This window comes from Peromyscus leucopus, chromosome 12 (genome assembly GCF_004664715.2).
Source record: "Peromyscus leucopus breed LL Stock chromosome 12, UCI_PerLeu_2.1, whole genome shotgun sequence".
NCBI classification, from domain to species: domain Eukaryota; kingdom Metazoa; phylum Chordata; class Mammalia; order Rodentia; family Cricetidae; genus Peromyscus; species Peromyscus leucopus.
Window position 1 is genome coordinate 47,063,417 of NC_051073.1, and position 144,179 is coordinate 47,207,595.

General features: G+C 41.4%; 1 protein-coding gene across 3 annotated transcripts; it reads left to right on the plus strand.

Moving 5' to 3' along the window:
* The first annotated feature begins 23,402 nt into the window (after positions 1 to 23,402).
* Positions 23,403 to 110,335, plus strand: Hhla2 (HERV-H LTR-associating 2). 3 transcript variants are annotated; one of them, XM_037209721.1, is made up of 10 exons: positions 23,403 to 23,581; positions 85,823 to 85,912; positions 91,776 to 92,129; positions 94,162 to 94,425; positions 95,223 to 95,528; positions 105,169 to 105,279; positions 106,058 to 106,108; positions 106,862 to 106,969; positions 107,736 to 107,825; positions 108,734 to 110,335. In XM_037209721.1, the coding sequence occupies exons 2-9, from the start codon at positions 85,849 to 85,851 to the stop codon at positions 107,816 to 107,818; spliced, it is 1,341 nt and encodes a 446-aa protein (XP_037065616.1). In that variant the 5' UTR covers positions 23,403 to 23,581; positions 85,823 to 85,848; the 3' UTR covers positions 107,819 to 107,825; positions 108,734 to 110,335. The 3 variants fall into 3 exon arrangements, with proteins under 3 accessions (XP_037065616.1, XP_037065617.1, XP_037065618.1); XM_037209722.1 differs by having other exon boundaries at positions 85,828 to 85,912; XM_037209723.1 differs by lacking the exon at positions 105,169 to 105,279.
* The last annotated feature ends 33,844 nt before the right edge of the window (positions 110,336 to 144,179 follow it).

Consider the following 144,179-nt stretch of genomic DNA (forward strand, 5'->3'; position numbering starts at 1 on the left):
CTGGATTTTATTAAAATTTGCATAATCAGAAGTTTTCAAGGAGTTACAATGAGACTTTAACAGGCCTAGCTTTATGATTTATATTTTTGAGAAATTCTTGACATTAACACACTAAGCAGAGTCTTTGAGGCATGAGAGAAATTGCTCTTTTACCATAGGGATTAGGGCAGGCAGTAGATTCTCCTTGCTTAAGGCTGGTGGGCAGTAGAACAGGCATTATGACTAGAGTTTATTAAGCAGTCAGATCTATTGCACATCTGTTTGAACAGAGAAAGTGGGTGGAGATGGTGAAGAAGTCTGGGTTGGACATAGAGGACCTAATTCATCCCTAATTACACGCAGTGAGCTGGGCATCAAGAAAACTCAATATCTCCAATAATCCAGGGGGTTAACACTAATCATCAGATACTACAGTACCAGTTCCACAGATCTGAACATGAAGAGGACCAACAGCATCAAAAGGAAATGTTCTCTCAAGGCTAAAATTTCAAATTCTTCAGGTTTTGCAGACATATGGTTTTTGTCTCTCTTTACTTCTAATTCTCAACTATTTAAACAGACAAAATCCAGTTGTAGATGATACGTGGCCATGGACGACCAATCCCTGATATATTCGTTTTCTGTTGCTGCAACGTAATACCCTAGAATCAATCCAGATTGAGAAAAAGTTGATTTTAGACAGCCGTTTTGGAAAGTCTTCTCTATGACTGAGTGGCCCTGTTACTTCCAGCCTGCTATACACACCATGTCAAGGGCACGTGACAAGAAACACTGCTCATCTCATGGTCAGGGAGCAAAAGACAATGAGATGGGATTGGGGGTCTCAGAATCTCTAAGGACCTTGATGAGGGAATGTCTTTCTGTACACTGTGAATATGTGCTGCTCTGACTGGTTGATAAATAAAGCAGTTTGGTCTATGGCAAGGCAGCTTAGAGGCAGGTGGGAAATTCAAAGAGAGAGACAGGAAGAAGGAGGGGGCGGGGTGGGGGAGGGTGGGGTGGGGGGAAGCTGCCAGAGAGCTACCCTAGGAGCAACATGTAATGGGACGCAGGTAAAGCCACAGAATATGTGATGATACATAGATTAGTAGTTTTGGGCTAATTTAAGATGTAAGAGCTAGCTAGCAAAAGGCTTGAGCCATGGACATACAGTTCTAATTAATATAAGCCTCTGTGTGTTTACTTGGGGTCGGGAGGGGTGGCGGAGATTTGTCCTGACCACTGGCAGGCAGGGACACAGAAAAACTGTCAGCTACAGGAGCTTTTACTAGGCCTCACCTCTTAAAGATCCTGTCACCTCACAAAGAGAACCACCCTCTGGATCAATCATCACCACATGGGTCTTTGGGGGTGTAGTCAAGATCCAAGCTATAATAACCAGTTTAATTCAGCCACGTCTCCATAGGACAATGGGAAATGGGTGGCTACAAGTCAGGGACGGGGCAGCAGGGGCAAAAACTCACTCCATAGGACAGAATGCCTGCTAAGGGACCCACTCTGGATCCTATTGGCTATGCAGAGGTAGCCTGAAAACACATGAGTTTTTCCCTTTCTCCCCATAGCCAAATGACATCATTTCTGAGAAACTCCAAAGAATAAGGAGAAGCTCTTCGAATCAGATCTTTAAACAGGAATGCAATTAGGTGATTTTTGAAGTTGGCCGGAAAGAAAATTATTGAATTGGATGACTTTCTCTGTATCTGGGCAGTCGTGGGGACCCAGCACTAAGATGAAAGCGGTTAGAGAAGAAGCGTTCCTATTATGCTATTTGCAACTTGGCTTCCAAATCTGCACCTGGCGTACAAAAATGTTTGGACAACAGCCAGTGGAATTAGAGGCACTGAGCATCCATCTCTGCCAGTGTCACCTCCAGCTGTCAAGTTTACATACTGCTCATTTAATACATCTCATTTAATACACTTCTCCCTGGATGTATCTCAACATATGAGAAGAACTAAAGTTATTCCAGAGTTCCCAGATATTTTTTGTCACCGTGCACAATACAGATAAAGATGTAATTTTTCAATATTTATTTGAGTCATTGTTAACGCTTACATCTGGAATGTCCTTCAAAGTCTCATAATGCGAAAGAGTTGATGGGCAGCCTGTGAGGTTGCTGGAAGGGTGGGACATTTTTGATGAGAGCTTTTCTCTGCTTTTTGGCTGCTGTGAGGTGAACAATGCTCCACCTTGGGCTTCTCACCACAGAGGTTTAGCTTTATCTTTGACTTCAAAGCCAGAAGCTCAAGTGCTGGTGGCCTCTGAAACCACCAGCTCCACCCAGTACTGACTTCTGTTGTCTTGGTTGGTATTTAGTCACAGTGACGATGCTGGCTAGCATAGAAGCCTCTTTAGACACCGAAGATTGCCTGTTTTCAAGCGAATGATGATGACACCAAATCCACAGAAGCATACTATCAAAGTTTGGTTAGTTAGGGAAAAAAAAAAAATTTACACTACCTAGGTCACAAGAAAAAAAAAAAAAAGACAGGAAAATCAATTGTGGTTATTGGAAATACTCAGATTTATTTTTACCATCAAGAGTTCAGTCACCATAAAAATGAAAGAATTTCAGAATGTCTTTTACATTTGCCTTTTTAAAATTTGCTTTTATTTTGTGTATGGGGGTCTTGCCTGTGTTTGTGTCTGCTACATGTATGCAGTGCTTGTGAAGGCCAGAAGAGGGCATTGTTTCCCCGGGAACTGGAGGTACAGATGGTTGTGAGCTGCCCATGTGAGTGCTGGAAAGTAAGCCTAGGTCCTCTGGAAGAGTTAGTAGCCTGTGTTCTTAGCTGCTGAGCCATCTCTCCAGCTCCTGCTGTTAGTGATTCTTGATGCAAACATTGAGGACTGAGATGCCCTCAAATCGTAAGTCAGTGTCTGTGAAAATGGAGCTGACTCTTTGAATGTCTTGTGGGTTTTGTTTTGTCGTTTTGTAATTTTTTTTAAAGGGGTAGCAGCAATCTTGCACTTATAATTACATCTAGTACATGATAATGTTGAGAGAAAGCCTGTTAGGGTTTGAAGTTCTAGTTTACCTGTCTTTGGTCCTTAGCTCTCTTCTGTTGAAAGTCTTCCTGTAATTCTTGCCTGGTACTTTTTCACGCTCCTGCATACACAGATCTGGGCAGAGCTGTAAGGAGTTTGAGTCAGGCTAGTGCATGTGGCTTAAAATAGGTTGAATCGTGTGCAGTTTTTAGGGCCAAGAAAGACAGGAATCCCAAAGGTAGAATACACCAGTCATGAGAGCTGTGTGCACACCAACCTCACAGTGGGTGTTGTTGCCTTTTAATTCCAAGGAAGCCCAGGATCCTTATCTAGTTGTTTGGATTTTTTTTAGTACTATCAAGTTTCTACTTAAAGAATACTTGTGTCTTATCTCTTAGTCTAGTGACCAGTAAGATTATGTTATTGGGATCATTTAAGGGTTGTCAGAAAGGCTCGAGCCCGCTTCTCAGAGGGAGTTTCTATTTCAGTTTAATCACTTTCCATGGGAGAGATAGCAATCTAGAGTAGCTATAGCGACCATTCTGCCTTGGCGCCCTGTCTGTCCAGTTATCCATTTGCTCATATTTATGCCATAGAGAGTCTGGCAATTAGACTCCAGAAACTGTGTTCATCTTGTTCAGATTTTGGGAGAATTGAAGTTAATTTCAATTAATTACTTGATGACATTAGCTGACCTGAAGATTTCCTGGAGAATGTCATTGTGAGGTCTATAATAGTTCCCAGAGTCACTAAGAATCTTGCAATTTCCCAGAGGATTCAGAGTAAATAAGGAGAGTGAAGTTTCTGAATAAATAATGGGCTATTACAAAGAGACTCACCTTCCTAGTGCAAGTCAGGGAATTCTTAGAGTTCTCCAGGGATCTATTGTCCATCATCCCTTAACAAGCCTGTCAAAACCACTCAGCTGATTTATGCTATGATTTCCCCAATTGTCAGCCTAAAATCCTAGCCCCTGGGGCATTTGGTGATGTAGATACCAAATGCTTTATGAGACAAAGCCTTTGCATTCTTCAGAGCACTCCTCACTTGGTGAAAGGCAACATCTTCTTTCACAAGGTCAAAGTTGTTGTTTAAGAGGAAAGGTTGAACTATCTCAATAGGCTTTGGTTCAGAATGTCCCCATAGCCACAGCCCTCAAGGACATCCATTCCTGTTGTGTCTCCCCAACAAGGCCTTAGGATTTCATACTGGTTATCAACTTTTTAACTACCCAGTAGTCTTATTTACCCTTTATAGTTAGATCACTGATACCATTTTGCAGGATTTCATACTGGTTATCAACTTTTTAACTACCCAGTAGTCTTATTTACCCTCTATAGTTAGATCACTGATACCATTTTGCAATAACCAGTCAATTCGACTTATTTTTGTCTGCATAGTTACCCTTGATTTTTAAATGCTCAAGTTGTTCCACTGCTAAGGTATCTCTACATTGGGATACTTTTATTGTCTTCACCAGTAAATTCTTAGCAATTGGGCCTCTGGCTAGGACCTGAAAGTAGCATTGTCTTGTATAACACTTAGGATGAGTAACTCAACCTTCTGATCACCAGAAGTGTTTGCCCAAGCCTCTTACCACCTGCTTGCTAGGATTGCTCCAGAAAAACATAGGGTTAGGCTGTGTCTTCAAGGAAGAAGCCATGAGGGTAGAACTAGAAATAGCTTCTGTTGTATGGTGATAGCTGTGACACTTAAGAGGGAAAGAGAGGGCCGGGCAGTGGTGGCGCACGCCTTTAATCCCAGCACTCAGGAGGCAGAGCCAGGCGGATCTCTGAGCTCGAGGCCAGCCTAGGCTACCAAGTGAGTTCCAGGAAAGGTGTAAAGTTACATAGGTAAACCTTGTCTCGAAAAACAAAACAAAACAAAAACAAAAACAAAAAAAGAGAGGAGAGCAGTACACTGTAGATGTAACCAACTGTCTTATTAAATAGGAAACACAGAACTAATGCAAAGAAGAAAGCCAAGAGGTCAGAGCTAAGAGCTAAAACCTTACCCTTCCTCCTGTGGTGGTCCTACCTCTCCGAAAGAGAGCTACTTCCTGTGTTAAAGTCTTTATAAAGACTTTCGGTTCTGCCTTCTCATTGGTTGTAAACCCAACCACATGACCGCCTCGTCACTACCTGTCTGTACAGACCTCCAGGTCTTCTATGGTTGGTATTGAGATTAAAGGCATGTGTCTCCAATGCTGGCTGTATCCCTGAACACACAGAAATCTACCTAGCTCTGCCTGCCAAGTGCTGGGATTAAAGGTGTGCACCACCACCACCACCACCACCACCACCACCACCACCACCACCACCGCCTAGCTTTCCTATGGCTTGCTAATAGCTCTGACCCCCGGGGAACTTTATTTATTAACATACAAATAACATTTTAGTACAAAATAAAATATCACCATAGTATACTGCACTGAGGTATCCCTGATGTTTTCAGTCATTTGTTGGGATTGTCCAAGGAGAGTGGTCTTCAGTCAAACACTAACAGATCACAAAGGCACTAAACAAAGCCTGTTAATAGACTGTATTATTTTCTTCTTAAAGAGAGATCTAAACAACAAAGATTTGATTGTTTACACTGATAAGCTACATAAGGGCATCACTTTAAACATCATGGCCTCCTTATATCTAGAACTGCTTCCTACCCAAATGGATAATATTTATCTGACTTCAAAGTTCTTCTTAATGATGAGAAGAGGAAATAAAACTGGCCAGGCCCAGGGACCCCAAAGTACCAGTTCTGAGAATATCCTTTCTGGAGACCAGGAATGCCAGAGGAGAGTTTTCTTCACTGGTTCTTTGTTATCTCTTCCTTTTGCCTAGAAGCCATGTCTGAGTACATAGCTAAAACTGGGAGATGGCTCCTAGACACCCTATGGCTGGGCCAACTGGACTTACCAGCCGGTCTCCTCCTGCCTTAGTCACTTTTTGATTGCTGTGATAAGATACCATGGCCACTCTGGGGGCCACTGATGTAACACAAGTTTGGTGGAACCATAAGCCTCGGGTCCAACATCCCCATTCTGAGTTAACGAAGCATACTCGAGAGCAGAGAAAGGCTCTGCTGTTCCTAAAGATACCCTCTTTCTTTAGAATGGCTCTAGATATCGGTTACTCTCTCTTCTCCCTCCAACTGTATCACATCCCTGTCTTCTGTCCTCCATGCTACTGTTCAGCTAGTGTGTTTTTCTCCACGCATTATCTCCTTTCTCTCATCAGCCCCATCGCTCTCTGCCTCCAGTCCCTAAGCTCTTTTGGAATCCCAATTGGACTTATGCAGGATTTTCACTTTATTATCCACATCTTCTCTTTTATATCTGAACATTAATCTTCCTAGGTACATGGCGGGAGTCTCTTCAAAATAGTCTTCAAGAATACACAGAAGGAAAATAAAATTAATCAGCGTTTTCAAGTTCTTACACTGATTTTGACACACTGGATTCTTATTTTATACACATTAGCTAATGATTTTGATGCCCGGTTTAAGCTCATAGCACACGTTCATTATTATTTTTTGATTTGTATCTTGATGTATGTTGTGCATGTAAATGTGCATGTGTGTGTATGTGCTCAGTTTCACTGGAGATTACCTGTAGAGTTTTAGAGTATAAGCCTGCTGTCCGTTTTTCTGGGAGAATTGATGTTTTTTTGTTTATCAGCACTGGGAGTATGGCTTATTCTGGATAATTTCAAGTTTAAGTCTGTACGTGGGACTTTTTTGGACAACACAGATGACCTGATTCTTCAGCTAACCATAAGGCTAATTTACGACTGTGGGTTCTCAGGGGAGAATTGATTTCTTTTTTGCTGTCTCTACAGCTGAGTGCTGTGACCTGCACAGCTTTGGGATTGAACTAGCTGAGGCATTAGGGAATAATGAAGAAACAACAGATACACATACAGGAAATCTGGGATCAGATGAGCTGTGCGCTCTGAGGGAGACGCACCAGCCTCAGAGAAACATTCTGGGTTTACTCTGTACAACTGAAGGAGAAGGCAGGCTGATTAATCTTGGTAGTGGTGGAGGGTCTCTGTAGCAGAACAGCCTCAGGCTACAGTCATCAGGGAGGTAGAAGCTGCTGGTTACTCTTCCTGTACACACTGTCAACATCTGTACCAGGGGAAGAAGGCCTGAAATGAGGCACTGGTGTCCTTGACATGGCCATGCTCATGTTCAGGGGCATATTCATGTACAGGGGCGCACTTGCTCCCTACAACTAAGTTTGAGAATGTATGTTTTCTTGATTTGTCTTCTTTTCTTTTTGGTACTTTTTCTCTTTATAAACTAAATGTATCAGTAGAGTCTCCAACTGCACTGGCTGTAGGGCCCAGCTCTTCTTACTATATTAGTGCATACAAAAGAAAGCCAAGAATCTCCACAGGTCAGCAGAGATTGACAAATCTATTGTGATATTGTCCTCTAGTCTTTATTTTAAATGATTTGAAAAAATTTTTTCATACCCTCTAGTTTTGTAAATTAATAGTTCAAGAATGGTTTTTATTTTTCTATTCATTTTCTTATATTTAATGAAAACAAATTGTTTATGGCACTTAATCTACCATATCAGTAGGAATATAAATATTGGCAACTAGTATAATGCCAAATTTTTCCCAACTGTTTCCTACTAAAAATTAAGATCACATATTTTGAGAAATGGGTACTTTAACAGAACTAATTAAAACTCCATTTACCCCAAATTGGAAAAGCCTTCTATGGATAAAAAATGAAAACATGGACAAAGAAAAAACCAGAAAACAACAAAAACCCCATTTGTTATCAAAAGATGTAATGGTGGGTGTCTTTTTTCTTCCTCATTGTCCTCTCTGCCTGTTTTTGTTCCTCTTCATCCCTTCCTGATTTACTCATATTTCATTCTGCTGGAGTCTCCATGTTCTTCTTCTTTTCTTCTTCTTCTTCTTCTTCTTCTTCTTCTTCTTCTTCTTCTTCTTCTTCTTCTTCTTCTTCTTCTTCTTCTCCTTCTTCTTCTTCTTTTTTTTTGGTTTTTCAAGACAGGGTTTCTCTGTGCAGTTTTGGTGCCTGTCCTGGATCTTGTTCTGTATACCAGGCTGGCCTCGAACTCACAGAGATCCGCCTGGCTCTGCCTCCCAAGTGCTGGGATTAAAGGCGTGTGCCACCGCTGCCCGGCTGTGGACTCTCAAGGTAGGATTCAGTCCACTGGAAAGTAGGAAGATGCATTTCTAAGTCTCACATTTACCTTATTCCCATGAAAGGTGCTGAAAGACTAAAATTTTCCACACACTCCTGTGGAAGACCTCAGCTAAATATTCTTCCCACCATTCTTACTGAGCTCAGTTGCTTTGACTGTGTCTGCTGACTCTGAGGTGTTCCCCTACACCCCAACTTTAACCCACATTCATATGTCAGCCAAACACACCCAATGCATGCTTGTGTGAAGTACTTTTTTTTTTTCCTTTTAGAAAAACTCTTTTTTTCATTCCATACATGCTACTTAATTACTGCCAATGAGTCAGAGTGTGTAACAACCGTAGTGTGACCCTTGTCCTGAAAGAGGTCTTTTGAAGAAGTTAAAGAGAGGCAAGTAGCTTATGTGTGACTGAGACATTGTTCTCTATCCCCTAGTAGCCAAAGAAATGTACTCCACCCTGGAGGTGAGCTTGATCTCTGGAGAGGAATAGGGAAAAAATGTCCAAAGGTATCTGACTCATCCCAGTGTGGCAGAACAGGGTAAAGGGTAAGGAGCAAAGGTCTTTTGTGAAGACTTATCACAACTTGACAAAGAAGTAGACTGGAAAATCCTGACCAGAGGTCAACTAAACCTGGTTGGCACTCTAGTACAGGTATGGCAGGTGTAGGCTCAGAGGCACTTCTAACTTCTGTCTCATTAGAATACTAATACTAATGCTAATTAGAATAGTCTTGGGTGGAGCTTTAAGATGTTAATGGGATATATAATGCATAGAGTTGTTGTATGTAACAGAGCGTGAACAAAAAAGACCAGGCTACGCAAAAGTCTGGACTTTTGTGACATAGACACCCAATCCCTTACACAAAGACATACTTGAGATACTGAACTTTCTCTGCTCCCTTGGAGGAGTGTCTTCTAAATCAATTTTCTTGCTTTGCTTGACACAGTCTGATCCGCTACCGGATTCTTTATGACAGGATACAGGGAACCGGCAACTTCCTGCAAGCATTCATCAAATGCCAAGATCAGCCGTTATCAGTGAATGTCAGTAAGATTACACTTCCGAGCATCAAAGCCCCCTCTTCAACACACAGAATCAGAGACCATCCATGCCTGAACTCCACACAGACCAGGAGGCTCTTAAAGAACTTTATCCCTCAACTTTCAAAGTAGGGAAGGAGACCATGGTAAATTTCCACCTTAAAAAAAATGGGTGCGTGTAATTTTTGCATTATTTGTGAAAAAAAAAAAAAAACCCTAAATCTCACAATTCAATCACCAGTGTGTTCAGCATTCCTCAAACGAGTGAGAGAATCTTCACCGAGATTTTTCCTGGACTTGCTAGAATCCAGAAACTGAATCAACTAACTCAACTCAGAGTTATGATCATATGCTTTGCAATCCTCCAGCTCTAAGACTGCAAATTATTTAAAAAACATCAAAGACAAATGATCGTTTAATAATTTTAAAAGCCTATCACATGTTCCCTACCATTACAGAGGTCTAATTAAAATAAGTGTTCTTCATGAAATGAAGAGAGACAAATACCTTCCATGTGACTGAGACAATGTTCACATCCCCTGATAACCAAAAAAATACACTCCTCACTCTAGGGAGCTTGGCCTCTGGAGAGGGGTAGGGAAGGAAGAATGCTGAAGGGCATGTGACCCATCCGAAGATGGCAGTGAGTCAGGAGAATAGCATAGAGGGTATATTGTTTTGGAATATTAGCTTGTATTTGCTCACTCAGTAGTACAACCTATATAGCTTTATATGTCTACATCACACTAGCTATGTATTTCTGTTTTATTATAAATGGAGTCCTGCCTGAGTTTTCCCACATAGTAGCTAGAATTCTCATACAATGTCATCCTGGACTCTGTTGGCCCTTGTCTCTACTCCTGTTCTGCTTGCCTCCATGCTGTCCAGCTGTGCCCTGCTGTGGAACAGGAAATCAGAGAGAACAAAAACTGCTGATAAAGACAGGATGCTATTGTAGCGTCCAGTGACACCTTTGTCGTTAACTGTGAAGGTGTCATTTTTGCATTTTGCAAAACATAGGGGCCAGCCAATTTGTTCCTGTAGGCTAGATGTTAGGAGCATCTCCTCTTTTGTACTGAGAAGGTCACAACAAGCCCCCAGTAATACAGGAGAAACTTTGAGTGAAGGACTTTTGTCTACTATGTGTGGGGGCTTTGTTAAGGAAATAATATATGAGTACAACAATAATATGTACCAGTTCCACAGTGCAAACCCAGGAATACTCTAAAGTATACTTTGGAGAAGGGTCCAGGCCTATTGAGTGTCCCTGGAACTAGGAAATTCAGAAGTGTTTTGTAACTTACGCTTAGAAATTCGAGTGAATGACAACATGGTTTCATTTCAAAGAAAAGCATTCTGATTTTCCTGTGTCTAGCATTAATTAGGTACCACATTATGCAGGTGATTGCTCATTCTTGTGAATTACCCTGTAGGGTTGATATTTCCTAGAACTTATAGATAAGTCACAGTTGTGGTACAGAAACTTACTCAGAATTAGTAAGGTGACAACGAGGGACACCCCCTTCCAGGATGCTCAAGCTGAGGTACGTGATCCTATGTTTCCACCAAATGCAAGAAAACACACAGGGTATCATACATAAAACACATATAAAGCTCTGGGGGGTGGGGTAAGGAAGGGCAGAAGGCCTGAAGCCTGAGGAACTAAGGAACATCAGTGTAGAGAGTAACTGGGTCTTCTTTTAGACGCCCACATCCCAGAGATGGAGCTGAAGAGGCCAGCAACCCGGACATGCCAATGGGTCCCAAAAGGGCTGAAACAAAGCCATCTCACTCTGTGATCATGACCCAGAAAGGGAAACTGTGGAAAGACAACTTCTCTGTGCCAATCTAACACTCCAGAAAAACTTCTGGAGAGCTTCAGTTTCTATCTCTTGGCAACTGTAAGGATGTCCCCATCCTCTTGCCAAGCTGGTATCACAGGAGGCAGAATGGAGGTCCTGGGCTTTCATGGCCCACCCCAGGTAGTAACATGAACCATGCATGCTCCCCAGAGCATCGCTCCGCAGGGCATCGCTGGAGCCGATGCTAAGGACCTGGACTTCTGCCTGCAGTCTGCAGCAATCCAACGCCTTCTTGCTCTTCTCCTGCTGGAGCTATGTCAGAAAAAGGCAACGAAAAATACAATGTAAAAACAAGTGCCAGAGTCTCTTAAATTAACTGGCTTTGCTCTGCAAAACTCTCTGTTAAAAGAATATAAACACAAACTATAGCATGAGACAAAATATTTGCAAACTCCGTCTCTGCCAAAGGATGAAATCTGGAATACATAAAGAACCTTCAATTCTCAACAGCATGAAGACAATCCAATTAGGAGATGGGCAAAAGACATGCACAGACATTTCACCCAAAAGCATATGCAGATGGTGGATATGCACATGAAAAGATGTTCAACATTATTAGACATTAGGGAAATGCAAATTAGAACCACAGCAAGATACTACAACATACTTAACAGAATGACTAAAATAAAAAATAACGACGATATCAAATCTGGTGGGGACTTATAGAAGTTGGATTGCTCCCACCATTGGTGGCTTTTGCATATTGTTGGTGATAGTATAAATAGGACAGAATTCTGGGAAAACAGTTTGGCCCGTTCTCTCAAACACTAAATATCAAAGCAATTGCACACCTGGGCATTTTTCCCAGAGAGAAATAAAAAAAAACATATATTCACTCAGAATCCTGTACACAGATATTTATGGCAGCGGGACTCATATTTCTGAACACTGAGGCTAACCCAGTGTCCTTCGGTCAGCGAATGATTGAACAGGAGTGTATCATGGAACAGCACCCAGCCATAAGAAGAACGGGACCATTGATGTATATGGCAACCTGGACGAGTCTCCTGACGACTGAGTTTATAAAAAAAAAAAAAGCCTTTCTCAAGAAGTTATGTGCTGGGATACTATTTAAAAGATGATAGGAAAGTGATTAAATTATAATCACAGGGAACAGACGAATGATTGTCAAAGTGCGGGGAGGAAGGTGTGAAGCTACCCAAGGTCAACTTGAGGAATTCTATGGTGATGGAAAGGCCTGTGTCTTTACCATATTACTGCCAGTAACCTAGTTGTTTGGGGATAAATCATGGCCCCCTGCCCCTCAAGCCCTGTATCTCAGAATGTGACCATGTGTGAAGACAGTGTCTTTAAAGAGGCACTTGAACTATTTAAACAATCAATCAAACAAACAAAAAGTCATTGAGATGGGCCATAACCTAGTTGGTTTCCCTGGAAGAAGAGTGGTTTAAACTGACAGGTACAGAAGGACCATGCTCTGAATTACAGGAATAAAGCCCCTATCCGCAGCATCTGCAGGCCAAGAAGAATGTCTCAGAAGAAATGATCCCTCTGACATCTCGTGTTTGAACTTCTGGCATTTAGGATTGTGCAGAATTCTGTCTCTGTTGTTTAAGTCGGCCAGCCCCGGGTTCTTTGTTAGAGCAAAATAAATGGGTACACCAGTGTTGACACTCTATTATAGTTTGGGGAGATGCTGCCTGCCTGGGAAACTGGGAAAAGAGTACATGAGATATTGCCTATATGATTTCTACTACTGCTTGTGAATCGTCATTTGTCTCAAGACAGTTGTTTGTTTTTAACTGCTACCTTTTAGTTTATTTTGCAAAAAAGGAAAAAGCCTGATGGACAAGCAGCTAGTTCCACAGATGTTAGTGTTTAGACATCAAGAGGGAAACGAGGTGAGAAGGCAAACTTCCTCCCAATGCAGCATTGCAAACATCACAGAAACTCTTAACAGCACCAGAAACACGGGGTTTCAGCATGAGCAGCATGAATGAGTATTGAAGAGCCATAGGGGTTGGTTGGCCTGGGGACTGTATGTTAGGAAGCTTGAATCCATCCATCCAGCTTGCTGCCCGTCTTTCAGGTGCAGCACTGACTCTAATACCCTAGCGGCTCACCCCTGTGCCCAGATGTTGGCAGTTTCAATGTACTCACTTGCTCAGTATTTCAGCTGGGCAGGTCCAGGCTCTGTTTCAGCACAGGAGGTTTTCTCTGCTTTCAGAGGACCTCAGAATCCTCTGTGTCACTTTGATGTGGATGGCCACCTGGATCCCTTGCCTTCAACACTCCAGCGGCTCGTCCCTTGGCAATCGATCACTGTCAGTTCTCCGGTGGTCTCACGATCACTGGTAGAGTACTCCGGCCGCTATCTCTGATGACCCTGGGCTGCAGGGGCAAGCACCAAGCTCTCCTCTCGGCCTGGGATTGCTTTCTTCCTTCGCTTATGTCTCCGGTGTATTTTTACTGTGAGAATCTGACTGTCACTTTCGAGGCTGTCCTGCAACTCTGACTTTTAAAGACTGCTTCATCTACGGCTTCGGCAGAGGGCCAGGCACGGAGTGACCTGCTGGGAGTGGTCTCAGGGATCTGCAGTCTCCAGCAAGCACCGCTTTCTTAAGGACCGTTTGGTCCTCCTTCAAATTCTGCTCCAAAGTGGGTACAAATTTTATTTTAGTATCCATTGGTAACTTTTGTGCTGTCAGGTAACATCCATGCCACACTGACTGACGTTAAACTTTCAGACAACCCGGGAATTGACCCGCAGCAAATACCATGTGTCAATACTTGATCGGCCCTATGAACTGCTATGTCAGGTTCTGTGTGGGACACCTGGCACCTCGGAAGTATCTGGAACTGGATTTCTTCCCTGTGGCTTCCAGGGTGTGGGAGGAGAGAACTAACTGCGAAGTTCTGCGTGGAAGCAAGATGGGTGTCTGGAAAGTCACAGGATAAATTCTAGTCCGCTCAACCTTCTGAATGACATATGTACTATACTACTGAAGGAACCAGTGTTTACAAGTCAGTTGAACGTTCTCTCTGGCTTCCTGGGAAACCAGCAAGATAATGAATGCCGGGGCAGGGTCACTAAGGATGCTTTGGAAGAACCCCTGCTGAGAGGCGCCAGGCTGAAGGCTGGGCATGAGGCAGTACCTCGTCTCCACCTGATGAACTTCCCACTCCTCTGCCAGCCTCCAGGTGTGAGGGCGAGGGCTGTCCGCAACGCGATGGGTCACCACATTGCCTATGCAACTGCCTGGCAAGAGGTTCAGGGAACCTTCCAAATCCATGTTCAAAGTGATTCTAGGGTTCAAAACTGCAAGTCTGTTGAGAAAGCTTGTGCTTAAAATCGGCCCAGACTTTTGACCTGGTCCTTTGTCAGAAGACCTGAACTCCGGAAGCTGAGTCATTACTCTTAATTTTAGACTCAGGAGACTGGTGTGGGTGCTGACCTAAAGCCCTAGCTGTGATAGTTCCAACTGTAGTACTCGACCCGGCTTTCTGATTTTCTTCATTGTAGCTCAGCACTTCCTGGTTGCTGCCTTCCGTGGAGTAATGACCCACTCTTACGGACCCAGGATTTAGTTGAATGGGTGACATCTGCTGTCGTTTTCACCTGTAAGTAAAGCCTTAGCAGTCTTAGAGGCGATTGGCACCACACTGTGTTCTGTGATTTTCTAAAAATCACACTAAACAATTTTGAGTGACATCATTTCAAAGTAATTAGAGGCATATTGCTTTTTAAATGGGTATTTTGGTACTGCATAGCCCCTAAATGTAAGTCGACCATGGCAAGTCTTCACTTGAGAAAATAGTAATTTTCTTTTTTCCCACATATTCATTTTTTCTATTGAAATAGAATTATATCACTTCACTTTCCTCTCCCTCCAGTCCCTCCCAGAAACCTTCCTGCAAGCCCCTTCTGTGTCCCCACTACTCCCAATGTAATAGCCTCATTATATTATCATTGCACACACGTGTGCATGTATGAAAGTATATATGTATGTATGTGGATGTTCAAATATATATACATACAACTCGTTGAGTACATTGTTGTTATTTGTGAATAAATGGTTTCAAGACTGACCATGCTGCAACAGACAATGAATAGAAAGTCTCATCCCCTCCCTGGAAGAGACTAATTCTTCGCCTAGGACTCATCAGTTGCCTATAATTCTTTGTTCAGCGTTGGGAACCCAGAACATTTTCCTGCTTCCGGATTAACTTGTCCACCAATACTGCCACTGTTCTAGTCTTGTTTGCGCAGTGAATTTCTGGGAGAGCCTAGTTCGGCAGACTTCCTGGTATTCTGGCTCTTCAAAGATTTCCACCCTGTCTTCCACCATGTTCCCTGAGCCTTAGATGCAGGCGTTATGATGCAGATGTACTCATTGGCCTGAGCTCTCCATGATCAGGTGGTCTCTGCATTGTGTCCACTTGTGCTTTTCTGGGACAATCACCCTTTGCTATAAAGAGAGGCTTTGATGAGGAGTGGTAGCTATATTTAACTGTGGGTATAAAGATAAAATTTAGAATATACTTAGGAGTTATGCTGGTGAAGCGAAGTGGCGGTAGTGGATTTTGTTTTTAAGGTCCAAGACTCATCTGCCCCAGGAAGCTGGCTGGGTTTCCAGTACCAGGTATGATTTCCCTCCTGTTGGGTGGGCTGTAAGTCCAATTAGACAGCTCTTGATGGCCACTGACATGCAAGTGTCACTTATTGGACCTTTATACTTATCTTGCCATGCTGGTAATTGCCATGGTTCACAGGTGTTGCAGCTGGGTAGGATGTTTTAATTGCTTCCTCCCCATGTCAGCTTGCATAGTATTTTTGGAACTATGGAAGCTAGACAGGAGGAAAGAGAATTTCAGGTCACATCCAACTCAAATCGTCCAAGTCTTGTGTCTGAAGTATGCAATGTCTTCATCAGTTGGGCAGAACTCTCGGCCCCTTAAAGACAACGAAGGGCTACATCTATAATATATAGCTTTGGGAGCCACTTGGACTACCCTAACCAATCATTTGAAAGGAGGTTGCTTATGCCTAGTACTGAGGATTTTGTTCCTCCAGGTTATTGTAGGGAGCACTGTCAACCCAAGTGGCTTAACATCCACAGATAGCTTAACCTTAACTAGAACCAATTACACCACTCCTTGGCTTTTGCCCAAAGGATTCAACATTCTTCTCCACAGATACTTGTTCAGAGATGTCCATTGCTGCCCTGTTCACAAGAGCCAGGAAATGGAAACAACCTAAATGTCCTTCAATGGATGAATAGATAGTGAAAACATGGTATATAGGCACAATACTATTCAGCTGTAAAGAAAAGTGAAATCATGAAATTTTCAGGTAATGGGTGGATCTAGAGAAAATTATATTGAGTGGGATAACCCAGACCCAGCAAGACAAATGTCACGTGCTCTCTTTCATCTCTAGTCCCTAGCTCCAAATCCTCAGATGTGAGTATACATCATGGAGTAACCACAGTAACTAGTAAAATATAAAGGTAGCAGAGGTCAGAGGGATTTGGGGGAAAGGGAATAGCAGGATACAGGTGATATGAATTGGAATGGAATAGCAAGGAGAGTCTCCAATAGAGGGGGAGGGGCTAGGTCAATAAAAAGGGGGAGGAACAAAGAAGAAATAACACCAAGGGTGTTTGGTAAAGCCTGAGTGAATCATTTTGAATTTACCTAAAATCATACATGATACATATAAGAATATGTGTACACATCTGTATCTTAAAGAAAGTAGTAATATTTAAAACATATAGACTCTCCTGCTTCTGTCTGGTCATTATGTAGGAAGAGACTTTCACAAGGAAGTTTCAGAGGTATTTCTGACATTGTGAATATTTTGCTGACTTGGGAAATTAACCTCTTCATAAAATCCAATCCCACTTTGCTATTTTGACACTTCTTTTGTGTGAAAGTATTCATTAACATTTCACATAATTGCCCTGTTTCCAGAGCAAGTATGTAATTTCCCCCAGAATGAAGATTTCATAATGCATATCCAATAAAGTCCACCCAGTCTGCCACTACTTGACACCTTTGACTTAATTCGAGTTTGAAGGAGATTTTTCCACTGTTGATCCTGCTGGATCCTGATGATTCCTATTGTTCATATGCACCCATTTAAAGCTGTCTAGCAGCCAAGGCCATTGTAGCATCTACTATTCAGTTACTGTCGTCTCTCTTGTGAATGCCTGGATCTTTTCTGAATATGTATTGCTAGTGACTAGTGACAATTCGGTAGGTAGGATTTTAATCAAACTGATGAGAGCACTATCACAACTTTGCCTTTGCCACAATGTTCATGAAAACAGCAATTAAATTTTGATAATAATGTTGGAGGCTTCAGAAAGCCATGATAACTGTTAGAACTTATACTGTAATAGAATATGAAATCAGCCAAGGAATAGATTTACAGAGTTAAAAGCATTTCATTTTTTTAGCAAATTGCATGGAGATTCAAAGGCTGTGTGTGTGTGTGTGTGTGTGTGTGTGTGTGTGTGTGTGTGTGTGTGTGTGTATGAATAAGTGAACCTGTATGTATCGAGGCTAGAGATCAACTTTAGATGTTATTATCTAGGTTCTGGCCACCGATTTCGGAAATTGGGCCTTTCACTGTTCTGGAACTCACTGCTTTGGCCAAGCTGGATGGCCAAAAAGCCCCACGAATCTGTGGGTCTCTGCCTCCCTAGCAGTGACACCACAAGTGTATACATCATTGCACCCACGCCAGCTTTTCTACACAGATTCTAGCGACCCAACATAGATTGTTATGCTTGTGTGACAAGTGCTTTATACACTGAGATAGCTCTCCAGCCCAAGGCCAATTTTTAAAACATGCTTGTGTAGCTTATCAATCCTCTCATGAGTTGCTTTGCACAATTACTGTGAAGAAAGCCATCATAGGATCTTTATTTCTGCCTATTGTTAGCATCAGGCTGGCTTCTGTGACCCCTGGATGCCCTTCCTTCTACCTCTGTATTCTTCTCACTCTTTTCTTGAAGGGTTTTCTTCTCACAGAAGCCAAACCTTGCAGGTCAGTTTTTGGATTCATTTTTCTTTGTGCAATCCAAGCAGCCCAATCATAAATAATGTCTAAGGCTATTTATTTTCTTGCCACCACCAAAATGAGTTCTGAATCCAAATTGAAAGATGAAATCTGGGATGGTCTTGCACATTTTGACTAGTTTTCCTAAAATGACTGTCTTCAGAATTGTTGCCTTCCTGTGGTAAAGGCCATCAACAATCACTGGTCTCCTCTGAGGTAGCTGGTTGGTCATGAAATTCTGTACCTCATAACTACTGTGTTGTTTATGAAGGCTGCAGATCCCTAAGCAGCTAGGGAGAAAAAGAGGTAGGAGCAATTTCTCTTTTAAAGCAAGTATAGATGGACTCAGTAATGCAGATCTGTAACTCCAACTACTTCATAAGGTGAGGAAGGAGGATCACAGGTTCAAGACCTACCTGGGCTGCTGAGTAAATCAAGGCCAGCCTTGGAAACGTAGTGAAAGCCTGTATTGAAGTAAAAAGAGAGCTGGAACTGGAGCTCAATGGCAAAGCCTAAGAACATGGGTCCAGTTCCGAGCACTGTCAAACAAACACACAGTCAAACAAATGCTCAAGTATATTTTTCCCTAAAGAACTGAAAGCAATTATGGGTTTCACGTACTACTTTTCTTTTCAAGTAAAATAACTTGCTATTATTTTTATGTTCTGGTAAAGTGCAATCAAACTATAAGAAACTACAGTCAGTCAACTCTAAACCACAATTGCATGTTCTTGCCAAGTTATTTTGTATCAAGTTACTAATCACATGGGCAATTCTAGTGCCCCTTTCATGGAATAATTACTAATAGAGAGTCTCTATTTTAAGATTGCTTTGAAGAAAGTAGACTTACTGGCTACTACATAGACTGGATATATGGTTTGGGAAACAGAATAAACACAAAGTGGTGTTTTAGAGTGACAAACACTTTAGTCAATATATCTGAGACCCAGAGGGCCAGTTTCTTTCCTCATACTTATAACTTCATATACTATCTCTCAATATTTTATGAGGAAACACACCAACATTTATTGGAGAAATTATTTTGGCCACTCCACGTAGTTAAAAGGATATTTATTTAATGGCGTAACTCACAAATTAAGTAATGGGTAGGTCGCAGGGTCTGGGGAAGGTGTAACGCAATCCAGCGGTGTTCTCCGGAGCTCTGCACAGTCCACCTTCACCGTTCAGCGTCCCAGCACCGAGACGCACAGAGAGAGCGCTGGCCCATCCAGCTCTTGGGTCCGCAGGCGCCTCCCCTCGCCCCGCCTCGTAGGCGTGACAGTTGCCAGAGTCTCAATGGGGGTTGGAACTTCCAGATCCAAGCTGGAATGGCTACCCACTACAAACATTTGCATGCTTTCGTATTTCTTTGTCAAATATGTAAAGTGACCCTTAGAGGTGCTTATCTCAGAAGTAGTGTGACTAACTAATCTGATTGCCAGCATAATGAACAGAAGAATTCCTTTTGGGTTATTACGTTAAAATGTAACCTTTCTGACTCAAGAATAGCAGTTAGTTTTTCTTGGTAGTATGCTCCACAGCATGCTGCTAGCAATATGATATTTCACCTCAGAGGCTTCATTTATTTTTCTCAATATCCTTCTTGTACAAGAAACAAACAGCTATGAATGCCCACGTCCCACCAATAAACCCTTAAAGGGCAAATCTCAACAAATACACACATGTATATGTAATTACAGCTGGTAAATATTGTTGTTATTTCTTTCATAAGCCTTAGCTCTATAAAGATATTTTTTTCTGTTTTCTCTGTTCAGTGAGGCTGCTTAAAATAAGCCATCCGCACATCTAAAATAAGAAGCCTTAAGAATAAAAGTCTGACTTCTTATTAGAAAACTCGGGATGAAAAGGAGCCTGCCAGGAAGCTTTACAGACTAAAATGTCACTGGGTAAAGATAGCTACTCCAGCTCTCTCGCCTTGTCTGCAGCCGGCGCTACTTTTACATATGCGTTCTTCTGAAGCAGCCCTTCCCTTGAGGTAACCACAGTTTTCTATTGTTAGGCACCTAATATATGCAAACCATGCAGGACAAAAAGAGATTAAATGCTTGACATTCAAATAGTAAATCTTATAACTTTGTCTGTGATTGGAAATGGGTATAATGAGTATTGACTTTCAGGTCTGGTGGTTGTTAGGGTAATAAGAAAAATGGACTGGGAAATTGAAAGAATATGTTTGTATCCTGTTTTCCATGAGGGTACTCCAAGAAACATGGCCAGGATACATCTTTCAAGTACATTCTTTTGGACAGTGAACCAAGGGAATAGAGGACAAGATCCTGAAAGGAGTGAGACAGGATGGAGAAGGACCTAACCCAAGGGGGCATTGCTCAGTTGGCTGCACCCCATGGACAATAAGGACCTGTTCCTGGTGGGGAAGCATGGAGAATACCCTTGAGGATTATTGACTAGAGACACAAATAAGGAGCAGCCTGACCCCCCACAGACTAACACTAACCGCTGAGAATATCAGTGTTATCTTTTTCAGGGGTCACCCTGGGAAGTAAAGAGTGTGTGGGACACCAAGCAGGGGAGTCACATTATATAGCTGAGATAAGATGTCAAGAATTCTTGTGGAGTTAGTTGACTCAATAATGGGCAGAGCAAACACTTGGATGGAGGGGATGTGTCAAGGACATGAAGATATCTAATAGAACTCCCAATACTAACAGTTACTCACTATGAGCATCATGTCCACTCAGCCTTATTTCTTCACTCTACAAGAGGTGATAAAGGAGGATCCCCTTCTCTGCCTGTTTACCCCAGTGATTGCAAAAGAGCATTATGAAACTGATTGGCACATAACCCACTAGAAACTTGAAAGTTGCTGAGGATATTGTAGATCTTCAGCATAGCCAGAAAATGGGGAGAGAAAAAGATTAGAGAAAGCATGGAGAAGGTCCCTGGAACCCCTGCCTTTATGTGACCGTTCTAAAACAACAATGGACCAGAACAGAGGGCACATACAAGGGGTAACAGCATCCGATTCAGCGTTTTTTGGGAAACAAGTGTGTAACTCCAAGATGTAACCTTTCATTAATTGGAATATCAGAAGAATGTTTCTTGAGAGAATTAATACCAGTTGATATATACTCTTTAGGTGACTAATAGATGAAGAATAGGCCTGGTCTACCTCAAGCCAACTTAAGATCTACATTTCAGTCATGTCTCCCCTTCTTAGCTTTAGTCTTCAAATTCACTTTCTTCTGCAGTGCTTTGACAATCGAAAGCCTCCAGTTACATTATTAATTTCAGGCTTTTTTGATCTCTGAGACATCAACCAGAAGCTCCCCTTTCCTCCTTAAGCTGTATGACAGTTATGCTTTAATTCCCTCATAATTTTGCATATTTAATGAAGGTTAAACACCAATGTCACTATAAATTCTCCTCTGGAGTCTAGGTTTAGGTGTGTATGCATGATAGATATAATCACAGTTAGCCATATTCCATATGACACCTCTTGAAGGGATGAAGGGGCCGCTTTGCAGAAAAGAACTAGTGTTTGAAATGATAACGGACTTTCAGTGATGAAGAACTGACCTTCTGCAAGCTGTGGCCCTACAGGCTTCCCTTACGCAGCTTCCTAATGGTACATTCCTACTTCTTTTCAGGTGCCTTTTACTGGGGTGATTGCTGCAAGCATTTCACAAGGGAAAAGTACAAACCCTGAAGCCACTAACCTAGTCTTCGACATTAACCTGGTTATGTAGTACCTGTGACATCCCTCTTGACGTATCTCTCAGTCGTTGGTAGTTTTCAAAACCTTCGTTCTATTTTTTTCCCTCAGTGTGAACAGCCGCTGCATACCAAATATCTCTGGGTGCATACACGATTTCATTCTAAGACTTCAAACATCGTCAAAGAATGTCTAGTTCTTCTACTTGAGATTCTATGAAAGTCTGCCCCCCCACCGCCCCCCCAAGCCTACACTTTAATACTTTAGGATCTTAGCTATTTCCCTAAATGAACATGAGAGTGGCTGTGATGTGTCAGGAACTACATGGCTCTCAGGGATTCGAAGGTGGAAGCTAGGATTGCCTGCATCCTTCAAGGACGTCCCAGTTTGCTCTTGTGTCATAATAAATCTTACTAAAGAATGATAAAAGTTGGAGTGGGTAACATTAGGGTTTCAGAGCTTCTTAGTTGGTTTTCAGTTGGCAAAGGAAGGTTTAAGACAGGTGACTCCCCATAGAGTTGTCGAGGGAGAGCTAGGAAAGAAGAGGGGACAAGTTCCCAAGTGCACCGGTCTTCTTCCCTGTGTCACAGGTGGGTAAAGTGTGTAGTGAGTGATGCACAAAGACAAAGCCATGTGAAAAAGAGAATTGCATGCCATTCCAAGGCTTTGTGCAGATAGAAGACTCCTGGTACTTGTCTTCATACTTTTTTTGCTCACTTTGTAGCTTTTGTGACTTTCCCCTGTATATTCAACAAGCAAGTATTGACCATCCACTGCAAGATAGTACCTTGTAAGTGCCACACACAATGCCAGTTGCTGAGAAAATAGGTATGATTGATCTTGGATAAGATGCGTACATGTGATATTAGAGGGCATGCATACACATATGCACTCTCTCTCTCTCTCTCACACACACATACACACACACACACACACACACACACACACACGAGAGAGAGAGAGAGAGAGAGAGAGAGAGAGAGAGAGAGAGAGAGAGAGAGAGAGAAAGTGAGAAAGATCCTGAGAGAGAAGGGAGGTGGGGGGAAGGAGAATTATAACCTTCATTGATGCGATAGCGTAGAGCAATGGTTCTCAACATGTGGGTTATGACCCCTTTGGTGGTGGAGTATCAGATTATGATTCCTAACAGCAGCGAAATTACGATTATGAAGTAGCAATGAAATACTTCTATGGATGGGGGTCACCACAGCATGAGGAACTGTGTTAGAATGTTGCAGCATTAGGAAGGTTGAGAACCACTGGCATAGAGGAAATACATACAATGCTAAGTCCTCCGCATGAGCGAGGAGAAAAAAAAAAATGTATACGTAAGGCTTTGCTTTGAATCTGTTTGCCGATCTTGTGTATTCTAGCAAGCAGGACAGTAATAAAGATTACAGGTCTGGAGGACTGTGGTTCCTTTACATAGAAGTGTCGGCCACCAAATTGCAAGCACTTTTTTTTTTTTTCTACTCTGCAGCAAGCTAGTCAGCTTTTCAGGGGACATGAAGTTTCTCAAGCACCCTACCTCAGGAAGTTGTGTTCTAATGTTGTTATTCTGTTACCATGCTGACTGACTGACGTAGCAGAGTGAAATCCCTCAGCTGTTAACATAACTGTGCCCCTTTACTGCCTGTGATGCCAAGGGTGTCTGAACTTTGAACAAAGTGACTCAGAGTTAGGGAAGTGTTCCAAGAAGGAAGCTGGGGGGTTTGCACTTTGCTCAGAGTAACTCATTGCATTCTTCACTGCATTTGACTAGAAGGTATGGAGTTCTAGCCAAGGTAAGGGTTTCTTTCTATACTGTTTATATCTAGATCCCAGAGTTGGGCACGATTGAATCAAATGTGTATTGTTTTTACTTGACATATTACTTTTATGTTAGGGAAAAATGTGATTGGTCTTTTAAATCAATTGAATATATATAAAATCAATCTCACATGCACAAAAAAATAAAAAAGTTGGCATGGTGAGTGCTGCTGATATATTTTGAATAGAAGAACTTAACAAAAATGAGAAATCTTAATGTTGGACAAGACTCAGAAGGCGGGGCTGAAGGATACTTGTTTAAAAACATATTTGAGGACTTCTGATTTCAGTAGGTTTATTATGTACTTATCGAGTTACAATATAGGGCTTTCTAGCTACCCTAAAGTGGCAAACTTCACCACTGTGATAGCTGAAGATTGGGAAGAATGTGGCAATGATATTTTAGCAGAAGCATCGGTGATTTGACAAGTCCCTGAGAAATTTTTGCTACCCCAAGGGGAAGTCATTAAGTTGATTTTATTTTTAATGCGCAAGGAGTGATTTTAAAAATTAAGATTTAATTCGTGTTAGCACTTTATTGCTTGGGATTTTGTATAATAGAAAAAATAGCAGTAGATAATTTTGGGGTGTGTCACTGTAGTTTGAGGAAATGAAACCAAATCCTTTCATTTCCTTGAAACTGTCTGCTCAGAGCACTGAGTTGGTGCTGGGTGCTACACTTTCATGTCAGTGCAAAGATTCAGCAGGTATGCAGATGCCAACATTATTGTCTGAAGTAGCAAACAGTCATTGGCATAAAAGCCTGATTCATCGTTAGCTACTTGTGGTTTGGTTTCTTCTGGCCCTTAGCTGCCAACTTTGTAAAGGGAAGTAGACAGAAGTGCCCGTGTTTGCTGAGAAAAACAAAAGTCATTGAACTAGCTTAACGTGTTCAGCAAGGTGTCTGCTATATAAAGAGTACCCAATAAATACTGATGATTACTAAGTATGTCTATTTTAGTATCTGAATGTAAAAGAGAAACAAATAATGTCCTGTATCATAGAACCAACCTTAAAAGTTTGGTGATTCTTAGTACAGTCTTTGAACAAGGTTCTGCCAGCTGTAAAACTTGCTCTTGGCCTGAGCTGTCTGTCTGTCTGTCTCATCTGTCTGTTTGTCTGTCTGCCATCTTATCTTATGTACTTACTTTATGTATTTACCTATGTAACTCTCTCTCTCTCTGTGTGTGTGTGTGTGTGTGTGTGTGTGTGTGTGTGTATACGTGTATACCACAGCTTGCTTTGTGAAGGTCAAAGAACAACTTCTGGGAGTTGGTCTTTCCTTCTACCCCGTGTGTCCTAAGAATCTAACTCAGGTGATCAGGCTTGGCTGGCAACAGGCTCCTTTGCCTGCTAAGATATCTCACTGGCTCCATTTCCTTTTCTGATCATTTTTTTAAAAGATTAACTGTATTTTAAATTATGTGTGTGTGTTTACAGGGGGATGGTTATGCCTACATGAGTGCAGGTGCCCTCAGAGGCCTCAAAAAGGTATTGGATTCTCTAGAGCTGGAGGTAGGGGCAGTTGGAACCCATCTGACATGGGCACTTGGAACAAAACTTGGGTCCTTGGCAAGAGCAGTGCGTGCCCTTAACTGCTAATCCATCTCTCCAGACCCATTTCTGGGAATTCTAAGCATAGTTTTGGACATACTTGTTTTCTTCTAGAGTTATACTTTTGCATTCTTTTTTTCCGAAGGTATGTCCCATTCAACTAAAAATTTTCCCTTATATTTTTCTTCTGTGCAAGCTGAGATGGGCCACAGCTTCTCCAGAACCCCAGGGTTTCAAGTCTCCTTGTTTTCACATCCCTGTTTTCTTCTTTTTGATGGTTTGAGAGATTGCATTGTTCCTCCTTCTCTTTAGGGATTTTGAGGGTGACCTAGCATCGCTTCACTTTGTTCACTCTCTTGCAAACTTTTTCTATAAGAGTTCAGTCTCTCTCCTCATTAATTCAAGCAGCCTCAAGGCAAGTAAATTTTGCAGCTTCTTGCAACTGCACTATATTTTATTGCCTTTTGTGGTGATACCTTGTTTGTGATCTAACAAATAAAGCTTACCTGAAGATCAGAGTACGGAGCTAAGCCACTAGTTAGCCATAGAGGCCAAGCAGTGGTGGCACATACCTTCAATCCCAGCACTCAGGAGGCAGAAGCAGATGGATCTCTGTGAGTTCAAGGCCTCCTTGGGCTACACAAGATTGATCCCATCTAGAAGAGAAACAGAACCAGGCAGTGGTGGCACACACTTTTGATCCCAGAACCAGGCAGTGGTGGCACACACTTTTGATTCCAGCACTTGGGATCTCACGCCTTTAATCCCAGCACTAGGGAGGTGGAGACAGGAAGTGATACGGCTGGGCAGAGAGAGAAATATAAGGCGGGAGGAGACAGGAGTTCACTCTCCTTCAGGCTGAGGAGTTGGTGAGGTAAGAGATGGTGGCTGTGGCTTGCTCTTTCATCTCTCTGATCTTTCAGCATTTACCCCTATATCTGACTCTGGGTTTTTATTATTAAGACCAATTATGATTCATGCTACAGCCTTTCTCTAAGTTTCCTACCTTAACCCTTCTTTGATTATTTCTCTCAACCTAACCTGTGTGACCCTTATTTTTGGGTAACCCACCACAGTGAATTCAATAGTCACTATGTTACCTGCTCATTATAAAAGGCCAAGCTAGTTTAATCCATGAGCAATCTCATTCATAAGAACATTGAGTTGTGTCATGGGATGAGGAAACAAGACACCTACTAAACTGAGCTTTGATTTTTGCCTCAATGATTATTAGACACGTCATCTCACACAAGATTATATACTTACTGAATTGAGGTGATTTTTCTAGTTGGGAGATAAATATTGATATGATGGTTTAGCAACCTGACCCTATATGGTAACTGGAGATTGAAGGAGGAAATTGTCTCAGTTCACTTTGTTTTCCTGGTTGAATATTGTTAATTATTTATCTGATAGCAGATGTGCAGGTATCAACCCCAGAGTAACTAGAAACCTGGAAATATTTCAGCATTCTGAATTCAGCCTCCCTCCTCCCACTGGTTTCTGATAGAATGTTCACAGAGGCAGACACTTCATTAACTGTCTGACGTGTCCCCCAACTTTTTCCTTGACAATTTGACTTTGATTTGTTCAGGTCACTGGTGAGGAGTCCTGGGTTCTGACAACCAAAATGGCATTCATTGTCTTCGAGGGAAGCGAGAAGCTCTTCTCAGTCATCTGTTTGTCTCGCTTTTGAATTCCAATCCTTTTTCAAGTTCTGCTCTGTGTCCTCATTTTAAGTCACAGTAACGTCCTTAGTGTTTTCTTGTCACACAGAATTTTCAAAGGTGGAGACTAGTTTTTTTCCTCTTTCTTTCCTTCCTTTCTTTCTTTCTTTCTTTCTTTCTTTCTTTCTTTCTTTCTTTCTTTCTTTCTTTCTTTCTTTCTTTCTTTCTTTCTTCCTTCCTTCCTTCCTTCCTTCCTTCCTTCCTTCCTTCCTTCCTTCCTTTCTTTCTTTCTTTCTTTCCCTTTTCTTTTCTTTCATTTTTTTAAGGTCTCACTAAAGATATTGTCCACCTGGGTCAATAAAGGCAGAGGAGGTAATGAACACACTTCATAAATAGTTCCTGTGGGTCTTGCTTTTTCTGTCTGGTGCTTGCTCCCTCCATGAAAGCAGCATGGAATAACAGTCAAAGAATCAACAAGTCCCCCTGTCTTCTGGGTAGAAACCAAAGGTTCTTTCCCCATTTCTCCCAATGAAATATCTTCCTTCTTTCTTTCTTTGATGTTCAAACGCTTCATTACTGTTTGTCTTGGCCATCACTATGCTGAATTGACTTTTACCAGAAGGTGGACTGATTTTGGGAAAAAAAGGATTTGACTTGGTTTTCATTTCAAGGACTCTTTCTATTTTGTCCTTGTGTCGGCTGCTCCATTTGGTGGCTTTTTTACCTCAGGCTGCACCATTTGTGCCTTCGGGATTAACCTCATTGATCTCATACACCATGCATGAATACACCAGGTCAACTCAACACTTCCACTGTTTCAAGAATGGCTCCCAAAGGGATGTCTTCTGTGCTTTACAGGTTATGTGTTCACATTGGTTACCATTGAAATGATTATTTCCTTGGCTCTTCAGTCCTCTCCCACCTTACTGTTTTGTTAGGCTTGTATTTAGTCCTTGCATAGTTCTGTATATATTCTGTCCATTACTTTCCAGTTATGCTATCCCGAATGCCTCATCCTTTTGTAGACTGTGGTTATCTGTTACATATTTGGTGTGATGTTTATTTTGCTCAGAAGAGTCAGATTGGTTTGGTATAATATACATGTGGCAGACTCATGCTTAGTTGGTCTTGACACTGCATTTGAGAGCTTACAACTCACAATGATAGCTGTAACTGCTGTCACCTTATATCACAGGACTCTCTGAGGGCTTGCTGCCATATTATAGTCTCATGTTCTTAGCCTGAATTATTTGCCAGGGATGGACATTAAGCACTGTCTGGTTTTTGTTAGATAACATGACTGGTTATTTTTGTACTCACTAACAATCACATTCATATGTTTAGACCATTTCATTGGGTTTTTGGGTGTCTATGGCAATTTTTTTGAACTTTGATTTCCCACAGTTTGAGGTATGGTAGTGTAAGCTCTACTTCAACAGTAGAGTCAACCCCATGGTTTATGCTCCCTCTTGTTTTAGGCTGTCCCACACTTTGGAAAGGAGAGAAAAAACAAATGTTTCTCTCCAAACTTATGTACTAGATTAGGTTCCTAGGGCCCCCACAAATGTGATGGCTTAAAATAATAAAAACGTTCTGAATCCCCAATATCTGAAATCTGGGGTTCAGGGGCCACACACTCACAGGAGCATTCTTGCTTGCGGCTTCCTGGATCTGGTGTGTCCTGAGATTTCTTGGTTGTGACAGTGTGATTCTAGTGCCAACCTCCATCCTCTCACGATTCTTCTTACTGTGCATCTGTGTGTTCATTTCTGACTCTCATCGGGATTTAGGGCACATCCCAAACCAGGACGATCTTCTCCCAGACCTTGTCTTCTCCCCTTTCACAAAGTTCCTGCTTTCAGATATGGCCTTAAATGTCACAGGATCCAAGTCAACCCACTATCATGTGTTAGGAAGGACTTTCAAGACTAGTCAACAAATTGCATGCATATTGAGTCTGGGTATTGGTTAAATCTCCTAAAGCCCTGCCCTGCAACTTTCTGTGGCTTGTGGATATGGTAAATTACTCTTTCAGTCTAGAGTGGTAGAGTCTGCTCTTCCCTGTCTCTGCCTGAGGGTGTGGATCATCATTCATGTTTCCTTGAACCCTGCCCACAGATTTGTTGGTTGTTTTCAATTTGTTTTATCTTAAATTATTTTTTTATTTTTATTTGTGTGTATGTGTGCCTGACTTTTGTGTGTATCATGTGTCACCCTGCTCCTCCAGTCCCCACCAGATTCTTGAGGTAGAATTTAGGGCCTTACTATGGTAGACAAGGACTATATTACCAGGGAACTCCTCAGCCCCAGTCATTTGTTCTTGATTATCCCAATGGGTTGTTGTATTTGCTGCCCACCTAGGACTCATGTCTGTCTGATTCTATGTTCTTGACCTATAGCATTTCTACTCATTCCTTCTATAGGACTTCAGTTTTTGAAGTTTTTGAAGACTTGAGCTTTATCATATTAAAATGTAATTTACTTATATAATGGGGTCAAGTTAGTTGTTTTTGCAAACTATTGGTTTTTCTGTACATTCTAAGATGGTTCATTTTCACTTCTAAGCTGTTCATTTATAAGCCTGTGCTCTCGCAGATATGGACCTGAGGCAAGGATTAAAATATTGATATTTCATATAGACAGGAACAACCTGATACAGTGAGGAGATGGAAGCGAGGCAGGGTGGGTGGCTCTGGGAGGGATGGGTTTCTGTATTGACTGCTTCATGAACAATGGAAAGGAAACTTGGGAACTTTTGTGGCAGACAGTTACATTCACTCAGCATGATGGACATTTCTATAGCCTGAATAGAGAGCTGTGTCTCAAGGTAGTCCATGAGAATGAGGGATGAAGGAGAGAGATGGCATTCATCTGGCAGATCTATTGTTTCCTTTCCATAAAGATTTACCACACACCTGCTGGGAAGACAGTTCAGTGAGTAAAAGTATTTGCTGTACCAGCATGAGATCTTCTTGGACTCCGAGAACCCATGTAAAAGAAAGCCAGAGACAGTTGTAGCATCAATAATTCCAGTGATCTAATGGGAGACAGGAGACAGAGAGAGGAGAATGCCCAGAAGCTGGTAGACCAGTTAGCCTGGAATACAAAGTAGACAAATGGCAGAGAGTCCCTACCTGAATGGTGAAGAGAGACACCAATGTTCTCCTTTGCCTGCCATAGGCATGCTCAAATTCACACCAGCTAATGTGTGCCATATACACAGGCACACGCACATTTAGCACACAGAGGTAAACAAACCATCCTACACATCCAGACTTCATCATCTAGTCCCTGTGATGACAGCTCAGGATACCACGGCCGACCCAGGCCCTGCAGTAAAGTGTTTCATTTTACTCCAGATGTATGAGGAAGAGCCAGGCTCTGCAGGTGTGTGGCCAGCTGACTCAACTCTGAAGTGATGTTCAGAGAAAATGGCCTGGCACACTCAGTACAAATGATGAATAGGCTTCTCACAAGTGCAATAAAGTAAATAAACGAGTTAAAACAAAGCAATCTAAAGAGGCTCATGAGATTTGCATCCATGGCAGTAAATCACATTTATAAATCTTTCTGATACTTTGACCTTCCAAAGGAAAACACAACTTGGTTACTTTGGACAGCCATGAGAAGGGGGTCGATCAGATGACAGGCTGAAGAATAAGTGACCGGTAAACCACTTGTTGCTCTCTACATTTGTCACTGTATGCTGTATTTTTATTTTATTTATTTTAAAATTTTAATTCTGAGTTCTTAAATAGTTTCAAATTTGAGGATAAGTAAAAGGACAAGAACATAATAAAGGTTTATTACTTTTCCCCAGGTTCCCCTAGGCTAACATCTAAGATTCGTGTTGCATTCTAAAAATTTAAGATTAACAATGGAACAATACTATTACTGTGCTATCAATTTTATTTGAATTTCATCAGTTTTCATCACAATTGTCTTCGTGTTCCAGGACCCAATCAGAATACCCCTATAGGCTTAGTAGATCAGTCTCTTCAATCTTCTCTGAACTGTAAGTTCTCAGTGGTGTTTTGTGTTCTGTGACCTTGACAGTTCGGGGGGTTAGGTAAATTGTAGCTTTGACTGTTAGCTTTCTTGTGGCTAGATTGAGGCTGTGTGTTTGTAGCAGAATACCTACAGATGTGGTATACTTGACATCGTGTAACATGTAGTACAGATGTGGTACCCGTAGTTATGTATGACATAGTACATGATTGCATCATGACTTGTCATGGATAGTGTTCACCTGCTTGCTTGTGCATAGTAGTTTGTCAGGCTTTCCTACTTTATGTTATTATTATTATTATTATTATTGTTGTTGTTGTTGTTATTATTATTATTATTATTATTATTATGTTTTTTTGAGACAGGGTTTCTCTGTGTAGTTTTGGTGGCTGTCCTGGATCTCAGTCTATCAACCAGGCTGGCCTCGAACTCACAGAGATCTGCCTGGTTCTGGCTCTGCCTCCCGAGTGCTGGGGTTAAAGGTGTGCACCACCACCTCCCGGCTTGGCTTTCCTACTTTAAATGATGATTTCTTCCCTTGAGTACTCCAGTCTTTAGGAGGGACCAAGTCCTGTCTATATTCAAGAAGAGAGGCATTGAACTTTACTTGTCATAAGGAATTTGTGTGCAGATGCATTCTCTGGAATTATAGAGTAAGAGAAGCAATTCATTCTACCATGTATTTGTGTCAGATTAATCCAATATTATAACTTATTTGGCTGATTAAAATTTCCAGCCTTGGCCATGAGGGACTCTGAGGTTGAGGCCTGTAACCTTTGGTCATTGCTTCTAACTTCTCAGAACTTAACACGTCTTACTTGCCTTTCTTTGTAGCTCACCAAATGTGGCTTCCCACACTAAATGCATCTACCTCAGCCAGAGAAAGCATATTTCCTAGAGAAAGTCTAGCTAAGCTAGAAGGAAATATTTTATCCCTGGTTTTGATATTTATAAGAAAAAATAAACCTTACACTGGGAAAAAGCAGTTATATAGTTTATAAATTGCCTTCAGGAGTAAACTACCTTAAAAATGCAAAATTCATCAGAAGATTCTGTTAACACGCTTGTGTTATTTTCATCAATCATATTCTGTTGACATTAATGATATATTGTTCTAACTACAAAAATCAGCTGGCTTAATTGTTGATTTTTAAAAATTTCTTGGCAAGTCAGAGTAATTCATTTGGATTTTCAAGGGAAATTTTTTGCAGTATAATGATCTGAATTCTGATTCTCAAAAGTTGTTAATCACTGAAAATGAACTGCATCCTACATGCATATTGGCAGTGAGGATGAATTTGCTTGTTTGTTATGATTGTGTATTTGATTTCTCATCTCAGCAAATATAGAACTGGATGCCCTTATGGTGCATCTCAAGATTGATTTGACAGCTTGAGAGGCCATTTAGAATGAGGGTTTAGGGAAGATGTAAGTACTTGATATTACATTTCACTCTATGTCATTTTCTCAAGTGTATAAATTCCTTGAGATCTGAAACTTTTTAAATGCAACATTTAGTGGGAGTATTCAGTCATCACTGCCAGCACAAATGAAGTTACAGTCACTGTGTGCTAACATACCTATGTAAAAATACTATTTAGTGCATAAGATTTTACTTGTCACCCAAATGCACTCGAGGTTTGGTAGAAGGCTATAACTTACACACTTTTCAAGTTGTGTTAAGGCAATACAGAATCAAGAATGCTGACAGAATTCAATTGCTTTCCTTCACTTTACCAAGCAGAAATGGGGTAATATCTTCGTACAGTACTTGAGATATTATTCCACTTATAGCAAATCCATTGTGGTTTCTCCTTCCAGCTGTGTAACTCCCTCCAGCTGTGGAGAGCAACACCTGGGGGTGGGGGCGGCTTGCTTTTCTCTCTTTCCTAATAAGCCTCTGATCACTTAGTGAAGTCTCTTGGGGTGGTCTTTGTCTCCACTGTCTCTTGGGTAATTTAAGTACTGTTCTAGTGTGAAAAATAATAATTAAAGACATATGTAAATGTGTCAGCTAAATGTGGACCTATGCTTAATTATGCTATTCCGTGCCTCGTGAAATGTTGGAAGTGATGACGAGGATTGTGGAAATGTCAAGCAACATCAGACATTAAGTATAACTTACTTAGATATGTGCGGGAGGTAATAGGAATTCAGGTGAAGGAAGTAGCCTGTGAAGTCAGCCTGTGTCAAAATTACGAAAGGAATGGGGCATCCTCGGGTTGTTGCTGTTTTCTGGCCTGACCCTATAGACTGCTGACTGTGTCATCTGGCTGATGTCAACATGAGCAGAAACCCCTATCATGTCCTCCCCATACCCCCCCCATCCTTGGTGCCACTTTCAAAAGCTCTATCTCTTTCTTATTTCTTTCCTTGTTCTAATTTGGGGCTGGGAATGGGCATCAGCAGGAGTATAGTTTTCAAGATTGGTCTTTTGCACAGTTTGGGAGCTAGGATCTGAGCCAGAGAAACAACACATGGTACATAGAATTTGATTGCAATAAGTGGGACGTGACATAAATGTGATTATTTCTATTTTAATCTAAAGAGATATATATGTCCCCCAACTGGTTAATTCTATAGAACAGCAGAAAAAGTGGATGTCACCCAGAGCTGGGTGAGCATACGGCTTGTTTAGGGTGAACAGAAGCATACACATGTAACAGAGGAGTGGGATTAGTATCGCCGATTGGCTCTTGTTCCTTCTGTCTCCCCTACTCTGCTGTCAATCACAGAGAGCCACATTTTCCAGGCTCCCTTTCTCTATGACATCTGTATGGATTCAGCCAATGGGAGGCACAGGCAGACAACCAGAAGCCCAGAGGGGAGTGGAGAAGCCTGATCTTTCTCCCCAGTTTTACTTGTTGAGGGGTCCCAGCAGGGGCTGTCTTTCTTCTATATCTCCTTGGTGCTTTCACAGCCCAAAGAAAGATCTCACTGTCACTACCAACTTCTTCGACTGCCCGCCCAGGCCCATAGCAGCTTTTCATTACAGATAATGACTGGATGGTCTTACTCACTCCTTTAAGAAAAAACATAAAATAAAATATAAAACAAACAAAGCACACCCACGGCTGTTGCTGTTTCCTGGCCTGACCCTCTTGTTATTCACTCTGTCATCAGTCATCCCTGCCATGTCCTACACAAATCTGCTCAGTGTAACCGAACTCTGGTACTAATGGCTCACGGTGTGCCTACCCTTGCTCTGAACTGCCTGGGAAGCTATGCTATCTGACCAGGGGTTATTCTTAACCAACAACTGATATATTTGGAGATGCAAACATCCTCTTACATCTTGGAAAAAAGCAAGGCTGTGGTGTAATCTAGCTTTCAGTGCTTCCCAGGCTATAAGTCAAAGACCATAGTTTAGCCAAGCCTAGAGTGCTGGGCTTCTAACCTTTCTTTGTATTACTTCCTCATTTCTTTATGTCTGACTCTTGAAAGTTCATTCTTCTCAGTGATCCTGCTGTGTTGATACCCATTTCTGCCTCTGCTTCTAGGAACTGGGAGTTTACAGTGGTAATAGAGAAACTCTGTTAATCAGATAAGTCACATAAGTGGAGTTTAGGAGCATCAGTTCCCAACAGTTCCAACTTTGACAAGGAAGGTAATAGCAGCAGAACATCCAGAGGAATGAACAGTTGGTGGAAATTTTGACATTTTAAAATTGAAGAGAATAAGAGGCTAGCCATGATGTTTAACATTGATACAAAGTATAAGAAATGCCTGTGGGATTATTAGTGATGTGTACTTCTGGGGGTTTCTGTGAGTCTGTCCCAGATGGTCAGATCATGCAGGCTCTCACACAGTGGAGGTTGGGTCCGTTGATGGATTCATCCCACAATGACAGACTAGGAAGCTGTGAAAAGTAAGTCCCCGGGATCCAAACCTGGTCCTGGCTTCTTCACATAGCCCCCCCCCCTTTTTCTCTGTCCCCGCTTGTCAAGGCAAAGCTTACCTGTCACACGTTCCTGACACCATAATGCTCTAAAATTAGATAATTAGACAAAATACCCTGAAACTCTGAGCCAAAGTAAACAGTGTTTCCTTTAGGTTCTGTAAGTGTTGGGTCCCAGGGATGAGAAAGATAATATACTTACCCAAATGAAGAAGGTGCATCAAGGCTAGATTTTACGGTAGAGCAATGATCTTGTGCCTTTGAGTGAGGAATTTTCAGTAGTGCAAATGCCTGGGTGGCAATTGTAAATCAAGTCTGATGCAAGACTCGAGATGCAAACTCGAAGGTAATTATATGAAGCCAGGAATTCTCAGAGTTGAATCATACGTCTCCTTTTTTGGAAAAAGGCTAGCATGTGTAGTCTTGTGGAGATGCAAATAGGACCGTGCAATTTAGTGGGAGTAAAGCCAGGAATAGCAGGCGCAGCTAAACAGAGTGGCACCATTTGTAAAGTCACCACCAATGACTGTGTGCAACTAGGGGGATTTTTTTTGAGGTAGTGTTTTTGAGGACCATTTACCAGGAGGGGGGATGGGAAGCACTCACCTATTCTGCCCCCCCACACCCACACCCACAGCATTTCCATAGACATAACCTTCTCCATGATTCTGGGATGTGGGCGATGTCCTGGGGAGAGAGAAAGGAGAGAATTACTATGATTCTCCCTCTCCCTGCTTCTGAACACTCTAGGTCAAGGCTTGCCCTTGGACAAAGTAGTCAGTTGGCTGGAGTTTTCCCCAGAACTGGTTACTACAGTGTGGCTGAAGGAAGAAGTGGGCAGGTAGATTAAAGTCTTGCACAAGAGTTGACCATCGAGTATACATACGTTCGGGGTCCAAGGTGTTCAATGCACTTGAGTGTAGTCTGTCTTCATGTGCAGGGGTAAAGACTAACCACAGAGCAGTTAGGGAAAACAACTGACTTAATGCAGAATCAGGTCTGACTGTATACAGAAATTAAGCTCTGAAACCTTTAACACTGGTTTTAGTCTATTGGTGTGGGTTGAAGCTGAGTGCTTAGGGATTCGCTTCTCATCACATCTCCTAGTGTGGTTATGATGGCTTTCCTTCAGCCCCCACTAACTCCTCCCTTATTTGTAATTCAGTTATTTCTGAGAGAGGGTGGTTGGTTAACAAGGCTCACTCTTCACTCTCTCTTCTGAGTGCCATTGTTCCCAGCCTAAGTCTAGACACACCTTGGTTTTGATGGATTTCTCCGGGTCAGCACAGGTTGGGTTTTTACCTTTGTGCCCATAATACTAACAAATTGGCAATGTAACTCATACTAACAACTATTCCTTTAAAAATATCCAATGCTGAGAGAGGTGTTAACGGAGGAAATAAGTGAAAGAGGCCATGAGTAGCCGTCAACCGAATTCTGTGTTCCCTTGATTCTACTTCTGTTACCTGGAGTGAAACACATCCATGGCCCTATGTTGTCCTCTAAGAAACAAAAGGGTCTTCTATCCCATCCTGTGGTGCCCCTTCTTACCATTTCACACATTCACGTACTAGAAGGTTGGTCATCTGTCCCCACCCCAGCTCCCCCAGTACAGGGATATTGCAAGGTGATGGGGCTTTCAGAGGTGATCTGCAGTTGAAGGTGATTGGGTCATGACATCTTTGAAGGTGTAGTTCAGTGCCGCTCTCCTGGGGTTGGTTAAATCTGGCGTGAGTGCATTCATTCCTGGTGGAGCAGTAGAGTAGGCTGACTAAGAGCAAGAGTGACTTCTCCTGTTTTTGACTGTGCCTTTGGGTGTTTGGTTTTTGTTTTTTCTGTTGCCGTGATAAAACACCATGACCAAAAGGAACTTATAGAAGAAAGAATATATTTTGGCTTATAGTTTCAGAGGCTGAGTCCATGAGGGTAGAGGACACATGACAGAGTAAGAATCGTAAGGTCACAGTCACCCCTCTAAATCTGGATATCACTGCATATATAACAGCTTACAGATTATGGTATTGGCAGTAATCTAGTAAATTCTGAAGCTAAAAGTCAGAGCCAGCTCTGACCCTACAACCCCTGCTTCTGACCTGGCAACAACGCTCAGGTATTCTCACTATTTAATAAGACTGATGAGGTATCCTCACCAGCTAACAAGACTGACGAGGTATCCTCACCAGCTAAAAAGACTGACGGGGTATCCCCACTAGCTAACAAGACCGGCACTCAAAGATGGGGTTATTTTTCCTCAACTCATCTGAATACAAAAGTTGTTGTGCCAACCAAGTGAGATGCCAGGCTCGGTGCCAGAGCTTCTTTTCGGCTCTTCAGGAGAGCAAGTGCCTTTGTTTTCCCAGATGGGCTGAAAACAGTGCTTTTGTGTGCACATTAAGCCTTTTTCTTAGAAGCTCTTGCCCTGTGGAATCAGATTAAATTCAAGGTAGCTCATCAAGTGTGTGCCAGGGGTGTGTTTCCTGCCCTCAGAAGAGCCTCCAGCTCAGAACTGAGTACTGGCTGCTTCATAAAAGTGGTGTGCATACTGATTGGGTGTGCTCTGAGCCTTTGGAGACAAGGGCATTGGCAACAGGAAAATACTCGAAGATGATAACAGAAATGGTCCCCTGCTACCCAGAATGCTTAAGCATGTGCCCAAGGACCAATGTTAATTTCTCTTGGAGCTATTAACCTCTCCTTTGCCTCTGGGCCCTTCAGTTGGTCCTCTCTGCTGAGGAGGGTGCCCAGCCTGGACTGTGTAGCCCTGGGCAGGTCTCTTAACTCTCCCACACCTTGTTTAACATGCATGTGAGAGGGCGATGCTGGCTAGGATTCTGAGAGGTTTTGTATCTGCTAGTGGGATTCTGGCGTGTTTGGACAGGTGAGCTATTAGACAAAATTCAGATGATTTATCTGATGGTGGGAACTTTCCCCTTTGAGCTTTCCTCTAGATAACAAAGCAATATCAGATACTACCAGCGATATGTCTTGGAGGAGGAATTAAGGCAAATAGGGATTATCAGTCTCTGTGTGTTTGGAGTTAAGTCTTCTTTGTTAGAAAATGATGTGGAATTTGAGGCTTAATTGAGATTTGGTCTAGTTTTAAGTGTTATTTACAAAGCTTGAGAGAGCCAGTCTGATGCTTTGAGAATGCTAATGGCAGATCTGCACAGGTTCAGGAAGCAACAGTCTTGTGCTTTATCAACATTTGTGAGAAATAGTTTGGCTGGCAGCTGGATTTCTTGGTATTTTGAAAGGGCAGGTGATATGCATAAATAGATTTGGTGGCTTTCTTAAGGTTGTTTGTTTTTTAACTGGAATGCTATACCCATGTTTTCCTTCCTCCTGATTTCAAATGTCTACTGATGCTCAGAAGCCTTGTCTGTTTGTGTGGTTTGCATGGGTTGATGTTTATTTGAATAATCTGAGGCAGCAGAAAAGGAATACGTTTAATCATCTAACCTTTACAATGAGGAACATTTGAAATGTCAGCATTTTATTTCCGGAACAGGTGAGCTATTACATTATTAGGCTCTTATTTATTTACATACCATATCTTTTGGGAAAAGGATTTGAAACAACTTTGAACTGCTTCTAATAAAGGATAAAAAATAGTCAGGACAAAAGAGATGAAAGAGTAAACAAAGTAAAGAAGTCAACATAGTCTAGTGATGGACCTAAGGGCATGGAAACAGGACCAAGGCAGAAATAATTTGTATAATCTTTACTATTCAAAAGAAGAGAATACATTCTTCTGGTTCAAAAGTCCCAGCAAACATGGTATTAGGAACGTTGGTTACATTCATTCAGCAGACACTTAAATACACATTAATTAGCCCTGTCCTGTGTCAGGTGCCTTGGAAAATAGTGATGCAGGTAAGAATGCCCTTCTCACGAAGTTCACAGTAGCAGACATGGTAAGTCCTGCACCTGCCGACACATGACCAATTGCACTTTGTTTTCATAGAATTTATGGAAAGAGTAACAGTTCTGAATGCTTCCCTGATTCTCTAGTCAGACACCTGAGAAACAGCAGACATCAACCAGGTTAAGGAAAGCAGGAGAAGCAGCAATATGGACTGGAAACTCTGCACTGAACCAGTGTACCTGTAGACAGACCAGAGAGGGCCTGCCAAGGCTGGCACTGACAGCTGGGGCAGGTCACCCATGCCCCAGTACTGTGATTTAGCTTTATCAAAGTTAACATGTCAGTGTATACAGACTTTTTAATTCCTGAAAAGGAAAACTTATTTTCTTTTGAATTTACTGTGCTTAGTAATTTATATAGTTTAAGTCTTATATTGTTTTTCAACTAAAATTTAATAACCTTGGTCAATTCCTCCAAACCTTTTTTTTTTTTTTTAAGTTTAATGTGTCTAGGGAACTTTGGTCTACTAAGCCTTCAATAAATCTGGCTGGAGAGACATGAAATTAGTACAAACTGAAGGTTGAAGCCTGGTCTAAAGACAGCATTTCCTCCTTTGACTAAGGCAGAGTTTTCAAAACACACAAGTCACAGTTTCCCTGAACAATTATTTTGAGTTGAACACCATGCTCATTCACTGGGCTTGTGGGGTGAGTAGAAATTGAATCCAGCCCTGTTTCCTGTTCCAATACCACGTGCCTGAATAGGGATGGGAGCAATCCAGAAGAAAGGGAACCTTTGCTTCTTTATAGGAAGATACTGGCTGGTTGTAGAACATACACTTAAAGTAGTCTAATGTAAGGAAGGATCAAATGTAACAATTCCATAAGAGTCTACATGCAGACTACAAATAGGACGTCTGTGACATTCATTTAGTGAGATATTAGTTTAATGAATAGGCCTGTTTGTGGTTGACTTTTAGTAGGGGTCTACATGCCAGCTATTGCTGATTTATGTTGCAACTATACACTTCAGAAATTAAGTTGGCAAGAGGAAGAGTGAATTCAGTGGGGAGGGAACATCTTGATATCCCAGCCATCGGATAGGCACTTCATTATTTTACATAAGTTAAGAGATTTACCTATAGAATTCTGTAAGAGAACTAGCTTTGGAGGCAGAAAGATTGTTTCTAAAAGAAATTAGAAACTTTGGACTGGAAAGATGGTTCAGTAGTCAACACTGATTGCTCTTCAAGCCTGATGATGATCTGAGTTTGATTCCCAGAATCCAGGAACCCATGATAGAACTTAGTCCTAAAAGTTCTCCTCTCCCTCCATGTGCATGCTGTGACATGTGTATGCCCACTTACACACATGCATATGTACACACATAATTAATAATGATGACGATGATGGTGAAATAATAAAATTTTACCATAACTAACCTTGAATGTAGCCTTTATCAGACATTTTTTTCTTCATCCTCATTATAAAGTAGAAATGATCCTGGTCAAAGGGTGTTTGAGGGAGGATCTAGATGGCCTTATGAATGACCATGGAAAAGATCCTAGCTGAACCTTCTGCTATGTCTTGCAAGAGCCTCCTAAACATGCCTACCAAGATAAATGAACCACAAAACAGGTCCAAGGGTTGCAGGGTAGATTGACCTGCTCCGGAAAATTCTTTCATAATTGACCAATTATGTTGGAAACTGAGCTGAAAACAAACATTTTACTTAGCTAATGTTCACTCTAATTCCTGGAAACAAGCAATTACCTAAATCATTTCTCTTCCTCCCTACAATATCTTTTCCTTTATATTATGTCAGTTTGTGCTTACTGGAGAAAATCAGAAGGTACAAACAAAAAAAGGGGGGCCAGAAACTTTAGAAAACGGACAAAATCAAGCCATAATCCTATTATGTAAAGAAACAATAGCGACTTCTTATTCTGGCTGGCACTTACTTCCCACCCACATGTACACTGTAGCTGCATACATTTTAAGAACCATGTAAGCTGTGCTGGTCCTTGCTCTCACAGTGGGCCCCATCGTGAGGTGTGTGAGAAGTTTAGTGCATGTCTCAAGGCCTCTGGAATTTAGATTCCTGTTTGCCTTTATCAACATTGGCTCTCTTGCCTCACTTCTTCCATCTTGTAGCTATTTCCTTATCTCCCCTTCAGCAAACATCTGTTTGTGGTAGACACAAAGTATCCATAAGGTCTTTAAAGTCATCTGGCCACTGTCTGTCTGTTGTACCTTAAGAGTATTGGCTAGTTTTATTTCAATTTTATACAAGCTAGAGTCATCAAAAAGGAGGGAGCCTCAACTAAGAAAATACCTCCATAAGATCTGGTTGTAGGGCATTTTCTTAATTAGTGATTGATGGGGGAGGGCTCAGCATATTGTGGGTGGAACCATCCCTGGGCTGGTGGTTCTGTGTTCTATAAGAAAACAGATTGAGCAAGGCATGAGGAGCAAGTCAGTAAGCAGCACCCCTCCATGGCCTTTGCATCAGCTCCTGCCTCCTGGTTCCTGCCCTGTTAGAGTTCCTGTCCTGACTTCCTTTGATGATGAACTGTGATGTGGAAGTATAAGCCGAATAAACCCTTTCCTCCCCAAGTCATGGTCATGGTGTTCCATTACAGCAACAGTAACCTAAATCAAGACACTAGGCTTTTTCTCAGTACTTTCCCTCTTTTTGACCTCCCAATCCCCAGATTCCTTTTTATTTCTTACTCCCAGTGCCTTAGGAAATTGCATTAATAAAATGTGGAGGAGAGTTAGAATCCAAAGCCTTAGGTGGGAAGGAAGGGAGTCTCAAATGACAGTGTCAGCCAGTAAAGCATTTCTTTTTAAAATTTTTACTCAACTCTAGCAACATATTTGATTTTTAAAAAGTGGCTACCATGTTATGTTCCTTGAAACCAGCCTGTTCAACTGTTTTACTGAGAACAGAGTTCATCAAATGTGGCCATTTTATAACCAGCTCATTATCACGACACTTAAATTTTCTTTTTTTTTTCAAGACAGGGTTTCTCTGTGTAGCTTTGCGCCTTTCCTTGAACTCGCTTTGGAGACCAGGCTGGCCTCGAACTCACAGAGATCCGCCTGGCTCTGCCTCCCTAGTGCTGGGATTAAAGGCATGCACCACCACCGCCCGGCCAGACACTTAAATTTTCAATTGTGTGTGTATGTATGTGTCCATGTATGGGCATGTGCACGTGACTTTGTGGTGGGAGCCATGTAACTTCTTGAAGGAACAATGCCTTCAAGAAGAGCATGAGTGTCTTTCCTTGTGTCAAGACCCCTGGAGACTCCGACCTACTTAGCATTGAACTACGCTGCATGATTCTGGGCACAACCCCGGGAACATGTGTGCTTTGTGCTCTCCTTGCTTTTGTTATGCTAGCCATACTGATGGCCTGAACAAGTCACAGTAGGTCACGAAGCTTAATATTACATATGATTTTAACCATAGTGATTGATACAATGAAGAATGATTTTAGCCATAAGAGCTTTAAAGAAATGCTATTAATTAGATGCATCAAGAGTTAATGGGAACATTCAAGGAACAGGGAAAGAAGCAGAATCACAGAAACCCACTGTTCCATTTCTAATAACTGTGCCAATGCCCCCAAGAAATCAAGGGAGTTAGACATAAGGACAAGGGATAAACAGTGCCAACTATTAAGAGTAAGTTTCTCAGTTAAGTTGCCTATAGAATAAATGGAAAAACCTGGTATGTCCTCAGAGAGGATAGAGCAGTATAAAGTGTAGGATGGGTTCATCTAGCTCTGGCTCATGAGTTGATCATGTAAACCTAGATGCTACCAGATGACAGAGTTATAAATATGCTGTAACCACATGTGCCGCCAATGGGACACACTGTTCTACCTGTAGGTGTGCCTAGTTAGAAAAGTTCCTTTGTAGCTTGCAAGACTGCTTCTGCTTCTGATGGTAGAGATATAGGTCAAAGGTTAATGGGTACTCGTGGGAGAGTTGGGAGGTGGAAGGAGAAAGAGACAGGATACAAGCATATTGTAACCGGTTTTTTGTTTTTTGGTTTTTTAGAAACTTATGAGGTATAAACTGGTTGTACTAACTGTTCATGCAAACCGTTGAAACTGTATAAGACAGCTCAAGCTATTTGAGGCTGCTTGCTCGCAAGGCAATAGGCAGTCACAATCCCTTCTTAGTACCAACGCCACGCAGCTGTCCCGGGGCCTCGAACCCATCTGCAGCAAGGCCTCCAGCACCTGTACATGCCTGCAGATGCCTAAAGAGGGTGTCAGATGCCCTGGAGCTGGTGTTCCAGGTGGGTACTGGAAACTGAACTTGGGTCCTTTGCAAGAGCAATAAGTACTCCTTGCCACTGATCCATCTCTCCAGCTCCAGATTACATTTTATAGTTAAGTATAGGCATCAATTTCTTTTTCAAGTGTGTGTGTGTGTGTGTGTGTGTGTGTGTGTGTGTGTGTGTGTGTTGGATGTTTAGAGACTGTGAGTAAGGACACTCACAATCTCTCTTCTAAGTGGAGTGTCTCAGCCTGCCTTTTGCCACAGCCTGCCTTATGGCAGCCTTGATAATACTCAGATCCTCTGCTAGGGCAAGCGTCAATGCCTGGCAGTGCCAGCTTTTAAGCTTCTGGACCCATTGCCTCATGGCACTTTCTCATGGCTGCTCGGAGTCAGTCGCTGATCATGGTTAGGAGTAGTAACACATGCCTTTGGCTTTAAGATATGATCCCTCCATGGGAACTCATTTATGGCTAATCTCAACTAATACCCTACTCAAAAATCTCCAAGGAGAGCATTCAAGAGGGCACTGAGATGTATGTGGAGGCCTAAGTAATTTATTAGAAGAGCTGTTAATGCCGTGAATAGACAGATGAACAGAAGACAGCATGACAGGGGGTCTGAGGAGAGTTAGGGCTCCAGAACCAGAGGCAGACAGTGGAATGGGGCTCTGAGGAATCAGGACCCACATGGCTCTTACACGTTCCTGGTGACAAGGGTGGATTCACAGCACAAACCTCTAGGCTGGCTCTTGGCTTCCCTTTCAGGAGGTAGAGAAGGGCTGCCAAGCAGGAGATGTGTCCACCGATATTCTCTTTCACGTAACCTCACTTCCCTAGGTGAGAGATCTGGCAGCTGGAAGTCTGTTAGCCGGTCTCAGTAGGGTGCCTGTCAGCATGTGTTGGGGAAAGGCTGCAGAAAGTATGGTTTTAGGCTGGGCTCCCTATAAACTGGACTTTGACCGGACATTCTGATGCCTAGGCGTCTGGAGTGAGACCTCACCATGAGTCTTGCTGAAACTTCTTTGGAACTCCGCTGATATCTGGGACCTTTCTTCCCTGTCCTTCATCACAGGTTCATCCTCCTTCCCCAATATATCTGCTGCATTGGTCCATCCTCTTCTTAGGAGGAGCCAAGCAGCTCACACATCCAGTAAGTGGCTATGAAAATTACAAAATCTAGTCAGAAACTCTGTGTCTACCAGCTCGCTGATCTCATAGGTGCTAGGTGTTCTTGGGGGAGAAGATCCCTAGAGGCAAATACTGAAATATGCTAATCCAGGTACTCATAGAGTCACTAGCTTCTATTCAGTTCCCACGTGGGAACAGATGTGTTTGTTCGTTCACAGGTGAAAACGTATTTTGAGCATCTCTTATGGTAGTTAACAAGTCCTTCACCACTGATAGAATTAATCATCATTAAAGCACTTGTATCAGCAGCTTCTACAGTACAATCTTGGGATGCGTGTTCTGAACAGTTGTTCAGTTATTGCTCACTCATCCTCAGGGAGCAGACTAAAAGCAGCGCATGCCCTCATCCCATGGTCTGTGCTTAAGCATTTCATTGTGTAGTATACTGTGAACTTTATTTATGGCAGTGAACCTCATATCTGATTGCAAACTGGTCAGTTACAAGAGCATCAAATTGGAAAGACAACATACTTTGGTTTCTATTTTTTTTAACCTGTCAATTTCTGATTTATCGAAGTCTTTATGGTTTATACACAAGAGGAATTGATCTGTTGCCACATCATACAGGGAGTTCTAATTTGTACACTAGGCCATGCTACATGTGCAGGCTTTGGTCTTTCCTCCTTATCCTCTACAGATGAAGTTATGTGTAAAATGTAAGTGCGCAATCCAAAAGGCAATAGATGACTTTTGAATCCTCCACAAAGGTGATGTTCTAGAGTTTAGAATCTTCCTGAGTTTGCCTGCCTCATTATTTCTCCTGAGGCCTGTCCTTCCAACAGGCCAGTGGCCACTATTCTCTCTGAGTCCATCTTCTCCCAGGAAGTTGGGAGAATCTTCTAGACTCATCTAGAATTTAGGATGTCTCCTTGAGTTTCTCCGTGGTTTCTTGGCATTTTCATAAGGTAGGCCTCTACATATAATATCAATAAATAATATCTATATTTTAAAAAACCAAAGTTTACAGTTCAGTTTTGTGAAGAGACTGTGGTTCAGATGAGGGATTCTAGGGCAAGATAAAGTTAGTGGTGTCTAGAGCTAGATGTCTGTGTCGTGTGAGTTTATAAAAGCCACAGAGTACTTTGGGGAGGTCTTGAGTTCAGTTCTAGGGAATTTGAGCCAAACTATCAATGATGAATTTGGGAAAAAATGACTACAAACCAAGTAGTAAGTAGAGAGCAGTAGGACTGTCCTGTGTTTCCTGCGTCTAAGCTCCCAGTGGCCATGTACTAAGTCAGAGCGGAGAACTTCACTGGGAGTAGATAAATCTCCTGTACAGCAAGCAGACTTCGCGGAAATGACAACAGGAGATTTTTAACCTGTTTTCAAGATCACCAGCTTCCTGTGTGGGCCTGGCTGTCCAGAGTTTTCTCTCAGGGGTTTGAAAAAATGGTCCCATCACCAGGCGGTGCGTCTGTCTAGACTCACCCTGCTCCATTCTGGGGCGGCTGCTAGCTCACACTTGAGGATGTCTGCACTGTATCCTGGAGTTCATTCACTCCTGAATTGCAGAGAGCTCTCTTTCCCATGCCATTCCTCTCTTGTTTTTACATGCATTTTGGTGGAGCGTTCCCTCTCCCAAGCTTCTTAACAAGGGAAGATGGTTATTTTTCGGAGACGGTGTAAGTCTGACAATGTCATTCTGCCTTCATATGCTTTGAGTTGGATGTAATTCTAGTTTAGAGGTAATGTTCTATTAGAATCCCCCATGGCATAGGATTTTCTTTTCTTTTTCTTTTTTTTTTTTTAACAGAGGTAATAGCCAAAGAGATGACAGAATTAGTGAAGAGCCACGACTACCTTATCATACCACCTCTTCACTGTCGCTTCCCCAGAGAGAGTGTCTTCCTGTGTAACCTGTGTTTTTATTGCCTTTCTGTTCTACTTTCTCATTGGCTCTCAGGCCAGCCATATGACTTCCTTGTCACTGCCTGTCTATACAGACCTCCAGGTCTCTATGGTTGGTACTGGGATTAAAGGCTCGTGTCACCACACTTGGCTGTTAATTTCAGAAAAGAAACTCACTAAAGAGGTGTAAGTGTATAAATTTGAAAGACATTATAAGATAGTTCTCTATTAGTAATATAAGTTAGGATAGAAAGTAAATCAGGTACATTTTGGACTTACCAAAATAGGATAAATAATGGAATATTTTCTCTGAGTTTGTCAAATGCAAATGGACTAGATATTGTTGAGGTATTTCTTGCTTGTATATATTATATATAGTTATTGTACTTATTGCATATAGTTTTTCTTATATTAGTTATAGCTTTTTTTATTAGAATAAAAAGGGGAAATGTGGTGATATTTTAATTGTGCTGAAATGTGATTTTATTTGTATGTTAATAAATAAAGTTTGCCTGGAGATCAGAGGTCACACAGCAAGGTCACATAGTGAGTGATAAGCAGAAGTCCAGCGGTTGATAACACATTAAATCCAATCACATGGCAGTCAGAGTCTCTGTGTGGTCAAGAATTTTCTTTTTGCTCGAAAGTCATGCTGTTGTGAGGTTGAAAGCCATTGTGATCCGTGATATTTTTCTTGGGTGTCTGCAGAGGTTTTTTCCCCGTTATGTTCTGAAATTTCAGAATGAAGACTCTTGAGTTTTTCCATCTACCACGTCTGTTCAGTAAGGTTTTTCTGCCTTTGTATTTCAGTAATAGAGACTTATCTCATATGTGCTGGAAATTTTGTATCATAATTTTTCTTAGCTTTCTATTCTCTTTCTCGCCTTTCTGCCCATCCCCAGGCTTTTCTAAGGCTGCCATCAGATTTTTCTTTTTCTCCTGTTTTGTACCTCTGTGTCTTTTTACTCTACTCTCAAGCACCCCTCCTCTGCTTTATCTTTGGTTTCTAGTGACTTTACCTCTGCCCTTGTTTCCCATCTCCAAACATATGGTCTGCTAATTTTTATGGCATTTCACTCCTCTTTTATGGATGCAGCATTTTCTTATCTCTCTGGGAATAATAAGACAGTCTTATCTTAGGTAGTTACTGTATTTGCTGATTTCTTAACCTACATATTTATTTAATATGTAGGATACCTTTTTGTGGAAGACGCTGTTGTATTTTAATTTCTATTTTCTATGACAGCTTCCCTCCTGGTACCTGGGAGTCACTGAATGACTCCTTAATATTGAGAATGGGAATCGAAGAGGCCCAGAGAAGGCTAGAGAGCCTGCACTTTGGACCATGCTTATCATCTAGGTTTGTTGCAGGACTGCTCTGGCAGGGGAGAGAAAAGGGCCTCTATTCTACAGAGAATTCATTAACTATTCAATCCTCTTCATACACCAGCTCTAAACTGTGTCTGGCTTATCAACCTGGATATTCATGCTTTTAATTTCTGTAGGAAACAAGCCTCCAGGTATCTCCCAGAGTAGGCACATTGGCTCTGCAAAGAGGGATGGAGGAAAGAACCTGGAGAGGAACGTATAATCATTTCCTCTTACGTGCTGTGATCGTATCTGGAGCCTTTTTTACTTTTAGACAGGGCCTCACTGTGAAATCCTGGTTGGTCTGGAATTCTGGAGCTCCCTATGCAGACCAAGGTGTCTTCAGACTCACAGAAGTATGCATGCCCCTGCCTCCACAGTGCTGGCATTAAAGGTCTTTCCCGGTATGTCTTGGCTTGATTCCATTAAACAAATTGACTGCTGAGAGCTTTCCATTCCACTCTCATCCAGCCAGTTGATGAAGAAGCTTTCCACTCCTTCCCTTGGCACAGCAGAGGGGTCAGAGCACAAGAATAAACTCTTCTATAGTTGTGTGTCCTAGTAGAAAACAGACTGAGATGCTCCCATTCATATCACCCCCAACTCCCTTCCCTCCACTGATCTTTCAGACAAATTCCTGAGTAGCTCAGGTACTGTCCTGTTCTTCTTAGGAAGGCCCATGATGATGATGTGTTTATTTATTATTTTTCTTGTGTAGATTATATCACCCGGCAGGACCTCACACCCACTTTTTCTTTCTTGCGCATTTTAAAATTATTTTATTGCATTTCATGACACTTCTCTAATTACACTATTTTCCCTTCTCTTTCTTCCCTTCAAAACCTCCCATATAATCCTCATTGCTTTCTTTCAAATTTATGTTCTTTTTTTCATTAATTGCTGTCACACACACACACACACACACACACACACACACACACACACACTTCTAAATATACAAAAACAACCTGCTCAATTTGTGTAACGTTGTTCTTGCATGCCTGTTTTCAGGACTGATCATTTGGGGTTGAATAACCAGTTGGGGTGCTTTTCTATGGGAAAGACTGTTTCTCCCACTCTCAGCACTCAGCCTGTAGGTCTTGATATAGGGTTGAGGCTTCTTGGGCTTCCCCTCTTCCACATGTCCATTGCTGCTGTCCGTGTTCAGCTCATGTGCAGGCAGTCATGTCAGTGAGACTTTATGGGCATAGCTTTTGACAGCACTAGGAGATACAATCTCATAGCACCTATGAACTGAGAAGGGCCCCTCTCTCCTATATCAGACGGCAACAGGAGACTGTCTTCAGAGAGGGCTGTTCTGTCTCAATTTTCATCTCACACCTAACCAGTTCCAATGTCTTTTGGACACCCTCATACAAACTGCTTGACTCACATTTTTCTAGTACTGTTTAAGTATCAATTTTCTTAGGCCTACTAATTCAGTTACTTCTCATCTATTTTTAGTGAACTCCCAAATTTGGGGCACTATTTTTTTTTCTTTGCCTCGTTTGTTTTACTGCTTTGTGTCTTTTAAATGCCATTGCCAAGTGTTTATTGAATTAAGGAGATGGAAAACAATTAAAGGCACGTGTCTAATTTGTGTTGTTGTCTCAGAACCCTTCCGTGAGCGCTTTCTTCACACCTTGTGGGTGCTGTCATCCCGGACTGCAGAATTCCTCAAGTGCACACAGACTTTGTCCTAATTGCTCTGACAGCACAGCTCGTCTATAATATTGGATTCTGATGCAGTCTACTCTCCAGGTTACTAAGATTCTATTGTATAATTTCACAATCTATAGCACTCATGAATTCAGCCATTTGGTTCACCTAAATTTGCTTCCTCTTATTAATAGCCCTCCATTGTAATGCAGATGCAAAGCATTCAAGGGACAGTCTAGACAGAAGCTACAATGAAAGAGAATTAACTTTATTTATCTGATTAAAAATCTTGGTAATAATGCTAACATAGGAATTGAAATGCAGTTGTTTGTTTGGAAACAATGATTTCAACTGTTGGTAATATTATTTTGTTTTCATAGTTAATTTATAGATGTGTAAAAGTTGTTTGTATTGTGAAAATATAATTTCAAAGTAATCTTCACAATAAAAGCATAAAGATGAAAATTAGTTCTTTTTAGTCATAGATAACAGAGTTCTAGTCTCTGCTCCAAGTCAGTGAGTCAGGTTAAATGTATTTTGTATCCTTAAAAAAATATCTGTGTGATATAATCATGATGGGGTATGTGAGCTTTAAAAACACAAAGAAGAGTATATTCTGCCGACTGTTTTGTTCTAGATCATATTTAACTGTGTTTCTGAAGATTATTCCTTAGACAGACATTACATCTGCCTTATTCTTTTATTGCTTTTTTTGTGGAATAGAATAAAATAAAGATATATATGAAATGGGACATAGCTAAACAAATCAGCATGAAACAAAAGCCTCTCAGATTAGCCATGTAGTAGAATTGCCTTAAGATTTTGCAAAGCTCCTCCAGGCCCTTACAACTCAGTCCTCATGTGATGCCTCTCCCAGCTGTCTGTGGACATTCTTTCACTGTCTTTAATGTTACTATCTAAACATAGAGCCTTACACATTATGGTTAAGATTCGCCTGCTTTTATAATTTTAGGTAACTAGAATTATACAATAGGAGTTGCTCTGTGTCTAACTTGGGATTCTCATTTGCCCCTCCTGTTATATGTGCTTTTCTCCTGCCCTGACCAATCTTCCTTCTGTTGGGAACTTACCACTAACTTAGTGTTTCATTTTTCTTTACTCACTGCATTATTTACTTTTCTTTTGGCTGTGACAAAATAATAAAACAAATTTTGAAAAGAACAGTTTTATTTGCCTCACAGTTCCTGACAGGGAAGTCATAGCAACCAGAGCATGGGACAGCTGATCACATTGTGTTCCTAGTTGGGGAGTAGAGAGAATTGAAAACCTGTACCTAGCTTTGCTTTCTCCATTTTGTTTAGTACAGAACCCCAGGCCATGGAATGGCACTGCCCTTATTTAAGGGGTTCACCTAAGTCTAGATAATCTCCTACAGAAATGCTCAGAGATTTATTTCTGTGGTGATTACAGATTCCATACTGTGAACAATCTGTTTTAACTACTGACTCCCTTATGTTCTTCTGCAGGATTATTAACTATATTTCTGTTTCTTGAGACCATAGGTCAGTTGGTATCTTGCTATCTTTGTGAGAAATGGAAGCAACTAATATTTCTTAGTCTTTTCTAAACTTTTGAGACCATTATTGTCCCTTTCTGTCTTTCATTCATATTTAAAATATGAGTGTCAATAATGTGTTCAGCTTATATTTGAAATGTTTACACCTTAAACCTTATTGGTATTCTTGCTGCTATCATACATGTTTAAATTAGTCTCTTGTTCATCAGTTTATTGAATTGGGAGTTGTTTTCTTTTAGCACTTAGGAGATTTTTATTGTTTCTTATCTGTTTCTATTACTTGTGTTTAAAAGTCAAGTGAGGTTCAATTATTTATTGTTCTGAAGGCAGTCTGTCATTATTTTTTTGTCCTTTTTGGCTGTTTAAATAGTTTCTTTTTCTTTTATTTTAACATTTTACCATGACATAACAAAGTCAATATGCTTGAGGATTACTATGCCTTTTGAATCTTAATATCTTTAAATTTTAGAGAATTTTTATCCATTATTTCTTCAAATAATTTTATATGGATTTCCTTTTCCTAGGGTATCACTTAAGGTATATATAATACACATACACACACATGATATAGGATGTTCTGTATACTGTGAATGTGTTGCTCTGACTAGTTGATAAATAAAACGCTGATTGGTCAGTAGCCAGGCCAGAAGTATAGGTGGGATAAACAGACAAGGAGAATTCTGGGAAGTGGGAGGCTGAGCCAGGAGATGCCAGTTTGCTATCCAGGGAACAGCATGTAATGGCACACAGGCAAAGCCGTGGAACAGGTGGCAACATATAGATTAACAGAAATGGACTGAGTTTCTGGTGTAAGAACTAGTCAGTGGTAGGCCTGAGCTAATGACCAAGCAGTTTTAATTAATATAAGCTTCTGAGTGATTATTTTATAAGTGGCTGTGGGATCCATGGGGCTGGGCAGGACCAGAGAAAACTTCAGCTACACACACACACACACACACACACACACACACACACACACACACACCTTTATCTATAGTAGCTTTTGTTTCTTGTCTTCCATCCTAAAATCTCCAACATTTTGTTTTTCTTTGCTTTATTCTGGGTGGTTCTTTCTGACTAACCAGAATCCATCCAAGCTTCCCCCTTGTTATTATTCTTTGTACTGCTAAATTCCCTAGTCTTATTTCTTTGAATGAAATGAATATTTTAAAATTTGTGTTTAAAACCTCCAGCATTTGAAGTTTTTCTGACCACTTGATAATTTTCTTGTCTCTGAGTACTTGTTATATTTTTTATGGCATGTCATAATTTATTTGCAAAATATAGGAATAATTTTCAACCTGGCATAACATCCCTCAAAGAGAATTACTGTTCTACTTTGCTGGGACACTCATCCTCTGGGATCAAATTGATCTAATTTCATTAACACAACATGTGGGAAAATACTAGCTTGCTCAAGGTGATACGATAATGGCCTCTTTTGAATTATACTGAAGTTCACCATGCATCCCCTGTAGTGAGTTGGGAGATAAGCTATCAGAATTCAGTATGATTTGTATAGATATCTACTTGATACATACCTATGCATTTTAATTGCTTTCCAAATATCATCAAGACAACCCTTACAGCAATGAATCTGAAGTGGTTATGTAATCATCACAGTGCTTCACATGGGAAGCTGAGGCAGAGACGAATTGTGTATTTTGGCTGTGGAATAACTTGGGCTTCAAATCCGTCCATCTTCTGATTTTGATCATTATGGTAGAAGAACATCTAATATCTATGCCAATTCTTCTGAACTCAGTTATATTCCTGACTTCTCTGGATGTATGAAACTAAAAGGCAATGCTTATTAGTAGAATTATTTGGTTTCTTCTTTCAAGGGGAAGTTTTGTGAATGATCACCAGGCTAACTAAAGGACTGAGTTTGTATAGTGACTTCTATCCACCCTCATTTCCACATAAATACACACATACAAAAATTAGAAGCTTGAATTCTTACATGAGAGAGAACATGCAGTGTTCAATCTTCCCAAGCCTGGATTGCTTACTTAATACAAGACTTTCCAGTTTCATCCACTTTCCTGGCAAAGTTTTATAGTATCAATAGTATAGAATTTCTCTATGGCTGAATGAAATTTCATTGTGTACCCGTGTGACATTATAATGACCCCTTTGTCTGTTGATTTAAGTTGCTCCCATACCCTCCTATGAAATACAGAGCAGTAATGATTGTGGAAACACATGTTTGCCTGTGCTATGATGTATAGCCCTTTGTGTATAAACCTGGGAGTGGTGTAGCTAGATCATGTGACACTTTGACTTTCAGTTTCCATATTGACCCCCACTGTGGCTGTACTAGTGAACATTTGTATCAACAGGTGTTTATGAGATGGAGGGCAAAGCTTTTAAGAAAAGTGATGTAGAGGATGACAGAACACTTGTGATGTGGAAGGCAAAGGAGAATCCTGGTGGGTATCAGTGGGGAGAGGGAACAGGGGGAGATGAGAATGAGAAGGTTGATCAACTAAAACTAATCACACACAAAAATGTCATAAGGAAACCTATAGTTTATATGCTAATTAAAAAAAAGGAAATTGGGTCGGTATAATGCGTTGCTATCACAGTCAATTTCGAATTAGGATAGCAAATTATTCTGTGGGGTGGTAAATTTTAGCCTTACATGTAAGGGGGCAGGTAGGAGTGGAATTTTATTTTACGTTTAGTTACACTGTGTCACTGTGACCAGAATACCTGAGAGAAACAATTAAAAGAAGGAGAGATTTTGTTGACTCTGCTTTCAGAGGGTTGCAGTCCCTCATAGCTGGCAAGGCGTGGCAGAGTGGCACAGTCTCGGGATGGTGCGAGCATCCACATGTGGCTTATTTACAGCTCAGTGGACCAGGAAGCAATGAAGACAGACCTGAAACAGGGGCAGGTATCAACTTCAGAGCCCTGTTCCTAGTGAACTGCTCCCATCACCCAGGCCTTACTTACTGAAAGTGCTGCATCCTTCAAAATAGTACCAGAAGGGCTGAAGGGATGGCTCATCCGGGAAAGGTGCCAGCTACCAACCTTGACAGTTTCAATCCTTGGGACCCATATGATGGAAGAAGAGAGTTGACTCCTGCAAATTGTCCTCTGATCTCCACTTGTGAGCCATGGCCCACAGACATGCACACGCACACCACACACACACACACACACACACACACAATAATAAATGTCAAAATAAAACAAGATAGCACCATAAACTGGGGACTATGCATTCAAATCATTAGCCCATAGGGGACATTTCAGAGTCAAACAATAATGGATACTTAAGAGAAAATGAAATAATGTCTGTTATATGAGGAAAGGGACTCACTGGAAAAGGCTCAAATTTGTTGCAGTTCCTAATTGGAAGGAGGGAGACTTTGGGATTAAGTGCATGCTCTTAAAGACTGCTTTGCACCTAGAGCAACAAGTACAGGGAAAATGAATCTTAGAACTTGGAGATTTTTGCTGGATTCATGTATGATATTTGTTTACTGTGTTGCTTTCCACAATGACTGCTCAGGCTGCTTCAGCTTGGATGGTTGGCTAAGTACCCAGAGAGAGTTTGATTAGCTAAGTTTTGAAGCAAACACCATACACTGTAGAGGAAATTTACCCCGGAACAAATGCAGATCACTTAGTCTAAATGCTATGTTTTCAGCATGTGAAGTCTTCCCTGGGAGAAAATGCCATAGGAGCTCTCTTAGAAGCACAGATGAACAAAATACATTTTTCTCCACGAAGGCAACAGAGATGTGGCCTAACATGTGATTCAAAAATCAGTCAACTTGACCTTGGAGAGACAGAGACCATAAAAGTAGAACTTTATGGAGTGAGACTGCTTCTGCAGAGAATATTTACCAGTCAGAACCCCTCACTGAAAGTGAAAGAAATCAGATGCAAACCAGCTTAATCACAACTATTAAGATGGAGAAGATGAACAAATTGCTGTCTTTGGCTTTACTATGTTGCATATCAATAGGAACTCATTCTTGCTGAGTTGGGGAGAGAGGCAAAATGTTCTAACAAGTTCAAACACACATTGAAGACTATGAACTTTAAATGGGAGGAGGTACTGGCTCCTGACAGCAGAAACAATGGGCATAGCACTCATTCACACTTCTTCAGGCGTAGAAGCAAAAGTTAGCTCTGTCCTTCTTCCATGCAACCTATTTTTGATCTCGGTTTTTCTGTAGATGTCTTAACTTCTACTGTACACATTTCCCATGTTACCAGGGAAGAGGAACATGAACATCTTCCACTGTCCCTCTGTCATGCCTGGGGCAGAAGCTTATTAACTATTGTTGTGATATCTACCTGAAATGTCCAACCTGAAATAGCCAGGAGCTAGATGCGGTTGTCATCCCATAATGCTGTCAGGACGTGATGGCATCCTTAGGAGATGGGACCTACTAGAAGGAGGTCATTGAGGGGTATATCTCTAGAGTAACCATCAGAACCCTGGCCATTTCTCTTTTTCTCTGATTCCATGCCAATCTGAAATGATCAAACTTGTTCTACATACCACTTGCCACAGTCCCCAAAGCAGCATACAAGTGACCTTGCTCAGAGCTCATTACCATCATAAGGCAAAACAAACCTTCCCTCTTTTAAGCTGGTTTCCTAGGTATTTAGTCATGGGTGGCAGAAGTTGACTAACATGGTTATCTACTGCCGCATAACAATTATTTCCTGAAGGGCAGAGTCTGTAAAAAGCACAGACAGATGATTATGGCTCCAGAGTCTCTTGTGGTGTTTCAGTTAAGGTATTGCCAAGGATATGGTATCTGAAGCTGATCGAGAAACTGCTTCCAAGCTATGCATGTGAATTGCTCTGAAACTTTGGCTTTTGTTCCTTGTCGTGTGGGTCTTTCTATAGAGTTGTTCACCAAAACTGAGTAACTGTAGAGGGAAATAGATAAAATAATCTTAGAAGTGGTGTATCACAATTTCTGCTATATTTTCTTTTTTATGTTTAGCCATGTGGTACATGTGCATGTGTGCGTGCACATGTGCATGTGCGTGCTTGCGTGTGTGCGTGCATGTGTGCGTGTGTGTGTGTGTGTGTTTCAACTACCTCTATTTCTATTCTGCTTCATAGACACAGGAATAGTCTTTCTGATGAGACAGATTGCTAAAGCAGGCTTCAGAACCCTTTGAAATGTATAATACTACGTTTCCAAGGCCAGGACTACAGGTGAGTAAGTGGTACAACTTAATGGATTCTAAAGTAGCATAGATCAGTGTCATGCCAAAGATAAAACACTTCAGACTCCAGATGGCTATAGCCATGTATCCAAAGACAATTTAGTATTCAGTGCTTAGGCAATAACCCAAACCAGCAGAAATTTCTGGCTTGAACTAAATATAGGATCTTTGGGGATTAATTAGAGCCTGTCTTTAAAGCCCGTGTTTATTTATCTTTACTTTGGGATATGAAACAAAAAACTTTATTCTCCAAGTGTCATCAATGTTGTATTATGGCCAAAACAAAAAAAAAATTAAAAAGGAGAAAGGTATAAATATCCATATGTCCATCCTTCTATGCTTTGAAAACAGCCCAGAATTGTTTTTCATCTACTAGTTCGAAGAGCAAACAAAATGCTGCCCCCTGACTTTCCTAATATACTACATTTTTTTACGCATATAAAAAATGCAAGGTACTAATTTGGGGACTCAGAAAGTTGGCAAGAATAGACATGTAATCAGAGAAAAACATTAATTATAGACCCACGAGTACTAGTGAAAATGGGATGGTTGATACACAGGCAATGTATCCAGAAAAATATCATTTACATCAAGTATGTTTAATAGAGGGAATTTAATGCAGGGAAATGTGTTAGAAACGCTGAAAATCCAGTAGGCAATGACAAGGTACCCAGATGTTGCATGACTCTTCCTGGGGATACATAAAGAAATGATTGTTTTCTCCCAATAGGCTAATGACAGTTAGCTTGGTGACTCAATGAATTTATCCCCTGAATGGTCCACCCTAGTATGGGTGATAACTCATGAAAGCTGCACCACTAGAGTTCCACTCCCTAATTAAACTCCCACCTTCCAAGGCCATGTGTAGTTGGAGACAGGCAGGTGGGAATGGTGGATGGAATCCCAAGTAAGGATTTAGTAATGCTTACCCTTGCTACTACGGAATGGTCATAACTTCATTATTATCATTCCAATGGGCTTAGCTACCATTGTATTGCTGTGCTTAATTTTTTTTACCATGATATAAGCCATGATATTCTATATATTACTGAAATGACCTATATGTGAAATTTACAGAACACCGCACTTATTAAGCCAACTAAGAGTATAAGAGTCCTTTATTTGGGGCTAGTGCCTCAGAAAGACTCTTGGTGAGGAAACTCAGGGTACAGCATTTTTAAAGTCAGAAGACCACACAGAACACAGTGGCATCCATCTTAAACGAGGATCAGAGTAACATTGTAACATCTCTTTTGGCAGAACACAGTTATCTCAGACACAAGATCATTAAGATTTATACTACTAATCTGTTATTTTTGTTTATATTTAGTTTGTACAAACATTAACTGTTTTGGTTAATACATCCGGACCATGGTCAGGGTCATGGAAAACCCAGAGTGTTGCCAAGGCAGATGGGGCTGTTAATGGGGAGATAGGTAGGGGGCTGAGAAGTGTCGAAGATGTAGTCAGGACAACATGGTGTGACCTCAGTCACTTCACTATTGTAGTGACTCAGCCTCATGACCCAAAGTCACTTCACTCTCTTCTGGCTCTTACATTAATTCTGCTCCCTTTTTCATTATGTTCCCAGAGCCTTAGATTGTGTGTGTGTGTGTGTGTGTGTGTGTGTGTGTGTGTGTGTGTGTGTGTGTGTAAGAGAGGGGGAAAGGAAGGGAAGGAGAGAGAGTGTGTGAATATGTAAAATACACTGGCTCACTATGCCACACAAACAGTAACCACAGCAAGAGCGTTAACAGTATAAATCACAATAAAAGACACTTATTCTCAGCAGCTAAAGTTTCTGAAGTATCACCCACTGGCAAAGGAAGTTTCCATCCATTATTGTAGACAACAGCCGTGATCTTTGCTTATGAATACAAATGTTTAAAAGACAATCTGGCAAACACATTATATTTATTTAACAAAAACAGTATCAATAGCCTTCTCACGGGGACTTAAGATTTTCACAGTCATAGGTTTTACCTACAAGTACATGAAACATGGGCTCTCTTCTAAAGAACAGGACTTAAATCCAATCAGAAAGTGATTGGTTTTACCTATGATAGTAATGCCATTATCACACCAACAGGCACATCTTACCTCACATGCTGATAGAGATGGGATTTATAGCTGAGTTTGACCACTGGTGGTCATTCTTCTGAGCAGCCTGCAGAGTACCTAATGGTACTACAAATGCTAATCCACAAGAAATAAGGTTTCAGCTTAGTTCTAGCTTATTTTCTGTGTGTTCAACCAAGGCATGGGAAGTCTCCAGCAAGGAACATACCATCCAACAGCAGTGCCCGTAGTGAGTATGCTGTAGTACACCTCATGGGGTCTCCCTGGCCAACAGCTCAAAGGGAGACATTGAATTGGAATTCACCCTGGGCCCAGTCATCCTGCCTGATCTTCACAGGTAGACACACAGACCATCCAGTTAAAGAAGAACCTGGGGTTATTGCAACCCATGAAAATGCCTTCCTTTGTGACCCCAGGATTTTATCCTATAGAGGTGAAAAATGATGTCTGAGAGAGAGAGAGAGATATCAACTAACATATTAATTAAAAAGGAAATGAGAGAGACTAGCATACCTGGTTAGGATCAAGGAGAGTCCAAGAGAAGAAACTGTTCTGATGTCAAGTACACGTGTCATGTGCTTTTATATAGTTCTAGAACACAGAAGACAATGGTGGATTAAAGGGTTACTGTCTTCTCTTCAGACACAAGCACAGGCTCTCGTCCTCTGTCACCCTTTCTCTAGTAATTCCTGCATAACATGAATTTTGCCACAGTTCCTTTCTAGTGACCCAGCCAAGCCCCTCTGTCCACTTCACCCTTTCCTCAGCCCTTCTGGAATGTTTTTAGCACTTCACAAATCCACCTCATAAAAAAGAAAATCGTGTCCCACCGTGCAGCTCAACAAAGCTACTGAAACCTTAAGTGGTTCTGAGGTTCCCACTGAGTTAACTTAATGTTTTTGAGACAGGACCTCCTTCTGTAGCCCAGGTTGGCCTTGAACTTAAAACAACCCTGCCTCATCATCCTGAGTATGATGATTACAGGTACATGGTATCATTGCTGACTTCACTTCTTTTTTAACTGTCTAGTGTCTGTCCTGGTACTTTGGACATGAACCATCACTTGTCTTGTGACTATTAGGTTTATCTCATTCCCTCTATGTTGCCCCATTGTATGATTTTCCCCAATGCTCCCAGGTATTTGAACTCAGGAGGGGCTTAATCAACACAGTTTTTAGTGTACCCCTCCCCTTATGCTGGCCTCTAGCTGTAAGTAACAGCAAGCTGGTACCTGCATCTCATTATTCCTCTCACCTTATTTTTCCTGCTAAATTGAGGCTAACAAGGAAGATTTTTCCACATATCTCTTTTTCTTATTCAGGACAGTTCTCCCTGGGTAGAAAGCACAGCATCATTTGTATGTTTTATCACTCACAGCAAAGGCCACACAACTTGCTACAATACCTTGTTTATAACTTCGTTTTATATGTGCTACTTTCAAGGGCTACAACCCGTTCCCTAGTCCATCTGAAATTTTGAGGATATGCCCATACTCATATGGAAGATCACACTCACCAGGAGGTGTGCTACTCGCTACCACATAGAAGAAGGTTATATTAGGATTGATCCAGTGGATACTCCACCCCCAAACAAATTAACCTCACTTTCATGGCTTTTGACTCACAACATGAGCCATGAAACTGTTCCACCTAGACTTATCTTTGGTTTTGTCAGTTTCTTGTGTGACTTCCTAGGGATACATAAAGAAATCAGTAGGTCATTGATTGCTTATGTATTACGTGGCAAACCAATGAATTTACTGGGTTTCATAGTCAACAGTCATATCATACTCAGAAGAAGTTATTTTGCTGCAACAATAAGCACATGTGGAGGTCAACTCTAAGCTAGAAATGATTCTATCAGATTTCAGAGATAAGGTCACTTCAGGGTAGCTGGGGCCCTAATAGGACTTTGAGTCATGGAAAAAGAAAATCTTCCCAATATATAATTATTTAGTTTGGTGTTTATTCTTTTTAAAATTGTTATTCCATATATTATCTCCTTATTAGAGCAAGTTTATGCAGTGACTAAGGCAGATCCAAACACTGAAAAATGCCTCTGGCACATGCTATTAGCAGAATTGCAATATACACTCTCAGATTCTGGAGAAAGACTGCTACCTTTTGCTGGGGCTGTTATTTTTAGAAACCTAACTGATTCGGATTCTGAATCAAGAACATACTTGAATTTTAAGTGCTATGGTAAGGAATCCAGACCCACAGCAGAGTAAGGAAGGACAAAGATGAATTTTCCTGGCAGAATTCCATCAAGCCACAAAGTACAACTGAGTTTTATGAGCTTATTGATTTCATGCCCACTGAGACTGCCATGCTGCTGGTCCTTCCTCACCCGTTGCTTATGGCTTTGTGAAAAACTTCTTTGATAAAAATGGGGCATGGGACTGACAAGGTGCCTCAGAGAGTAAGTATTTGTTTTCCAAACTCAGTAACCTGAGTTCAATTCCTGGGAACTCACAGAAGGTAGAAAGGGAGAATTGTTGTCCCCTGATACCTCTTGTGGTAGTTTGAATGAGAACGGCCCCCGTGGGCTCATAAGTTTGAATGTTTAGTTCCCTGTCAGTGGACAGTTTCGGAAGAATTAGTGGGTATAAAGAGGTTATGGAATCTTCCTCAGCATGTGAGAAAAGCCACCAAGGCCAGACATGTGGCAGTGGAGTCCCTGTTTAGAGGCCTGGAGAGGCCATTGCATGAAGCTGTGAAGGTGAAGTCTGGATTGCACTGAAGATCCCAGGATATTGGCAATGACAGAACTATGGGATACCTCTCAGGGAAAGCTGCAGATGAGATGTGGAACCAACTCCAGGGAGAGAGAAGTGTGCTGTAGTCAGCAAATGTGGAAGGAGTGGAAGACATAGATACAAAGTTTGGAGTTTGCCTTGCTGGGTTTCATTTTTGCTTTGGTCCAGTATTTCCTCACTATGCTCCCTTTCTTCTGTTTTGGAATGGTAATGTATATTATCCTGCACCATTGTATATTGGAAGTATGTAATTTGCTTTTGGATTTTACAGAAGGTTACAGTTAAAAGATTGCCTTGAGTCTCAGAAGAGACGTTGGATTTTGAAACAGTGTTGAGACTGTAAAAGACTATGGGAACTTTTGGAGTTGGACTGAATGCATTTTGTATTAGGATATGGCCACAAGTCGAGGGTGGTCAGGGAGTAAAATGTGGTGGCTGAATGAGAATGGCTCCCATAAGCTCATGTATTTCAATGTTTGATTCCCAGTTGGTAGAGTATTGAGAAAGGATTAAGAGGTGTGGCCTTGTGGGAGGAATTGTGTCACTAGGGGCAGGCCTTGAAGTTTCAAAAGCCCAAGAAAACCATTCCCAGTTAGTGTGTCCCCCCCCCCCCCCGCCCGCCTCCTGTCTGTGGATTAAGATATAAGCTCTCAGCTACTGCTCCAGCACCATGTCTGCCTGCCTGGTGTTACACTCTCCACCATGATGGCCATGTACGATCCCTCTGAACCTGTAAGTCCCCAATTAAATGCTGTCTCTCTCTCTCTCTCTCTTGGTTTTTCGAGACAGGGTTTCTCTGTGTAGCTTTGCGTCTTTCCTGGATCTCACTCTGTAGACCAGGCTGGCCTCAAACTCAACAAAGATCCGCCTGCCTCTGCCTCCCGAGTGCTGGGATTAAAGGTGTGTGCCACCACAGCCCGACTAAATGCTCTCTCTTTTAAGTTGCCTTGGTCATGGTGTCTTTTCCCAGACATAAAACAGTATCTAAGACATCACTCCATTACACACACACACACACACACACACACACACACACACACACACTAATGAGTAATAAAACGAAATATACTATGGCATAAGAGAATGGCTTTTAAGGATAACAAATGCCATCAGTACTAAATAAAGTGTCTTCACAGCCACCCTAACCCTTGGCAGGGCTACCTCTGAAGGACCATAGTGATGGAAGAAAACTTCCAAGTAGATAGGGTATTGGACACTACATCTCACTGTCACTTTTCTTGATGAAAAAAGACATAAAGACAGGCTCAGTAACCATTCTGGGACCTGTCACTCAAGGAAACAAAAAACTGGCTGGAGGAGTGAAGAGAAAAAAAGCTGAAAACATAGGTCACTTAGAATGGATTCAGAGTACAAGAGTCCTGGAGCCCACTGAACAAGCATGCCCAAGAGCCTGGGCTGACCCGACTGTGCTAATGCTCCCTCACACAGCTGAGAGCCTCCTTCAAAGTGGGGCCTTTCTGAGCAACAATGAAGGGGAGATGCATGGGAGATGCAGCCACTGGAGTGGGAAGAGAGGCTTTATGCACACTCCATAGACAGACATCTTGTCATCAAAGCAGACAAGGCTACAACCACATATGAGTGCTCCATCTCCACACCCTCTAGACCTGCCTATATCACAGTTGGCTCCAGTCAGCATCACAGTCAGCTCCACGTTGCATTATATTTAGCCACCTACATTAAGAAAGGGAACTGCATTTCTTTTTCCTTCTTTCTCCTGGCTATGCCCCTGCCAGAACTGTCAACCACAGACTTTCTTTTAAACCCTTCATACTCTACTTTATTATCCCAAACTGGCTGTGAAGGGAGTTCCTTGGTTAAAGAATGAAGCTGAGAAGCAAATTCAAAAGTAATTAATTGCTTTCTCTTCTCTATTGATAAAAGTGCTAGCCTTATAATTGGGTCAAATGGCCTCTAATATTAAGTCCTGGAATCTCACAGGACATCTTTTACCTGATAACACAGCAATTTGCAGAATCCCAGGGAGAATCGGACTCTGGTCTCAAACTAACGTGTAGCTAGAAGACGTGGAGAGGAAGGGGCAGTGATGTGCCCAACAATTCCTCCGACTCACCAACTTCCTTGCAAACTCTTGACTGTTTCTTCTAGTGCCACTCATTGCTCATTGGTGCAAAAGGGAGAAATGTTTCTTTTGTCATGGAATAAGTATGATTCTTCTGAATTGGAAGATAAAATGAGCCACTTGGGCTCTTTGGGGCTGGAGAAAAGTGACAGAAGATGGAATTCTATCCTATCTGTGGTGACTGAGACAGTCTAATAAGGGGAAGTACAAATGGACCTGGGGGACTGCTGTGGATATCACTCTATATAAATAAAACACTGATGGCCAGTGACCAGGCAGGAAGTATAGGCGGGACAAAGAGAGAGAATTGGGGAAACAGGAAGAAGGAGGGAGAGACACTGCAGCCACCGCCAGGAGAAGCAACATGTAAAGACGCCGGTAAGCCACCAGCCACGTGGCTAGGTATAGATTTATAGAAATAGGTTAATTTAAGATATAAGAACAGTTAGCAAGAAGCCTGCCACGGCCATACAGTTTATAAGTAATATAAATGTCTGAGTGATTATTTTATATGTGGATTGTGGGAATGCGGGGCTTAATGGAACCTGGGGAGAAGTTCTCCAGCAACAGGGGACATATGATAGGAGACATAGGATCTTTCTCTTTTCCTAGTGTGCTCGGGGACAAGAGTTCATAGGGCTCTGCTTCCCTTCCTGTGGGCAAAGCCATTAAGAACTGACAGGATTCAAGCCCCAAGGCTCAGGTTACTCTACTGGGGAGAAGACCGAGGGGGCACCCAAAGTTGGGCATCACAGAGTCGGGAAGACAAGGGAGGTACAGCCTCTTGGACTATATAAAGCAGAACTGGGGCAGGAATGGGTATCATCCAGAGCACTACAAGTCAATGTAGGGTAACTGTTGCCAGTGCACAGAAATGAAGTACTGCAATATTCCTGTCCCATGGTGTTGAAAATTCTGTGCTTATTGCATGTGATAATAAATCGAGGTTTGCAGAGGATGCTCTTTTTAATTTAATTTTTTCCAATTCACTCTTATTACATTTCTCCAACGACTTCACCTGTGGCATATGAGAAGCAAATGTTATTGCCCCTTTCCTACAGGCAGTTTGAGAAGCACTGACCTCCATGAGTAGTAGCAGCCTGCAAAACAGGGCTTTCGTTCCCGATGCAGTGGCCGTTTAGAGCTTCCATTTCCCATTGTGAAGGTAGTGAGCAGGCTTGCCACTGTTATCAGAGTATTTGTTAGTGTTAGAAGAGGAATCTTTGGCAGAGAGAGAGAGAGAGAGAGAGAGAGAGAGAGAGAGAGAGAGAGAGAGAGAGATGGGGAAAGAGAGAGAGAGGAGTGTTAGAGGAATGAGTGTAGATGGGCAGTCAAAAGCAGTGTGGAGATAAGAGTTAACACTGCAGATTCTGTCTTTGCTACCTTCTCCCTGCCTCCTGTAGTCAGTGGGTGGAGCAGCTGTGGACAGAAATGCATAACCAAAGATTGGCCTTTAAGGAACCTAGAAAGTGGAACAAAGACCCATCAAAGTAGAAGCTGATTGGAGCCCAGTGGGCCAGACTTCTGCTAGTCTACAGTGTTCCTAGTGTTGATGTTCCTGGACTTGCCTGGTCTCTGCTGGTTCTGACACTTAGTTTATCCTCCTTTAGTTCCAGAGGGTTTTTTTTTTTTTTAAATCTAAGAAGACATAGGTCCTTCTAGTGTTACATTCTCTCTCTCTCTCTCTCTCTCTCTCTCTCTCTCTCTCTCTCTCTCTCTCTCTCTCTGGTTTTTCGAGACAGGGTTTCTCTGTGTAGCTTTGCACCTTTCCTGGAACTCACTCTGTAGATCAGGCTGGCCTTGAACTCACAGAGATCTGCCTGCCTCTGCCTCCCAAGTGCTGGGGTTAAAGGTACGCGCCACCACTGCCCCCTCTCTCTTTTGAATCTCTCTCTTTTGCATAACTTTCACTCATGTGGGTTCTCTCCTTTTTCCCCTAACCTGTTTGTCACTAAATCTACCTTAAATGCTACTGTCTTAGTTAGTGTTCCATTGCTGTGAAGGGACGCCAAGACCAAGGCAAACTCTTCTAAAAGAAAGCACTTTACTGGAGGCTTGCTTGTAGTTTCAGAGGGTTAGTCCATTATCATCATGGCAGAAAGTGTGGCAGGCAAAAAAACACAGTGCTGGACCAGAAGCTGAGAGCTTTACATCCTCATCCATAGGCAGCAAGCAGAGAGAGAGAGAGGGGGGGGGGGGGGGGAGGGGGGGGAGGGGGGGGAGGGGAGGGGAGGGGAGAGAGGAGAGAGAGAGAGACTGGGCTTTAGAAACCTCAAAGACCTTCCCTAGTGATACACATCCTCCAATAAGGCCACACTTACTCTACCAAACCCACACCTCCTAAACCTTCTAATAATCTTAAACTATTCCACTCACTAGTGGCTAAGGCTTTAGGTCTTTGAGCCTTCTCATTAAAACCACTGCAGATAAAAAGGATTTTGAGTTTTAAAAGCATTTAATAAATGTCACTGATTTACTTTTCAAAAAATTTAAAATTAGTCCATGCCATTACCTATGGTTTAAGTGACTGTTAACTGGTCTTTTTCCCACAAGTGAATATTAAATATACACGTATATAAGTATATGTATGTGAAGAAGTGGGCAGGGTTAAACATACCTAAGCAAAAAGTCTGAAATGAAGTGTTCTAAAACTGACATCTTTAAACACTAGCATGATGCCACACGCAGAAATATTTGACTTATGAAACTTTGTTTCAAGCACAAAGTTATTACAAGTATTATATAAGATTGTAAAATTGAATTCAGGGTGTGTGGCATGCACATGTGCATAAGATATCTTACTGTATACATGTTAATATTCCAAAATAAGAAAAAAATTAAAAAGAAAGCAATTAGTGCATGGAGCCTTTTGTATAAATAACACCAGCCTATAGGTATACATATATCTATATATGTCTCTTGGACAAATGACATGAGCCTGTAGGTATCCATCTATCTATATATGTCTCTTTGACATTCTTCTAGGTTGGAAATGGGGCATTATTTGCATTTTTCATATCTTTGTATAAACCACTGAAGGGTGAACTTCGGGTGATATGAAGTGTCAGAATATTTTTATCTGCAAGTTATAGAAACTAAATTCAAATTAAATAAGACGAAAAGGGTTTATTAGCATATATGCAAAGATACCAGCATAGTTGATAGAATTAAATTAAAATGTATGGAACCGAGTCAGAAGAGCATGTTTATTAGGCTGCATTTTTGCTCATTCTGGTACATGCAATCACCTGCTTTCCAACAATCACTCACTCTAAGCCCTGGTGTTCACTTCTTCTCATTCTGTGCAGAAGTTTCTTTCATTTGGTAGGAATTGTTGCTGCTGCATAAATAGATCTTGTTTTAAGTTCAGTAGTGGTTTGACTTCTCCTGCATCACTTACCTACTGCCCACAGGGATGGGTTGCCATGATTGTCCATCCTGAGTTATTAACCTATCCTCAGTTGGAAGAGTAGGACAGGATTGTGATTAACCAAGACTATGATATTTCTCAGAATGAAATGAATATTGGGGAAGAAAGACTGACTTAAAGGCAAGGTTCCTAGGCATGAAGAAATGTCCCCTACTTCCTTGGCAGGGGGGCTCTAGATTTTTGAGCAGTCGGCAATGATATGATGGTAAGATAATCATATAGTTCACCATCTCAACTGGGGCATTTTTGTAAAAGAAAGAGCCTTCCATGAATAATGGAATGCATACTTATCTTATCAGAAGAAAGCTGAGCAAATGAAAGAGAGTCTATTTGGAACTGTTGCACTAACTAACCTCTTTTCTGAGGTCTAAGACAAGTTATGGCTGAAAGCCACATAGGATTTCACAATCACCACCCAGCACTTGCCAAGGGAAAATAAAATCTTAGAATCAGGACCAAGACTCAGAAAAGGGTCATGACTCACAAAAGATTAAGTCTATGCAAGAAACCATTTACTTGATGATTGGTTCTCAGGGGAATAATTTTGGGGTGATGAATCATGCTTTCAATGTAAGGTTTCATAGCAGAGTGGCTAACAAAACGCTCCAAATTCACGAACCTGATGTAATTCAAAGTCTTGACTGACATTTGCCAAGTATGACCTTGAACAAGTTGTTTAGTATCTTTAAATGCTTGTCTTTGACTATAAATTGGTAATTATAATATGACACATGATTGTGCTTAGAAATATATATTGATATTATATGTAATGTATTTATAAACTTTATAGTTAAATATTATATTCTGGTTAGAACTCTAAAAGTCTAATATGCCCTAAATGGAATAAAGAGCAAAAAGGGGAAAAAAAGTTTAGGCGTTCCTAGTAGGTAGAATTTCCTAGCAAACATTGTTTATGCTAATTATTTCCTTTATCTTAGTTTACTTAATATACCAATTGCTTCCTCCAAGACCACTATGAAAACAAACAAAAATCCACCAAAATTTGTGAAGGAATGGCTGGATATCTCTCTTATGGTTTAGAAATGTCTTCGATACTATCTGTTCTGTAACTAGAAACTTTCAAAGTGCTTTCAGGATTGATAGGAAGAAAAATCTCCTTCATAGGACCTTGTTTTCCTGTGTTAGAATACCACAATTAGCTTTATTGGGATCCTCAGTAGACATACCTGATCTGGACGCAGGTAGGCAATTTCCACTCTCCTTCCTGTCCACCACTTCCATCTTTCCAGTCTTCTCTCCAGTTCTGTAGTAGAGCACATGTAAGGGCCTCTCCTCCCCCTGCCCTCCCTGCTGTCCTCCCTCCATTCCTCGGGGACTCCGCCAAACCTTGCTTTGCTTCCTCACCCAATACTTTTGTGTCAGCCTAATACCTCTAAAAATTCTCTACCCAGGATCCCCAGTGGCCCCCATGGGAGGAAGAGGGAAGGGATGGAAAAGGGAATCTTAGGTGCTGAAAACAAGGTAGAAGAAATGGATATCTCAGTCAAAGAAAAGGTTAAATCTGAAAAAATTCAGGCACATAATAGCCAAGAAATAATAGCAACAGAGAATGGAGAAGAAACCCAGGTCAGAGGCACAGAAAATATTTTCAATAAAATCATAGAAAATTTCCGTAACCTAAAGAAGGAGGTACCTATTAAGGTAGAAGAAGCATATAGAACACTAAATAGACTGAACCAGAAAAGAAAGTCCCTTTGGCATATAATAATCAAAACATTAAACTTACATAGTAAAAAAATAATATCAAAACCTGCAATGGGAAAAGACTAAGAAACATGTAAATGCAGATAAATTAGAACAGTGGTTCCCAACCACTGGATTATGACCCAGGGTCAAACAACCCTTTCACAGAGGTCACCCAATAGCATCTGAAAACACAGATTTTTACATTATGATTTATAACAGTAACAAAATTAGTTATGAAATAGCATCAAAAATGATTCTATGATTGAGAGTCACTACAATATAAGGAAGTGTATAAAAGGGTCTCAGCATTAAGAAGGTTGAGAATTGCCACATTAGAACACCCAACTTCTCAATGGAGACTCTAAAAGCTAGAAGAGCCTGGACAAATGTTCTATAAACTCTAAGAAAACATAGATGCTAGCTTAGACTACTATAACCAGCAAAACTATCAATTGCAATGAATGGAGAAAGAAAATATTCCATGCTAAAACCAAATTTAAGCGGTATGTATTTGCCAATCCAGCACCACAAAAGGTGCTAGAAGGAACATGTCCTCTGAAGGGATTAATCACACCCAAGAAAACACAAAGAATTTATTATCATTCTCAACAAGTAAATTAAAAGGAGGGGGATCCCCACTATAATAACAAAACTACAGGAATAAATAAACACTTCTTGTTGACAACTCTTAACATCATTGCCCTCAAGTCCTCACAGAAGGGCACAGCCTAACATTGGATTAGACAACAAGATCCATCTTTCTGCTGTATCCAAGAAACACACCTTGACTTCAAGGATAGACATCACCTCAGGGTGAAAGGATGGAAAAAGATATTCCAACTAAATGGACACAAGAAGGAAGTAGGTATAGCCATTTTAATACCAGACAAAATACTCTTCAAACCCAAGCTGTCAGAAGAATTCTACATATTCATCAAAGGAAAAAAGATTCAAAGAGGATATTGCAATTCTAAATAGACCTAAACCCCTAGCAAAATAGAAGCAGTCATTAAAAGTCTCCTAAGCCAAGAAAAGAAAAAGAAAAAAGCCCAGGATCAGATGGTTTTAGTGCAGAATTCTATCAGACTTTTAATGAAGAGTTAAAACCAATACTCCTCAAATTATTTCACAAAATAGAAACAGAAGGAACACTGCCCAATTCATTTTTATGAGGCCACAGTTATTCTGATACACAAACCTCATAAAGAACCAACAAAGAAAGAGAATTACAGATCAATTTTCCTTATGAACATAGATGCAAAAACACTCAATAAAACAATTGCAAACTGAATCCAAGGACACATCAAAATGATTGTTTACCATCATCGCTTGGTCTTCATGTCAGAGATAGAGGAATAATGCAACAATGTAAATCAATAAATGTAATCCCCCACATAAAGAAACTGAAGTTCAAAAACCACACAATCATCTAATTAGATGCAGAAAAGGCCTTTGACAAAATCCAAATTCATGATAACAGTTCTGGAGAGTCTAGGGATACAAAAGACATATCTCAGCATAATAAAGGCGTTTTGCAGCAAGCCCACAGATAACCCAAACAGAGAGAAACTCAGAACAATTCCACTAAAATCAGGGACAAGGCAAGGATATCCACTTTCTCCATACCTATTCATTATGGTACTTGATGTCTTAGCTAGAGCATAAGACAATTGAATGAGAGCAAGGGAATACAAATAAGAAACAAAAAAGTCAAAATATTTTTATTTGCAGAATATATAATTGTATATACAAATGGCCCTAAAAAATTCACCAGGAAACCCCTACAGCTGATAAATACTTTCAACAAAGTAGCAGGATATAAAATTAATACCCCAAAATATATAGGATTCCTATGTACAAATGCCAAATAGACTGAGAAAGAAATCAGGGAAATAATACCTTTCATGCTAGCCTCAAACAGTGTATCCTGGGGTAACTCTAGAAAAATAAGTAAAAAAAAAAGTATGATAAAAAGTTTAAGACATTGAAGAAGATAATAGAAGATGGAATGATTTCCCATGGTCATGGATTGGTAGGATTAATATAGTAACAATGACCATCCTACTAAAAGCAATCAACAAATTCAATGTAATTCCCATGAAAATTCCAACACAATTCTTCACAGATCTTGAAAGGACAATTTTCAGCTTCATATGGAAATACACACACACACACACACACACACACACACACACACACACACACGATAGGTAAAACGATCCTGAATAATAAAAGAACTTCTAGAGGTGTCACCATCCACATTCTCAAATTGTACTATAGAGCTATAGTAATAAAGACAACATGGTACAGGCATAAAAACAGACATGTTGATTAGTGCCACCAAATTGAAGACCTAGACATAGTCAATTCACCTGTGGACACTTTTTTTTTTTTAAAATAAAGAAGCCAGAAATACACACTGGAAAAAAGATAGCATGGTCAAACTGGATGGCTGCATGTTGAAGGATCCAAATAGAGCCATACTTATTTCCCTGCACAACATTCAACTCCAAATGGATCAAGGACCTCAACATAAGGCTAGATACTCTGAATCAGATAGAAGAGAAAATGGGGAATGACTTTGAACTCATTGGCACAGAAAGAGACTTTCTCCTCATGAAATTGAAAAGCTTCTTATGGTAAAGGACAGCATCATCTGGAAATAAATGGGAAAATACTTTCTCTAACTATACATCCAATATAGGCTAAGATATAAAATGTATAAAAACTTAAAAAAAAGAACTGGACATCAAGAAAACAAATAACTCAATAAAAAATTGGGTATAGAACTGAACGGAGTTCTCTAAAGTTGAAATATGAGTGATTGAGAAACATTAAAGAAATCTTCATCTTTAGTCATCAGGGAAACACAAAACTACTTTGAAATTTTATCTTACACCAGTTATAATGGCCACGAGCAATAAAAACAAAAAACAGCTCCTGCTAGTAAGGACGTAAAATAAGGGGAACACTCACCCATTCCTGGTGGCAGTGCAAACTTGTACAACTACCATGGAAATCAGTGTTATGAGTGCTCAGGAAGATGGGAATAGATCTACCTCAAGACCCAGCTCTACCACTCTTGCACATATGCCTCAATGTCTCTACATTTTATTATAGAGATACTTGCTCAACCATAGAATGGCTCAATTGCTGCTCTATTCATTATAGCCAGAAATTGGGAACACTGAAGATGTCCGTCAACAGATGACTAGATCAGCAAAATGTGATACATTTACACAATAAAATATAATTCAGATGTTTTAAAAAAAATATAGCAAAATCTTGAAATTCACAGCTAGAAAAAAAAATCATCCCGAGTGAGGTAACCTAGACCCTTGAAGACAAATATGGTATGTATTCTCTTATATGTAGATGCTAGCTTTTAAGCCTTTGCTAAGCATGCTACTATTTGAATAACCACAACGGTTAGCTTTAGGTTAAGGAACTATGTGAGAAGAAAGGATCTCCCAAGAAAGGGGAAATAGAACATGTAGAGAGAAACAGAAGGGATACCAGAATAAGAGGATTAAATGGAAAGGGAGAGGAAAGAAGATTTAAGGGAGGGAATATGGGAAGGGACTACTTAATCTCTAAGACAGTGGTTCTCAACCTTCCTAATGTGTGACTTTTTGACACAGTTCCTCATGTTGTGGTGACCTCCCAACTATAAAATTATTTTCATTGTTATTATATAACTAATTTTGTTACAGTTATGAATCATAATGTAAATATCTGTGTTTTCTGATGGGTTAGGGGTGTGTGTGATCCATGGATTGAGAATGGCTGTTCTAAGGACCATTTGAAGGCTCATACAGAGGCATAACATAGAAGAAACTTCTTAAAATAGATACATATATTATGGAAATATGAATGGAATCACCCAAGCACGAGGAAGACAAAGACCCAAATAAACACTTTTTCTACCAAGTGAAATTTCCAGTGTTAGGATTGGGTTACATCTGAGTGTTTGGCCAATGGAGCCTTATGGAAACCCCCAAATAACTCAGAACATTGCTAAAGCTATTGGTAGCTCTCCACAAACTAATGACAAGGCTCTATTGCTGAAGACAACACCTACATGACTCATTGAACATGTAGAAGTCAAGCTATTGGCTACTTAGGGTCTTCACCCCTATTGAATAGTGTTCATAGTACTGGAAGTTACCCTGCATGCTACCAGAGAAGAAAGGTAAACACCAACACTGTTATAAACCCTTTGATCTACAATGCTAACATCCTTGCTTGATATGGTTGTGCAGTAGTGGGCCAACTGTTGTAGGAGTAACCAACCACTATCTGATTGTATTTAAGGCCCATTCCATGAGATGGAACCAATCCCCAACACTGCTTGTGTTGCCAAGAAGCTGAGCCTAGAAAGGCAATGGACCTAGGGCAAAATCAAATATTATTTTTTCTGCTAATGGAACATAGTGATAAACTGTGTTTATCTAACAACATTCTGCTATACCCATAGATCAGTTTCTCAGTCAGTTATCATCAGAGAAGCTTTCTCTTTCAGTAGATGGAAACTGATAGAGACCAACAACTGAATTATGTTCAGACAATGAGAGACCTTGAAATATCCAGTCCTAAATGGGATGTCTCCATCAGATCCCTCCCCTCAGTGCTCAAGAAGAGGAGGTGGAAAACTTAAAAGAGTCAGAGGGGATGGATTATACCAATAGTGTAGTCCAGACACAACAGATTGATTCATATATGAACTCACAGAGACTGTGACAGCATGCATTGGGCCTGCACAGGTCTAAACAAGACAGAGTCCCAGAAATGAGATGGGGAAGTAGACAGAAGCTCCCATCCTCAACCTAAAAGCTATCTTTAATTAATGATCACTTACTACAGAAAAACTAGTTTCTCTAACGGAGTCTCACTGGGTATACAATCCACACATAAAGGCAAGCACCATGCCTAGCAGTAGATGGCCAACACAGAAAGAACTAAATGATATTTTGGAGATTTTTTTTTGTGTGTCTATTGCTTTGTTTGAACATTTTAAGATTAAATTAAATTATTATTATTTTTTATTCTACTAATCTTTTACTTGTATGTTATCATTTCTGATTTTGTGTTTTTATGGGTTGTGTGTGTGCATTTTTGTATTCTTTCTTTGTTCCTTTTTTGTTTGTTCCTTTGTTAGTTTATTTCATTTTGTTTTATCCTTGTTTGTCTTCCCTGTTTGTCTGTCTGTTTTCTTAAAGAGAGAGAAAGAAGGCATGGAGTTGAGAGGGCGAGGAGGTCAGGAGGGTCAGGGAGGAGATGAGGAAGAGGAAACCATAATCAGAATATATTGCATGAAAATTTATTTTCAACAAAAATAATCCTGGAATATTATCATCAAAATGCTTTTGCTTTCCTTATTCATGGTGATATTACTGCCTTGTTGGATAATTAGTTACTTTCTTCCATTTCACAAGTTGTCTCGGTGTCATTGATTGTTTTCTTCAGCATGAAGAAGCTTCTTATTTTGATATAATTCCAACTGTCTACTTTGATTTTGCTGTCTATCCTTTTAGAGTCTTATCCAGAAAGGTCTGTCTACACTGATGTCTTGATCTTGTAGTACTTCCCTTGTTTTTTTCTAGTAGCTTTGTAATTTTAGTTCTTACATTTAGGTTTTTGATCAATTGAAAGTTCATTTAAATCTTATGTGTATTGGTGTCTTGCCTGAATGTATGTCTATGCACACATTTGTATGCCTGGTGCCCACAGAGACCAGAAGAGGGCATTGGATACCCTGGACCTGGAACTGATTTTATAGATGGTTGTGGGCCCCCAGATAGGACTGAGAATTGAACCCTGGGCCTTTGGAAGAGCAGCTAGTGCTCTTAACCTCTGAGCTGTCTTTCTAGCCCCATGTGCCTGTATTTTAAAAGTTACTCTAACCATTGGTGTCATTGGGAGGTGATAGAACCCTAAATAGATAGGGCCTAGTGGGATTTCTTTAGGCCACTGACAAAATGCTTTCAATAGTTGAGACACTCTATCTCCTTCTCTCTCCTTTTCCCTTCTTGGCTATGAGGTACATAATTTTGTCCCACCATGATTTGCTACCACAGGCCCGAAGTAATGGGACCAAGTGAGAATAGACTGAAATTTCTAAACTGTGATCCAAAGTAGCTTTTTTTTTTTTTTCATGTGTTGTCTATCTCAAGTACTTTGTATAGTGGTAGAAAAGTGGCCAATACATTTTCGTATGATGGTCTTGTGCCCTACAATTTTACTAGGTTTACTTACCACTTTTGTTATATTTCCTTGGTGGATTTATTAGGTTCCCTATGTATAAAATTATGGCATCTCTGAACAGGGTTAATACTTTTCTATCTGGGTGCCTTCTATTTATTACTCTTGCCTGATTCTCCTGGCTGAGACTTCTAATACTACATTGATAAAATGGTGACAGTAGACATACATGACTTGTTCCAGGAAGTCATGTATGGCATCTACTGATTTATACAGTGAACCATTCTTATATCCCTATAATAATTCCTGCTTGATCATGGTATATGCTCCTTTTGTGTACTAGTCTTTAATTGAGAATTTTTAAATCTATATTTACCAGGGATTCTGGTTTTTGATGGTTTTTCTACATTTGGTTATATTCTTATCCTTATCTGATTTTGTTATCAAGGTAGAGGTGGCTTCATTGGATGAGTTTGGGAGAATTCCCTTCTTTTCAATTTTTTTTTAAACAGTTTTAAAACTAATGTTAATTCTACTCTAATAGTTTAGCAAAATTTACCAGTGAAAATATCTGGTCCCAGGGTTCTCTTTTTGTGGATACATTTTATTACTAACTTAATTTTATAAGTTGTTATTGGCCTGGTTGAGCTTTTAAATATCTCCGTAGTACAATTTTGTAGATATATGTATTCAGAAAGTTATTTCCCTTAAATTTCAAATTAGTTGATATGGAAATTGTTCATAACAGTACCTACAACTCTATGTATTTTAGTGGTATCATTTATAATTTATAATGTTATCTGCACAGTAGAATAATTCATATGGCCTAGCGGGCTGAACATCACAGAACAGGACACCCAGCTCTTTGATGAACTAATATGTCCAAAGAGGATTCCACTGATTCTTGGAGATGTCTCTGGACACAGCTGCCAGGCTGCTTTGAGGGACTGTAAGATGTTAGGCAGAATCTCTTGTTGCAAGACCATGGTACTCAGAGTCTCCAGAGGGTAACATACAGTAGTGACTGGTGTTGGATAAGATACATTGGCTAGTCTGTTTCTCTGGGTCAGTGCAGTCGTGTGAACTCATTGCTATTTTTCCAAACAGGCTTATGGACTGTTAGTCTCTCCAACAATAAGATATCATCCCAGATAAAGCTCAGAAGGTAAAGGCGGTTGGGAATTAGGATGATACACAGAAGGAACAATAGGGCTGACAAATGTTATTCTGTGTTTGTAGGCACAAGAAAGAGCTCTCCTAAATGAGAATTCATTTTGAAAAACAGGAAGATATATGGAGAGATGGGATCAAGGGCTAAGACTAAGAAGCAGAGGACATATGAGAAGTTGTGTTTCCTTGAGAGAACAATGGGGAATTTTACATTGTTTGAAGAAGGTGGCATATGATTTTGCAGTAGTAACGGGGTGTAAGCCACTACAAGAGAATCAGAATCATCTTTTGGCAATGAATTGTGCCAGGCCTAGACCCCACTGCCAATGCAATGTAAAATGCCTCATTCATAAAATCCTCTTCACCACGGGTTGATCTCTCTTCTCTCACAGCTCCTTGCCTGAGCTTGTAACATCTTTACTGAGTCCAGAAAATTCCGCAGCATCTCTAACTTTAGAATCAAATGGAACTGAATAAAGTTTGACCGGGTAGGTGCACTGGGAGACTTAATTTGTATGAATGAACATATCTGTGTGTCAAAAATGAGTAAAACTTATGTTTTTCTAAAGGTGAAAGCTTATACATCAAATTAAAGCTTTTATATTGCTCCTCTTAAAGTCTTAGCTGATTCAACACTAAATTTATGGCATTGAAGTACAAACAGTTTTATTGTAAAATGTCAGATTCATTATTTCTCAGCTATTTACTTTGAAGTTACTTTACGGTTTTATCGGCTTATTTTTATAATCCTCTTGAAAGCAAGGGTTTACCCTTTTTTTTCTTCCTTTGAAATAAATAAGGGAACAGGATTTCCTGGAGAGTCAAATAGGCAGACAAACTCTTTTCTGGTGGAGCAGAAATTTCTCATGTTTGTAAAATGACACTTCATTTGAAAGTCAGTATTTTCGTTTTAATGTTGACACTAAAAGGAAACAGGATTTTTAAGGTAAATGTGCTTTTTCTATTAGAAACTGTCTATACACAACAGAAGGTGCACCCAACTAGCTATAAAATTCCAATGGCTCATAGCTAATGTTTGTAGCTTCAAATTAAATGTTACTTGTACTATTACCAAGCACATGAATGCCTCTTTACTCTGGTAAAAGATAATAGGACTTCTTGTGGCATTTTGCTGAGATAGGACGAGAGATTGCTTTCTTCTGTACTTTGTTATTAGAAAAAGAAGAAAAGCTTCGGCTATTTTTCTTCACTGATTATTTTAATTCAGTGTCACTTCTAAATACCTAGAGACACTTGAAGACTCCTTTCAAGGTAATTTAAATGCACTGCTTAATTAACAGTCGAGGGGTAGGGCATTCAGAACTGGTAGGAGGAGGGGCTCAGAAGTTAGAAGTGTAGATCCTCTCATTGTTCTGTCCTTTCATCCATCTCCTGTTGACGTTTAACTGTTTTGCTCCTCACATACCTGTTAGATTGGTACTGCAGCTCTAGGCATCAAATCAATGCTTAGAAGGTAGAGATAGGAAGGAAAGTAGCAAGTTACAGTAGCCGTCCTCCTAACGGATTTCTTTTCAATCTCATTGTTCAAATGGTGGCTGTTGCTGTTTTTCAGATTGATTTCAGAAGTTTATTAGGGGACAGAGCAGTGAAAGAGATTAAACATACTTCCACTACACTTTATTACTTCCCTTAGACTCATAGTTATAAGTAGGGAAGGATGGGTATGCAGGCATTGTGGTCATGGTGCCACACGCAAGCGTCAGAGGATAAACATAATTCAGATGGCTTCCAATTTTCAAGGAACTTGAGAATTTCTGGCTGGCTTGCACCTCCCACCACTGACCCAGCTTCCCTTCAGGGCAGCCACCAGCTTATATTCGCCTTTCCAAACTTTGGAGAACTCCAAGTCCTGCCTTGACACGGCCATCTCAGTTATCTTTCCTGAGCATCTCAGTTCTCAGCTTAGCTGGAAGTGGTCACACCCTACATGGGACTGGGCAGAGGAATCCTGCTAGCAGGGAAGAGATGGTAGTGGTGCTTTTCACATTGTCATCAGATAGTTTACCCCTTCCACACTAGTAAGTTGCTTTTGAATGGTTTCCTGTTACATTCTTAGTCGTAAGCTGGCTCCTTTTGTTAACCATTAGAATTATACCGGTGTACCCTTTCTAAAATATAGGTCTGACCTCATGATTAGTTCCTATGTGTTTAGTATGAGTTCTAAGAATAGCCATGATACATTCCTTCCCCATCTTTCCAGCATTTTCTCTTCCATGTAGCTGCTTGGTAGTATCACTTAAGATTTATGTTTCAATGTGGCTGCAGCTTAGCTCCATTTTCTGTTATAATGTCTACCCCCCCCCCTATTTTCTCTGTTCCTCCTTCTGGGTCAGTTTCTCCTTGTTCTTCAAAACTGATGTTTGAAAGCCTTTTCTAAGTACCCTACCCCAGCAGGCTCCAGCATTTAACAGCACCTCATGAGAGCTCTTACTGCTGTTCATGTTTCTGTATTATGATTTATTTGTTTCATAACCCACCTGTCTTTCGGTACTAGACTGAACTTTCCAAGATTAAGGGCTGTCTGGCTCATCCGTGTAGAGTTTATGACCCGTAGGTGATGTTCAGCTTGTATAGTTTTAGTGGTCAAAAAGATGTCAAGTTTGCTGCATGACAAAAACTTAGTCCTGTTTCTTAGGAGGTCAGGATAAATCTGAGGTACTTGTTCTTGTGTCTTAGAATCTTCACATTTTCTGACTCTAACTTAGGAATGGATTCTGTATACAATTCAGGGCTGCAGACACAGAGCTTTATAAACAAAAGTTATTTGGCAGAATTGACCCTGAGTGCTACAGAAATCTCACTGGTACAAAGCAAACATGATAACCACTGTACTTTAGAAGTGATTCACCGAGCTGTGCCAGTAGTTTTTCTTTGCTTATATACCAGGCAGTCAGGTTAGCAGCAGCATTAAATCCTAAGGACAGGAAGTCACTAATCCAGGTGTCCATAGGCAGGATGCTTCCTGGAAGTAGTCTATCACAGACCTTCACTAGATAGAAGCTCTAAGTCATACACACAGCTAGGAATGAGTCTTTTCAAGATTGGTTTGAGCCTGCTCTGTCCCGCAAATCTTTGATTTTGATATTCAGTTACAGTTCACTCAGCCTCGATATGGAGATACAAGGAGGAGTTTTCTTTTTCCTGATTTGAAGGAAGGAGACAGGGATTAAGACAGGAATGATTAAAACTCACACTGGGAAATGCGGTGCATCGGATCTGTCACTAAGCATTCCATAGGTGTCTTTGTATGTAATGCTTTTGACCAGCATAGGATGAAATTCTAATGGCAGAACTGGGTGATAAATGCAACGAATCACGCGAAGCATCCTATGTCAGTGTGGCCCGATTCCTCAGCTTCCACATAGTGATGAGCCTCCTCTGTGATACTTTATCTGTAGGATTTGGGACTGTTCATTGCTTCAGTTGAAATCCTTACATCTGCATTTTCAGACCCAGAAAGAAGTTGATTTTGTTTTTTAAAAAAATGTTATGTAGTAAATTAAATTCTCAATTTTGTAATCTTATAGGAATCCATTTGTGGTCTATGTTTCTGGGGAGGGAGAAGGCACTCTTTGTTCTGGATATGGGAACTGTTGTTTGATGTTTTTCTGAGTCTCCTCTCTTATACTACCCCAACCTATAGGGTAGTATAAGATCCCTTATCTTCAATGCTGATTCCTCGAAAATGGCCAGGGAGCTTCGCCTTCCACAGACTATCCACTTCTGAGATTCTACAGTTTGCTTTCTTTCTTTTGCCATTATCCATCTTTATACTTCATCTGAGAACAGAGTTTTCAAATTCTTCTCTTTTGTAACCTGCTTTTATTTAGCCTTTCCTAAGCATGCATCTTATTCGGCTTCCTTGCTGCAGAAATACTGTTTGTTCTTGTCTTCCTACGGAATTAACATCCCGTTACATACCATTCTGTTAAATTATTCAGTGAGCGTGAGGGAGCAGAAAGGCACAGAAAGGAGACCTTGGCTTTACCCACACATTTAGTGTGCCATTGGCATTATCGACATGTTTTCAAGAGGGAGAGGTCACTCTTTTTAACTCCGAGGCGTCACATTTGCACACACTCAACACTTCTCCTAATGGAGTCTTCAATTGTTTCCTGCTTTTACATGCTTGACAAGGTGCCTGCTGTCTACTTTGTTACCAGCAGTGATTTCCTTTGTCTATTTTTCTTCCTGCGATTTTACAGCATCTGTGCTTGCTCCAAACAAACAAAACAAGGAAGAAAGAAAGGAAGGAAGGAAGGAAGGAAGGAAGGAAGGAAGGAAGGAAGGAAGGAAAAGAAAAACCAAAACCCACTCTGTCTGACTGTATTCCTTCTTTCGCAGAACACTATTGTGGAGGGTTTTATAATCGACCTTCCCCCATCCCCCACCCCCCAAAGCAGCATTTCATGCATGATTAGACTCTAAACTGGAAAATGGTCCTTGAAGGCACGGAGCCACATCTGAAGCAGGCTTTATTTCCAACCTTACCTGAGAGGGAATGTATGAGCAAGTGTCCAGAGGGATCCCATGAGTGCCCTGCAAGGAAGTGACGTAAAGGCATAAAGGCTCAAATGCAGCTCAGTGTGGGGTGTGGCCAGGTAAAGGCTCAGCCTTCACCCTGGAAAGCTCTGGACTGCAGAAGGGGTTTTGCATGAAACCTGCCACTACGGTAGGCAGTGGAGAAGTGATCCAATTCCCTGCCACTGCTTCCCCCCGCCACACAGTCACCACAGTCACCGGCTTCTGAAGAACTTTGCAGTTACCCGATCGGGAAGTAACAGCTGGAGAATTCACATCCGAAAGCTAAATTGATTAAAGCAATTGTAGGGGACCTGGGCAGGCCATTAATTGTCTCCTAATTAGAAAAAGATCAGAAATTAAATGAGTACCTGGCCTAGTTAGGGTTTCTGTTACTGTGATAAAACATGATGACCGAAAGCAAGTTGGGGAGGAGAGGGTTTATTTGATTCTCATGAACTCCAGTCACAGCCCATTAACCGTGAATGAAGGAAATCAAGGTGGAACCTGGAGGCAGGAACTGAGGCAGAGACCAAAGGAGATGCTGCTTCCTGGCTTGCTCAGCCTGCTTTCCTATATAACCCACCCAGGTAGCACCACTCACATTGAACTGGGCCTCGTACATTAATCATCAGCCAAAAAACGCACCACGAGCCTATCTGGTGGTGTATACTTTCTCAACTGATGTTCCTCTTCCCAAACAATTCTAGTTTGTGTCAAGATGTCAAACAAACAAACAAACAAACAAACAAGGAAGAACGATTTTTTTAAAAAAATAGGTACGTTTATTGTACTCAATTTACCAGTCACAGTTGGTATTAACTGTTACTTGGGTCCTTAACTTGTTGGAGGGTGATTAAGAAAAAAAAAAAAGCCCAGGTCCCAGCTCAACTGCCACATTTCTAAGTGTCATCATCAGACCCCAGCTCACTTACAAAGACCAATTTCAGGAGGTCCTCCACTGGACTCTCCATACAGGGAGCTGCAGCAAAAACAGTGTAGACCTGACTCAGAGAGACTCACAGAGATCTCGGTCCCCACCCTCTATAATAATGCAAAGTGCTCACAGTTAAGAGTCCGTACAGTAGGGGCAGAGAGATGGCTCAGGGGTTAAGAGCACATACTGCTTTTCCAGAAGACCCAAGTTTGATCCCCAGCACACATGTCAGGCACCTCACAACCACCATCTATAATTCCAGCTCTAAGGGAATCCAACATCGCTGGACTCTGGGCAGCAGCACCAACGTATGTCACACACACACACACACACACACACACACACACACACACACAGAGAGAGAGAGAGAGAGAGAGAGAGAGAGAGAGGGAGGGAGAGAGAGAGGGAGAGAGAGGGAGAAGAGAGAGAGAGAGAGAGAGAGAGAGAGAGAGAGAGAGAGAGAGAGAGAGAGAGAGAGAACCATATGGTTTACTATATAGTAAACAATAGATAGCACCTTGCTTCCTTAGTGGCTATCTCAAAAAGTCAGGGGTACAAACAGAAAGAAAACTGGAGTTCCTTTGGACATAGGAAAATTTTAACCAGTGTGCTCTTCCTGCGATTCTAGGTGCTGTGGTCTTTAGAGCTTTCAGCTGAGCAAGTGGCTGTTTGCTTTTCTGGTTACCAAGAAGACCACCATCATCTTGCATCTACTTTCCATTCTTGTTTCATTCCCCCTCGTTGCTCTACAAATATGCCTCTCCATCTTCCCAGAATGCAGCAGCATGGACTCTTAGCCTGGGTTTCCAAAACAAAACAAAACAGAAATCTCAACCAATAGATCCTAAGGCAATCATGGTACCCCCTAGAGATTCAGACTTTCAGTGTAATGTATGAATCCCCTATGTGGTGGAGTTCTGCTGTAAAACATCAGGGGAGATATTTGCATAGAGAGAAGGCAATCCAGAGTCCTCTTCTTTTGTTCTTATTCTGTCTAAACAAAGTCAATACTATTAAAATCTAAGTAGATGCTAAGGAGAAATCCCCAGGATGCTCCAAAGAGTTTTCCTTCTGTTTCTATTTCTTTTACAAATTGGCTCAGTGCCATGGACTCTGTGGCGAGACAATGACATTTTTAAAAATGCAGAAGAGAAGGAGGCATTCTGGAATCTGCTTTTCCTCAAAGGAACTCAGAAGGTTGATGGGCCCTGAGATGCATGAGGTACAGCTCTTTTCCACAACAGAGCTGCTGACTTGTCCAGCCGGCTGGAGACCAGTGCTGGCCTCATGCCACCAACGTATAGGTTCAAGACTCTGGTTTGCCCCCACGTGCTGTGTGGCATCACTGTCGTCTGGTGCTGACAGCTTCTACTGCTTTGGTCTGTAGCTGTTAGGATGGGCACAAGGCTAACTATTCTCTCACCCTTATGTTACAACTAGGGAAATAGCCTCAGCTTTCTCCTCTGTCTGATTGCCTTTAGCATCTGGATTCATTTTGCTCATGTTCTTTCCAGAGGCTGGTTTCTGCTTTTCTCCCTCACATCTGGAATCTAGCCAGAGTATACCAGAACAAGCTGTTACTAACATTTGAACCCTTTTGTAAGCGTGCTGATTGCAGCTTGGACAACCAGTTTCATCCAAGGTAGAAGCTTTCTGCTGCTTTGAGGGAGGAAAAATAAATGTCTAAAAATAAAACCTAGGCATAAAAATAGGGCCAAATACTCATTAACTGCTTCACTTCGCTGAATGCTGAAACTATTTCTATAGTGTTAAATCAAGCTTTTGTGTACTTTATTCATGGTACTTTATCTTAGATGATAAGTAGGTTACTGTAATTAGTCATTTTATTCAAAATACATGAATTAAATTGTCTCAAGGACCCAATTTTCAGCTCATGCTTATGCTGACCCTTGGACTGGAGTACTTGTGTCCATGAGTCTTTCAGAATCTGCATTATTGGCTGCTGTGGGGGAGGCTGAAGGACTCCAGCACTGAGTGCTCACTGTGCAGGGGGAAGAATTTCAGTCTTAGTCTTGGTGGTGGGAAGGCTCTGTGGGATTTAATTAGGATAATGTCACTTATGTATTTTAAAAATATGATTCTTGACTGTTGTGCTGACAGGGAACGATAAGAAGGCAAGGACAGACAAGGATTATCATCCAGGTGTCTAGTTTTAGGTTTACACTTAGGAGACCGTAGTGCTGTGGAGCAGCAGGATGACGAGGAGTGGGAAAGAAGTAGTCAGCAGACAAGTCAGTGGACTTGATATGGGGCTTGAAGAACTGGAAGAAACAAGCTTATTTTTTTCCTTTGCTGAAACAACTGGAAGAATTTGACATCAGTTATTGGGGTGAATACTTGAGGAACCCATGATAATTCTTCCTGTTTAGTTTTGAGAGAGGAGTGCAAAATAGTGAAAAGGGGGCCAAGGCACGCACCCCAGGCTCATGAAGACTTTGTAAAGTCTGCAGAACAGCACTGGTTAAAAGATTTCGGCTCAGTGGAGAAGTTTCAGAATCCCTGGTTCTGACAGCATGCAGTTCCACAGAATAAAGGAACTCACATACAGAGGCAATGGTAGAGGGAGAAGAAAGGCTGGAACACTCCCTATTTCCACACAACCAGGATGAGCAGAGAAGAAGCAGAAAAGGACCAAGAAATCCAACAGAAGGAAGAGAAGCAGGGAGAACAGTACCTTGAAGCCAGAGCAGAGTCTTTCGGGGGTGGGGTGTGGGGGTGGGGGTGTGGGGGTGTGGGGGTGGGGGGTGGGGGGGGGGGGGTGGGGGTGGGTGTGTGGGTGTGTGGGGTGGGGGTGGGGGTGTGGGGTGGGGGTGGGGGGTGGGGGGTGTGGGGGTGTGGGGTGTGTGGGGTGTGGGGGGTGGGGGTGGGGGGGGTGGGGGTGTGGGGGGGGGGGGGGGGGGGGGGGGGGGGGGGGGGGGGGGGGGGGGGGGGGGTGGGGGGGGGGGGTGGGGGTGGGGGGGGGTGGGGGGGGGGGGTGGGGGGGTGGGGGGTGTGGGGTGGGGGGTGGGGGTGGGGGTGTGGGGGGTGGAGCCAGCAGTCAACTGTGCAGATGGCACTCTGGGACTGAGGAAGAAAGCAAATGGTATCAGATGGGAGCTCTTGATGGCAGTGACAAAGGCCACTTTTGATATGGTCTACAAAGAGAAAGCCAGAGTAGATTAAGTTGAGCCTGAAAAGGGAAAAATGGAGATGGTTACTTAGGGAATTTTTTTTTTTTGATGATTATGAAGGGAGAAATAGGTAGATGCATATACATACTTATATACAGGCAAAACACTCATATGGTTAAAATAAAAATAAGTAAGTCTTTAAAAATATGAGCTTATGGGTCGGGCGGCAGTGGTACACGCCTTTAATCCCAGCACTCAGGAGGCCAGTCTGGGCTACAGAGTGAGTTCCAGGAAAGGCACAAAGCTACACAGAGAAACCCTGTCTCAAAAAAAAAAAAAAATGAGCTTATTAGTTACTAATATTCCCATTCATAGATTGTCATTGTGATATAATATCTATTAATGCCTTGTACATGTAAACATATTTGTAAGAAGAAATATAACTTATTTTAATAATTAGTACTATTTTTTTTTAAGTTTTCATTTGAGCAACTATTTTAGCTTTTGCTTTGAAGGGATAGAAGCTAGTGGATAACAACTTAGTCCTGTGGCAAATGTTGACCCTGTTAATATTTTAACATTGTTTTTTGTCTTTATTGCTCTTCTGATTTTTGTGTGGCTGTATTTTAATAAAAAATGAACAAGTTTAACAGAAAATGAACACATTTTAATAGAAAATCAGGAAATGATTCGAGTTGAGGAAACTCTTTGCAAAAGTTGCAAATTCAATTATTTCCTTCTAGCCTTTAAAATGTAAAATTGAAACTATAAATTATTATGCTGCTGGATTTTGTTTTGATGGAGGAGTCTAATTTAAATTTTTAGAATAATTCTAATCATTCTAAGATTTTATATCTTATGGCACATTTAAAGCACATTCTCAATTGTAGAACTGCCAAATGATTCTTCAAAATCTTCTAGTGATTTTAAAACAAATTATATGCTATTCTTAAAGACACTGTTTCTCAAGAGGAAAAATTAACGATAATCCCATCATTCAAGAAAATCAGTTCTATTTTATATGAAACTATGTTGTGTGTGGACAAGTAACTAATCATCTATATTAGTCACTTGTCTGTAGCTGTAATTACACACCATGACCAGAAGTAGCATGGAAGAAGGACCATATTTGGGCTTACAGTTCCAGAGGGATAAGTGTCCATCATGGTGGGGAATCATGATAGCAAGCGGCAGGTACAGGAGCAGGAACAGAAATCTAAGAGATCATGTCTTTAACCACAAGACCAAAGTAGGGACTGAGGGCTGGAAGTGAGGCCAGACTATAAACTCTCAAAGTCCATACCCTACCCAGTGACATACTTCCTCGTCCTCTAGCAAGGCCACACCAAGTAAACCTCCCCAAACAGGACCACTAACTGGGGACCAAGTGTTCGAAAGCCTGAGACTATGGGTAACATTCCTCATTCAAACCACAGGCCATGTATTCTCCCCCACCCCCATTTTAACAGCAGCCCTGTGGTGTGCACTAAGGTTGATGTCATGCTTTAGCTGCTTTTATGTGTGATGATAAATGATGCCACAGTTATCGCTGGCACTTAATATTGAATTGAATTTGGTTTTAGTATATTTTACTATAAAAACAATGTATTCACACTGTTGAAAGCTTTATAAATAACAGCTATTGTCTAGAGAGCCACTGTGGGATCACTGCCAAATTCCTATTCATTCAACAGCCATTTATCAGTGACTAACATACGGCACACCCGGCTCTGGATATGCAGTCCATTCTTTAGCCTTAACATCGTAACGTCGATTTGGTGATGAATCCTGCTAGTGCCCTGTATGCAAAAAGGTGTGTGCTTCAAACAAACAAGGAACACACAGGAGCATCGTGTTTAAAGTTGCATTATAATTGGGTTTTCTCCTATGCTGCTGGAAGGAGTTCAGTGCCACTGAACTTACATAATATTGTGTGTAATGGCTACAACAAATTTACATGTGTGAGCGTATAATAACTTCATCTCCCGGAGTCAGACCCTGTAGTTCTTTCCAATCGTCGTTTGCAGTTACAGTCCATAATGTGAACGTTTTCTTCTTTTCAACAGCACAGCTGACATGACCTCCACAAGACATGAAGGCATGGGAACTGCTGTGTTTCTTCTTGGCTGTCACACTGGACCCTTGTGGATCTCAAGGTAACTTCTTTTTGGATACTGGTGTTAGTTGTTTGTATCACTTGAGATTAACAGTAGCACAAAAAGTAAATTGGCTATAGATTGTACATACATTATCCAAACTGCTCCAAAATCTACAACATTTTGAGCAATGACATGACACCACAGTTGGGGTATTCCACAGTTGACCTCATGTGACAGGTGCCAGTGAAAACATAGATGAAAGAATATTACCCTTAGGTTGTGCATATAACATGCACACGTACTGTGGGTGGTACTTAAATTGAGGTCCTTCCCTTTAGTTGTCTTACTATGTATGTTCAATTATTCTGAATTTCCGAAAGTCCAAATCAGCTCTGGTTTCAGCTGTGGGGACTCAAGCTGTATCTCTGCACACTGGGGACTTTCCTGGGTAATCAGCTTGTGTCTTAGCAGAAACAGCAGCCCAGAAGTATACACAAGTGTTAAAAATCACATTTTCTTCCGTATGCTCTATTTCAAGCTCTCTCTAATATGTTATCTACTACTAACATCACTAGAAAGGAGCGTTTGACTGATACAGTTTCAGAGTGGAAGTTTGGTACCCAAGCTTGACAGAATTCCAAAGTTCTAACATTGACATTCTTTTTTTTTTAACCATCATTAACATTTTCATTTTAGAGAATGCCATCTAGATAAAATGTTTTCATAAGCATTGAATCTTAGAAGGTTTATCACACACAGATAAAAAAGCCAGCAATAATTAGCATCATAGCAGAAGTACACAAAATGTTTGCATATTGAGCCAACTTGTGCTGTGGAAGGTAAATTCAGAACCTTCAGTTCAGTTCAGTAATGGGGCTATCACACTGGCCAAAAATGAAATGTTAGTACCTCTTATAGATTTAGAGAATGGTCTCAGTTACACATACATTCTGTGTAAGTGTATCATGTGTTATATATATAATAGCAAAACACTTATTCCTTTATATTGAAAATAATTTTTATGCAATATATTTTGGCCATGGTTCCCCCCTCTCATCTCTTCTCAGGTCTCATCTCTTCTCTTCCCCCAATTCCTACCTACCCAACTCCATTTCTTCTTTCCCTCTCTTTATAAAACAAGCATGAAAAACAAACAAACCAGTAATAAAATAATAATAATAATAAATTTATAAAAAAGAAAAAGTATGAGAAACATATACACAAAAAAACATTGAAAACACAAAATCAAAAACAATAACATATAAGCAAAAGTCCTGTAAGTTGAATGAAAATGTTTAAACAAAGCAATATAAGACAAAAACAAAACAAAACAAAACATCTCCAAAATACCACTGAGTTCTCTTTGTGTTGGTTACCTGTTGCTGGACTCAGGGCCTGCCCTGAAATGTGGTTTATATGCCCAGTGAGATTCCACTGGAGAAAACGAATTGTTCCTTTGCCAGTGTAGTCAACTGGATATACTTTCATGGTTAGGGATGGGAGTTTGTGTCCACTCCCCCTTCTCAGCATTCAGACACTGTCTATCTTGGACCTGTGCAAATCTTGTGGGTCCTGAAAAAAACTGTTATTTAGTTGGGGGGGCGAATAGATATCGAGGATTCTGTTTGTTTGTTTGTTTATGTTTTAAATTATTTACTTATTTTTGTTTTGATGTGCATGGGTGTGTATATCTGCGTAAGGGTTTTGGGTACCCTGGAACTGTAGTCACAGACAGTTGTGAGCCACCATGTGGGTAGTGGGGAATTGAACCCTGGTCCTCTGGAAGAGCAGCCAGTGCTCTTAACCACTGAGTCATCTCTCCAGCCCCGCAGAGGGGGTTTTCAATAGCAAGATCATCCAGTTGCCAGGCTCTGCATCCAAATATGGTGTCAACAGCTTTTACAGGTCACTTTGCGCACATGAAGCATATAAACCTTTAACCTTTGTAAATATATAAGATGTAGATACACAGCTTTACAGCTGAAAGTCACAGGTACATAGCTCATCCAATGTACAAATATCACTTTAAAATAGCTGCTTACAAAGCAGTCATTTAAAAGGCTATAACCCAAACAGACTCTTGAGTGAATCTTTACTTTTTTGTTTTACTTATTTTTAAATAATTTTATTGATTCCTTGAGAATTTCACACAATATACTGTGATCATATTCACCCCTCCAGGCCCTCCCATACCCACCCTTTTTACTTCCTTACTCACCCAACTTGAAGATGATGGTCAGGTGATATGCTGATGTGCGGTTATAGCAACATGTGATTAGAAGTTGTCCTGGTGCTGTGTTCATTTAGCTGAATAATATTTGATTATATCTATATGTCATATTTTCATTACACAGCCATCAGGAGATAGACATCTTGGTTGCTTCCATTTCCTGGCCATTGTGAATAAAGAAGCAATGAATACTAAAGAATAGATATCTCTGCAGTAAGATACAGTAACCTTTGAGCATATGTACAGATGTGGCAGAGCTGAAACATGTGGTAGATCTATTTCTAGCTTTTTGAGGAAACGCCACACCAGTTTCCATAATGGCTATATCAGTTTTTGCTCGTAGCAGCGGTGAATAAATGTTCCCCTTATTCATGGCAGCATTGCCCACCCCCCTTCTCTCTTTAATCTTGGCTATTCTGGAGTAAACCAAAGCCTCAAAGTAGTTTTAATTTACATTTGCCTGATGGTGAAAGATGCTGAACACTTTTAAAAAGTGTTTCTCCCTTTAGAAGAAGTTTGTATTTCATCTTTTAAGAACTCTGTGTTTAGAGTCGTGCCCCATTTTAAAATTTCAGTGTTTATCTTCTTGATGTTTCATTTCTTTGCGTTATTTGTATATTCTAGACACCAGCCCTCTGTGAGGTGTCTAACTGGTAAAGATTTTTTTCCGCTCTGTAGGCCGTCTCTTCCCTCACTGATGGTGTCCTTTGCTGTACAGAGGAAGGTTTTTGGTTTGGTATGGCCCTGTTGGTCAGTCCTGCAATGAAGCTGTAGAGGGGTATGGCAGTGCGGCTAGAGACTCAGCAGTCACTTCTTTTCTTCCCTGCTACCCCAGGTCTTTTTCTTAGCACAATGCCGCCCCCCTCGCATTTGCCTCAGAGACTCTGTGTCTCTCTGAGAAAGAGTAATAAAGCATGGCCGGGGAGTGGATGGAGGGAAAAGGTGAAACCGAGTAACGCCAGTGCTCAGTGGTTCAATCTCAGGCAGTGGTGGCAAAAATCCCGAAGGATTTACCCCAATGTCCACAGCAGAAGGTCCTTTCTCATCTTAATATCTTAGAATTCAGAGAAGAAAATACTGTTTTCAATGCCATGATGCAGTTAAGTATATGTTCATTAGAAAACCCTAACTTGTGCTGAGTAGTTTTGACTTTTGAAATCTCACATTCACAAATAAAACAACACCAAAATCTGATAAACCAAGAGGATTAGAATTTTACATTTATGTCCAGAATAATATTCCCCCAATCTCATTTGTCTGACTCATAGAGTATTGGGAATGTGGTCCTATTATGATTTAAAAGGGAATGGTCCCCGATAGACTCACATGTTAAATATTTGGCTTCTAGATACTAGTGTTATTTTGGAAGGTTCTGTAAACTTAGGAGGTGGGGACTGGAGCACATTATATTGGAAAATTGCCATGTGTACATGTGAGGAGGTGCAAAAAAGGAACCACTGGAAAGGCTGCTCCATAGAATGGTTGGGGGATAGTATTGTGAATAAGAGAGGGAAGACATCCAGAGGCATATGCAAGAGTCCAGAGCAGAGGGAAATGAGAAGCAGACTGAACATGGCCAGGAGAAGAGCAGCAAAGAATAGTGGAGGAGACAGTGAGGTAACAAGAGACAGTGCGTGTTGCTGGAGGGCTTCTCTCCAGGACTCCAAGCTCCACAGTCCCACAATCCACGTATAAAATAATCACTCAGTCGTTTATAATACTTATAAACTGTATGGCCATGGCAGGCTTTTTGCTAACTGTTCTTATATCTTAAATTAGCCCATTTCTATAAATCTATACCTTGCCACGTCACTTGTGACTTACCGGCGTCTTTACATGCTGCTTGTCCTGGCGGTGGCTGCAGTGTCTCCCTCCTCCTTCTTCCTGTTCCCTCAATTCTCCTCTCTCCTTGTCCCACCTATACTTCCTACCTGGTCACTGGCCAGTGTTTTATTTATATAGAGTGATATCCACAGCAAGCGCAAGAGTAAGGAGATAGCAAGAGAGAGAATAAAAGAGTGTCTGGGTATAAGGAGAATGAGTAGCTGGGGACTTGAGGGGAAGGTCCAGGAGGCTACCACTGAGTTTGAATTTTATAACAAGTAGTTGTGAGTAGGGACTGAGGGAGCCTGGAGGCCAGCATGAGTTTTGATATGCAACCACATGTACATGTCAATAGAGAGCCATATGTCCCTTTTGCCATGGGTAAGGGAAATGACTCCTTTTGGAAGATGGGAACTCGTTTCACAAGTTCATGAGGAATGCCGGCTTTTTATCTAACTACTAGGAATCCTTCTACAGTTCAGTGTGAGCTCATTTCTGGATATATGAATGTCCTGAGACCTAACAACATGCTACTTGAACTTTTTGAAAGCAGGTGCTGAGACTGTGGAGCTCAAGAATGGTTTCAGCAGGAATCCTCTAAAATACTGCCCTGAGTCAGGATGGCCATTTGGCTCTCTGTAACAGGAAATACTGGTGGGGAGCAAGCAGATAAACACATTAAAAATGTTGTGTTCTTGAGAACAGATAGAAGCCAAACCAATGTCCTTACAGACATTACTATTGTTTATCCCATGACATAGAAATGCCTCCCATGGGAACAGGAAGCTGGAAGTTTATCAACGGGGAGACTCGCAGTTGGGAACTCCAGCAGTGATTTGATGGTGTTACCTTTGTTTACTCTCTCACTCAGGCTGCTCTCATTATTTCTGCTAGATGCCATGAGCCCCTGATGGATGGTGTTTTGCTCTCTGTCTTGGATTCTATCCACCTGCTGCTTGCTTTTTGTTCTTTTCTTTTGCCCGCTATGTGCTTAATAAATCGCCTAATTGAAACTGAAAATATGGCTATTGCAGATCATTCTCTAGACCATACTGAAGAGGGTCTTAGCTGGAGGAAGCAGGTTGTTGTGGATGTCCCTGGGAGCTATACCTCACTTTTGTCTCCTCTCCTTTCCTCTCTCTCCTCTGCCAGATGCTTCTGCCATCATGATGTCCTGCCTCACCCCAGACCTGGAAAGAGTAGAGTCATCCAGGATGGACTGAACCCTCTAAACAATGAGTTCAAATAAATATTTCCTCCCTTAGGTTGTTTTTTATCAGCTGTCTTCTCACAATGATGAAGAATCACTAGTGCATGTTCTAAAGCTGAAGTCAATATTTACATCATTTCTCCTCTTGATCTCCTGCCCTCATCCTCTTGGGCTGAGAAGACTGTCTTCCAGATTACTGACTGACTGTAGAACCCAGGATTGCCTTCTAAATTCTCCATATACTTATTGACTTAGCAAAACTAATTTCCCCCCAGATTTAGGGCCTTCTGGCTCTAGCAGCTTCAAAAACTATTAATATTGCAGTAGGTATAAAGGTGACTTCTTTCATGTTCACTCTTTCCAGTACAACAGCAGTGATTTGGAGAGAGACAGACTGTTGTTGGTCACATGGGTTACAAACTAATATGCTTAATCCTTGGGCAGTTGCCAACCTCACAGTTACTTTGACTCAATTTGACTGAGCGGGAAGATACTCCATCACAGAGTCAGGGCTTGTTGCCAATGACTAGTGAGCCAGGCTCCTTGAGATGTGGGCAGGCTATTCTTCTAGGAGGTTCACTCAGGCAGTCCTGGCATAAGCCCTGACAAGCACCTGTCTCTAACCCTCTTCATTTTGTCTCTGCTCCCCATGTTAGACCTATTCTTCCCAGTCTTCTTCAGTTACCACAATAGTAATAATGAGCAACTCATTATTGGAAGATACGACGAAGATGTGATTCTCCCTTGCCTGTTTACAAGCGAGTCTCAAGTTGTAATTCACTGGAAAATTCAAGATAACACTGTTCACAGTTACTTCAGAGACATGGACCAGTTGGAAGAACAGTATCTTAGATATGCAAACAGGACATCCCTCTTTCATAGTGAAATTCACAATGGGAATGCCTCTCTAACTGTCAGAAGATTGAGCCTTCTGGATGAAGGAATTTATACCTGCTATGTGGGAACAAGAAGTAGATATCGTGTGAGCAAAGTGGTGCTGAAAGTGGGAGGTAAGTGTGTATGTACATTTTAGTGAGGTGTGATGACGTAATTTGATGCAATTCTGAAACAGCGTTTTCTGAGCATCATATACTAAGATCTTCCTTTCAAGTCAGTTCCTACAAATCTACCCCATTATTTCAATGCATAATATCATAGACAGTGCCCAATATGTAGTAATATCTCATAGTATGGGCATGCTATGATTGGTATAACCATTCCCCCTGTTGGTGGATGTTCAGGGTTTCCAGTGTTTTCCATCTGTTGTGATGAATGTATTTATAGTTACATAAGATGATGACAAATTATATGAACTAAAAGTACCAGAAGTAAGATTTTAATACTCCAATGACATTAGCAGCATAAGGGCATTAATTTCTCTAGTATTTCTATCAACACTGAATATCATCAGTCTTAAACATCTCTTCCAACATGATGATGAGAAATACTCAACTAACTTTAAACTGCCTTTTTAAAAAAAATAAGTAGAACTTACTGTTGATATTGTATGATTTTTATCTTCTCTTCAATAACTGTAATGTAACTCTAGCCATACTATACAATTAATGTACTCATGGTTGCCAATGGTTAAGTTTATGTTAAATCAAACTAGAATCCAATTAAAGCTTAAGAAATAATAGGAATAATTTCATGACATATTCATAATCATACTACCAAGAATTCTTATTGATACAGCATGATAACGTTGAACGTGTTTATCATTGACATGGTATGTTAGGAAGTATTCTTGATTTCACAGTAATTTTACTGCTATTATAAATTTATTGTTAGTTCAGTTGTGTTTTGATATTTTAAATACATATACTGTTTTCATTTATACAGGTGTACAATGTATTTTGATCATATCTAATCCCTATTCCCTGTTTCCAAATTTTCTTAGATCTATGTTCCCTTCTCAACTTTACACTAATTTTTTTCTTTTTAATTAGTGTTTCTCATATATGTATGAGTATGGGACCATATACTAGAATATGGCCAACCTGCTAGGAGTCATACTCTAAAACAAAACTACCCCTTCCCCAGCAGCATGAACTGTCAGTTACTATTCAGCCAGGCATGGAGGCTCATGTCCCTTGCCTTCTCCACGCTGGAATGCTGACTAGCTTGATTTTTTTCAGGTCTTGTGCAGGCAACCACAGTTGTTGTAAGTTCATGAATACAATTGTTCTGTCATGTCCAGAAGCCACTGTTTTGTCACAGTCCTCACCGACCTCTAACTTCTACAGTCTTTCTTTCCCTTCTTCCACAATGGTCACTGAGCCTTGGGAGGAGCATTGTGACATAGATGTCTCATTTATGGCTGAGCATAGTTTTTAAGACATAATGCTATTACAGAGCATAGGGTGGTGACATGGACTTGTAATTCTAGTACTGGGGAGGCTGAAAAAATAGGATCGATGACTTGAGACAAAACTGTACTCTTGAAAAGAGTACCTGTTTCAAATGAAACAAAGCAATTATAAAGCTAAAGCTATTACATATGTAATATATATATACATATATATATACATACATATATAATGTAGAACTGCTTTCATATGCATCAGGAAATAATAGACATCATATGACTTATTCTATCATAATATTTGCTGTGGGATAGGGGGCTGGAAGAAAATTCACATTTCTCTGAGGTGCACTGGCAAGTGAGTATGAGTGCATGTAAGAGTGTGCACAGCTAGGGTATAATAGAGTGCTGTACAGTATTGCATGCTTCGGGGGATATCTTCTAATATATTTTTAAAATTTAATTTTTACTCTTTCTTCCTCTGACTGATTTAACTGCTTTATATATTGACTCAGAATTGTATGTTAAAAAAAATATTCAAATAGGCTGAGTCAGTAGCTAAGGAGTCCACAGAGTGCTGCGTGAACTCTACAGATTTTGACGCTGTTTTGTTTGGGTTGAATTTTTCTTTAAGGAACTGAGAGATCTTGTTCATAAAATTTTGCCTTTATTGCATAGGTAGTGATAAAGAAACTAATGGCTACAATTCTTTGTAACTCGCTCTCTGTTTCATGCAGCTTTCCACACACCTTTAATGAAATATGAAAAAAATACAGAGAGCTTTCTGGTTTGCAGTATCCTGAGTGTTTATCCTTATCCACGTATCACATGGAAAATGGACAATGCAATTGTCTCTGGAAGCAGTACAGAAGTAACTGAGCCTCCGGGTCCTTTTTATGTTAAAAGTACACTGAATGTTACAGGATTAAATTCATCTTTTGAGTGTGTTATTGAAAATCCACTTCTCAATGAAACATGGAGAGGACAGTGGACATTGGCAGGTAGGTTCCATTGGACTTTCTGTGTAGAGGTGCTCTGCCAGAGGCTGGGATAGATCTACAAAGAATCAAGAAAGAAAACCCAACTGCAGAAGGAATAATTTGGTTGCATTGATTCTGAGCATCGTTCCCTATTCATAAAATAGAAGTACCTACTTTACTAGGTGAAAATTGAGTGAAAACACTGGAGATCTGTCCATGAATGTCTGTTTATCTATCTATGTATGGTTTCTCCTCCAAACAGGATTTCCCACATGCACAGGAATGTGTGTCCTTTAGCAGATCATAACCCCTAATTCTCTCCAGTTAAAAGATTTATTAAGTTTTACTATTATTATTGCTGGATTTTAAACATTGATCTTTAAAAATACTTGTATTTTATTTATTGGGGGAAACATAATGCTATGTTGTGCATGTGGAAGTCAGAGAATAATTTGGGGGAGTGGGTTCTCTCCTTCCACTATGGAGATCCTGGAAATTGAACTCAGGTGGCCAGACTCAGCAGCAGGTGCAGTGTTCCAGAGTGATTCTTCAGGTTGGAGGAGTTAAAATCCAGGAGTTTCCTCCCTGGAAGACCCCATTCCATCACAACATGAAGGTCCAATATAACCTTAGAGGAAAATTTTAAAACAGAAACAGGACAGCTTTTCTCATATGAAACTCTACAACACAAATATCAGAAAGTTTTCCCCACAGACATAAATACTGCAGTTTGTTTTCCTTCCCAATCTTAAGTGTAATTCAGGAAATTCTTCCGACAGTTTGGTCTTCACTAGTTTCCTTTTTGTTTCTGTTGTTAGGTAGTCACTGGATCAATCAAAGTGAATCCATCTCACTCGGGTGTACTGTCGGCAGCAATTTCTTTCTACAAAATCAAGACTTCCGTGTTAATTGGTTTAAAGTAGAAAATGTCTTGGATTGGCATCTGAATTCTTCACAGGACAGAACTGCTAATGACCTTCACTTCGCACGGAATAAAGAGCTGAGAGATCACCATGACTTACTCATGAAATTGAAACATCTTCATCCTTCAGACAGTGGGGAATACTTGTGTAATGTTTCTTCACCTAAGTATACATTCCTCACCGTCCACAGGGTGCAAGTAGGTAAGCAGCAAATAGGGCAGGCTAATGGGTTTTGGGTGTTGCAACAAAGGTTTTTTTTTTTTTTTTTTTTCAAAATGTCATTGGTGGAGATTCCCATGAGGGTATTGCTCGTGAGGGTAGGTGACATGCCGTCTTTTGATCAAAGTTACTCTCAGAAGTTTGCGTTTTCATTCTTTCTGTTTTGAAATGAAGGGAGATGTGTGCATTTTGGTGGCTCTAAGGTAGATACCTTCAACTCCTCTTCACTGCTGTGTGTAACATACAGCTTAGGGTCTTGGTTTAGGAGTTGAGGCAGTAGGAACAGGGGAAGTTAGAATCGGGTATTGCTGGATGCTGGGAAACATGGTGATGTCTGTCAATCTGGTGGAAACAAATGGTATTTGAAGCCCCAAGAAACTGTCTGGTTCTGTTCACTTTTCACCACACTCAGTTGCCAAAATTTTTTGTTTATAAGGAATGTTCCTAGTCCACAGACCAGAGAGTCGGGGAATGTGTGCCATGAAGTTGGCTTTCTGGTGAGGTGGCTGGCCTCTCCACCCTTATTCTATCACCCTAGCATAGAGGAAACCCTAATAGCTCTCTTTTATCCCTTAATAAGGGATATTTAAGATTGTGAAAATTATTATGTGTTTCATGAATTTTTAGTTGTCTCTGTGTTATGTGGTTTCCAAAGAAAGCTTCATGCTGACTGATGAAACTCCTTTTGATGATATAGAATGAAAAATATAGATGCATATGAAGTTCCTACTTTTCTCCCCAATAAGAGTGTTGGTTTTGATGTAAAATGCAGTGATGCCAAAATTCTATTTTTAAAACTGTTGCCTTATATTGACTTCATTTTAGAGTATAGAAAAACAAATCAGGAAGCATCTGCCTGAAGACTACATATGCCCCATCTCCTTAAGCAGAGATTTAGTTTTCAGTTTACCTACAGTGAAGCATCAGGGCAATTCCAGCTCTGGAAAAGGGTTTTTTTTCAGAACCTTGTATCTTCAAATACACCCTGTCCTGTGTGAAGACAGGTAAAGAGTCTTCCCACATTCTCCAAGAAGAGGCTTGTAGCAGGAGTATCCCAGCAGGGAAGAGACCAGAATGAGCAGTCATGGTACTGGGCATGAATTCTTTACTGAGGTTTGGTTTCTTAGTTCCTTTTCTATTGCCATGACAAAACACCATGACCAAGGCAACTCATGAAAGAAAGCATTTAATCTGGGCTCACAGTTCCAGAGGGTTAGAGCCTATGGCCATTATGGCAAGGAGCATAGCAATAGGCAGGCTAGCATGGTGCTGGAGCAGTAGTTGAGAGCTTACATCTGATCCATAAGCAAGAAGCAGAGAGAGAGAGAGAGAGAGAGAGAGAGAGAGAGAGAGAGAGAGAGAGAGAGGGAGGGAGAGAAGAGAGAACTTAGCTAACTGGGAATGGCATGAGCTTTTGAAACTTCAAAGCCTACCCCCAGAGACATACCTCCTTCAACAAAGCCACACCTCCTAATCCTTCCTCCAAGGATCAAGTATTCAAATATATGAGCCCATGTGGGGGGGCATTCTCATTCAAACCACTGTATTGTACTCCCTCCCTCCATAGGTTTTTGGTCATACTGCAGTGCATTCACTCTAACTTCAAAAGTCCTCATAGTCTTTCAGTTTCAAGACTGTTAAAAAGTCCAGCCTCTTTTAAGACTCAAGATGATCTCTTAACTATTATCCACCATAAAGTCAAGTCTGAAACCTAACAGGTCAAACACCAAATCCTTTACCTCCATGCCTGATGTCAAGGGTTTAGATTGCTTTGCCCTTCCAGCTTTGCTGACCACAGAACACTTCATTCCTTTGAGATGGTTCCGCTCTCTGTGTGTAGCAATCCTTGGCTCTTTCATTTCCAGCATCTTGGGGTCTCTAACACAATCCAGGCTTCACATTCAGAGCTTTGCCCAATGGCCTTTCCAGGCCACAATGCAGGGATTGGTGCTATATGTTTGGCTTCAGCAATTCTCCTTTTTAAAGATTTTTATTAATTTATTCTCTCATATATTACATCCTGACCAGTTTCCCCTCCCTTCTCTCCTTCTTGTCCCTCATCTCTTCCTCTCCTCCTCCATTTCCCTTCAGAAAAGGACAGGCCTTCCAGAAATATTGCATATCAATTTGCAGTAAGATTAGGCACCTCCCCTCATATTAAGGCTGGACGAGGCAGTCCAGTAGGAGGAAAAGGGTCCCCAAAGCAGGTAAAAGCATTGGAAACAGTCTCTGCTCCCTCTGTTAGGGGCTCCACAGAACCATCAAGTTATACAACTATTGCATATGCAGAGGGCCTAGGTCAGTCCCATGCAGGCTCCCTGGTGGTTAGATCATTCCCTGTGAGCTCCTCTGAGTCCAGTTTTGTTAATTCTGTGGGTTTCCATGGAGTGTCCTTGACTGCTCTGGCTTCTACAATCTTTTTCTCCCCCTCTTCTGAAAGAGTCACTGAGTTCTGTCTGTTTGGTTGTAGGTCTCTGCATCTGTTTCCATCAGTTGCTGATGGAGCCTCTCTGATGGGGATTATGCCAGGTTCCTGTCTACAAGTATAGCAGAATATCATCAGGAATCATTTCATTTACTCCCCCCCCCCCCCCCCCCCCGGGCTTGTTTAGTTCTACCCTAGGTCTCTGGCTGTCCAGCCTCCAGTTTCTGATCCTCCATGCCGTGTCAGTGGTGGTCTCCCTCTTATGGCATGGGTCTCAAGCAGGACCAGTCATTGGCTGGCCACTCCCACGACTTCTGTGCCACCTTAGCCCAGGGCATCTTGCTAGCAGGACAAATTGTAGGTCGAAGGTTTTGGTGACTGGGTTGGAGTCCCAACCCCTCCATTTGAGGCCTTGCCTGCTTATGAGATGGCCAGTTCAGACTCCATATCCCCCATTACTAGGAGTCTTAACTTCGGTCACCCTAATAGATTCTTAGGAATTTTCACTGCACGAGGTTTCTACCTTGCCCCTGGATTGCCCCCCCCACCCAATTCCAGTTGTCTCTCCAGTACTCTTCCTCTCTCCATCACCCCCTCCACATTATCCCTCCTATTCCCATTGCACCTGCCCCAAATCCACCCACAATATGTGTTCTATATCCCCTTCCCAGGGAGGGAGGTTCACGTAACTGCCCTTTGAGTTCTCTTTGTTACTTAGCCTTTCTGGGTCTGTGGATTGTAGCATGATTATCCTTTATTGTATAGTTAATATCCACTTATAAATGAGTACATGACATGTTTGTCTTTCTGGGTCTGGGTTACCTCACTCAAGATGATTTTTCTAGTCCATTAATTTGCCTGCAGATTTCATGATTTTTTTTTTTTTTTTTTTAGATTTCATGATGTTATTTTTTTTTAAGCTGAGTAATAATCCATTGTGTAAATGGATTTCCTTTATCCATTCTTTGTTGAGGGACATCTAGGTTGTTTCCAGTTTCTAGCTATTATGAATAAAACTGCTATGAACAAAGTTGAGCAATTATCTTTGTAGTAGGATGGAATATCTTTTGAGTATATGCCCAGGAAGTGATATAGCTGGGTCTTAAGGTAGATTGATTTCCAGTTTTCTGAGAAATCATCATATTTATTTCCAATGTTGCTGTACAAGTTTGTGCTCCCACCACAGTGGGGGAGTGTTCCCTGCTGCGGGATGGTCTTTCTGTGCACTGTAAATATGTGTTCCTCTCATTGGTTGATAAATAAAGCTGTTTGGTTAATGGTGAGACAGAATAAGGTCAGGCGGTACTATCAAACTGAAGGACAGAGTCAGGGCAGCTGCCAGCCAGCCGCCAGAGAAAGAAGATGTATTAGAACACAAGTAAAGCCATGAGACACATGGCAAAATATAGATGAATAGAAATGGGTTAATTTAAGTAAGAGCTAGTTAGTAACAAGCCTGATTCATCAGCCAAACATTTATAGTTAATATAAACCTCTGAGTGATTACTTGGAAATAGCTGCAGGACAAGGTGGAACAGAGAAAAGCCTTCATTTGCAGTTCCCCTTGCTCCACATCCTCACATGCATGAGTTGCCACTAATGTTTTTGGTCTTAGCCATTCTGACTGGAGTAAGATGGAATCTCAGAGTCATTTGGCTTTCATTTCCCTGATGGTTAAGGATGATGAACAATTCTTCAAGTATATCTCAGCCATTTGAGATTGTTTTGTTGAAAATTCTGTTTAGATCTGTACCTCATTTTTAATTGGATTTTTTTATGTCTAGTTTCTTGAGCTCTTTATATATTTTAAAGATCAGCCCTCTGTCAGATGTGCAGTTGGTGAAGATATTTTCCCATTCTATAATCTGCCATTTTTTTCCTATTGCCACTGTCTATTGTTTTTTGTTTTTGCTCTTTTGGGGAGTCTACCACCCAACTCCCAAATAAATCACACATAGAGGCTTATTCTTAATTATGAATGCCTGGCATTAGCTTGGCTTGTTAGGCAGCTTTTCTTAACTTAAAATTATCCCATCTATCTTTTGCCTCTGCGCTCTTCCCGTTCTCTATTTTTGTATACCTTTCTTTCTTTTTCCATTGTTGGTGTGTAGCTGGGTGGCTGGCCCCTGGAGTCCTCTTCCTTCTCTTTCTTCTTCTATTTGTCCTCTCTGCCTGCCAGCCCCACTTACTTCTCTCTCCTGCCTCACCATTGACTGTTCAGCTCTTTATCAGACAATCAGATGTTTTAAACAAAGTAACACAGCTGCAGAGTTAAACAAATGCGATATAAACAAAAGTAACACACCTTAAAATAATATTCTACAACAAGTGTCCTTTGCCTTACAGAAGCTTCTCAGTTTCAGGGTGTCCCGTTTATTAATTGTTGATCTCAGTGTCTGTGCTACTGGTGTTCTATTCAGGAAGTTGTTTCCCGTGCCAATGTGTTCAAGGCTACTTCCCACTTTCTCTTTTACTAGGTTCAGTGTAACTGGATTTATGTTGAGGTCTTTGATCCACTTGGACTTGAGTTTTGTGCAGGGTGATAAATATGGATCTATTTGTATTCTTCTACATGTCAACATCCAGTTATGCCAGCACCATTTGTTGAAGATGCTTGTATAACTCTGGCTTCTTTATAAAAAAAAAACCAGATGTCCACAGGTGTATGGGTTTATGTCTGGGTCTTTGATTTGATTCCATTGATCAACCTGTCTCTTTTTATGCCAATACCATGAGGTTTTTATTACTATACCTCCGTAGTAGAGCTTGAAATCAGGGATGGTGATACCTCTGGATGTTCTTTTGTTGTACTTGATTGTTTCAGCTATCCTGGGTGTTTTGGTTTTCCATATGAAGTTTAATATTGTTCTTTCAAGGTCTGTAAAGATTTGTGTTGGAAATTCTACTGATCCATGAGCATGGGATATCTTTCCATCTTTGGGTATCTTCTTCAATTTCTTTCTTCAAAGACTTGAAGTTCTTGTTATACAGGTATTTCACTTGCTTGGCTAGAGTTACCCTAAGATGTTTTATACTATTTGTGGCTATTGTGAAGGGTGATTTCTTTCTCAACTCATTTGTCCTTTGTATATAGGAGGGCTACTGATTTTTTTTATTTATTTATTTTTTTAGTTAATCTTGTATCTAGTCACTTTCCTGAAGGTGTTTATCAGCAGTAGGAATTCCTTGGTAGAATTTTTGGTGTTGTTTGTGTGTACTATTTGCAACTAGAAGGGTGCAGAATTGGTGATGGGGTTCGGGGAAGCTGAGATGGTGCAAGTGTGGGGGAGTTTGCTGGGCTGGCAGTTTGAATGGATTTCTCCCAGTCTGCTTGTTCTCTGGTAGCACAAGGAATCTCAGGCCCTGTTGGAGGCTGGGGCACAACAAGTAGGAGGGCATGGGACTGGGGACAGTGTGGAGAGGTGCTGAGATAGTGAGAGTGTGCAAGTTTAGGGGGAGGAGAGACTACCTGGACTTCTTACAGTCTTCGAGTTCTCTAGTAGGGTGGGTCAGTAGTTCTCCTTATCCGTGGAGAAAAATTCCACAACCTCTTACTCCTGTATCCTTCCTGACTATAAAGCCAGAACCCTGTGGCCACTGCTGCCAAGTTCTGCTGCCTGCTTGGGATGAAACCTGGCCCCCTCCTTGAATGACATTTGTTTAAACTTTCATTTATTGTTGCTCTTCAGAACAGGCTCTTTCTTTTCAGAAGTTGCAGAATTCTGGCTGGGGTCTTATTTTCCAAGCTCCTACTATGACAGCCCACTAAGGCCTGCTTTCAGTGCTCAACCACTTTCCTAGTCCAAAGTCCCAAAGTCATCTCCGTTTCTTGAAGAAATAGCATGGTCAAGCTGGTCCCGGCAAGAGCCCGCTCCTTGGTACCAAATTCTGTGCCAGTTACTTTTCTGTTGTTGTACTAAGACACCACGACCAAGGCAGCATAGAGAAGAAATAATGTATTAAGGGGCTTACAGTTTCGGAGGGTAAGCCCATGACCATCATGGCAGCAAGCCTGGCAGCAGATAGATCGGCAGGCATGACACTGAGCAGTAGCTGAGAGCTTACATCCCAATCCACAAGCATGAGGCAATGTGGTGGTTTGAATAGGTATGGCCCCCATAGACTCATGTTTAACATGAATCTTAAAAGGCCTTATAATAATAATAATAATAAAAAACCCTGAGCCAGATACTGGGGTGAAAGTTGAAAGATCAGAGAAGCGGAACAAGCCAGCCACTAGCTTACCTTACGAAATCCTCAGCCTCAAAAGAGTGAGTTCCTGTTTCCTCATACCTTATATACCTTCCTGTGTCCTGCCATATTACTTCCTGGGATTAAAGGCGTGTGTCACCACTGCCTGGTTCTGTTTCTCTCATGTAGCCCAGTGTGGCCTTGAACTCACAGAGATCCAGACAGATCTCTGCCTCCCAAGTGATAGGATTAAAGGTGTGTGCCACCACTGCCTGACCTCTCTGTCTAATTTAGTGGCTGGCTCTCTCCTCTGATCCCCAGGTAAGCTTTATTGGGGTACACAATATATCACCACACTCACATGTTTGAATGCCTGGCCCATAGGGAAGGGCACTATTAGTAGGTGTTCCCTTGTTGGACTATATGTGGCCTTGCTGGAGGAAGTGTGTCACTGTGGGGATAGGCTTTGAGGTCTCAGATGTTCAAGCCAATTCACCTCCAGCTGCCTGCCAAACTAGATTTAGAACTCTCAGCCCCTTCTCCAGCTCTATATCTGCCTGCATGCTGCCATACTCCCTGCCATGACAATCATGGACTGAACCTCTGAAACTGCAAGACATCCTCAATTAAATGTTTTCCTTTATAAGAGTTGCTGTGGTTGTGGTATCTCTTTACAGCAATAAAACTCTAAGACAGGCAGAGAGAGGTAATTACCTCAAAGCCCACTGCCAGTGACCCACCTCTTCTAACAAGGCCATGCTTCCTAATCCTTCCCAAACAGTTCCACTAACTGGGACCAAGCATTCAAACAGATGAGCTTATGGAGGCCATTCTCATTCATACCACCACACATGGTTTTCTATTCTTAATTACAGTGTTCCATTTGCTGTCTTGCTAAGAGATGCCATAGTATACACACAAGAAGTCTGCTTGGTATTCCTAGTATTTAGATCTGCCCAATGAAAACTTCATTAAACCGAATGGATCTAAGCAATCTTTTCTAAACTGTCTTTCTGAGTTGATATTTGACCTTGTGGCTATCTCTTCACTCTGCCAGGGACTGAGGCTCACAGACAAAATGTGAAGTAGTTGTACTGTGCAGGGTTATTTTCAGAAGGGAATACATACATCTGGATACACGTTAGAAAGTGAGCTTGCCCTCTCTACCTAACCTCTTCTTCCTCACAAGAGGCAGATATCCAGAATTAGCAACTAACTAGAGAGATTAATATTTTCTTTCTTTCCTTCTTTCTTTCTTTCTTTTTTCCTTCCAAGACAGGGTTTCTCTGTGTAGCTTTGCACCTTTCCTTGATCTCACTCTGTAGACCAGGCTGGCCTCAAACTCACAGAGATCCGCCTGCCTCTGCCTCCCAAGTGCTGGGATTAAAGGTGTGCACCACCACCAACTGGCAATATTTTCTTTGTTAGAATGCAGACTGTATTGAGTAATAACAGTATCTTCAGAACAATTCCTGTGTGACATACAAATAGAGATAATCATTTTAAAGAACAATTAATAAACATTGTTTCCACCCTACATCTGCCTTTGTGCTCAAATGCCTCCTACTATTTGTTAAGATATGGATTGTAAGATCAGTTGGGTCTGACTTTAATAATCCAAACCCCCAAGTTTTTCCCTTTACCAATCGAGTTATAAAATTCCTTTATAGTAATTACAATAATCCTAGTCTAGGCCAGCATGTAGGAAGTCCAGGTTCCTTCTGGTATTCCTGAAGAGCACAAACTATGATTGCCCCAGGCCTTTATTTCATCACCAGGAACATCCTATCTCTGTTCCCTTAGAATTGTCTTCTCCAGACCAGTGTGGAAAGTTTTCTTGCCTGGAGGAGAACTACAGACTAATGCAGTTTTCCATTCTTTTTTTTTTTTTTCCGAGATAGGGTTTCTCTATGTAGCTTTGCACCTTTCCTGGAGCTCACTTGGTAGCCCAGGCTGGCCTCGAACTTACAGAGATCCGCCTGGCTCTGCCTCCCGAGTGCAGGGATTAAAGGCGTGCGCCACCACGCCCGGCCAGTTTTCCATTCTTAATCAATCCTTTGTTAAAAATATGTTAATTTCCTGATGTAATCTAAAATAATAGAAAATTAAATGCAGTGTTGAGTCCTTGGTCTTTGACTTTCCAGACTCTTTTCTCTCCTGATTTTCACTTTTACCTAGACCCAAACTGGTTGATATTATAGTGACCATAAGTTTCTTGTAATAGAGAGACTGAGAACAGACATGTTTATACTAATGGTTTATTGTACCAGACTTTTTCTTTGGGGCCACCAACCAGTTCCCAAATTATGACACGGAGACTTCTTATTAGTTATGAATGCTCAGCCTAGCTTAGGCTTGTTTCTGGCTAGCTCTTTTAACTTAACCTGTTTCTCTCTATCTACATTTTGCCTTGGGGCTTTTTACCTTCTTTTTTTCTGAATATCTTACTTTCCTGCTGTCACTATGTCTGTCTGTCTGGCGGCTGCCAGGGTTCTGGCCCCTGGCATGTCCCTTTGTCTTCTCATTCTCTTTTTCCCTTTTCTCTCTCTTCTACTTGAGCCTGGATCTATCCCCCTCCTTATCCTCTCTGACCACCAGCCCCACTTATCCTTTCTCTGCCTAGCGATAGGCCATTCAGCTCTTTATTAGACCAATCAGGAGCCTTAGGCAGGCAAGGTGAAGCAAATGCAACACATCTTTACATAATTAAACACACATCCTTACATCTTTAAACAAATGCAGCATAAACAAATGTGACACATCTTTTTACAGTTAAAGTAATATTCCACAACAGTTTATTTATACTATTAACTTTTTAAATGTTTTTTTGAGGGCTTTTTCACTCTGTGAAATGTTCTCCATATTAATTCTTCCCTCTTTGCAGCTACAAACAATCTTAAAAACAGTAAACATGCTGTACTGGCACTAACCTACTAACCTACTCACATTTATTTTCCTTGGTAAGTTTCCTTCAGCTCACAGCCTTTGTTACTTTGTTTTATTTAGCACCAAGTCGAGCTTCACAGCATCTTGGAACTTGGGCTTCACTTGTACTGCTGATGGTGCTACGAGCAATATACTTCTATATATGGATGAGAAAGTCCAGTGACTCTGAAGGTAATATGGAGAATTTGGCTTTGCTCATGGGTGTCCCATGCTCTCAGTATTAATGATGTAGAGAAGCACTCACCTAGACTGCTGCCTGCAGATGTAAATATGTTATTTTTCTGCAAGTCCTTCTACAACTTATCAAAATCCATTAACATTCTTTTACATTTTCACCTACTATTCTGCTTCCTAAAATTTGTTCCAAGCAAGTAGTCAGAGGCACATTAAGTTATACATAAGCACAACCACTGTAGCCTACTGTTAATATTCCCAAGTTTTTACTATTTTAACTAATAGTAGAGAAGATGGTTTAATTAATTGAAAAACATAGGTCCTTTAAAAAAATTCAAAACATTATTTAAAATAATAAACAAGATGATCTGATTATCTTGTACTGAAAAATAGCTAGACGGAAATAAATCTAAGCTTTAAAAAGTTGTCTTTGCAGTGATTAGATCATGGACTTCCCCATCTTCCCACTTCCTGCAGGTAATTCCTTCCTGTCCCCAGGCTCTGTTGTCTGTTGCACAGACTTCATCCTATGTTCGATGCTTTCAAAAATTGCTATAATCTTGAGTCATTTTTTTAAAATCCTTGACACATCGAACACATTTTTCTTAATTTCTGTGAAACAAACTTGTATTGTCCAATAATCATTTAAAACAATGCCTTAAGATGCTGTGATCACCAGTCCTTAGACTTCTGCATTGAAATGTACATTAATGATCAGAACTTGACCCAGAAGGAATCTGTACAAACTAGGAATTATCTTATTTCCACATTCCAGGAAATGTGAATCCAGGAAGGAGTTCAAGTACGGAGCAGGCTCAGGAAGCAGGTCTGTGTGACTGCATGCTATCTCCCTTCCCACGAATGTCTACAGCAACACTGTACACCTAAAAGAACTTCCACACTCCATCCTGCCCTCAAGAAAGCCCTGGGTATCCTGAAGGTTCAGATAACTCTCACATCCCATACATGTTTCCTGCAAAGAGAGAATTTTGGTTATTGAAAAACCACTATTGAGAATGAGGTTTTCAGGGTGACATCATGGGATCATTTCACCAATTTGACCTTGTGATCTTTCAGTCTCATAGGCAGGTTGGCCTCCTTGCTTGTTATACTTGCCACTCTTTGACTAGAAATAGTCAGAGATGGTTGCATCTCGAGTAGTCCAACTTATTTCCAGATTTATCTTCTGGGCTAAGATAATGATCCTGTGGTTGGATTAAATTCAAATTATAGGACATGGAGTGTCATATGCTGTTCAACAATGACAGTGTCTACCCTGGAAGTCTGCCCACTTCCACATCTATAGAAAAGCACACAGAACACTCAGAACTTACAAAGTTAGCATAGAAGATAGTTCATTCAACCCCCAACCCCCAGTTATTCACATCTGAATCAGAACCAAACTTATACTTGAGGTGGCAAGGAGAGAGAAGAGTTCCCCAATCCTAGAATGGAGAGTCACAATAAATCACTCCCATATGGAGTGAGAAGACACAGCCAAAGAACAGTCTCCAGAGAGGGAGCTGGGGGATGAACACTTACTTAACTCTTTCTTATCCCTGATCTCCAACCAAATTAGGAACCAGAAGAAACAGATTCTCTGATGAAGGAGACCAATACTTCCAGGTTCCCCCATCAGAGGAAGAAGTGCATCATGGTTCTGATGAAGTTACGGAGCACAATTCAGGTCAGGGTCTATCCCTCTTGGTTATGAAGAGAAAATGTTTTATACTATTGTGTGATATTTGATTTCACTGTGATGCTCCAAGACTGTTAATAAAATTAACCTTGAATTGGGGAACGTCGCCAGCGACTAGCTGAGTGGAATTAGCCACAGAGAAACCAGGAATTTGCATAGAGAAGATAAAAAAAAGGAAGGAAAGGGCAGGACTAGAGTTTGGTGCTATTTTTGGTTTTGGGATGAATCTTATACTTCTGTAGTTTGATGTAATGAAAACATATTTGGAGCTTTTATTTGTTTAATATGCTATGGTTCATATGCTTTGATTTTTAAGTCAATTTTCTAGTGTTCAAAATGCCCTTACTCTAGGCTATGTTCAGATGGTCCAGAGTTTTCAGCAAGGCTGAGAAAGAAGGGTTTCCCTGACAAACGGCATTCTATTCTTGTCCCCTAATGGCCATTCTCAGCCCTTCCTCGGCCAGGACACTTTGTTAGTAGTTGGTGGAAACCTGGCCAACAACTGTAATGAGCCAAGAATTGATGATTGGTTGACTTGTATTTATTCTCCCCTTTGGAGCCCTTGAATCAATCATAGAATAGTATTGCTACTTTGGATGCCATATTTCTACAGTGAATGCATTTTTAATATTGTTTGTTGGAACAAGATGTGAAAACAGAAGTAACCAAGGTGACTCTCATGATTACAAAAGAGGAGGAGGGAGAATGTGAATTCTTACAAACAGAATTTTATTTTGTTCTCTCTTTCTTATAGAAATGTGTGCTGTCGTTATTGAGGGTGATAACTCCAGTGGAAACAATGGACACGAAGCATCTTCTTCATCAAACCATTCCTGATGCAAAGGTAATATGAAAGGAAGGAAGGAAAGAAGAAAGGGACTTGTCGAACTGAACCTGAAAATCCCAACATTCATGAGGTAGACATAGGAGGCTCAGGAGCTTGAGGCCAGCCTGAGTTGTGTAGCAAGATGCTGTCTCAAAAAATACAATACAAAACCATCTCTACTACCACCAACAAAGGAAATGAATTTTTTACTAACTTAGTTATCATCATACAAGTCTTGTGGGTAGGGAGAGGCGAGAGGAATTACAGGATAATATGATGGAAAAAAAATACAACTAGGCTTTTCTCAACATATGAGATCTTCCTATTTAACTAGCTCTTCTTGGTCTCCTGCTTTTATTTGTGAACATATCCAGTGGTACTGTACACCTGGACACTCACCAGAGCATGCTCAGTGTGATTGTCCTTCTGATAAATGTGGGATTGTGCCAACACAGAAAGGAACAGACTTGTATAAAAATAGATCATATCGCAAGTAGACCACGGCTTTCATCTGGATCCAGATGTCTGGCCGTCCATACATTCCAGATATTTCTAGGTCCCTGGATGACTAGTACTTCAAACACAATGTATGTAGTTTGGTTCATTTTGCTGCATCAGTTTTTACAGTTTTGTGTATTCCTCAAATCTGAATGTAAGTAAGGGGTAGAACTGGTTAGGCTTGTTTTTAAAACTTTTAAAACTCAGGAACATCTAGAAGGAAGATTGAAGTTGGCACTGACATGACAGGCTGTGTCACTGTTCATTTTATAACATCTCATGGATCTGTGATCACAGATATAAGTGATGGCTTGAACCTCGTCATCCCCATTTTTCCTACAAAACCCACTAACACTATTAAGTGTTTAAGATAAAAAGTGGTTATTCTGGCTTGAACAATAGACACTGATTCATTTTCTTGCTTCTAGTCCCCTTCAGAAAAGGCAACCAGCAAGTGAAATCCTGTTCTCGACGTATAGAAGAAATCCTCTGCTTGACTTACTCCATTTATCTGAAGATTTACTTGACTGACGTCATCCTACCTTCGCTCACTGCCATCAGATCTGACAATTTCACTGTTGTGAAGACAGTCATTTACTTCCCAGGCATGGGTTTGAATGTGGCCCTAAAGCTCATGTATTAGAAACATTATGTAATAGTGTTGAGGACTTTACCAACATTATGGAAGCAGGTTTGTTCCTGGAAACTGGAAACAAACTGGAAAACTGGTTTGTTCTGAAAGTACACTCTCTTTCTCTTGACCTTTCTTGACTTTCAAACTTTTGCCATGGGAAGTTGTGCCCAAAAGGCTCTAACTGGATGATATCACCTTAATACTGGAATTCCTAGCTTATAGAATTATAATAATTAATTTTTTCTTTATAAATTATTCATTGAACAGCAACACCAACCAAAGACATCCAGAACTGTATTGACTCTTTAGGATGTAAACATCAGTCACTGATCTACTACCTTCAATAAGATGATGGGTACCTGTGTTCAATGGATGAGTTCCACTTCTTGTTAATGAACATCACTGTTGCAGCCAGGCTAGAAGGTTACTGTGCATTTCCATGAGCTCAGCAGGCCTGTATGATTAGAGGCTGCTTCAAGATCTGATGAGAGCAGGTGGGAGCAGGACTATCCTTAGTGGAACTGTAAAGAGCCATGCATGACCTGGAAATAAGACAACCAATGTGATACAGTATTATTCCCTAGTCTTCGGCAATGGCTGTTTGAGCATAACTGATTAGCCTTTGGATGATGAGTTACAGGATCCTGGAGAGTAAGGATGCCAGCATCTCCAAGACTACTTAGGGAAGGAGATCTTATCATCACTAGGAGTGACCTGTCTGGTGGGAGTTACAACTGGCAACACCAGGCTGGCCTAGCTGCTGATGGATAGCCATGAAGACAATTTGAGGAAGACTTCTGGCTCAGTTGCCATATTATTCATCAGTCTTCTGCCATATTATTCATCAGTCTTCTAACAGGTTAAGAGTTCCATGTAACTGTTCTGCAGGGAGAGAATGTAGGGTCTGGCTGGCTTGATCTGTTCCTTTCATTTTAATAATCAACTTAGAGTGATGTCAGTACTTGGAAGTTTGTTGATATGATATAACTGGACTTTTTTCCCCCTTAAGTAATCAAGTTTTTGAGACTGTAGCTCATAAGGGAAAAAAGTGTGGTGTGATTGCCACCTAGCTAATCTTCATTACCAGCTGATACGCTTGGTATCATATTTGTATACTATGTATATAGTTTTGGTAAATTTTTGTATAATGTGCAAGATATTCATAAACATTAATGTGTGAAATATTCCAATGCAAATAAAAACTTCACTGAGATAATATTATAATTGAGTTAATTATAATACCTCTGTTACCTAGTGAGGCAGTAGTTAAGATTAGCATATGAAAAACACAGGTTGGCAAAGAGTCAGGAACCCCTCTCCAGTCAGAGCCAACTGTAGTTGGAGTTATCTCCAGTCCTGCCCTGGCCAGCAGCCACTCAGACTCAAATAAACACACAGACACTTATATTATTTAAACTGTTTGGCCTAATGGCTCAGGCTTCTTCCTATCTAGATCTTACATCTTAAATTAAGCCATTTCTATTAATCTATAAGTTGCCAGTTGGTTCATGGCTTATCAGTATCTTAACATCTTTAACATCTTCTCATGGTGGTGGCTGGCAGTGTCTTCCTGACTCAGCTTTTCACTTCCCAGACTTCTCGTCTCTCTTTGTCCCACCTATGCTTCCTGCCAGGCTACTGGCCAATCAGCACTTTATTTATCAGTCAATCATCCACAGCAGCCAACTAAGACTCACTGTCAATTGGATGTAATGGCACTTCATTGTCCAAGAGTAACCTATAGATCAACATAATACTAAAACACATCCCTGGGCAGAGACTTAAAATGCTAATTAGACATATGACATGTGAAGTTGCAAGTTGAACACATCACTGACCCAGCATGCATAGAAAAGCTTATGCTAAACTATGAAAATGTTCAGTGTCCTGGGCTGGGGAGATGGCTCAGTGGTTAAGAGCACTAACTGCTCTTGCAGAAGACCTAGGTTTGGTTTCCAGCACTCACATGGGGTCACAACTATCTATAACTCCAGTTCCAGAAGATTTGACACCCTATTCCGACGTCCACAGCCACAAGGCATGCATGCTGTGCATATACATATATACAGGCAAAATATTCAGATACATAAAACACAAAACAAAACAAAACAAAACAAAATACACCTTAGAAAATGAAGTGCAGAGTGAACAAAGCTGCTGGACTCCCTCCATGTTACCGCCTTGGCTCTCCTCTTGGGAGCATATTCTCAATAAACTAACTCTGTTTTAGCTACACCTGTGCTTCCTGCTCAATCCTCTGTGGATACAAGGGCCTGAAACCCCTATAGTCATGCCCTCCAAGCCTGACATTAACCGGCAATGTCAGTTGGTGAGCTAGCCAGGAGGTAAGATTGGTGTTTCTAATCTCTTAAACTTCCAACTCATTTTGGGGTGAGTGATAGGAGCTGTGAGCAGGGGGAGGGGAGCAATCAAGGGCTATTAGGGTACCAGCTGCTTGAAAATCACTGGGCAGGAGTATCTCGTCATGTGCCAAGGTTAGAAATTGGTCTTCACCAAGGTACCCTACAGAACATCACACTGTCCCTCTCCTGTATCAGCTCCCTGATAAGGACTCACAATGGCAAAGGAGCCTTGAATGCTTTCCCTAACGGGTCCCCTCCCCCGCCATCTTTTCCTTCCTTCACTTCTTCCCTTCATATTCACTTCCCTTCACATCCTTCCATGGAGAGAGTTTTTGGGATGGGGAGGGGGCTGTCTGAGTGCTCATGGAAAGTCAGACACTGAGGATTCAAGTCACAGCCCCCAGGTGAGTGGTTGCCAGGCAACCCTGGTATTAGGAATCTGACCTGCTGGCTCAGATGCAATAAATGTGCCATGAATGTGATACAGCAGCCCTAGGTCTGGCTGGAACTATCCAGCCCAGACTTACTCTACTGAATCCTGATAGCTCCTTGGGCTCCCCTGAGCTGCTGGAGCCTCCCATGCCTCTACGTATCCTCAGCCTCTTCTGGACTCCTTATTGAATTTGCTCCATGTGTCCCTAATGTTTTTCTGTGTCACCCCACTCACCAACTCTCAGGTGTGTTCCCGCTCATTTACTATATGCAGTGCTAGCAGCAAAAGCATGGATTTAGTCTCCCAGGTGGTAAGACACTTCCTGAAACATGAGGTCCACGAAAAAGACAGCCCATTTCAAATACTAAGGGCAATATGGACAAAGAGACCAGAGCCGTTCGTGGGACAAGCTTCTTCTCCGATGGGCCTAGCCACTTGAGCCTTTTTTTAGAGCTTCAGAAGAGACATTTTGTTTCACCCAAGCAGAAAGAAATAACCTGGGAGATTCCTATAGCAAGGGCTTGCATCCCAGTCTTGTTAATGTTACTGCAGAACATGTTCCCTGGACAGAAAACAGCAGGCTCTGGACTTCCAACATTCTAAATTCTCCACAGGCCTTGAAGGTGTGCTTTTTTTAAAGTTTTGAAATTATAATTATGTCATTTCGCCTTTTTCTTTCTCTCTTTTCAAATCCTCCTATAACTCCCAGTTGCTCTCTTTCAAACCCATGACCTCTTTTTCATTGTTTGTTATTACAGATGTATGGGTATATGCATATATCTTCTTAAATACAACCTGCCCAGTCTATATAATGTTATGTGTATGTATGTTTTCAAGGCTGACTATTTGGTACTGGATAACCAGTCTGTGTTCTCTTTCCTGGAGAAGACGATTTCTCCCACTTTTAGCATTCCTTAGTCTCCTGTTGTCCTGTGTGTAGAGCTGAGGCCTCCTGGTCTTTCCCATACTCACGTTGATTGGCCACGTCTATTGGTGTCACCCTTGTTCAACTTATGTGTAAGCAGTCATGTTGGTGAGACTTTATGGGTACCTTCTGACTTTACTAGGACACGCAGTCTCATGGCAAACTCCCTGGTCCTCTGGTCATTCAGTCAGCCTTTGTAGACGCAGCTTCTCTACAGGAATCCTCTTTCCCAGTGAAGAGAGCTCTACTTGGTTCTGATGGTTTGTTGTATTTCTAAGGGGTAAGATGATTTAGGTGACAAGCAAAGGAGTGATTCACTCAAACCCTGTTGACCATTTTCCCAAAGAACAGACACACCCAGATCATGAACTCACCGCTTGGGATTACAGAACCCTGGGAGATGCCACAGATTATTTGCAAACCCCTCACAGGGATGAAAATTGTACTAAGAAATCTGTTAACTGTGGTAGGATCACAGGGGTTACTTAAGGAAGGGGGTGTTTCTCAATGGGCTAATTGAGCTCTTGACAATATTAAGGTTACCCAAGCTGCCCTTCCCTCTGCCTTTTATCTCCTGAACAGAAAAAGGTATTAACCTAAATCTACTTAACAAGCTTCACCTCTTGACCCCCTCGGCTCTCACTGGGACTCTTTCTTACACCTCAAAGATGTAGAGATGCAAACTTTCTACTCTGTTTAACTAATTGCACATGCTGATTTAATGTCATTCTGTCATATATGTTCATAATTGCTCACACATAATTGTTTTTAGGTATGATTTTAGCCTGGGCCAAAACTCAGTCTGCCTCCAAAATTGCTGAAACTTGAGTAGTAGAATCTGTGATAGTTAAAGCTTCCTTTTTGTATTTTAACTTACTTTATGATAATATTACTATTCTTATATTTTTGGTTGTGAGCCTAGCCTTCACCCAGAGAGGTGAAGTGCAAATGTGAATTTAAGAAGAAGTTGTAGATTTTTCAACACTGTACACAAACTCCTTTGTGACACACACATATTTATGCTTCTTAAAAAGATAAATAAATAAAAATAAAATTACTATTCTTGGCATGCCTCATTTGAGATGTACATATAAGTATGTAAAGGTAAATGTTTTAAGGGTGGTTTCCATTATGTTAATTTATTCATTTTGTGGGGCAGGCAGGCATGTGCCACGGTGCATGTGTGGAGGTCAGAGAACAGCTTTCTGAAGGGAGCTGGTTTCTCTGCTTCTATCATGTGAGTCTCAGGCATTGAATTCAAGTTTTCCGGCTTGGCAGCCAGCACCCTTACCTGCTGAGCCATATTCCATGCTCTATGGTGGTTTTTAAATTTGCCATATGGCATCAAGAAATAGGAGCTATTATTGCCTGTCCACTTGTACTTTCTTCCCCCACTTGCTTGTTACAGCTTGATTTTTTGGGGGGACAAAAACAAAAACCAGATTTTTTTTCTTAAGACCTTATCTTGACCACTTTTAGATTAAAAAAAAAAAACGGTCATTTTTAAGACAAAATCATCACTGCTGCCTGCTCAGTGTGATTTGAGTCTTATTAATGATATTACATGGACTTGATGCTAATATGTTTAAATATAATTGAGATTCAGTTCTCTTTTACAATATATTGAAAGCAATAGCTTGGCCTCATGGTTCATCATGCTAATATGCAGAGTTAACCAGATTCCCTTTAAAGGAAGGAGACAAACACAAAATGAATCAGAGACACCAGACTTTGAGTCTCTCTTTTATTAGAGGTGGGATAGAAAGATCTCTAGGAGTGTTAGTGTGTGCTATCTATGTTTGAGATGCAGCTTTCTGTGTTTTCATTGTAATATAGACTTTTTATTTTCTAAAGACACATAAAGTAGCTAGGAACCATCAAGAAAGAGAAGTAGCAAGTTATAGGTAAAGTATATTTTTGGTAAGTAAGGTTAAAGGTAAAAAGGCAATGATTTTAGATGAGAATGGATTTTACATGGTAGTTTTGACCTAAGTAAAGGATTGTTCCAGAAAGGAAATATAAAAAAAAGTGAAGACAAAACTGGAACACTTACTCACGTTGAAGGTCCAAGTCAAGTCACAAAAAGGGTTTATGAAACTGTAAAACTCAAAGATTAGATAGACACATGGTTATGTTTACTATAATTAATGTAATTTAAAAATTCCAGGTGTCGGAGTTTTGCTGGGCACTCATTTCATGAGTCAGTCTGCCCAGACATTAGGAGGGAGCTGCAAAGGGATACAGGGGCACTCCAGACACTCTGATTCTTAGCAGCAGAGATCAAACAGAGACATTCCATATGCCCCAGGGAAGTAATCACAGGCTAAAGAACAAGCCAGATTGATAGCCTCAACCATGGGAAATAATTTATTTCACCAGACTAATAAAGTACCTGCTACTGCAGAGAAACCCCAAGCAGAAGTTTTTAAAGGGTAATGCTTCCCATAGCTATGGGAAACCCAGACACTGGAAAAGAACTACATTCAACAGAGTTCTAAGAAAATGTGACTTTCCCCATTCTTAAAAAAAAAGACTGTCCCTCTAAGGGGAGGACAGACCTTCAGACACAATGATGGCTACTCCTAAGGACTAAAGCTGTCCTAGGTTCCATATTGAAAGCTAGACTCCAATGAGTGTGCAAATAACCACAAAGGTGCTTTGGATAACTTTTGATATGACATAAAAATGTGAATAGGACCTTACTCAATGCTTTATTTGACAAGTAGGACCCTTATTAAATGAACTTATTAAAACACTGTTGGAAATGCCCCCAAGCTGAAGGAGTCATTGTTGCCCTGCTCACCTTGCCCTACATGTGCCCTAAGAACAAGGCATAACATTGGGAGTCCTCATCTAAAAGTTAGGGGACATTTCCAACACCCTTGGCTGACTTTTTCCTCCACTCTCCAGCATGCTGATAATTAGGACACTTACAAGCTATGACAGCTAAGTAGCAAAGCCGGTAGAAGAAAGGACAAAAATGGCTTTGATAACTGTCCCAAAATAAAACTTAAGCACATCTTACATAGGAATGGAAGAAAATGGGCCACACAGCAAGGATATAAACTGACTGGAAATGCCTGGTGGACTCAGGGGAACATAAAGTTCTATTGCACAAACAAAAAAATTATTAAGGAACCTCATAACTCATGTTACCTCTACATTCAGACATGAACTGTCTGTCTTACTCACTTGTCGTTTTTGTAAAAACAAAACAAAACAAAAAAGTCTACACCAAAAAAAAAAAAAAAGAGGTAAAAGGCAAAAGCCTGTCTATTCTGTCTCCATATTTTACTTTTGAGGTAGAAATCATTCACTGCTTTTCTTTAATGCAGTATAAAAGGACAGACACATTCTGGAGAGAAGATGAGCAATTCAGTCTTACTCAAATGTATCCCTGTAAAGGATATTAACAACTTTTGATGTTTCATGATACTTTCTCAAGATGGAGAGAGGTCTCTGCTTCCAAATGGATGGAGACCTACCCCTTCCAGAGTGAAAGAACTCAAACGGTTATTCTCTAGAATAAAATCTCCCCTGTAGGAGTCCCCCCAGCTTCCAGAACATCTTGAAGACAAAGCTGCTTGTAAACCCATTGTAAGGGCTAATCTTGCTTGGTTGGTTGACATATCTGGGAAGAGGAAGTTCAATTAAGGATTACCTCCACAAGAGTGGCCAATGGACATGTTTGTGGGACCATTTCCCTGATTGTTCATTGACATAGGTAAGTCCAGCCCACTTTGGGTATGGCTATTCCTAGGCAAGTGGGCTTGGACTATATAAGAATGGTAGTCGAGCAAGCCAGGGAAAGCAAGCCGTTAAGTAAACAGAGTTCCTTTGTGTTCTCTGCTTCAGTTCTTACTTCCAAGTTCCTTCCTTGGCTTCCTAGACACCCCATCCCCGTAGCTCAAAACTCTAATTCTGGATCCAATGCTTGGAGTAGCCCTGACATTCAAGAGGATCAACTTGGACCTGTCTAGGCCAACCCTGGCCATTGCTGTCTTGTCTCAAAATGGGCTCAGCAGAGGAACGTGGCAAAGTCTAGTTAATGAGGCCAGAGTAATATTACTCCTGTGGGAGTCTAGGCAGGCATTTCTCTTTTTAAATGTTAAAAAGACACAGATATTGTTTTAGGAGAGAAGTCTGAGAACTACAATGGTCCCTGTACAGTGATGAGAGATACAACTATAGAGACCAAAGCCCCACATATGGAAGTTGTTAGAAAAGGCTGGCCTTTTTGTTTTCTGATAGTGCTAAGCCCCTGAATCAATCTCAGAGCCTCCAGTGTGAGTGGGACTGGGTAGATCGGCAGAACTCCTGAGAATGACAGAGAATAGGATCTCAAGTTGAGATCAGCCATACACAGCTGTGGGTGCCACATCTAACGTGACAATAGGTCAGCTAAGCAATGGCCATGGAGTGAGACACGGAGTTAGAATGGGGGCAGTCAATAAGGAGCACACCAGACCCCCTGACCATTATTTCTCACCTCCAGGACAAGGCCAGGAGTGCTTGGCAGGGGTCTGGGTGCTGTGGCGCTGCAAACCTGTCTGTCTTGGACTCGGCAAAGCTGAAGGAAACTGGCAGGTTGTAGCAAAAGCCATCAATCTTGACAGTAGTCACTGATCTTTGCCAGCTCAAGTTTCTGGCCTCTGGTTATACTGTGTGAGCGATCACAGTGCCATTTCCTGACCTTCTGAGTAAGAAATGAACATCTGTTCCTGCACATTTGCCTAATCAGTTATGAATTTTTCTGGTGGCCAGCTCCCACGTAGAACCCTGAAGGGAGGAATTCTAGGATGTGTCCCCTCCTGTTTAGCAACGCTCTAGCAATAGAAAGCCTACATATGGCTCGCCACTGTCCTAAGTGGAAGAGTTTACCTTAGCAGTTCAAGGCCACAGGAGCCTCCACATGTGTCATTTAGGAAGGTCTTAATTGCACATTTGACATGCCTAACTGGGGCAACATCTGCATCATAGTGCTTAGCCACCAGAGCTAAAAATAGAGTAAGGGATGAAGACAGAGGCTGAGCAGTCAGCTAACTTCAGTAACTGCTTACCAACCTGCCCTGCCCTAGGCCCCATGGAACATAATTAGCCCAAAGATGTCTTCTATGATTCTTATTCATATATTATATATTAAAGGCAATAGGGATTAAAAGAGTTATCCTCCTAGCATCTTAGTTTAAGTAGTTCTTGTATCTTTTTAATCTTTTGTGTTAAATGTTAGAAGGAAGTTTACTTTCATTTGAAGATCAAAAACCTCTAGTCACTATGAAAGCATTGCGCTTAATTTTTACATTTCTTTAATCACCTTGTTCAAGTGCCTTCCAAGTTACAATAAACACAGCTTTTTTAGGTATTTCTTTCAAATGCAATTGACGTTCTGATTTGTAGATTAGCATCAGCCTGTTACTTCTCTGGTTAATCTTTATAAAAAGAAACTCTTTATTCTTTGGAACCTGGAAAACAGAATGTATGTCAGTGTGTCCTGTGAAATTCCAGTGACTCTGAGCAGCCCCAGACCCATGGAAGCCCTTTCCACAGGAAGGCAGGCCTTAGCAGCTCTCCCTGGGCTTCAAAGGGAGGCAGGGAATTGAGGCAATCAGCTGTCTTACAGAGCAGGACTCACCCCAAGGAAATGCTCTGTCACTCTCCATCTCTGCCTCCGCTCCCCACATGGGGAAAAGATTCTTCAACCACTCACCAGTTTGCTCCCGACACACAATTACATCAGGAAACCCTCTCCCTGTGTTTATGACAGTTGAAGAATTTTAGGCTTTTCTTCTGTGAATGGGGAGCAATTAGTCATCACACTGCCCAGCCAGGTTTTCCTGTTCATCTCCTGCCAGGAGCAATTTCTACTTCGCGTGTTTTTATTCACTCATGGACACAACCATGACAAGGTGAAATGCAGGGGTGTACTGTGGAGACCCTGCGACCTCCTGCAGCCCAGTACAACTGCAGCACACAGGAGGCGCCTCCCTTAGCAAATCCTTTATATGGTCTTGCTGGGCAGACTCTGCACAGGACACCCTCAGTCAGTGGGGTAACCCTTCTCTGACTGAGGCCAGCATTCAAGCCACTCCGCTAGAGCTCTCCAATTGGGGCTTAACCTTGAGACAGCTGTTCAGGCAGCAATGAGAACTCTCTGGAGTTCAAGTTTTTCATTCTTAGACTGCAGCGTCTTCTATGTAGCCAACTTCGAACCTCCTTCAAAAAAAAAAAAAAAAACCATTTAAGCTTTCTTCAGGTAATATTTATTATGAGCAATCCTATAACTTACCTTGTAGGACTACTGGTAAACCGTTTATCATAAATAAAATGAAAGGCCCGTGCCATCTGCACTGGGGACTATCCTAACTGCTTTACAGCCATTTTTGGGAAGAGTAGCTCATAACTCATTTTCCAATGTCTTTTAACTGACCTTTTCTAAATCCAAATCTCATTTAAAAACTGGGTTCTGGGGGGAAAATCTCAGTAAAGAAGCTGAGGTCCCGCTGGCCCTGCCCGGCATTCAGTTCAAAGTTCTGTGTCACTTCTCACTTTGACCGGAAAACAAGGGCATTAGCTTCTCCCTCTGCATCGGAATAGCCAGTTAATGAACCACAGAGCTGGAGCAAGACCCATTCTCTGTGCTTGGGGGAGCATTTGGGATAGAAAGTGGAGGCCTATAACCCAGAACGCTCCCCCCTTGCTCTGTCATTGCCTCCATTTTAAGTACCTTCCTTCTAGGTCTCCATTGATGCCGGACAAAGTTATGTTCTTAGGTGCCATGCAAAGTGTTCCTTTGGAATCTCCAGCAGATCCATTTGTGCTTTACAAGTGATCTTTGCTGCATGGATGCCTGAACAGTCCACACACGTGGACTGAGGGCCCAACCTGGACTCAAGCATTTGGAAAAAAAAAAAGTGCTTCCTTCTAAAATACTTAGCACTTCAGTACTACCTGGGTAAAGATGAATTGTATAAGTATGGGAATATTTTCATTGGATTTGTCTCTGTTGTTCTTTTTAAGAAGAAAGAGAAGACAAAATCTGTTAAACTGGTCCTTGGGATGTTCTGAGCCCTAGGCCAACATTTCAAAGGTTAGAACCCCTGAATATCTATCGTGTTCTTCCAAATTCTTTGGCTTTAGCTTTGAGTTTATTGACTTGAGAGTCTGCTGTCTCTGCCCTTTCCTTGACTTCATTCAGCCCATGTGGCTGCATCTAACCCTTGGAAACATATTGATTGACTTTTGTGTCATAAAAATAAAAAAAAAATACTAAAAAAATCAGTCTCTATATAGATTTTGCTGTTGTTTTCTCTGACACGAAGTAGTTGAATGTATAAAAGGAATAATCAAGACTTTTGAGTACTGAATGGAAAATAATCAAGTTTGGTTATGCTCTCATCATGTGTAACAGACACACAAGGTCCATCCTGACAGCTGTTAATTCCTGGAATCTCAGAATGTGGTTGGTAGTTTTCACCAACTGTATGTCATCGACTAGTGTTCACAGGTTTGCCATGTTCTCTAACAGCCACAGCTGTTTGCTTTATCCTTAGTTCAATATCTCATTCTCCTTCTGGGCAGAGGGGACTGAACTTAAAAAGTGACATGAATCAATAGGTATTCATTAGACACAGGGATGTTTTAGTTCAAATCATTTAATCAATTCAAAACCCCTTATTAGATAATATCATCAGACACAAACACACATAAACATGTCCATGGTGATTATTAGTTATAGTCTATGAATCTACAAGGCTGTGGCATCAAGAATAACATCTATATTTCAATGCTGGTAGTTTTGTCAACAGCTGTATCCAGGCTAATCTGGAAAAAGTAATGCAAACTGTGTATTTATCTAAAATTTGATTACAAGGGTACTCTGGTATGACAACTATATCCAGAATGTGCCAACCCTACTTTTTCTTGGCAAATGTCTTGCAGATGTGTTTGGTTGCACTCCCAAGGTCATGAGAGAGTGCTCTGGCTTCCTGTATGGAAAAGCTGCATCTCTCTCTCTCTCTCTCTCTCTCTCTCTCTCTCTCTCTCTCTCTCTCTCTCTCTAATTATGAGCCATAGTAGTTCTGATTTGAGCAAAATCAGAGAATGGGCAGACATGATGCCAACCTGGTCCCTTCTGCCAAGCTGCTTGCCTAGCTCAGGGTATCAGCCAACAGCAACAGCTGGGAAATCCATGACATTGTAACTGCCTCTGGAAGTTTCTGCTACCTCAGGTTGCTGCTGTGACTTTATGTTTTCGTCTGAACCTCGACCATCAGAGTCTGAATTCTGTTCCCATGTTCCTTGTCTGCCTCTGCCTGAAATACAGAGATAAGCATGTGAGGGTCGTCTGAAGGATACTGTGTTCTACACTGGGTATAGCTTTGAAAGGATTGGAAATAAATCATACTTCATCTCAAAGTTATGATTTATAATACTTAACTCTACTTGCTTAAAATTTTGAAAATTTATTAACTGTAGTTTTGAGTAACAACAGGGTCATTTTTTTTGTCCATAACAGCCACCTACCAGCTGGAAGTCAAAAGCCCTTAGGTTGAATGTAATCTTCTATCTTCCATCCCAACCAAGTTACCCTAGCCTAAATTTTCTCAGTAGAGGCAAAAATCCATTAGTAAGTCATTACAAAAGCCACATGCGCAAAAGAGGAAGCCAAACATCCTCTCAGAACCCACCACTTGGACTTTTTAACTGAGTCTTAGCTTCAAGCAATGAACTATAGAAAATGAATATTTCCTGGAATCCTTGTGTGAACATCAGCAGAGGTTGAGGACAGTTCTGTAAGTTCTGTGGACTTTGGTGCATCTGTTCTCACTGCTTTAATTATAGTTCAGACTTGGGCTGGAGGAAGGGAGTCTGGTGGGCCAGGTTTTCTCAACTGTGCTCTGTGGAGCCCATGTTATTTTGAGAAAGGAGAGACATGGCACACAAGAAGATAGGGCCATTCACCCCACCCGTGTTATACGCCATTGTCGTTTTGGTCATTCTAATTCCAAACTATTTAACTCCCCAAATGGAGAAAATATCCCAATTCACTGCAACTTGAGAAACTGATTTCAGATCTACCCCCTGATGTTCACATGTTGTTACTGGCTCCACCTGCTGGTAAGCTTGTGTTACTGGTTCAAAATACATGAGACAATCCTAAAGGGTGACCGGTTTATATTGAGTCACAGTTCTAGAGATTGCAACCCATGATTCATTGACCAGTTCTTTTTGGTTCTGATGTGAAGCAGTACAACATGGTGGGAGCATGTGATAGAAGTGTCTCATCTCATGGCAGTCAAGAAATGAGAGCACATATGCATGAGCAAAGGACCAACAGAGCTTGAGAGAAAGGAATTCAGGAAGGACCAGGCTCCCAGTATCCCTCTGGTAATATTCAGACACAAACACACACATACATGTACATGTCAAGGCTTCAGTTCTCACTGCTGCATGCATCATGCTATCAGCAACTTCTATCAGCTGCTCTGATTCCACCCTTTACTGTTGCCTTTCTAAACTTAACTTGAAATCTAAGTGGAAGCCTTCATGACTCCATATCTTTGACATTAAACATGTTGCAAAAGCAGTATTATGTGGATGGCACCCAGGCCTGTCACCAGAGTGAGCTTTACCAGGGCACACTTGACCATGACCATGACTGTAGTCACTTCTGAGTGTTCTGATGTCCATATTCCAGTGGAAGTAATCCAAGGAAACTACTTCATCATCATCATCATCATCATCATCATCATCATCATCATCATCTCTGTGCTAGCTGAGGCCCAAAGACTCACCTTTCAAAGGAGAGTCTGGAAGCAAGTTTATATGGCCACACCTTTGACCCCATGATGAGCAAGAGCTTGTCAGGTCCTCAGATGCTCTTGGGGAATCCTTCTTGCAATCGGGGTGCAAAGTGCTTGGCTCCCTTTTAACAGCATTGATCTCCTTAACAACTCTATCACTGTCAGCACCTTTGAACCCACTTCCTTTTGTGCCAAAGGGTGTTTTTCAGATATCTCCACTCTGCTTTGCTCCCATTTCTCATGATATACATGGCTAAAGTGGCCAACAGTACTCTTGCCACTGCCTGAAGCATTCAGTCTCAATGTCTTGAAAATTTCCATTGCCGGATTAACTTGTCACCTTCAAAGCTCAGCCTCCCATAAAGGCAGGGTAGGGACAAAAAAAATGCATCTGGAATATTTATCACAGTGAGACATGTCATGTGAATTGTTGGCCAGAATATGACAAGGATGGTCTCTAGTTCAGTTTCCAAAAGAGTCCTTACTTTATCTGAAATTTTTGAAGCAAAACCCTTATTTTTCGAATTCCTATCAGCATGCTGGCCTCCTGAGCCCTCACGGGACTCGTCCCTGAACAGAAGCATTCTAAGCTTGCTTATTCTGCTTCTCCAAAACTGTATGACCCTACTCCCCAAACCAGTTCTAAAGGTTTCTGTATCACATCACTGGACAGAGTCAGTCACGACTCAGTTTCTGGGGGCTTGTTTTCTGTGTCAGCAAGGTTTGTTAGCACGTAGCAAAATATCCGAGATCATCAGATTAAAAGAAGAAAGGTCTGTGTTATATATGGATTTATTGATTGCTTGATTGATTTACTTCTCACTGTTTCAGGTATTTTCTGACTTAATCAATCAGCCCGGTTGCTTTTAGGCGAGTGATAAGGCAAGAGCATCACAGTGAGAATGAACTGAGGAGAAACTGCTCACCCTATTGCATCTAGAAGAGGAAGAGAGGGTAGAGACACAGGGTCCCGCTAGCCCTTTAAGAGAGAAAGTGGCAGAGGAACCCTCTTGTCCCTGGCATCTGGGAAACAGAAACAGAAGTCTTCCAGTCCCAATGTTCCTTTCAACCACTTGCTCACCATAACCAGACTTCTTCCATGAAGCCCTTCATCTTAAAAGATCTCGGTGTCTCCCAGTAGCACTGAATCAGTAATCAAGCCTTTCTGCTTAATGGACATTTAAGATACTATTAAAGAACTCCATTTTGCATCTTCCTCTCTGATGCCTGGCTCTCTTTCTACCACATCCCTCTGCAAACCTTCCCACTGAACCAGGCTCATAGCCCTGTATTTATCCGCATATCTTTCTTCTGTAGGTTTGGCCAAGTTATTTCTACCACCCAGAAACCCATTCCACCTTAAAGTTTATTCTGATGATAAACAATTAAGTATTAACTTTAAAGTTACTGAGTCATGAGTAGTCATATGAGCTAACCTAGGGAGAGGGGGGAGTAGGGGGGGCAGGGCTATGTTTTGAATAATTCTTTGTTTTTATTGCCTATTCCTCTACCTCTCTGGCTTATGCAATTTGAAAATTCATAATTGTGCATTTATAAGAAGCTCTAATGTCAATATAGGATTAATTTCTAATCATAGTTTACCAGGGCTGCTGATGTTAATGATGCGCCTCTCACTTGGGAAGGCAAAGCCATTGATGTTAGGGTCACATCTTAATCTGAGGTATGACACCACTGTGATACCCACAGTTGTGTGCTATGTGTCCCTTCCAGAAAAGAACTTGCCGTTTAGCTATGACAAGTGCAGTTACCTGACAGCTTCCACCTGCCGCGCCTTTGGGACCTGCCTCGGCATTGGCAATGGGGCAGCATAGTTCCCAGACTGCCTCTCTGCAGTAATGGGGCATGCAGAAGTACTAGGGTGGTTCATACCCGCTCCGCTCAGCAGGGGGCTCTTTCTCAGTACCCTTTGTGCTAGAGACTGGCTCAGAGCATCTCTCCAGTGTGTGAATCTTTCCACCCAATCCTTCTTTTCAATCCCTCTTTTCACACTTTCTTTGTTCTGGGTCAGCCCTATGCTGGAGCCTCAGGATCTCTCTGCATCATTTCTGTTTGCACTTTACTTTCATGGATGTTACCTTAAAAACTCTCTCTCTCTCTCCTTCCCTCCCCCTTCCTCCCTCCCTCCCTGTGGTGTGTGTGTGTGTGTGTGTGTGTGTGTGTGTGTGTGTGTGTGTGTGTGCTTTCCATGTGTGTGTAATCCTATGTATGGATGTTTCCCTGTCCAAGTAGGCATATGTGGAGACTGGATGTTGATGTTGATGTCAGGGTATCTTCTTTAGTTGCTTCTCCATATCTTCTAAAAAAAAAAAAAAAAAAAACTTTAAAGTACTGTGTGTAGATGCATTTGTGTGACATCTGCATATGTGGGCATGCATATGGTTGTCAGAGGATTTCCTTTGTGAAGGAAATTCTCTCTTTCCACTTTTATGTGAATTCCAGGGATAGAAGTCTGGTTTCCAGGCACATGTGGCAAGTACCTTTACCCCCTGAGCTATGTTCTCTGCTTTTGTACTGTCTTTTGAACAGGGTCTCTCATTGAAATTGAAGTTCATCATTTCAACTAGATTGCTTGGCCAATGAGTGCCCGAGATCAGCCTGTCTCTGTCTTCCAGAACTGGGCATATAGGAGCAAGAGTCTGGGCTGCCTTTTGCTTAGGCCCTAGGGATTCAAACTTGGGTCCCTGTGCTTGCTTGTACAACACTCATTTTACCTACTAAGCAATCTAACTGGACTCTCAATAAATCTCATGTACTACTAAGTCATCCTGGCATCTCCTTACTGGAGAGCTCACTCAGTACAGTGAGTTAACCCGTATTTGTTTCCCTCTACCTAAATATGAAGATAGTATGTTTTGGAATATATTTGAAAAATGCAAATAGCTTGTGGGCCCATGTTTATGACTCAACACAAAAGCCATGTTTGTGTTCTTCTCCAAGCAGCAGCCACAGCTGGAAAGCAGCACAGGACACACAGGAGAGGAGAGTGGACACGTAGGAGAGTGGACTTACAGGAGAGTGGACACAGGACAGTGGACACAGGACAGTGGACACACAGAACAGTGAACACGCAGGAGAGTGGACACAGGAGCGTGGACACACAGGAGAGTGGACACACAGGAGAGTGGACACAGGAGAGTGGACACACAGGAGAGTGGACACGCAGAAGAGTGGACACACAGACACACAGGAGAGTGGACACACAGGAGAGCAGACCCACAGGAAAGTGAACACACAGGAGAGTGGACTCACAGGAGAGTGGGCATGCAGGAGAGTGGACATAGGAGAGTGGACACAGGAGAGTGGACACACAGGAGAGTGGACACACAGGAGAGCGGACACACAGGAGAGTGGACACACAGGAGAGTGGACACACAGGAGAGGACATGCAGGAGAGTGGACATAGGAGAGTGGACACACAGGAGAGTGGACATGCAGGAGAGTGGACACAGGAGAGTGGACACAGGACAGTGGACACGCAGAAGAGAGGACTCACAGAACTGCCATCTCCTTCAGGACATGTCCAAGTTGCTAATCTTTTGTTGCTTTATAGCAGTTTTTCTTGGCCTCAGAGAAACAAAGGAAGACAAATTTCCAAGCATGAGAAGTACATAAAGAAGGAGAGATGGGTCAATGTGGAGAAGTCCTAGAACTACTGTGAAGTGAGGTCCCACTTGGTCCCCTTTACCGGCTATGACCACAGACTCTTAATGGAGAACGTCACTAAGAAAAGAAACCCATCTTTGTGTTCTTCTTAAGCTGGGATTTTTTTCCCTCAAGGGATACCTATGAATGGTTGTCACAAAACACCCTGCCTTACAATCCAAGGGGCCTTTGGATGTTAGAAAGGGATAGACTGAACTGACGTTGTATTGACCTTGAACCGTTTCTAAAAAACAGTTGCAAATATCAAGAAATATGACCCAACTATGAGGATGCAGATCAATAACCACAGCACTCAAAGAGTTATATTATGAGGCAAGATAATACGATTTGGATCTGGAGTGGTCCCCACCAACTCACATTTTTAAATGCTCAAGTCCAGCTTGTACACTGTTTTGAAGGCCGTGGATCGTTTAGCGGAGTCTGGCTGACTGGTTGTCACTAGGGGTGGGACCTTGGAGGTTCTGCCTACTCTTACGTTTCGCCATGTTTTCTCTCACTCTTCTCTGTTTCCTTGTGAACAAGATGCTGTGTAAGCTTTTGCCACCATGAACTGAGCTGCATCCTGACCACTGTCAGGAATTTTCATCTCTGTGTTACAGAAGTAACTAAAACACAGGAGAAGAACACATCTCAGGCTAGCCTGGGCTATCACAGTGAGTTTGAGACCAGTCTGGACTATGTGGCAAAATCCTGTCTAAGAACCAAATTAAAGTAAACGTGTACCAAAGAAGAGATGTGGATGCCCATGAATTATAGCTTTCAAATGACAAGGTCTAGCCTAATACCTTATACAAGTAGGCACTCAATAGGTAGTTTCTGACTCGATGGTAGAAAAATCATTTCAAGTTGACTGGCTCTACTATAAGCATTATGCAGACTCTTGTATGTAATTAAGAAATGCACCTTCCATACAGCACATTATAAACACCAAGGTTACGCAATGAAGAAACAGACTAGATGTAGTAGGAAAATAATGCATTCTTTGGGACAATACCCTCTCCTCCCAAATTATAGCTTTGTTGCTTTCTTTTTCTTCATAATGAATGTGTTTAAAGCAGAAAACAATAAGAATAATCAATGAGAAAATAAAAGAAAAACCCAGGCACTATTAGCAAGCATCAATTCACTCCATCAGCATGGCGGCTTCCTCACCCTCCAGAAGATAGAGTAGCAAGCTTTCATTTTTTCTGGCTGTTTACTTACTTAGCTACACATATCGTGGGTTCACTCCTCGATGGCTTTGATAGGCCCCATATGCTCTAAGTAAGTGTCAGACAGACTCATCTTAGAAAAAAAGAAACCACTTATCTGGTAATAAAAGCCATGCAAGTAGTTCATTTCATCTTAATTAGCCCAAGATGATGCTTTTGAAGTGTTCTACTTGCTTATCAACACCATGCCTCCTGCTGCATAGGGAAGGGGTTTTGACATCTCTAATAACTCAGTCTCAAGAACCAGAATCAGGACCCACACATCCTGCCCCTGTACTGTCAAGGGACATATAACAGTGTGTGCCTGCACAACTGTCCCCTTTCTTCTGGATAAGTGATGTGAGAGGACTACACAGTGACACCTGGCCTCTGTGCCCAACACTGTAATGTGTGCACCTACTGTGTGCAATAGGGCTACTAGGCATGAGCATGGGGACAAGAGAGTCCCTCTTTTATCAGGAACTCCATTAGAAAGAAAAGGGTGGGAGGCATAATATTAAAATGTACGTGAATTATCATGTCATTTCTTTAGGGGTGCATTGTTTACTTATTTCTGCTCATCTTTTTTCTGACTGTTTACTTAAGACTAAGTCTGGTATACAGACTACATCTAGATGGCCATAGAGATACCTCTCTTTCATATTTTCTATTTCTACCTGTTACCAGGAACAGAATCCTCAGTGGCCTGGAGTGTGTGTGCAACCAGAAAACAAGAGTCAAAATGTCCCCAGTCTAATTAGTCAGCATCCTGTGCAGTCTGTTGGTGGCATAGCCACTCTGAGCCTCTCCTAGTCACTTCATTTACACATTGTTCTCACTCAGCCTCTCACAGGAAGGCATCTTTCTGCAAGTGCTGCAAACACTATGTGTGAAAAAAATAAGGATGGTATAAATAGCTTTCCATTTCTTATTGCAACTTGCTGGCTCTCATTTTGTTCTCTGCAAGCTCTGGGAAAGGATGGAGCCAAACAGCAAGTGTTGGAGCTCGAGGATGCAGAGCCTGTGCCTGCTTCTCAGGGAGGTTAAAGGGTCAGAGGGATCTCCAGGATCTCCAGGACACCAGTTTAGGCTGGAAGGAGTTCACTGCTACAGATGATGTCCAGCCACATCACAGAGAATGGCTTCCTGGAGTAGATGACAGATCGGCATTTTCATGCCGTGCTTCACCCTTTCAGGCTTCCCTCTGGACCTCCGCCTTGTGCTGGAACTGAGAGTCCGGGCTGCTCTGCAGGTTTCATGCCTGTTAACAAACCATGACCTCAGGCTGCACACAGGTAACAAGGTTGCCATGCATTTGCCAACTGGAAAATCTACCCAAAGAATGAAATAGACTAGGGAAGGGTATGTCATTTTCTTTCTGTTAGGAGCTAACCAGAGCAATCTCTGTGGAAGAACTCCCTAACCAGAAGAGAGTCAGTTGAACTATGTGAGTTGATAAAATGGACTGTTAAGACTCGAGGGAATGTGAGAGGTTAATTCAAACCAAGGAGGTAAGCTGTCCTTTTTTTTTTTTTCTTCAGAGCTGAGGACTGAACCCAGGGCCTTGTGCTTGCTAGACAAGCGCTCTACCACTGAGCTAAACCCCCAACCCCAAGCTGTCCTTCTTAAACTACAATATTGCAAAACCACACCCACATGCATGTCAGGTCAGCATGGGTATCTCTAAGTCCAGACAGCAAACGTTATGCAGCCTCACTGAGACTCCATTCCAGATGACCTGATAAGCTTTTCCCCCATGTTCAGTTCATAGTGTTTGAATCAAATCCTGAATCTCTATTAGACACACGGCACATGCAGACCTACAGCCCTGCTTTGTTAGAAAGGTACAGCTGGAAACTCCCTGTGGCCTCATAGAGTCATACAAGCACAATGAATATAATATTTACCCAATAATTTACTTCCTGTGCACCACATTCCAGTGCTAAGGATGGCACAGTGAATAAAACAGTCACAAATCCCTCCCCTGAATAAGCATACTTTCAGGCGGGGAGAAACAAACCAAATAAAGGGAAGTATAGACTATGTTGTATAATGTCAACTGCCAGGGAGAAAGTAAGTTAAGAAAAGAGAAAGAGCCTCTGTGGGAGAGGCTGTGGGCTACTGTTTCTTCTGAGAGCCATTGTACCAGACATCCAGGCATGACTCCCTTTATTCTCCTTGACTCAAATGTCACCTCTCCATGAGGCTTCCCTGGTCATCACTGTGGTTATTTGAATAGGTATGGTTCCCAGAGACTCATGTGTTTGAATGCCCATAGGCAGTGGCACTATTAGGAGGTGCGGCCTTGTTGGAGGAAGTATGGCACCGTGGAGGCGGGCTTTGAGGTCTCCTATATGCTCAAGCTATGGCCAGTGTAGGACAGTTTACTTCCTGTCACCTGCAGATAAAGATGTAGAACTCTCAGTTACATCTCCAGGACCATGTCTGCCTGCATGCTGCCTTGCTTCTGACCATGACAATAATGCACGAAACCTCTGAAACTGTAAGGCATCCCCAATTGAATGCTTTCCTTTATAAGAGTTGCTGTGGTCATGGTGTCTCTTCACAGCAAAAGAAATCCTAACTGAGACAAAAATTGGTGTCAGGGACTGGTGATAGACCTGGCCATGATTTTTTGAGGAACATGGACTTTGGGACTATGGATTAGAAAAACAGTTGACTGCTTTAAGTGGAGCTTAATGGGCCATCCTAGTAGGAACATGGAAGACGGTGCTGAGTTTGATTTGAACTGTGAGTGCTTGGAACAAGAAATTTCAGAGGAGAAGAATGTTAGTGTGTTGCCTAGAGACTGGTCTTGTGATATTTTGGTGAAGAATGTGGCTGCTTTTTGTTCTTGTTTGAAAAGTCTGCCTGAGGCTAAAGTGAGGAGTTTTGGATGAATTCCATTGGCAGAGAAAATTTCAAAACAGCCTAGTACAGACTCTGTCATGTGATTATTAGTGTTAACTCTAATGAAGATTTATAATGAAAAGGAGAAAGCTAAGCAAGTAAAATACAAAATGTGCAGATTGAGGAGAAAGGGGGCACAGGAAGTAGAATGGAGCTAAATCCTGTGTTCGAGGAGATAAATGGATTAAATAAATAGAATAAAGGGAGTGGGGATCTCAGGGCAAGATCCCACCCAGCTAAACTTCCAGCTTGAGCAAAGGAATTAAAGAAAATCTTAGAGCCAAGTGTGGTGGCGCACAACTTTAATTCCCAGCACTCAAGAGGCAGAAGCAGGCAGATTTCTGAGTTTGAGGCCAGTCTGGTCTTCAGCTCCAGTTTCAGGACAGCCAAGCTTAGGCAGTGAAGGAAACCATCAGAAACAGAAGGATGGTGAAGACAGAGTTGAATAAGGGAGCCATGTTCCAACCCCAGCAAGAAGCAGAATGTGGCAGCTACAGCCACACAGTTCTGGCTTTAGAGGCAAGGACAGAAAAAAAAAAGGGGCTATACAATCTCCCTCTGTGACTAAGGAAAGCTGCTAAGGCCAGGCACGTGTCAGGGGTGTCCCTGAATGGAGGCCTAGAGAGGTCATTGTGTGAAGCTGTAAAGTTAAAGCCTGGATTGTCTTGGAGACCCAAAGATGTTGGAAATGCCAGAGCAGTGGGATACCTGCTGAGGAGAGCTGCTAACAGGGAGTGGAACCAGTCCAAGAGAAAGAAGTGTGCTGCAGTCAACAAAGCTGAAAGGAGTTGGAAATCTGAAGAGCGCTTTGACATCAGATACACAGAGTTTGGAGTTTGCCTAGTTGTTTTTTTTTGGCCTTCTTTGGTCCATTATTTCCTCACTATGCCCCCTTTCCTCCATTTTGGGATGGTAATATATAACAATAATATATAATGTGCCATATATGTTGGTAAAATGTAATTTTTTTTTTTTTTTTTTTTTTGGTTTTTCCAGACAGGGTTTCTCTGTGTAGTTTTGGTGCCTGTCCTGGATCTCGCTCTGTAGACCAGGCTGGCCTCAAACTCACAGAGATCCTCCTGCCTCTGTCTCCTGAGTGCTGGGATTAAAGACATGCCATTGCCTGGTATAATCTATTTTTTTTGTTTTAATTTTATAGGTGATTACAGTTAAGATATTGCATGAATTTCAGAAGAGACTTTGAACTTTGGGCTTTTAAACATTGCTAAGACTGTGATAGACTCTGGGGACTTTTGAAATTAGGCTAAGTGCATTTTGAATTATGTAATGACTACAAGCCTATAGAGGCCAGGGATTGAAATGTGGTGCTTTGAATAGGTATGGCCCACATAGACTCATGTATTTGAATGCCTATAGGGAGTGGCACTATTAGGAGATGTGGCCTTGTTGGAGTAGGTATAGCCTTGTTAAAGAAAGTGTGTCACTGTGGGGATGGGCTTTAAGGTCTTATATGCTCAAGCTATGCCCCATGTGATGAGAGGTCTAAACTTCCTCCATTTTACAAGCTGGGTCTAAGTTTCAGTCTCTTAAACAAAGGGCTGTTAAACAAATACCCTTACATTCAGGGACAAGGGAGACCACGAACGAGGAACATTTTGACACCTCCACAATGTCTCAAGGACAGTTCCCGCAACCTCCTTGAAACTTACCCAAGTATGTCCAAAGACAAAACCTTAGCTAGTTAAAAGTATACTAATGTAACTGCTGCTTGCTTAACCAATTATGTTTGAGATGACCTAGCTCTCTCTTCCTAAAATTCCCCTAGCTGTGCAAAAGGAGTCTGCACACTCTTCTCAGGGCTTTTCACCATTTTGTACAGATGAACGACCCCCACATATGCTGGTAAATCAATGCTCCTTGCTCTTGCATACTATTTGAGTCTGGAGTCTTCCTTTAGCATTTTCTCAGACCCTTACAGTGGGACACAGTTGCTTCTGCTGCCTACAGATCAAGATGTAGAACTCTCAGCTCCTTCTCCAGCACCATGTCAGCCTGCACACTCCTGCCATGATGATAATGGACTAAACCTCTGGAACTGTAAGCCAGCCCCAATTAAATGTTTTTCTTTGTAAGAGTTGCTGTGGTCATAGTGTCTATTCACAGCAATAGAAATCCTAACTAAAGCAGTCATTTTAGAACTGAAGCCTGGCACCCTGAGGCATGAGTAGGCCTCTTCAGGCTGACTCCATCTCTCTTGTAACTACTCAAGGAAAACTATCCTCTTTGGTTTCTCCAGGGAATGTGTAACCGGGCAGTAAGGTCAGCAGATGTGCAACTTCCTTGTGGATAAGTCATAAAACCCTATTTTCTAGCTGTTTTGGACATCTACCTTCTAGGAAATTAATACATAGTTCTCTTTGTTGACACACTAATTGAGGTCTCCATGTATTACTTTAAGGACTTGTTACAGGTGTATTGTTGAGGAGGGGGCAGAGGAGGAAGTACTGAAAGAGACTACTGAAAAGGGGTCATTTGGGGATCAGGTAAAAACCTAGCACAAGGGAATAGGAATCTATAAGGACGACCCCAGCTAAGACTCTTAGCAATAGCAGATATGTAGCCTGAACTGGCCATCTCTTGTGACCAGATTGGTGCCTTGACCAATTATTGTCTGATATCAGAAAGCCTTCATCTAGCAACTGACAGAAACAGATACAGACCCACAGCCAAACATTAGGCAGAATTTTGGGAATCCTGAAGAGAGGGAGGAAGGATTGAAGAAGCCGGAGGGGTCAAGGACACCACAAGAAAACTCACAGAGTCAACTAACCTGGGCTCACAGGGACTCACAGAGACTGAACTGACAACCAGGAAGCCTGCATGGAACCAACCTAGGCACTCTGTATATATGTTACAGTTGTGTAGTTGGTCTTTTTGTGGGACTCCTAACAGTGAGAGCAGGGGCTGTCTATGACTCTTTTACTGACTTTTGGGACCCTGTTCCTCATATTGGGTTGCCTTGTCCAGCCTTAATACAAGAGGAGGTGCTTAGTCTTATTGCAACTTTATATGCCATGTTTTGTCGATATCCATGGAAGACCTACCTTTTCCTGAACAGAAGCAGAGGAGTGGAAGGGGGTGGGGCAAAGGGGAGGTAGAGAGGAGGGAGTGGGAGGAGAGAAAAGAGGAGAAACTGTGGTCAAGCTGTAAAATTAAATAAATAAATAAATGTATTTTTTTTTTTAATAAAAGTGATTAAGCACCTCAGAGAGAATGAAGCTTTACTAAACTGACTGGTCATGTAGCTTCACTTCTAAAATTCTTTAAAGTGTAATAATGGTTTGAACATACACCCTTAAAGTCTTCTTGTTGGAAATGTAATCCTCCAAATCATATGATAATAATATTCATAAGTGTGGCCTAAGATGGGGTGAGGTCAGAAGGGTGAGGCCACCATGATAGCAGTAGTGGCTTACTCAGAGGAGGGTAGACCTGAGCTAACCCTTGTGCCGTATCTCGCCAGGCCATGTTCTCCACTATGGTGGGTTACACTTATCATATACCATGTGTAGTCACAGAATCTGATTCAAGCAAGAATGATCCAGGTGCATTGGATGAAATTCCCAAACAATCAGTAAAAATATTATGTTGGGAAAAATATATTTTCTGGGTAAGCCTTCCTATGTACAAGCTCCCTGAAGACAAAGTCAACATCACTTCTGTTAGCCTCTAGTGAACAGCATGGAGTCCTTGTGGACCATGTGTTTGTTTCTCTCAGTCCTGTCTTCAGTTTCTAGGAAATGGGCATTCTCTACAGACACAATGACAGGAGGCACAGGAGCAAAAAATCGAAGGGTAAGCTTAGATAGAGTTGGCTGCCCTCCCTGGGAAGAGGGCAGGAATGGTGTGGTGAATGGGAAGAGAAACATTTTCTCTTAGCAATAAGAGAAAGGCACATTTCACTCAAGTCCTATTTGATGCCCCAATGTCGAGCAAGAATGAACTCATTATTGAGGTCAGACTCTGAAAAATTCTGACAGAGCTAGGAACAAGTGATGGGAGTAGAAGGGGGTTGTCTGGCATCCCCAGCCACCAAGACCTTGAATTGGGGTTGTCAAGTCTAATTAAGCTGCTAGCCTGGATTCCAGTTTCTGGATTCGCTCTTTGCTCCTCAGAATGGCAGTCTACGCTACTTCCTCCAGCCATTTCTGTAAGTCTTTAACTGTCTGCTCCATATTCTTTCTCCCCCTTTCCAAATGAGCTTGCTGTCTTGTTTCTTCTGCGGTTCTTCAGATATTGAAAAAAGAAGGCAAGAGACCAAGCTAGCCCGGTAGCCAATTGACTTTCTGCTGCAGAGCTTCGGTTCTTGGTCTGACTAGGTGCCATGGTTCTTTCTGTCTCTATCATGTCTTCTCACCATGTTTCCTTTCACCTCTGCTACCCTTCCATCTGTGAACAATGAAGCAATAGAGACAGCAGCAACCATGGGAGAGATGGGGGCTGAGTGGCAGGGAAAGAGATCAACGACGAAGGACCATATAAACATTATGATATGAAAACCTGTGTTGCAAGGAAGATGAATAACTGAGGCAATGGTTTTAATTGAATTAGAGTCCCGGAACACCATTTATCATTGAATTGAAAAAAGTCGATGTCAGGTGATGTACGGGAATGGTGGGTGCTGAGCACTGCCTCCACAAATGATTTTCCCACCTCACTCCTATAATTCTGATTCACTTCTGGAAACACATTTAGGCTCCAGGAATTTGGCAGTAACAGATGTTCTCAGCCCCGGCACTCGGCAGGAGCAAAGTTAACTGTGAAGTCTGTTCTTAGCTTTGGAAATGTAGACAAGAGCACCGTGCTTCATGGCAATCATTAAGAACTATATCATGCTGGGGATATAGCTCAGAAGTAGAGGATTTGCCTGGCATGCACCATGTCTTGGGTTTAATCCAGGACCCAAATAAGAAACTGTACCATAAATGTCTTAGTGCATTTAATGTTAGAGCACCGTCCCTCTGACCCAAGCGTCTCCATTTATCTGATCAAACCATCTTCAGAAGTTGAGTTGGAGGCTAGCAGGCAGAGTGTTGGGACAAAGAGTGAATTCCAGTGGCAGCTCCGGGTTCTGTGTGCTGCAGGAGAGGGAGAGCAGCAGGGTTGGATAACTGGGCAGGGGATGAAGTAGCTGTGCCCCTTTCAACATTATTAAGAAAGTCGTATGACACACAGCAAGGTCAAGCACACGGTGTCTTTGTATGTGTTTCTTCAGACATCTACCAAACAGGAAGAAAGATCAAACCTTTCTATTCTTTTTTCCCTTTGTGAATTTTCATGTTCTGTAGATTATCTTTCTCATGGTCAATAAACATCTTTGGCTTTTCCCACACCTCATTTCCATCAGAGAGAAGTATGTGCCTAGATGAAAATTGATTGTGGCACGTGTACTCTTCTATGCCAGGAGAAGCTTAGATTTGATAGTGACCTGGTGGCTGGGATTCAGAGCAAAGACTGTTTTATTCTCTGTGTGCCAAATAACTTGAGCAAACACAGATTAAAGCTCTCCACTTCCTTTGACTTTCAAAATGACTAATATAAAATCTAATTGAAGGTCCTCTCTCCACAGTCCCACACTCTTTAACAAGCAGATCAATGGCTGCCCCTCCCACAGCAGGGTCTGAGCTACTGCTTGTGTCTACACATGTGATGGACTACATGAAAGCATTTCCTGGGGGTGGTGGTGGTGGTGAGCAGAGTCTAAAACCAAGCTATGGACTAATTCAGAAAGCTCTACCACCTGCAACTCTTGGTCCTCTACATCAAAACTTGGCCCCTTCATGTTGTCTTCACTAACAGATTTTTTTTCTCTCAATGGTGCCTTCTAATGCTATGCTCTTTGACAGAATTGCAGCATCTTCCCATGGAGGGTGGCTGGAGGATGATGTGGTCCCACAAGGGTACACTGAGACTGAGTTTAGTATCACTTAGTCAAAGAGACGATGTGAGTCAGTGTTAATCTTCAACTTGATCAGATCTAGAGTTACTTGGCCTTTGAGTGTGCCAGTGAGCCATTATTTTAATTATGTTAATTGATATGATAAGATCTGCCCACTATGGGTGGCACCACTTTGCTGGGCAAGGGATCCAGGACTGTATAAAGAAAAAGACAGAGCCAGCTGAAAACTGGCATACGCTTACTAATTTGTTTTCTGCTCTTGCTTATGGTAGCAATGTGTCTAGCTGCTTCAAGCTACGGCCACTTTTACTTCTCTGCCCTGGTGGACTCTACCCCTAAACTGTGAGTCCAGACAAACCCGTTTATCCCTTGAATTGCTTCTGTCAGGGTACCTTATCAAAGCAACAGGAAAAGCAGCTAAGACAACCACCATCTAAAGCTTTACATTATAAACTTAATAGAGGGTCCATCAGCACCCAGAGCCATTTCCATGAGCCTGCTTTCACTAATGCAATAGCTTAGAGTGTATAACATGTGACTGAAGCACGGATTCTAAATTGTCATGATAAAACCATCAAAGGCCCCAGGAAGACAGGCATTTGCCACAAAACATATAACTGTTTCTAGGTATTAGTTATATTGATTCATAAGTAGAAGTAGCTAAACTCAACAAAAGCAAGATCTAGACTTTTGCTTTCATAATATTTTGCTTTTAGCAGCTCAATCATTCCTTCTCATTGTCAGGGTAGGTTGGAAGAGCTAATTGCCTTAATTTTTCAGGCTGAAAACAGGTCAGCTAACCTTCTCCTGACCATATGGGGAATCAATGGACTCCTTCCCAGCTACAGATGGGCCATGCCTAAGGCTCCCATTATTCCAGAGAACTACAGAAGGTAGGACTGAGCAGTCAATGGGTTCACCTCAGTGGCTCCCTTGCTGGCCTCTTCTTCTGCCCTTTGACACCTCTGCAACAGCTCTCCAGCTTCCTTCTGCATCTGGGCAACATCAGCCTCCAGTTTCTTCTTCTGGCTGAGGAGACCTGTGTTCTAAGGAAGAATAGAATTCCAGTTAGGCAACCAGAGACCAGCAATACACAGACAAGCAGCTCTGGATAGCAGCAATTTATCATAGTCAGCCATATGCAGTTAGGCAAGATCTCCAGCTCCAGGTTGCTTAGCTGCCCAAACATATGTCAATGGAAGAGATTTTTGCCTGCTTATGAGTCCAAGACAAAAGAGATGTCAGCCTGAATCACAAAGGGAAAATAAGTCCCATGTGAACTTCACCGCAAACATAGGTTTAGTTTTTAACTTATTGAGGAATGCTTTTCTGCTTTTTCAATATAATAGAAAGAAGTGTCCCAGAGCAGAAGTCAGAGTCATCTGCAGCCACCTGGAGGATTCCAGCATGCTGCTGCAGGAGAAAGTGGATTCCCCTCTGCCCACCTGCCTTCCTGTCTTACTCTGCAGTGAGGAGGAGGAGGAGGTGGTAGGAAACAGAGGACATAAAGCCAGCCCCAGGCCCTAGGACACCATTAAAGGAAGGCCTTTGTGATCTGCAGCCATGCTGCCCCAGTTTCTTCCTGATTGTCACACCGGAGGCCGAGGCCCCTTTGCTGCATCTGCCCTGTGTTTGAAGCGAGGCTTTTGTGAGCGTGTGAAAACTCAGCACAAAGAGCATGTGTAGAAAGCACGGGCTTCCCACTTTTCATTTCTCCTTTCATTTCGTCCTTTCTCATCATCCTTTCACTTTTCCTCCAGTTATTGCCTTTCTCGGGGCAGATTAAGCCTTGAACAGAGAAGGAAGGTGGCCCAGGCTCACAGGCATTGTCTGACCCACCACAGCACCATAAAGAGTATCTCCCTCCAGCCTATGGAGGAGCCGGCCCTGTCCAGCAGTGTGTCCTGGGTGAAGCAGGTGTATTTTCCTGGAGTGTTTTGTGGATGCTCATTGCATATAACTCCATAGAAGCTCTTTCTTTGTAAAGGAGGGCACACGAATAAATGCTGATTTGTTTGTATAGTATTCATTAAAACTCTCCTAGGGAGGTGATGTGTAACATTTCCACAAGCTTAATGAGTTCTTTTTTAGGAGGAAGCAGGGTAGGATGTATTGTGCACAAGGTTATCTGTGGTGTCACAGCTGAGGTCTGAAAAGGATGCACCTGTTATTAGTCAAAACTGTTTGGCTAGGTTGTGGCTCTAAGCAAGAGATCTTTGGGGGAAGTATGGTCACTTTGACTAGTGCTGCTTAAAGTGTGCCTTGAGATCAGGAGGGGCACTGGAGAAGTTTCTGAGTCCCTGGACCTTTTGCAGAGCATCTGATGCAGGGGGCAGGTGGATGGCGGGGTGGGGTGGGGGTGGAGTGGGGGTGTGGTGTGGTGAGAGCCTCAGATTTGCACTGTTGAGTAGTGACTTTTAAACACCGGGGAAATTCTGCTCCATGTACCAGGTCTCCAAAGCTTCTTGTCATTTCAGTGCCCTCCCCTCTTCTTGGTTTTTAGATTTTCTCTAATTGATCTTCTTTCTCATCTCTTTCCTTTTTCTAGCATAGAGGATTTCATATATCCTCAGTTACAACATGCATGGAAAGTGATCTGTCAATAATTCCCACAAAGTAGTGCAAATAGTGGATGATGAACCTGTTAATAAAATCACATTTCCACTTTATATGAATCCAACTCATTATATTTAATTGTATTTTTGTTTTTAATTTCATTTGTTGGATATTTGGAGATGAAACCCAGGGCCTTCTATACATCAGTTGCACACCCTACCACGGAACCACACCCCTAGCCTGTAGCAACTCATTATACTTAGAGCTTTTTTGAAGGGGAAACAATTATTCAAGTGAGTTAGCCTGGTGGGATTTTGCATAATGCATAGCCTATGTGCTCCATATCCTATGGAACCATGGATGCCCAGGGATACAAAAGTCAAACCAGAAGCACAAACTAATTGCAACATCTTGCAGCTGACACTTTCTCTAGAACGTGTGTTATTTTAAACAATATTTCTAACTGGAGGAACCATTGTTATTCTAAAAAGGGAAATTCTTTGTGATGTGGAATTATTTGTTCATCAAGGACTTCTGCTGGCAATCAAAATGACCCCATGGCTGTTCCTCTACACATTAGAGCACACTAGTCTGTTTCCTGTTGCTTTACTACAGCCTTCACCAAAGTCACTAGAGTAAACTCTCTGAAAGCTTGATCTAGTGACGTCACTCAAAGATATAATTATCCTGTGAATTCCATTATTTTCAAATAACACTCAAGTTTCATCATTTATTATTTCAGCCATTTATTATTTCTGCTGAGCCTGCCTACACATCCTGTACTGTAGTAGTGTAGTATGTGAATTTCTCTTCAGACCCCAAATCCCTAACCCATGTTTCAACCCTGAGTCTTCTATGCGCCTAGTTGACTTCTTTCATGTTGTTTATGACTCAAGTGAAGGTAATGTACATTTACCTAATTCTACATACACTCAGACTTGTGTGCTACACTTGTTGCCTAGGTATTCAGTTTGGGGAGAGTGGAGACATTTTGTCTTCATGCAAGTCTTGCTTATTCAGCTTATGAAAGGTACCCTAAAACTCATTAGTGGGTGGCCCATTTAGTGCATAGATTTGTCTTTACTATACCTCCTACCAATGCCAGGAGAATAGTGACAGATACATGAATTTCATTCTATGTCACTTACATAGCCTTACCCTGGAAGCTAGAATGCTGACAGTTATCCTATTTGTAAGAATATTTGGATAACTTCAAGCTTTGATGAAGGACAAATTTTAAATCAGGCAGTATTAGGCACACAAGTGTCTTGGCAAGATTCATTGCTCTCTTCACTGGTAATGGATGCTTGACAATTCATTTTTCTGACAGAAGGTTTAGTGTTGTGGGTCAAGTTGTATCTTCTCAAAAAGAAAAAAAAACATTGAAAATATGAGTTGCAGTTTCTCAGAATGTGACCTTATTTGGAAATGTGGTCTTGAATGAGGTGATCTAGATAAACAAATGATTTATTTGGGATGTCCTGTTCAATATAACTAGTATTTCTATAAAAACAATCTAGACAGAATCAGACACTCACAAAGGGAAGGTGATGTGAATATACACTGACAATGTGATGTGAAGACCAGGGACTGATATGGTGAATTGGTAAGCCAAGGAATACTAAGTGATTGCCCAAAAGCCATGTGGAGCTAAGAAGATGCAATTAAGGAGTTTTCCATAGGTTTCAGAGTGAGCATGGCCCTGAAGACAGACACCTTGATTTTAGATGTCTAGTATCTAGGACTGTGAGAGAATAAACTTCTTGTTTAAAACCATCAGTTGGTGGTGCCCTGTTACAGCAGCTATGAGAGTCTACCACACTTGGGAACAAAGTCCCTGATGCATAGCTCTTCTCACGTTTCTCATGCTAAACCCAAGACTTGTAATGGCCATCTTGTATGACCTGGGACAAATCTCAAACCAGGAACTGCTTTCTACTGAGTGTCCCAAGTAATGAAAAGAGCTTATGGATGCAACCTGGATATGCAAAATATCATTTCTTCTATGGCTTCTAGGAGCTCTTTTTCATTCTGATAAACTATGGCCATATTCTGTGTACTCTTGCAAGAACCTCAATTCCTTTACTTCAGACTGTAGAATAGCATTCTGCTGCTCAGCCACAGCCACCTGCTCCTTTAGGTCATTATTCAGGCGTGCACCACCATCAAGCTGTAGTTGAAGGTCTTCCAAGAGAAAATATAGGCCTTGAGCATGAACCCTTCTGAGTTCAACCTGGGAGGTCCACCTGAGCTCTAGGCAGAACTCTACCAATTTGTATGCAGTCCTATTTCTTGTAATCTTGATGGGTGGAATTTGCTGTCCTCACCTTTACTACTCAAGACAATCTATTGCACATTTGGTTATTGTACTCAGAAGCATTTCCATCCCATAGTAACTTCACTTTAAAATACCTTCATTTGACTCTGAAGCTGGCTCAAGGATGTGGTTGGCTGTGATATGAGCCAGTTGGCAGGCCTAGGTGGAGTTGCATCTCCTTGAGATCCCTTCTATCCTCTTCAGTCTGGTGGTACCAGTTCTGTCTCTTGCTTCAGAATCCAGACTAGACAGAAGGGAGTCAATAGCTCACTACTGTTTCCTCATAATTTCAGAATAACATTTAGGGAACCTAGTACACACACCCTGGTTAAGAAAAGATGCCTGTAGTGTTCACAGCACTTTAAGAAGTGGAGCAAATTAAAATTCAGGAAAAATACTAGACAATGAACAGAATGAGTTGTGTACGTCAGCTTTGTATACTGTAACAAATACTAGAGATGAATCAATGAATAAGGAAAAGGGTTTAATTTGGATCATGGTTTCAGAGACTTTTGCTCCATGGTCCCTTGACTCTGTAGCTTAGGAGCTGTGGTGTCACAGTATACAATGAAGGGATCACATGAGGACCTGTGTACTCCATGGTGGCCAGGAAGCTGGCAGAGAAAGAGGGAGAGAGAGGGAAGAGAAAAGAAGAGAGTGAGGGAGAGAGAGAGAGAGAGAGAATACACACACACCCAGAGAGAGAGGAGGAGGGGAAGGAGAGAGAGGGAGAACATAAGGTCTAGCTTCCCAATATCCTTTTCATTTCAAATTCTCTACATTCCTTCCACTAGGCTGTACCAACCTAATAGTTTACTAGTTCTTTCCTAGTAGAAAGAAGGTGGTTCTTTATACTAGATAATACTATCTTACACCAGCACCAAATACTGATGACTAAGCCTTTAAAACATAGACCTTTGTGGAACACTTCACATAGACTTCTATGTCTGTCTCATAAAGGGTTATATCTATCTCATTATCCAAAATGCTTTTAATCATTTACAAGAATCCAAATAATCAAAACAATTCAAGCCTTTTTAAGAGTCCAAGTCTGAAGTCTGCTCTGAGACTCAAGGCAAACTTAGTTGTAAGCTCCTGTAAGAGGCTGGGTGGTGGTGGTGGCAGTGGTGGTGATGGTGGTGGCCGCTGCAGCAGCCATGGCCCACGCCTTTAATCCTAGCACTTGGGAGGCAGAGCCATGTGGATCTCTGTGAGTTCCAGGCCAACCTGGTCTACAGAATGAGATCCAGGACAGGCAGCAAAACAACACAGAGAGACCCTATCTCAAAAAAACCAAAAAGGGGGAAAAAAACTCCTGTAAAGATAAAAACATTACATACAATTTTTTCATGGAATGGCAATGTGTAACCATCCAAAATGGGAGTAATAGGGGCATAGGAAGGATCAGACCAAAGTGAAGCTAAAACCCAGCAGGACAAACAATAAATTCTAAGTCTCTGCATCCAGAAGCCTAGACACACGGGAACCCATTGTGGACTCCCAGGGGCTTGGGAAGTCCTGTCTGCTAGCCCCGATGACTGAAGTACACATTCATTCATGGCTCTTGGCAGGCATACCACATTTCACATCTCTTACTGCCTGGGATAGCTCCACTGCAGTTTGGTTGCCCAGTCACAGCTTCAACTCCAGCATTGTTAGGGTCTGTTTGTAGAGACTCTAAGTATAACTCTATCTGTGTAACACTATCATATAATGTCTAGCCTCTCAGACTTTAAAAAAAAATCTCTGTAGAAGCTTCCATGTTGTAGAATATTATTTTAAGATGTGTTACATTTGTTTCTGCTGTGGAATATTTGTTTCATGATGCAAAGATGTGTTGCTTTCTTTATGTTGCATTTGTTTAACTGTGAAGCTGTGTTACATTGCCTGTCTAAAACACCTGATTGGTCTAATAAAGAGCTGAATGGCCCATAGCAAGGCAAGAGAAAGGATAGGCAGGGCTGGCAGGCAGAGAGAATAAATAAGAGGAGGCATCTTGGAGGAGAGGATCAAGGATCAAGAAAAAAAGGGGCCAGCCACACAGCCACAGTCAGATGTGAAATAAGAAGGAAAGAAAATATATCCAGAAATAGAGAAAGGTAAAAGCCCAGAGGCAAATGGTAGATGAGATAATTTAAGTTAAGAAAAGCTGGCAAGCCGGGTGGAGGTGGTGCACGCCTTTAATTCCAGCACTCGGGAGGCAGAGCCAGGTGGATCTCTGTGAGTTCGAGGCCAACCTGGTCTACAGAGCGAGATCCAGGACAGGCACCAAAACTATACAGAGACACCCTGTCTCAAAAAAAAAAAAAAAAAAAAAAAGGAAGGAAGGAAGGAAGGAAGGAAGGAAGGGAAGGAAGGAAGGAAGGAAGGAAGGCAGGCAAAGAAAAGCCGGCAAGAAACAACCCAAGCTAAGGCTGGGCGTTCATAAGAAAGAATAAGAATCCCTGTGAGTTATTTGGGAGCTGGGTGGTGGGCTCCACAAAGAGAAAAGAGCAAAGAGAAAACAACAACAACGCTTCCATGACATGGTGATTCTTACATCTTGCATGGCTGCAAAACCGGGTTTGCTTGGATAATAGGAGGCCTGCTAGCAAAGCAAGGCATACATGGCGAGCATGTACTCCAACAGAAGTGATTTCAGTGTGCCCAGTTAGCTGAATATGCCAAGGATAATTCAAGAAGTGACTCTGAGCAAACCCATTGTCCAAGGCTCTCTTCTCAGAGGAATTTCACTGAAATTCACTAAATAGATAACCACTTTTACACCTTTGACTCTGCATTGGATAGGACCTTGCTGACTCCTAAAATGCCTTCAAGGTATGGCTCTTATCATCCTGGTACAAACTGGCTTCTTTATAACAGTGTCAGTCTTGTTAGCATCCACATTGTCCTCCATTGGAACTTGAGACAGATTTCATTTCTGGCCAAAGTGCAAGTTTGAGGAATCTCGCTGTCCTCTTGCTGTTTTAACTCTCATTGCAAATCTTATTACAAACGTCAAATAGTCACTGTTTTTCCAGGGCCTGCAGTACTCACCGTCTGGACATCTTCAACAGAACAATTAGTCCATTTCCTTTAAACTTAGATTCCCACATTGTCTCAGGCATGGACAAAATGAACTCAAGTTCTCATCACAGTG

Bases quoted from the DNA above. Each gene is read 5' to 3' on its own strand.
- Hhla2 (XM_037209721.1), top strand. From the start codon at position 85,849: ATGAAGGCATGGGAACTGCTGTGTTTCTTCTTGGCTGTCACACTGGAC. The intron at 85,913-91,775 runs GTAACTTCTTTT...TCCCCATGTTAG, and splicing joins GGACCCTTGTGGATCTCAAG to ACCTATTCTTCCCAGTCTTC. The intron at 106,109-106,861 runs GTCTGTGTGACT...CAACCAAATTAG, and splicing joins GGAGCAGGCTCAGGAAGCAG to GAACCAGAAGAAACAGATTC.